The 144,179-nt window shown below is 50.2% G+C and overlaps 4 protein-coding genes across 11 annotated transcripts in view; 2 read left to right on the top strand and 2 right to left on the bottom strand.

Moving 5' to 3' along the window:
• Positions 1–41,381, bottom strand: part of LOC144726250 (acetyl-coenzyme A synthetase, cytoplasmic-like) — a 55,986-nt gene extending 14,605 nt beyond the window's left edge. The window contains exons 1-9 of one of the 3 annotated variants that reach the window (XM_078604793.1): positions 40,499–41,381; positions 25,640–25,835; positions 17,560–17,651; positions 15,488–15,591; positions 14,879–14,951; positions 12,574–12,649; positions 11,797–11,974; positions 11,365–11,430; positions 2,416–2,553 (exon numbers count right to left, since the gene is read on the bottom strand). In XM_078604793.1, coding sequence (XP_078460919.1) covers positions 2,416–2,553; positions 11,365–11,430; positions 11,797–11,974; positions 12,574–12,649; positions 14,879–14,951; positions 15,488–15,591; positions 17,560–17,651; positions 25,640–25,835; positions 40,499–40,784 — 1,209 coding nt within the window. In that variant the 5' untranslated portion in view covers positions 40,785–41,381. The remainder of the gene's footprint in view (positions 1–2,415; positions 2,554–11,364; positions 11,431–11,796; positions 11,975–12,573; positions 12,650–14,878; positions 14,952–15,487; positions 15,592–17,559; positions 17,652–25,639; positions 25,836–40,498) is intronic. The other 2 variants (XM_078604794.1, XM_078604796.1) reach the window with 2 other exon arrangements.
• Positions 41,382–46,979: 5,598 nt separating this feature from the next.
• On the bottom strand, positions 46,980–65,946 carry HADHB (hydroxyacyl-CoA dehydrogenase trifunctional multienzyme complex subunit beta). 3 transcript variants are annotated; one of them, XM_078604790.1, is made up of 15 exons: positions 65,866–65,946; positions 62,878–62,947; positions 62,581–62,716; positions 61,845–61,889; positions 61,510–61,609; positions 61,116–61,203; positions 59,354–59,541; positions 57,797–57,977; positions 56,543–56,664; positions 56,075–56,154; positions 55,276–55,323; positions 53,769–53,856; positions 52,081–52,155; positions 50,445–50,609; positions 46,980–49,252 (listed from the first exon to the last, which is right to left on the bottom strand). In XM_078604790.1, exons 2-15 carry the CDS (start codon positions 62,942–62,944, stop codon positions 49,214–49,216), a joined length of 1,422 nt encoding a protein of 473 aa, XP_078460916.1. In that variant the 5' UTR covers positions 62,945–62,947; positions 65,866–65,946; the 3' UTR covers positions 46,980–49,213. The 3 variants fall into 3 exon arrangements, with proteins under 3 accessions (XP_078460916.1, XP_078460918.1, XP_078460917.1); XM_078604792.1 differs by having other exon boundaries at positions 65,889–65,906; XM_078604791.1 differs by having other exon boundaries at positions 62,878–62,944; positions 65,866–65,895.
• Positions 65,947–68,028: 2,082 nt separating this feature from the next.
• LOC144726246 (retinol dehydrogenase 10-like) lies at positions 68,029–81,849 on the top strand. 2 transcript variants are annotated; one of them, XM_078604789.1, is made up of 7 exons: positions 68,029–68,499; positions 72,121–72,427; positions 74,015–74,229; positions 74,897–74,995; positions 76,736–76,881; positions 77,653–77,787; positions 78,883–81,849. In XM_078604789.1, exons 2-7 carry the CDS (start codon positions 72,169–72,171, stop codon positions 78,995–78,997), a joined length of 969 nt encoding a protein of 322 aa, XP_078460915.1. In that variant the 5' UTR covers positions 68,029–68,499; positions 72,121–72,168; the 3' UTR covers positions 78,998–81,849. The 2 variants fall into 2 exon arrangements, with proteins under 2 accessions (XP_078460915.1, XP_078460914.1); XM_078604788.1 differs by having other exon boundaries at positions 68,030–68,499; positions 72,114–72,427.
• Positions 81,850–91,509: 9,660 nt separating this feature from the next.
• LOC144726245 (tubulointerstitial nephritis antigen-like) lies at positions 91,510–125,446 on the top strand. 3 transcript variants are annotated; one of them, XM_078604786.1, is made up of 12 exons: positions 91,510–91,574; positions 99,165–99,579; positions 107,164–107,227; positions 107,779–107,868; positions 111,375–111,489; positions 114,459–114,582; positions 115,367–115,550; positions 116,078–116,252; positions 118,435–118,480; positions 119,099–119,222; positions 121,196–121,241; positions 122,988–125,446. In XM_078604786.1, exons 2-12 carry the CDS (start codon positions 99,174–99,176, stop codon positions 123,210–123,212), a joined length of 1,599 nt encoding a protein of 532 aa, XP_078460912.1. In that variant the 5' UTR covers positions 91,510–91,574; positions 99,165–99,173; the 3' UTR covers positions 123,213–125,446. The 3 variants fall into 3 exon arrangements, with proteins under 3 accessions (XP_078460912.1, XP_078460913.1, XP_078460911.1); XM_078604787.1 differs by having other exon boundaries at positions 91,513–91,585; XM_078604785.1 differs by lacking the exon at positions 91,510–91,574 and adding an exon at positions 95,062–95,169.
• The last annotated feature ends 18,733 nt before the right edge of the window (positions 125,447–144,179 follow it).

Genomic DNA, 144,179 nt, shown 5'->3' with positions numbered 1-144,179 from the left:
GACACACACACACGTACGCACACACACACGTGCACAGACACACACACACGCGCGCACACAACGGACAAAGATCCCCGGTATAGCCTTGCATAGACTGTCAGGGCAAGTTCTGTTTGCGAGCAGCACCTCTGAAGGCCGGCACGGCACACGACGGGGTGGGTGGCCAGCACCACGCCCGGCCGTTGCCGATGTCTACACACACCGCGCCGTTTAAGGCCGAGTCAACCTTGGGGAGGTCCAGAACCAGTATTCGCCACTGATATTGGCCGTTAGTGGGAACTGAACTCGGGTCACCGGGTTGGAAGCGAGGTGCACTAACAACTGGCCTTTCATGGGCTATTGGGAGCAAGTGCTGTTGGCCAGTAGCACCTCGGAAGGCCGACACGGCACACGAGGGGGTGGGCAGCAAACACCACGCCCGGCCAACCACCTCGCCTTGGTCTCGGTGCTGATGTCTTTGTCTCCCTGCTGCTGATGTATACACATTGCAGCAGGTACATATTTAAGGCCGAGTTGACCTAGGGGAGGCCAGGGACCAGTACCAATATACATCACTGATGTTGGCGGCGAACAGGAATCCAATTTCGGTCTACGGGTTCATAGAGCAGTGCACGAAACACAGCACGACCGCTCCCACACACAAACACACGTACACACGTGTATAGACTTGAGTGCATGTACACGTGTGCCGTGGCGGTATGTGTTCCATGGTGGTGAGTGTGTAAGAGTGTCCCATGGCGGGTGAGTGTGTGTGTGCCATGCCAGTGTATATGTGTGTGACACGGTGTGTGTGTGTGTGCCATAGCGGGTGAGTGTGTGTGCCGTGGTGGTGTGTGTGTGTGTGCCGTGGTGATGTGTGTGTGTGCGTGTGCCGTGGCATGTGTGTGTGCCATGGCGTGTATCCCGTGGCATGTGTGTGCCGTGGTGGTGTGTGTGTGTGTGCCGTGTCGGTGTATGTGTGTGCCGTGGTGGTGTGTGTGTCATGGTGGTGAGTGTGTAAGAGTGTGCCATAGCGGGTGAGTGTGTGTGCCGTGGTGGTGTGTGTGTGTGTGCCGTGGTGATGTGTGTGTGTGCGTGTGCCGTGGCATGTGTGTGTGCCATGGCGTGTATCCCGTGGCATGTGTGTGCCGTGGTGGTGTGTGTGTGTGTGCCGTGTCGGTGTATGTGTGTGCCGTGGTGGTGTGTGTGTGTGTGTGCCGTGGTGGTATGTGTGTGTGTGCCGTGGTGGTGTGTGTGTGTGCCGTGGTGGTGTGTGTGTGTGTGCCGTGTCGGTGTGTGTGTGTGCCGTGGTGCTGTGTGTGTGTGTGCCGTGGTGAGTGTGTGTGTATGTGCCGTGGCGGTGTGTTTGTGTGTGTGCCCTGGTGGTGGTGTGTGTGTGTGTGCCGTGGTGGTGTGTGTGCCGTGGTGGTGTGTGCCGTGGTGAGTGTGTGTGTGTGCCGTGGCGGTGTGTGTGTGCCGTGGCGGGGTGTGTGTGTGTGTGTGCCGTGGTGGAGTGTGTGTGTGTGTGTGCCGTGGCGGGGTGTGTGTGTGTGCCGTGGTGGTGTGTGTGTGTGTGTGCCGTGGCGGGGTGTGTGTGTGTGCCGTGGTGGTGTGTGTGTGTGCCGTGGCGGTGTGTGTGTGCCGTGGCGGTGTGTGTGTGTGTGCCGTGGTGAGTGTGTGTGTGCCGTGGTGGTGTGTATGTGTGTGTGTGTGCCGTGGCGGTGTGTGTGTGTGCCGTGGTGGTGTGTGTGTGCCGTGGTGGTGTGTGTGTGCCGTGGTGGTGTGTGTGTGTGTGCCGTGGTGGTGTGTGTGTGCCGTGGTGGTGTGTATGTGTGTGTGTGTGCCGTGGCGGTGTGTGTGTGTGTGCCGTGGTGGTGTGTGCGTGTGTGTGCCGTGGTGGTGTGTGTGTGTGCCGTGGTGGTGAGTGTGTGTGTGCCGTGGTGGTGTGTGTGTGTGTGTGCCGTGGTGGTGTGTATGTGTGTGTGTGTGCCGTGGCGGTGTGTGTGTGTGTGTGCCGTGGTGGTGTGTGTGTGTGTGTGTGCCGTGGTGGTGTGTGTGTGCCGTGGTGGTGAGTGTGTGTGTGCCGTGGCGGTGTGTGTGTGTGTGCCGTGGCGGTGTGTGTGTGTGTGCCGTGGCGGTGTGTGTGTGTGTGCCGTGGTGGTAGTGGTGTGAGTGTGTGTGCCGTGGTGGTGGTGTGTGTGTGCCGTGGTGGTGGTGTGTGTGTGCCGTGGCGGTGTGTGTGCCGTGGCGGTGTGTGTGTGTGCCGTGGTGGTGTGTGTGTGTGCCGTGGTGGTGTGTGTGTGTGTGCCGTGGTGGTGTGTGTGTATGTCCCGTGGCGGTGTGTATGTGTGTGCCGTGGTGGTGTGTGTGTGTGTGCCGTGGTGGTATGTGTGTGTGTGTGTCGTGGCGGTGTGTGTGTGTGCCGTGGCAACTTGCCTTGGGTTTGCCGGTGGAGCCGCTCGTGTAGAGGATGAAGAGGGGGTCCTCGGCGTCGCACCACACTGGGGGGCAGTCGGTGGATGCCACCGCCATCTCTGCGTGCCACCACACGTCACGGCCCGCCTGCCACGGGGTCTGCGGGTGTGCAGGGAGCACACACAGACACACACACAGTCAGAGATACACTCAGAGGGTCGTGGAGATATACACAAGGTCAAAGACACACACAGAGTCACACACAGTCATAGAGATACATACACAGGGTCGCGGAGATACATACAAGGTCAAAGACACACACAGTCACACACAGTCATAGAGATACACACACAGGGTCGCGGAGACACACACAAACACACACACAGTCATAGAAATACACACACAGGGTCGCGAAGATACACACAAGGTCAAAGACACACAGACACACACACAGTCATAGAGATACACAGAGAGGGTCGCGGAGATACACACAGAGTCACATAGATATACACAGTCATAGAGATACACACACAGGGTCGTTGAGATACACACAGAGTCACATAGATATACACAGTCATAGAGATACACACTGAGGATCAAAGAGATACACGCAGTTATGGAGATACACACCCACCGTGATAGAGATGAGCACAGGACCAGAGATAAACACAGGGTCGTAGAGATATAAACAGTCACAGACACACACACACACAGGGTCACAGACGCATTTATAGAGATGCACGCACAAACAGTCGTAGATATACACACACACAGATATTCACTAAACGGGGGTTTCGACATCACCACGTTGCTTGTGCCAGGCTAGATGCACTTTAGGGTTATCACGTGAAATGTGGAAGGCTCTCTGCTCAGGGGCTAGATAGACCCAGGTGTTACGAGTTGACTGACAGATGCACCCACACTGTGCCAAGTCTTATAAACAAACGGGCACACACGGACCACACGCCGAATTAACACACAGACACAAAGCTCCCCCATATAGCCTTAACACATGTTTGGGGCCAGAGCTGTTAGCGAGCAACTATGAAGGCCGGCACGTCACACGAGGGGGTGGGTGGCCAGCACCACGTCCAGCCACTAGGGAAGGCCTAGGACCAGTTCAGATAACCATCACTGGTGTTCGTGGCCGTGAATGGGAATAAAACTCGGTTCACCGGGTGCATAGCGCAGCGCACCAACCACCACACTACATACACATACAAAGATGGGCACACAAACACACACAGAGGTGACATGGAGGTCTCTCTCCCACATAAATACACAACGTTTCTATTTTGAGCACGGTTAGATGTTTGAGCAAGCGCTGTTAGTGAGATGCTGAAATATCAGTTGCACGCACACGCGCGCATGCACCATGCACGGTACGCTATGTTGGGAAGGTCACTCTGGACGCAATCTGTTTCTGGTTACGTAACGACCCGCGACTGAAAATGCAACACATTCATAATTAGCACTGTGGCTCTACAATAAAAGAAAAGGTATATAGTAGTAGACGTTTCGGGCAATGGCCCTTCTTCAGAGTGCATAAATAAAGAGGCCAGCAGAGAGAGAGCGAGCGAGTTGATGACCTTGGACTGGATTGTTTAAAAGGGCGGTAATTTGATTGCGTCTTGCAACTGCTGCGGGTTCTTGAAATGATGGCGTGGGAGTGATTAACACTCAGCGTGTGGAATGAGGGTGGGGAGGACCGAGCGCACAGCGTTTAGCGCTGGTATCAGTTGCCCGCAAGTCCACTCAGCTCCGCGTCCTCCTTTACCGCATCGGCCTATCTCCTCTGCACCCGTGCCGCACCCTTTTATCCCCCCCCTCTCTATCCGGCCAAACAGAAGCTGCGTTGGACATGCGGTTGGCGGGTGGGCATTTCGGGGCTACGCCATCCAGACAAGAATTTGATCACCTGCCTGTGGAGCTCACTCACGGGACTGCGTGTCACACGCACGCACAGACTCAAAACACGCGCACGCTTACAAAAGACAAAGATCCCCCGTATAGCCTTAACAGGCTGTTGCGGCAAGTGCTGTTAGCGAGCACCTATGAAAGCTGAGGGGGTGGGTGGCCAGCAACCACGCCCCGGCCGCCTTTGTCTCCCTAGCGGTGATGTTTACACGCCGCACCAGGTACTCAATTGAGGCCGAGTTCAAGACCGCTTCAGATAACGGTCACTGGTGTTGGCTGTGAGCGGTAATCGAGATCGGGGTCGCCGGGTTCGGAGTGCGGCACGCTAATCGCCACACTACCGCTCACACACACACAGGCGTACACAGAAATAGGGAAGCACTGTCAAGGATGGCTCGGAAAACAAATGGTGGCGTGGTTAAAAATACGCCCAGCTGCCTTCGTCCGGCCAGCGGTGACGTGTTTACACAATGCACCAGGTACTCGTTTGGCTGAGTCGACCTGGGGGAAGCCCAGAACCGATTTTGGATATAACTCGATTTGCCGGGTTCACAGTGCAGTGCGCTACACTACCTCTTCCCACGCGCACAGGATTACGCGCAGTCTTGCAAAGACACAGCGTTACACACACACACACAACCACAGACTTGAACGCATATACTTACAGGCATACACACACACGCAGCCGCACAATCGCATACATACACACGCATACATATACAGAAGAACAAATCAACACAGGGGAGGGCGGCCTAGGACCGATTCAGTCACTCGCCACTTGTGTCAGCCGTGGTCGGGTGTTGAAATCAGATTGCTGGGATTCCACTGGACTACTGTTGCCCACTTATACACAAACACATATAAGAGACAAAGCTCCCTGTAACTGTTTCAAACAGGCACAGATGTTATTTAAGAGCACTCCATGTTTAGCAAGCATAGAGAAGAGAGGGAATTACTATGGCCGAGAAGACCTGGAGTTTCGACAGTGCCATGCAGCCGATGGAAATATAATGCTGCTTAAATTATTCTGAGTGAGACCTCCGCTGCAAAACCATAACCAGTCATAACCACACTGCACCCCCTCAGCTCCCTATGAGTGATGGGGAGTTGAGGGGGTGCAGTGTTTGTTGATACATAATACCCAGGCAGGTGCTTGTTTTTGGGGGGGCTTAGAGTAAGGTCCAAACCTTTTCATGGCACATTCAAGTCTCCCACTCCTCAGAGTAAGGTCATCATCATACTTAACATGGTTGACCAATAAGGAGCCATCCCTTGAATGGGCTGGGGGCACTGATCAGCCTCTCAATGTATTAAACTATGTGGTCAAAAAAGATGTTAAATAATGGAGGGGCCAGAGGACATCCCTGTCACACCCAGAGAAAGGCTCTGACTCCAGGCCACACAGCTTTACCTGGGCCAGCCCACCATCATAAAGGCCCTTAATGATGTGAGCAGAGGGTCAGGGACCCCGAAAGCACGAATAACTGTGATCCCTAGCCTATTGATGATATCATCAGCCTTGACCAAGTCAATAAAGGACATCAAATTAGCCTTAACAGACTGTTGGGGCAAGAGCTATTAGCGAGCACCTATGAAGGTTGGCACGGCACAGGAGGGGGTGGCTAGCCAGCACCACGCCCGACCGCCTTTGTCTCCCCAGTGGAGATGTTTACACACCACACCGAGGGGAGACCCAGGACAAGTTAAGATATTCGTCACTGGTGTTGGCCATGAGCGGGAATCGCATTCGCGTCGCCCGGTTTGCAGCGCAGCGCGTTAACTGCTACACTACCACTCCAGACATAAAATGACACACATACTGATGCACACACACACACACCGATACACACAGTTTGCATTACGTGGGTCGTGGCCAGCACAGACCCAATAAAAATAGGCAACGGGGAAACAAGGGGGCACGATGACCCTGTAAGAGTATCCCTTCTCCCCCCCCCACCATCTCCCCACCCCACACCTTTTCCTCCCTCTGGGCCAGGAACTCCATGTGAGGGCCATTTATTTATTTATAATTTCCAGGAGGGCCACGCTGAGTTGTACGACGCTTTTGTCAGGAGGGTCCTGCCGCAATTAGTTTTTACTTTTTTAAAGATGTTTTCAGCCAATGAATGACGAGTGTTTATTATACTCGCGGGAGGAAACCGGATCGCCCGGAGAAGATCCGAGGTTCGTAGTGCAGCGCGCTTACCACCACATCCCCGCTCGCCGCACACACACCTACACACACACACACACCTACACACACACACACACCTATGCGCACACACATACACATGTTCATGCCATAAATCAGAAGGCCAAGTCTGAAAGTGCCTGTGCCAAGCCGGGTGGCATAAAAATTGTTAGCATGGCACAAGGGCAGAAAACATCTCTCTGCTCGTACACACACGCGCGCACACACACAGAGATTAATAGGTGTGTTAATTTTACACACAGTCAAGGTGCCCTTACAAGCTGGGCAGGACCGTCTGTTAGTGAGCCTCTGTTAGACAGCATGTGCAAAATGTTTAGTAGGAGTGGCAGCAACAGAGGATGAGGCCTTGCCACTGTAGCTCTGGTGTTGGGAATTCTGCTGCTGCTGCTGTTTCTAATTTGTTGTTCATTAACTTCTACGATGCAGTAAAGCTCGAGTTTTCAATGTATATAATCGCGTGTGCAAATTCTACATGGATATACAAGGTGATCGAAAAGTCAGGATACATCAGGTTATTTCATTTATTTTAACACTGGCATTAAAACATTGAAATTGTTTATTGCTGAAGTTAATATTTAATATTTTAATATTTTACCTTTGATAATGATCTATTTATCTTCTTCCATTTAAAAATGGAAAGAACATTGACGAAAGAGTTCAATTCGTCTTCATGTACGCTAAAGAAGGCAGCTGTAATCTAAAAACAAAAATCCTCACTTCATTTTAAATTCATGCATCGTGCATTCATGTCCATAGAAGTCAGCTTGAACATTCGTTAAAGTAAATTAGACAACCCATTTGGTTCAGTGAAGGAAACGAACCCAATGTGTCCTGACTTTTGAGCCACCCTGTGGTACAATTCCCATTTTTATATATTTAAACATCAAGGTCAAGAGGTCAGAACAGCAAAACTTTGTTGCGGAACCCCGAGCTCTCCAACACGTGCCTTGAGGTTACATTAACGAGTCGAGCACAATTTCAATGAACCTCCTGGAGGACTGCGGCGGTGACGTCGCTACGTGTACACAGTGCAGCGCTTCCGTCAATCCACTGCTGGAGGGGAAGCCTCCCCCCCCCTCCCCCACGTGTAGCGCCGGCCGCGGAGGTCACGCCGCCACACTTTACCGTGCCGGTCAGCGCGGCTTGGTGAAGCCTACAACGGCAGCCACTGCAGTGACGCTAAGGGGAGGGGGGGGGCGATCCTGAAAGTCATTTTAAAGTCAGGTTTTTTTTCTTTTCTATTTAACAAGGATTCAAAAACTGTCGTCAGGCAGCCCGGCATCAGGCAGTCCCTACAGCTTCTTTCTCCCATCCAGTTATTTTACGGAGGCCCAAACTGGAGCTATTCCCGTTTAAAGTAATCTAGATTGAAACACGAATTTCTTCAAGAACTGCTTTTTTGTGTTTAGTTTGTCGTCCTTCCTCCGCACCTCCGACTAGCACGGTTGGATATGTACGGCGAGAAAGAAGTTAAATGTACGAACGTCCATATGGGCCGCTGGGCCAATGACCTTCTGGCATCGGTGATAGGAGCAGCAGCGGCCGTTCTCAACTCCTGGTGATCATCATCATTATGATCGTCCTCGTCACCGTATCCCTTCTGCTGCTGACGTTTCTGTATTATTCCTCTCTGTTCTCATGCCTCCTCCTCATCCTCCTTCCCTCCATCAGTTTACTACTTTCACTTGTCGTCCTCTGCCTATGTGGCCTCCTACGTATATATTTGACAAGGGTTCTTGGGTTCTGCACTCCCACCAATTCACTTTCCCGGACACCTACAAACAGCTCGCAGCAGCAGTGGCGGTAGTAACAGCAGCGGTAGTAACAGCAGCAGTGGTAGTAACAGTAGCTGGAGCGACGGTGAAAGCTGTCAAACGCACGGTGCTGGAACGGACGACGCCACGAGAAACGGTGATGCCTGCGAGCAGTGTGGCAAGGTAAGAGGAAAAAACGGAAGGAAGTTTGAGCTGACAACAAGGGCCATGGTCCAAAATGTCATCTGTTGTAATTGTCCCCATATCTTTTGGGACATAGTGTTGTTATTGACGAACGTGTTGAGTGTTATTCTTGTTGCTTGTTCCTCGGCACCGCTGCCGACACAACAGCAGCCAAATCGCAACGAGAAAACTGAACGCTTTTGAAATCGGTTCAGTGGATTCGAGTGTTCGCCTTTGGGCCTTGGCAGCAGTTGTAATCTTAATGTTAATCTCATGTGAACAACGGCACTAACATTGACAGTCATCGTCATAACTAGTCTATCCGTAACGCTAACAAAACCCTCATTATGACCCAAGTGGTAAATAATAAATCTATCCCGGCCCTAATCGATACTCGAGTCTTAAACATTAACCCTAAGCTTACCCAAAAATCTCAAGCCTAACCTTCATAAGACCCTTGTCCTTAACCCATACTAACCCAAAGCCCAATCTTACATTCATAACTAAAACTAATTGTAATGCTAGCTTAACACCTTAACTATGAGCTGGCCATAACCCTAAAACTATTAAACTCTTAATTATAATCCAAACCTTTCTCAATTATAACTCGAGTCTTAACCCAAACCTAACGATCACCGTGTCAAAACTCTCCAAAGTCTTAAAGCCTAACCCTAAACCCAACCGAACTCTAAGGCACTTTTAAGGCAACTTCCATCCACACACGAACCCTTAACGCCAACCCTGCCAGCAACCGTAACTTCTCTCCACATGACTTGGGGTAAACTTCACCTCTTCCTAGGGCGTCTACTTTATTAACTTCACATGCAGGTTGTTCTCGCAGCCAATGTTACGATTCGTGATTGACGTTTGTGTCGGGTGATGGAGGGTTCTTAATTACACAAATTCGGTCAGATCGTCACAGGGCCTAACCCGCAAAAAAACACTTTATTAATTGCCGAGTCAATTTGAAATTAGGTGGGCATCTGACCAGTCACCCTATAAATCCCACACAGCGCAAAGAAAACTGTCGCTTGGCACCAGGAATTTGAAAAAACCAGTGACGGCCGCTAAAATTATCCACCGTGGGACCAACAACATGCGGGGGGTGCCAAGAGGTCATTCTCGCGGCCTGACCAACGCTCGCCATGCCACAGAGCATTCTGGGGCTTCACCGTTTCTCTCGCAGGCGGAAAGACAGGAAGGGGTGAGTAGAACGGAGGAGTGTGAAACCCAAACACAGCCGGCGTGTGATATTTTGTCGATGTCCGTCAGACCTTCGTATGTGTTCACGACACTGATTGTCGAAACCGGTCCAGAGTTTTGCTTGCACCGAATCGATTCTGATGACATTATGCCATCCCAGAAGGCCTTGCGGTCGACAGGAAGTGTACACTCCCAGTAGGCCTCGTGGTTGAGTAGTGTAAACATAGTCTAATTATTTATGTTGCATATCAGGCTGCCCAATAGAACTTCAAAATCATCGGTTGAAGTGATATCCTGTGCTGAAAAAGTGTCTGCCATCCTGAACATAGTGATAATAATGTATTTATTTACACAGGAAATATTCACAGAGTCTCACGACTCTTCTTCAAGAGGGTCCTGCCCAGTTTGTGCAGTAGGGGGCAATGTTACTGTTTCTCATCTCACTTGAGTGATTTGCAGGTAATATTTTAGTATTGGGATGTTTGGCTGATATCATTGTTTTTATTAGCTACGGAAGGAAACTGGAGAACCCGGAGGAAACTTGTGCAGAAGAGAGAGATTATACCAACTCTACATGGAGAGGTGCCCGAGTTGTGAATAATATCCAGGCCCTTCTTGCTGTGTGTTGACCACAGCGTCACCCATCATGCAATGCAGGATCCTAATGTCCTGGCAAGACTCACCGGGTCCTCGCTCAGAGCTCAACACTGACAACGAACATCATCGTCACGTTGATTACCTTTGACCATCGCGTGACGATGATCAACTTTTTTTTAATCATGATCATCGGCAGCAGCATCGTCAGTCATCATGATCATCAACATCGCCAATCATGAGCATCGTTATTAATCATCATGATCATCAACATCGTTAATCATCATGGTCATTGTGATCGAGATAATCAGCATCATTAATCAAGATCATCAGCATCGTCAATCATCGTGGTGATTATCATCATGATCATTATCATCGTGATCATCACCATCATCAGCGTCATCAGCAACATAATCGTCCTCCCTCCAGAGTTCTCAAAACTGACCACCACTTGTGCGGACAGGTCAACAGTGGTTGCCCTTACAGACGACCGTGTCCCCTGCCACGGCAATGTGGAATTTCTGCCGGCAGCCAGGGCTGGAAAGGAGACCAACGCCAGACCCCGACATTTGTTTGTATTCGTTGAGATCGGACGGAGACGAAAAACGGAACAAAGCAAAGCGCAGTGCGGTGTTTGGGTTACACATTCCAGCTTGCGTTAATAATTGCCGTGTACCGGCAAGAGTTCACCCTTTTTCCATTGGCACATCCGAGCCGAGCCAGCGCGGGGGGGCCCTCATGGTACAGGCGGTTTTCCCCACTGGTGTTGGCCGAGCCGAACCGGAACCAAAACTGTGATGTACTAGGCCGCACAAGCAGACATCTGAATCTTGCTCGGGGCTCACTACGAGCGACGTCGGTCGATCGGCACGCCGTGAGATACGCGGCGTCGCCAGCGCCGCGTCGCCTACGCGCGAGCTGACTTGCTCATTGCGCGCGACCCCTACGGTAACGGCTCGGCTTCCTCAGTGGGGAAAAACACACAACACCCGCGCCGCCTCTTGAGCCACGCCGGGCAGGCTCGGCACGACCACGGCGGAGGGGGCGCGGCTCGGTTGTACGGAGGAAAACGAGGCCGTCGAGCGGCCCTCCCGGGGCCCCGGTTACCTGTTGACGGACACAATGTCGGCCGCGCGGGGTATTCTTCGAATCCGACTGGGCGGGCGAGACCTGCTGGAGGGAGGCAGAGCCCTGAACCCACATCGTCCTCCTCGTCCCCCAGAAAGACGCGGACGGAATCGCTAAGGCAGTGGCCTTTCCAGTCCAATGTGTTGCCACACTCGTAAAATAATAATGCATAGCGCCTCTTGTGTCTGTGCGTGCGTGCGTGCGTTGGGGGGGGGGGGGGGCGTTTGTGTCTGTGTGTCTGCGTGTCCGCGTGTGCATGCGCATACATGTGCGCATATGCACGCGTGCGTGTATCCGTTTGTCTTCGTGTGCGCATGTGTGTATCCGCACGTGTGCGTGTGTGTGCGCATGTTCATGTGTGTGTGTGTGAGCGCGCATGTATGTGCTGGCGTCCACTCTTCACAGCTTTACCTGGAGGCCGGGACAAGGGCGCTTGGGTTGTGGGGAGTGCGACCCTGCCTTGCACTTCCCCTTCGTCTCCTTCCCCCCTCCCCCGCTCGGCTGCGCCCCCACGCTCTCCTCCTTTCCGTTCTCCGAGTCGCAGCCCAAGTGCCGGACCACAATGCACCGCTCCACCACATGGCGGCCCCTGTGGGCATTGAAGCGCGCACGTGTGACTCACACGTGTGACCGAGTGTGACTTGCGGACACCGAGGCAGGCCGCCCGGAATAGAGGACCCAACTCCTGCAAGACAGTACTGGCACTGCTGGCAGAGATTACTGGGACTGCTGAGTAATAATCATCATCATAACGTATTGATTTCAGCTAGCGTCATGCATTCAGACTGCATCTCAAAACGCTGTAAAATGTGTTACCGGCACGGTTTTTCGCACGGAGGAGCGGGAAACCACAGACAAAGCAGGAAGGTAGCCAGCAACCTCCAGGAAGAGATTACTGGGACTCCTGGAGGAGAGTCCTCAGATATCATGCTTCCTGGAGGAGGCTACTGAAGAGCATTAAGACCACCCCATTGCCCAGTGGTGTGACGCATGGTGTGACGCGTGGTGTGACGCGTGGTGTGACGCGTGGTGTGACGCGTGGTGTGACGCGTGGTGTGACGCGTGGTGAGACGCGTGGTGTGACGCGTGGTGTGACGCGTGGTGTGACGCGTGGTGTGACGCGTGGTGTGACGCGTGGTGTGACGCGTGGTGTGACGCGTGGTGTGACGCGTGGTGTGACGCACGCACCTGTCGATGCACTTCTGCAGGGCCTCGTTGGCGATCTCCTTGAGGTTGACGAGCTTCTGCCCACGGTAAAATCCGTCTGCAAAGCACAAGGGGGAGGAGGACATGGTGCCTACATTAACCACGAGCACCACCTGATCAAACGTAATTTTAAAACACAGGAAAAAGAAAATCATTCATATGCTCGCAATATAGAACAATTTCCAACACGTGCTTGTATTGAATTAATTAACGGGAGCGATATTCAACAGTTCTCGAATAGCAACACAACTTTACACTAAAGTTGCGCTTATATTGGACCATCTTTACCAGAGTTACTGTGACCCGCAGTTGTGAACAGACAGACAGAGCTAACGCATTACCCCTTTGATCAATGAGGCCGATATTAAACAGGATAGGTTCCCGATAGCAGACAACTTTATACTCAAGTTTTGTTGATGTTCGATCATTGTTATGCAGACAGACGAACGGAGCTCATGTGTTAACGTGTGGCTCAGGGGAAAAGTCAGAACACTGAGCGAGCACTGCTGAGATCCTGCGAGTGTGTTTGTGTACATGCGTACATGAATGTGTCTGTCACCCCTGCCTCTCCCACTAAGCCAGTGTGGGGCTTTACATTCCTGCCCACTGATCCTGGTTGGCCTCTGTTCTTGCAATATGCCAGTGTCTATGCCAGTGTCTACGCCAGTGTCTACGCTGCGAGTGCATGTGCATGTGTGCGTACATGACAGTTTAAGTGTGCGACTGCGCGCGTGTGCACACGAGAGTGTGTGTAAGCGCATGAGTGTGCATCTGTTCAACTGAGCACCAAGTAAATTGCTAATTGTTCTTGAGCACGCACTCAAGAGATCTTGGAAATTCATACTTGAGCCTCTCAAAAATACGGCGACAGTTATGGCCTAAAATTCAGTCGGACTAAGTGCACGACCAACGTTAAATATGATGGGGTTTGTGCGTGCGGCCATGACCACAGATTCACTGCGCTTGAGAACCCGGTTTAACAGCGGGCAGTCGAAACCCAGACTCAAAACCCAGAATGTCAGCGGTGCCAGCTCAGCGTCTCTGACCTCGGAGCTTAAATTGGAAACTAATTTCTTCAGAAATGCTTTTCCGTTTAGTTTGTTGTCCTTCCCCCGCATCTCTGATTAGCACAGTTGGCTGCATATGGTGCGAAAGAAGTTCAACAAACATATGAGCCACCCAGATATCTCCACTCACCACTTCTGTTATTGTGACATTTTAAACAATACTACAATGCAAGAGCCGTGAGGCTTAATGGTGATTCGTTTTTGATAAGGCATGCTCCTACACATCTCACATCTCATCTCAGCACATTTAAAAGGGCACCTCCAGTGGCAGCGGCTGTCCCCTGTGTGGCATAATGTGACTCAAGCACCTGGCCTGCAAACAAGCATTTCTCTGCCAGTAGGGATGGGGGGGGGTAGTGGGAAACGATTACTGCTGCTGTGGTGGAACCACAATTAGGATTGAAAGCCTGAATAGATTCGGTCCGTCTGTCTCAACGGGGAGGCACGACAACGCTTGTAAGAACGATCCAGACATTAACGACATTTTAGTAGAAGGTTGCGTTGCTATTACTGGCCTACCCTGTCGAAAAAGCAGCCGAATTTAGCAAAGGGTTCTTGGCCAAAATTCTGTTTAAACCCAGGGTGTGTTAGCGGTGTCGCTAACACAGCTTCCCGGCCACCGTTATTTATCCTGATCACATCCGATGGTCCGATAGCAGACTTAATTGAACTGTAATCGAGCCAGAGTGCCTTTAGCAATGATTGAATAACGACATCACAATTACATTAAGCCGGTATGGAGAGTGCGCGCTTTGGGTGTGTGTGTGTGTGTGCGCGCAAGTTGTGCGTTTGTGTATGGGGAGTGGTGGATGGCGCGTGGTGGATGGAGCGTGGTTTATGGAGCGTGGTGTAGCGGTTAACATGCCATGCGATGAACCTGGCGCCCTGAGTTCGATTCCAGCTCACGCCCACCAACACCAGTGACAATTATCTGAACTGGTCACGGGCCTCCCCAAGGTCGACTCAGCCTTTAACGAGTACCTGGCACGATGCATAAATGTCGCCACTCGGATGACAAAAGCGGCCAGGTATGTCACTGGCCATCCACCCCCCCATGAAGACCGGCACAGAACACAGGTGCTCGCTAACAGCACTTGCCCCAAATGCCTGTTAATAGGCTATACAGGGGGCCTTTATCTTTGTCTTTTGAGTGCCCGTTTGTGTATAGGGAGTGTTGGTGACGCACAGCGATTTAGCGTCTGTGCGTGTGCGTGCGTTACCGGCTGTGATCAGCATGCAGCACTTGGAGTCCAGGATGCGCTCGCTCAGCGAATCGGAGGAGAAACCTGCGAACTGAGACGACGCAGAGGAAGCGTGTTCACGCGGCGGCGGCGGCGGTAGCACGCCCTGCACACACACGCGCGCCGGGTGCCAGCAGCGTCCCGCAGCGTCTCGCCACTTCCCGATGCATCCCACTGCCTCGCCACGTCCGCTGAAACTCACGGAGCCTCACGGAGCCCTTGCACGACATCCGAGCCCTGCCTTCGTCTTCCCCGTGTTCCGCAACAGCCCAGCGGGGGGGGGGGGGGGGGGGGCGGTGTCCTTCTGCGTTGTCCCCAATGCCCGGACGTGCAATGTGGTGCCCACATCACCGTTTCTCGAACACATGCCCCTTCTACGTAGGCATGTTGAACTTCTTCTGCACCGTACGTAGCCAACCATGCTAGCCCTTGACAGATGCGTTCCGAAATCGCCACAATCCATCGCACGTCCTCCCATCATGCAATGCCCTACTGCTGCACACTGGTATACCTGACTAGCGCTCCGGCACCACACACACTGCTGCAAGCCAGTATACACCCTGCTGCACCCTGCTGCACACTGCTCACCACGATGGAGTGCACGGCTCCGATGCGAGCGCAGGCCAGCATCGCCACCACGAGCTCCGTGATCATGGGCATGTAGATGGCGACGCGGTCGCCCTTGCCCACGCCTGGGGGCACGCGCGCGGAAACGCAGACACACCACGGGGGGGGGGGGGGGGGCAGGGACACATGGAGGCACGCACACGGAAATACACAACAAGGGGCATGCATGCACGGGGATACATAGGGACACAAACGGGACATGTGGGGACACACGGGCATGCGCAGGGACGCATATAAATGCGGAAATCAAACTCGGGTCGCCAGGTTCCTAGCACTGCACCCTTAACCACAACACTACTACTCCCCACAGACTCGCGGCGACACACACGTGAGTGCGTCGACGCAACGTGAGATACAGCAGCAGAGGCAAACGCAGCACACAAGATCACGAACACAGGTCCGCGCAGAGACAAAATATCCCGCGTTTAGTAATTTCCATAGATATTTTTTAGAGGAGGAATCTGTGGTATGTGAGCACAGCAGCAACAGCAGCAAAATCAAAAGACAAAGCCACCAATGTGGCTGAGGACGATTACAGCAGGATCCTTAAGGGATAATGAACAGACGAGGTGTTTGTTTATCGGTCGTAGACGAAACACGCGCAAAAAATCCAAATAGGTAGTTGCCAACATCATGTGGGAGCAAGAGGCGCGAGAAAAAAAAAGTTAGGTGCATGTGCAAGTCAGCTCTGTGTTTTGGTCTAACGGGGAATTAAGGCGGGGAGAGAGAAGTGAGGGGATCAAGCAGTCGATGAGCGGCCAAGGGGATTCCAGAAACACGGAGCAGCAACGAGGAAATACTTTTTAGCAAAACAAAGTTTTAACAAAATGGATTTGAAAAAAATCGGATTAAGGAGAGGCGCCTCTGAGGTACGGGGGGGGGGGGGGGGGAGTCCTTTAGGGTAATTGGCGGATTTGTTTGAGAGGCCCTGTTAGCGAGCGCCTATTAAAAACCGACACGGAGCTCGCTCCCCCGCTAAGTTTACACGCGACCGCACTACAAGGTACTCATTTAAGGCCGGGAACACACAGGACCAGTCCGAACACCACTCGCTGATCACGTTATTTATGGCCGGGAATTCAACTCGGGCAGCCAGGACCGATAGCAGTAGAGTGGCAATGGAGCTACGAGTGCAGGGAACAGCAAAGTGCTACCGCTCACCCACAGAAACACAAAGACAAAGATCCCCCGTATAGCCTTAATATACTGTTGGGGTAAGGGCTGTTAGCGAGCACCTATTAAGGTCACGTCAGACGAGGGGGGGTGGGTGGCCAGCAACTACGCCCAGCCACCTTCGTCTCCCGAGTGACGAGGTACTCAATTGAGGCTGAGTCGACCTCGGGGAGCACCAGAACCGGTTCGGATAACCGTCACTGGTGTTGTCTGTAAGCAGGAATCGAACTCGGGCCGCTACACTCCCGCTCCCCCAACACGGACACACCAACACCTGCCATTCGCCTCTAAGTGACGGTGATGTCACCACGGCGCCTGTGCCAGGCCAGTTGCACGTTGAGGCCACGTGAAGTGTCGAAGGCTCGCTGACAGGAAGGGCTCGGGACAGACCCAGGTGCCTTGGGTTCGCTGACTGAGATGACTGGTAGATGCACCCGCTGTACCCCGTACTTTTCCAACTTAGACACACACACAAAGATCCCCCGTATAGCCTTAACAGACTGTAGGGGCAAGTGTTGTTAGCGAGCACCTATGAAAGTTGGCACGGCACACGTGGCGGTGGAAGGCCAGCACCACGCCCGGCCGCCTTTGTCTCCCTAGTGGCGATGTTTACGCACCAGGTACTCATTTGAGGCTGAGTCGACCTAGGGGAGGCCCAGGACCGGTTCAGATAATCGTCACTCGGTGTTGGCTGTGAGCGGTAATGAACCCGGGTCGCAAGGTTCGTAGTGCAGCGCGCTAACCACTACACTACCGCTCCCATTGACACACATGCGCACACACGCATGCGCACACGCGCCAGTGCAGTGACTCATGGGCAGGAGACGCACGGGGCCAAGCGTGTCGTGCGTTTTGTTTACCGTGTGACAGCAGCACATTGGAGCACTTGCACACCTGGTCCAGCAGCTCCTTGTAGGTGATCTGGCTGCAGTCCCCCGGTTCATTGCCCTCCCTGTGCACAAAGACAAAGCCCACCCACGTAGCCTCACACACCTGTTGGGGCAAGTGGTACTACTTTATGACGCAGGTGGTGTTTTATGAGCATTTCTCCTTGATTATTTTTGTTAAAATTGTTAAGCTTGTTTGCCCGGGAAAGCCTCACCGAGTCTCAGGACTCGTTTTCAGGGTGGTCCTGCCAAGTTTTCGCAGTCGGGGGCGATGTTGCCGCCATCCCAAATGAATAATTTGCAGGTGATGTTGCAGCGTTGTGATTTGTTGGCTCATGCCAGTTACATTTTACGTGTTTTTTTATTGACAATGGCAGGAAACCGGAGAACTTGCAGGAAACCCATGTTGAACAAAAGGGGAGAATACAAACGCTACGCAGAAAGGCGCCCCAGTCGGGAATTAAACCGAGGCCCTTCTTGCTGCGAGGCACAAATGTTGACCGCAGCGCCACCCTACTGCCCTTATCCAGTTAAGGTGGCCAAATTATTATTCATATTCAAAACCGCATCTGGTTGACGCACTATGGCCAAGTAAAAATCCACTTCATGCCTATTACGAATGATTACCAGCATCTTTAAGGTCCGGTTCAGACATCACTCGCCGCTGATGTTAGCCGTGGCCTGGAATTAAACCCTGGTCGCCGGATTGGCACGGTGGTGCGGTTACAGCCACTCCACTGCTTCTAAGATGCCCCATATAGCCTTGACAGACTGTTGGGGCAAGTGCTGTTAGCGAGCACCCCTTAAGGCCAGCACGGCGCACAAGGGGTTGGTGTGTGGCCAGAACCACGCCTGGATAATTAAATGTAATCGAATGTCATAATAAACCACGAATGATGATGTACGTCAAAGCACGGAGTCAAACCTGAATTGTAGACGATTGTAGGAGTAACTTGAGGAATGGGATGGGAGGGGAGGGAGGGTTTGCAAAGTGGTTATACAAAGACGCAGGTCGCTTTTGTAAAGGAGACTGACTATCCTTGTCTCTTGAATGTTCACCTGGTTAAACAAAGCACACTTGAAATATCCCAAACACGCACCCCCCCCACACACACAAACACCAACACGCACGCCCCCACTCAGAACAGAGCAAACACGTTTAAAGGTCTTGACGAGGAAACTGTAGATGTGGCCGGTTGATGCTGAAGGGGCTCATAGTGGCCTCAATGGCCCTGTCAGAGACACTGATCCTGGGTCAAATCCGGGTTTCAGCTGCCTTTGATTAAACATCAGAATCTGTATTTACACTGGAGGAATCCGATGATGCTTCATAGCTCAGTGCACACGGGTTCTGGTCCTAGCCCGGTTACCAGCGGCTCACGTAGAGAGCAGTCGATTCACACGGTGATCCATAGACTCACGTAGAGACTGATAGATGCACAAAGAGCCTCGTAGACTCTCACAGAGCCCCATACATTCACATAAAGACCCATAAACTCAATACAGAGCCCCATAGACTCACATAAAGAAGCAGAGACTCACATAGAGCCCCATTAGACTCCCATAGAGACTCAGACTCAGACAGATTGAGTTGTGTTTAAATCGGGTTCTCAAGTGTAGCAAGTTGATGGTCTTAGCCCGGTCAACAAATGACCTGATAAGAAACCTCCATGCAGATTGGGCAGCATTGGTCCAAATCAAGCGGAAACCGGTCCACAGTTTTGCTCTTCTTGGACCACTGGCTCAAGCAAGGCCGACTCTGCTCACGAGGCACTGAATGATGAAACCAGTCCACAGTTTTGATTGTGTGCAACACAATCCTGCTGAAATGTCTACACTCGAAAGGAATGCCATGTGGCCGATGGGATGTGTGTAAGAAGGGCACCCCGGTGGCGAGATGTTAACTATGTTGCCTTATATGCAGGAGATCGTAGGTTCGATCCCAACCCTGATGCCTGCATCTATTATAAAAGTCCGGCATTCTATTTGTCCATTCGTCCGTCAACCAAATTAGAAGAGCAAAGAATAAGAGCCTTTCAGAAGGCCTGAATCTAAAAGTTATAGAAAGTGGACCCCCCCCCCCAGATGTGTGGAGGTAAAAAGTTGATCCAAAAGAGTTCCAAAATTTGTAGACCCCCCCAAAAAACACGTTCCTTCGGAGTGGGCAGGTAGGAACTTGGTTGGACAGCGCATTCGTGCGATTCGTGTCACGCGGCGCAAGCTGCGTGGGGCGGTGCATCACGTGGTGCCGAGCCCGCCCGAAGCGCTCTATGAAATACAAATCGAGGGCGTGGCTATGCACGACAGACAGACAAATAATCCCTGGTGGGCAGTGTGGAACTGTTGTTCCTTCCTGTATAATTCAGATTGTCCTTCATCTTCACTTCCGATTAGCACGGTTGGGTATGCACGGTGCAAAATAAATTCAATACACCTACATACATCGAACTGCTATCAACAACAGCAGCAGAGTGCAAGGGTCGTCTCTAAGCGATTAGAAGATTATGTCAATGTTAAGCTGTCAATCAACTGCTGGATGAATGCCCCCCCCCGACCTCCCCCGTGCCATGTAGGCTCTCGGGGGGCTGTTTAACCGAACAGTATTCGCTCAAACAGGCAAGTGTTGGAAATTCCACATTACCGTGGTAGTGGTGAAAAGAATTGTCCATAGGACGACCAGTGTTAATGTTCCAAATAGTGGTATTCGTCTTAACGACCCTGGATAGATGATAATGATGGGCTGAGATGACCTCTTGAAAGCGATTTCAACTGGCTGAGAGCTGACGGCACCATCAATACAGACCTCCACGACCAACGAATATTTGCGATTCAAGGCAGCGGCTTGGGAGAAAAACGTGCGGCACTGTAATTCATCAAATAAAAAAAACGTGAGCTGCAGAATCAATATCAATATCCGTCTCGTGAACATGCGCACTCAGCCTCTCTGCCTGTGTCTTCGTCTCTGTGTGTGTGTGTATGTATCTGTGTGTGTGTCTCTGTCTGCCTCTGTGTTGGATTGTCACAGGAAATCTGTCTCTTTGTGCATATGTCTATCCATCTCTCAGTCTCTCTCTAAATTTGTGGACATCTGTTTGCATATTTAATGATCGGTTGTCCTCCGTGTGTGTCTGTCTGTGTGTCTCTCTCGGTCATCTCGGTCAGTCGACCCGTGGCACCTGCTGGGTCTGCCCCGTGACCTCCTGCCAGCGGGCGTTCGACACTTCACGTGGCCTCAAGGTGCACTTGGCCTGGCACAAGCGTCGTGGTGACGTCACCGCCACTTAGTGGCGAATGGCGGTTGTTGTTGTTGTCTCTCTCAAGATGTACGTTTATCATCCTCTCTATCCGTCTCTGCATCTGTCACTCACTCTCAGTGTCTCTGTAAACCTGTCCATCTATTCCTCTGTCTCCCTCTGTCTGTGTGTCTGTCTGTCCCTCTCGATGTGTCAATCACTGACTCGGCCTCTCTGTCTTTCCCTGCCCTTCCCCCCCGTACCCCTCCTTGCCCTTCGTGACCCCGAGTGTGAGCCAGTCTGGGCGCTGCCCGGATCCAGCTGTAGTCCGGGGAGCGGGGTGACATTGACAGCACAAACACGTCGCTGGAATTCATGGCCAGGACCAAAGACAAAGTTCCTCCGTATAGCCTTAAGACTGTTTGGGCAAGTGGGCTTAGCGAGCACCTATGAAGGCCGGCACGGCACGCGAGGGGGTGGGTGGCCAGCACCACGCCTGGCCGCGTTTGTCTCCCCAGTGAGGATGTTTACACACCGCACCAGGTATTCATTTGAGGCTGAGTCAACCCAAGGAAGACCGAGGACCGGTTCAGTAAATGGTCACCGGTGTTGGCCATGAGCGGGAATCAAACTCGGGTCGCCGGGTTCATAGTGCAGCACACTAACCGCTACACGACTGCCACGTCACACAAACGCGCACGCACGGATGTACACACACGCGCCTACCAGCCAGGGCTCCCTGTGGGTCTGCACGAGTGTGGCTCCGTGTTTGTATGCACTCTGAATGTGTGTGTGTTTGTATGTGTTTACGTGTGTGTATGTGAGTGGGGAGCGGTAGTGTAGCGGTTAGCGTGCTGCGCTATGAACCTGGCGACCCGGGTTCGATTCCCGCTCACGGCTAACACCAGTGACGATTATCTGAACCGGTCCTGGGCCTCCCCTAGGTCGACTCAGCCTTAAATGAGTACCTGGTGCGGTGTGTAAACATCGCCACTGGGGAGACAAAGGCGGTCGGGCGTGGTGCTGGCCACCCACCCCCTCGTGTACCGTTCCGGCCTTCATAGGTGCTCGCTAACAGCACTTGCCCCTACAGTCTGTTAAGGCTATACGGGGGATCTTTGTATGTGAGTGGGGAGCGGTAGTGTAGTGGTTATTGCGCTGCGCTATGAATTCGCAGACCTGAGTTAGATTACCACTCACGACCAACACCAGTGACAATTATATGAACCGGTCCTGGGCCTCCCCTAGGTCGAGTCAGCCCCAAATGAGTACCTGGTGTGATGTGAAAATATCGCCACTGGGGAGACAAAGGCGGCCGGGCGTGGTGCTGGCCCCCCACTCCCAAGTGTGCTGTTCCGGCCTTCATAGGTGCTCGCTGACAGCACTTGCCCCAAAAAATTGTTGAGGCTATACGGGGGAGCTTTGCCTTTGTATCGTGCTTGAATGCCCTTATGTATATATGTTTAACTTCTTTCGCACCATATGTAGCCAACCGTGATAATCCGAGGCGTGTGTGTTTGTATGCATGTATGTACGTGTGTGTGTGTGCATGGAGGAGGATAGTGAAGCACGCGACTGTGCAGTTGGAGGCAGTTGCCCTCCAACAGCGGAGGAGCGACGCTCATGACAAAGAGCAAAGCGCTGCGCTAGCGAGTCATCTCAAGCCAGTCAAACCACGGTACACCTGGGTCTGTCCCATGACCTCGTGTCAGCGATCCTTCGACACTTCACGTGGCCTCAAAGTGGCGCTCGCTCACAGCACTTGCCCCAACAGTCTGTTACAGGCTATATGGGGAGTCTTTGTTTTCTGCCCGTTCCTGTGTGCACTACCTCTGTGTTTGTCCCCTTGTGTGTTTGCGCGCGTCTTTGCACGTTTGTGCATTTGTGTCCATACGTGCATGTAAGTTTGCATGTGTGTACATGTGTAATTTGCCAGTGGGCAGCATGCATCTATCTCTCCGTGTCAATATAATATTCAACATCAACATTCATTATTCATACCACACCTCGAATGCATTACACCTCAAGGCACCCAGACCAAAGGAGCATTGAGACAATTACTCGGCAAGGAAGTGATTGCAGACCAAATGCAACGTGCGTGAACGATGCAGGCGAGATAATGTACACAGCAAAAAAAATGTTTTACTAAATCGACAAAGCTAAGATGTGCCTGACTGACCAAGTAAATCCAACATTTTCTTAAATAACAACACTGCGTGTGTGTGACCTTAAAGGTAAAAAATTATATAACAGGCAACGCGTTGGCGAAGAGATTTTATCTCCCACGCCTGTTACGCAGGAGGTCGTGAGTTTGATGCCGCACCCTGACAATGCCTGTTGTTGTATATCTGGAATCCGCGTCTTCTCTCTCTTCCCGTGGTCATCACGTGGATCGTTCTCAGGGTTCCTCCTCTGGTTTTGCCCCCCCCCCTACTCCACATTTTGATTATTTGGCTGCTCCTATATATTCCCACATACGCTATAAGTCACTTGACTATCACGTGTGGCCGGGCCACCTCTGAAAAACAGCGTAATAGCTCAGTGGGCTTTACCTGGTAAAATAAATTTGTTTTAGTTAAGTTTAACAGCCCATTAAAAAGAGAGGCCAGAAGGGAGACAGAGTGGATGATAAGGTTTGGAGGACTGGACTTGTTTACACCTTTGGGGGGCCTGATGAGAATTACATTTGAAACATGTTTTAACATAGTGCACTACCATAATCGATATTAAATAAAATACATTTCCTAGTTTCAAATAAAATACATTTACTGTCAATTACAAATCTCACACACACCGACCGGATACTAATCATGTACGTGTGTACATTGAACTTCTTTCGCATCGTACGTAGGTGCGAGAGATAATATTTACGACGACTATCGACAACATTAACTCTGCCAGAGAAGAGGAGCGGTCGCGGAGTGAATTCCGCCCACCACGGCCGTGATGGATGGAATATCGGTCCGCTTGCTCGCCCGCCCACTCGCCCACTCGCTCGTCCCCACCACTCCCGGAAATTACAAGCCTCGCTCGACCTCGCTCGGGCGATTGCCGGCGGAGATTTTAATCTGCTAAGTTGAGCTGATTGATGAGCACTTTCTTGGCCACGCGACCCCAACGTGCATTCAATCACTAAAATAACCACGCGAGCGCACACACACAACGTGCACAATAAAAATAACCTCGCGCGGTGGGCTGTGTCAAAATATTGATTTGTTTGGTTTGTTTCTGACGTCATTGAACTGGCTGCATCGGTGGAAGTGGTCACACAGACTGACGCATGACGCAAAGGTTTATCATCATCGCGAGCCGCGATCTATCCTCTGCTGGAAGAAGGCCTCCCCCGTCAAAGCCGTCGCCATCTCTCTCCATGATGTAACTATAAAAGTAAACGTTGGGCCTTGGCTTGGGCCCTGGTTTGGGCCTTGGTTGGGCCTTGGTTTGGGCCTTGGCTTGGGCCTTGGCTTGGGCCTTGGCTTGGGCCTTGGCTTGGGCCTTGGTTTGGGCCTTGGTTTGGGCCTTGATTTGGGCCTTGGCTTGGGCCTTGGTTTGGGCCTTGGCTTGGGCCTTGGCTTGGGCCTTGGCTTGGGCCTTGGCTTGGGCCTTGGTTTGGGCCTTGGCTTGGGCCTTGGCTTGGGCCTTGGCTTGGGCCTTGGTTTGGGCCTTGGTTTGGGCCTTGGTTTGGGCCTTGGTTTGGGCCTTGGTTTGGGCCTTGGTTTGGGCCTTGGCTTGGGCCCTGGTTTGGGCCTTGGCTTGGGCCTTGGCTTGGGCCTTGGTTTGGGCCTTGGTTTGGGCCTTGGTTTGGGCCTTGGTTTGGGCCTTGGTTTGGGCCTTGGTTTGGGCCTTGGTTTGGGCCTTGGTTTGGGCCTTGGTTTGGGCCTTGGTTTGGGCCGGACACCATCTCCAAGAGGAGTTGATGGCCGGTGGTCGAGACTTACAAACGAGTGGCAACCAAAGGAGGAAAACATGTCCCATAGGACGTCCAACAACAGAGATGGGAAAAATATCCAGGTTGGGTATCATTGTCATCATCATAATCGTCATAATCATCATTCCTCTTGAGTTTTTTCCTGTTTAATTTTTCTTGGTTTTTTTTAATCACCAGCTCCAATTGTACTATCAGCACTTCTTGAGAAGAACACATACCATAGCACCACCACTGTTGACTTCTGCACAAAGTGGTACTCATTCTACCAACTCCCCGAAGGATGATGGGCTGAATCAACCCCCCCCTCCCCCGCACCAGGATATAAACTCGTACCCAGACCAGATATCCCACTTATCAGTACCACCCGAGGTGGCATCACTTGAACGGGTTCCAATTTTTACCATGTGTGCAATCGCCGCGAATCGTGCGATAACCACTTGAAAAGAGTGGGGCTGCCGCGTCGATCAACACGCATGACTAAATGCACCGCTACCTTGGGCTTATCTAGATTTGAAGTTTTTGTGACTGCAGGGATCCATACTCTTTGGTTCTCCCGGTAAAGTCACGTAGATATAAAATAAAATAAATCACGACGTTTCGGGCGCAACACAAGCGTTCGTCATCAGGTGGGACAACCACAGCACGTCACTTTACCGAAAGAACCAAAGAGTATGGCTACCTTGGACCTGGCACCGATTTCCACTCCCCTGGGCTGTGGACGGTAACTGCGATTCGCTCGCTCACCACCCACTGAGCCAACCCCGGGGCGGACTGAGAACTCGCGAGGCCAGAGGAGCCTCACCGCAGGAAGCGACCCGGTCGCATGTCGTGCAAAAAAGTCACCGTGCGCCGGAGCGTTTTAGGCACCGGTATTTTGCCGGCGGCCGCTCACCAGTAGAAGGCGACCTTGTCGCCGAGTTTGTGCCGGTGGACGTTCAGGTCGAGCACGTTGTAGCAGGCGTTGGTGGTGGCCCCCTTCATCCACTTGATGGACACGGGGCCCTGCCCAGGGTCGAAGTTGTACTCAAGGCTGGGGCCCGTCGGCAGGGTCTCCCAGTGGAAGTCCTTCGCCACCTCCGCCCAGTACTCTGCACACAGTGACAAAGATCCCAATCCAGTGTAGGTTTAGCTGATCGTCCGGACAAGTGCTGTAAAGGAGAGCCACGGGCAGAGCTGGTTTGAAATCACTTGAACACTGATGGTAGCCACGGTCAGGAAATTAATCTCAGATGCCTCCGATAAAAAATTGGGTTCTCAAGTGGCGAGTTAATGGTCTGAGACCGGTTACCAATGACATGCATACAGATACACAAACTCATGTCGAGATTCGTATAGAGATTAACACATTCCTGCGGAGGGAGCTGGTAGGAACGTTTGGTTGCTCGGTCAATGGCCAGGGTCAACGGCGCGTGGTGTATTCCGCAAATATGCCCGACTGTGAGGGCGGGCACAAGCCGGCGTGAGTAGGTTAAACGTTGAGTTTTATAAGGGCACCACGGGGTGACCAGCCCCTCCCCACCCAGCCCCACCCCTCTCACCCCCCACCCAACCCCACCCTCCCCACCCAGCCCCTCCCCACCCTCCCCACCCAGCCCCTCCCCACCCTCCCCACCCAGCCCCTCCCCACCCAGCCCCACCCAGCCCTACCCTCCCCACCCAGCCCCTCCCTCCCCACCCAGCCCCTCCCTGCACGACGGATGGACAGAATAATCCCCTGTGGGCTGGTGTAACCAGGAGGTTCCTACCAGTAATAGCCTCACATAAGAGACAGATAGACCCACATAGAGATGCGTAGACTTATAAAGCGATCAGGCTGTAACAAAACTTGATTCTCAAGTCTAGTGAGTTTATGGTCTCAGCCGGTCACCAACAAAGAAACATTACCATTCATTGGTTTTTCACTAAATTTGGATTGGGAGCGCGGATTGGGGGGGCAGATTTAGATGGCGAAATGGGAGCGCAGATTTGAAGCCAGGATTGGGAGTGCGGATTGGGAGCACGGATTAGGACCACGGATTGAGAGCACGGATTGAGAGCACGGATTAGGACCACGGATTGAGAGCACGGATTGAGAGCACGGATTAGGACCACGGATTGAGAGCACGGATTGAGAGCACGGATTGGGAGCACGGATTGGGAGCACGGATTGAGAGCACGGATTAGGACCACGGATTGGGAGCATGGATTGAGAGCACGGATTGGGAGCACGGATTGAGAGCACGGATTGAGAGCACGGATTGGGAGCACGGATTGAGAGCACGGATTGGGAGCACGGATTGGGAGCACGGATTGGGAGCACGGATTGAGAGCACGGATTGGGAGCACGGATTGGGAGCACGGATTGGGAGCACGGATTGAGAGCACGGATTGGGAGCACGGATTGGGAGCACGGATTGGGAGCACGGATTGAGAGCACGGATTAGGACCACGGATTGGGAGCACGGATTGAGAGCACGGATTGGGAGCACGGATTGAGAGCACGGATTGAGAGCACGGATTGGGACCACGGATTGAGAGTGCGGGTAAGGAGCGAGGATTAGAAGCGCGGATAAAGAGTGCGGATTGAGAGCATGGATTCGGCATGCGGATAAGGAGCAGAAAATTGGGAGTGGGAATTCGGAGTGCAGCTAAGAAGCAGCCCGGATTAGGAAGCCCGGATTGGAAGCACGAATTGGGAGCACGGATTAGAAGCACAGACTAGAAACACAGATTGGTACTGCACCTGAGTAGATATTTTGTATAGTTTGTAAACAATCTGCGATGACCTCCGTTTCATCGCAACCTTTGAAGAGGGGGGGGCTCTCTACAGCTCCCCGCCCCCCCATCGAGGGGGCCCCTTCTGCCATTTGGTGGCGAGAGCCGCAATTGCAGGGCTGCGCCTTTACCTTTTAATTATTTCCCAAGTGCGTGCGCATTCGCGATTGGACATCGAGCGAGGACGGCGGTAAAGGATTGCTTAGGCGCCTCCCATCTTGACAATATTTGCGTCGGCACAAAACCTCGCGGAATGAGCCCTTTGAGGCACCCGATGACGTGGCCAACCTCACAAATGTCACGTACAATAGGAGTAAAAATAAGAATAACAAGAGAAGAAATCCAACGTGTAGCCTTAACAGACTGTTGGGGCAAGTGCTGTTAGCGAGTAGCACCTATGAAAGCCGGCGCGGCACACGAGGTGGGGTGGGTGGGCCAGCACCACGCTCGGCCGCCTTTGTCTCCCCAAGTGGTGATGTTTGCACATGGCAACAGGTGCTCATTTGGAGGTGAATCGACCTAGGGGAGTCCCAGGAACGGTTCAGATAATCACTGGTGTTGGCCGTGAGTGAGTTTGTAGCGCAGTACTATGAACAGCATCAATACCACTCGGCGCAGAATGTCGCTTTACTCAACACAACCACCCACACACGCGCATGCGTGCGTGCATGCATCAAAGCCCAAGAGCAAATTCATGGCCGCAAGCAATGTGGGTTTTACTTAAACGCAATCCTTGCGATTGTGTCATGAAAATAACAAGCATGTTGCGGTCAACAGGTCAAGTCGGAGAGTTTTATTTTGTGTAACCAATCGAGAACTCAAGACACCAGGATGGAGTTTCATTTTCATGAGTGACTGAATTAATGAATGAGTAAGATAACGAGCGACGAGAGGGTTAAGTCGAAGTTAATTTTGTGTAACCAGGTAAGAACTCAAATCGACCAGGATAGACTCTCATTAGCAGGAGTGAGTGAATGGGTGAATGAGTGAGTGAATGAATGAATGAACGAGATGATGAGTGAGCGGTGCAAGTCAACCCAGTCAGAGCTCAGGAGAGGCCAGGATTGGGTTTCATTTTGCACGAGCGAATCAGGTGAAATTAATTCTAGATTTGAAGTTTTTGTGACTGCAAGGATCCACTCTTTTTTTTTGGTGACTTTACCGAAAAACCAAAGAGTACAGGTGAAATTCATCCATTTATTCCAACCTTCTGTGAGCTTCCCGCCCCAACTCCGTATACCTGCAAGGCCCGGCCCCCCCCAATCCATTCTACTCCCTGAGAGCACACAAAAATGAGTCCGTAATGGAGCAATCCAAATGTATCTTCCTGCAGGTCTCCCCTCTCTCCAACCTAGGACCCGGTACAGCGTCTACAAGTGTGAATGTAGGATCGTGAGGATTACACACAGCGGGATTCATCGCACACCCCCCCACCGCCCGCCGCCCTACCAGCACACTAGTGTCCACTTGCAGGCCAGGTGCCTGCAAGTGGACACTAATGGTGCCCTTCCTCCCCTAACCCGGCTTAAATATACGCTGCCAAGCCTGGTGGTGTTCATTCAGACGCTGTCTTTCCGACAGACCTGTTCTTCACCTGAGGACGGCTGCTTGCGTTGTGGCCGAAACGTCGTGAGAATTGTATTTGGTTATGTTTAATTTTAATTATTTTATTATTTCCCTTCTACGTGAATTTACCGAAAGAACCAAGAAGAAGGCACCTTGTGTTGCACAGAGACATGCTCACACTGGGTGAGCCCTTTCAAATGTATGAGATGAGACTAATTGCATGCGATTGGGTGCAATACGTCTCAAAACGTTTCCAGGCACTGTGGCCTTTCTTTCCGCATGCATCAACACTCATTCATGGATTTACACTATGAGACCTCCTTTACCAGTGGCAAAATATAGTGTAGACCAATCAACTTCAAGGACAGTGCATATCATTATCATTATCAGAGCTGTTTCTTTTTGTTTGCATTTTGACTGCTTGTGTTGTGGTTATTGCAAACATGATGCCTTGTATAAAGGTGTCAGTTTTTGTACCAGTTGAAAGGGTAAAAACCTACTACTATATTTTGCCACTGGTAAAGGAGGTCTCATAGTGTAAATGCTTACCCCGAGCTCTCAATACTCTGATAGTGTGCTGTTTTTGAGTTGTACACCTTTTGGCGTCATCTGGTCCAACACCATGTGAGAATAGGCTCTAGGAAAAGCTGTCTCGGGTGTGGACCAATCAACTTCAAGGACAGTGCATATCATTATCATTATCAGAGTTGTTTCTTTTTGTTTGCATTTTGACTGCTTGTATTGTGGTTATTGCAAACATGATGCCTTGTATAAAGGTGTCAGTTTGTGTACCAGTTGAAAGGGTAAAAACCTATTACTATAAACTCATTCATGGAGTTGGCCCAAAAAAGACGTCCCACTATAGGGCCACGGAGCACGGGCATTCGATGGGCGCACTGGTTCGGGATGCCTTCACCTGTGGTTTCCCGTGCCTCCGTGTGAATAATGCGTGGTGCTCGTTGCAAATGTCAAGCTTATTTTATTTGCACACAGATTGATCCCGTTCAGCCAGTTTCACGGCTATTTAACAGGGGAGATCCGTGGTGGGGCGCGAGCACAGCAACAACAATGCAACCCAAGGCGTTTTGTAACGAAATCTGTACGGATTATGCAATACGATAATGATCGTTATTGAAAAGAACCCGTAGAAATCACTTGCGGGGCTGGAGTTGAGCTTGAATTGTCAACCTGTACTAACCAGCTAAGTCTGACCACTCAAAACCAGGGTGGCGGAGAGGGGGGTGGAGTAAGGAGGAGTGGGAGGTGGGAGGAAGCGATTATTGCGCTGTGCTACGAACCCGCTGACCCGAGTTGGATTCCTGTTCAGGGCCATTAACCCCACTGACGAATATATGAATCGGTCCTGGGCCTGCCTGACGTCGACTCAGCCTCAAATAAGTGCCTGGTGCCATTTGTAAACATTTCCACTCGGGAGACAAAGGCAGTCGGGCGTGGTGCTAGCCACCTACGCCCTCGCTAACAGCACTTGCCCCAACAGTCTGTTAAAGCTATACAGGAGATATTTATTTTTTGTCTTGGCATGGGAGAAATAAGTGATGCGGCGCTTTAGAAAAAAACGAATGCAATTGCAAAGTGCGGCCCTGCTGTCCAGAGGAGACTATTCATTTGTGGAACAAACCCTGCCAGACAATATTCATCAGCGTCATCGTGGATAATACGAAGCAAGAAATTAGATAAGCAGACAATACACATACTTCCGATATCGGTCCCTCCACATAATAAATATACGAGTTTTTACCACCACATCCCATAAGCCACATGGCTTTTCTTTTGGGAGCGCGTAGTTTAAACGGCGTTTTTTTTTCAACACAAGCAAAACCTTGGACGCGTTTCGACATTCAGCGTCTCATCAGAAGCGTCAAGCTCGCTGGGATCGATGCTGGTGAACTGTTAGATATCGGTCCCAGCTCTATGCAAAACTCTACATGTGTTAAAAAAAAAATTCTATGTGGAGGGACAGACACGTGAAGGAGGCCTACGGTCTGCTTTTAGAAACCTGTAAATGATGAAAAAAACCCCACGATGAGTTTCAAACTAAACCCAGAAAGTATCCAGAGCACACGGCCATTTGCGAATTATGCAACAAAACCATCAGCGATTACTGAAGAACTGCATTGTGATTCCTCTGATCTTAAGGTCACCATCAAATTAATTGTGAGCAAACGTGACCGAATGACGGCACTAGCAGTGATAGGCAACTGTGATTGACTGGTTTCAGCTGATTAGGGCTCTTCAGCATGGTATAGTCAACAGTGCTCAAAGTTGCACAGTCTGCCTCTGGAAATTATTCATGTCGCGTCTCCGATTATAATCGGAGATGCGACAGATTACATCCATCCATGTCGAGTCCCCCACATCCACGCAACAGGGCCCATTATCTTGGCTAAGGCCAACAATAATGAAATCCGTCAATGGCAAAAGAAAAACATCATCAACATAAGACTATTAGGACCACAACGCATATATGGTTCCCAGAAGCAGACTTTGCAGCAGTGAACAATGGTGACTGGACTGCGCTGATGAGCTCCAATTTTGACGAAATTGGCCCAATCACTGCTGCTGTCAGTCGGTCAAAATTGACCTTTATGATGATCTAAGACAAGAACCACAATGAACTTCTTAAGGATATGGCGATGTTGTTTTTGTTTCGCTGGATAACGCGCAAAGTGCTGTTCGCGCTTCACAGGTTTCCGAGTCTCGTTTTGAACTCGCGGCTTTTGTAGTCCCTGCGCTATTCCACCGCTCCGATGATGGGGGGGAGGGAGGGGGGGGATACTTCCTTGTCGTTTTCAGATATGTTGAAAAACCCCCAACGACAACATAAAAATGTGGGGGCTTATCTATTCCTGTACCACAAAGGAGAGATGTCGCGAGTGAACAAAAACAAACCGGACAAGAGCTGAAAAACCACAAAGGCGCGCTGAAAAAAAAAAAGCCACGCTCCAGATCACTCGAAAGAGGCGCCAAAGGCCGAGTGTGACGTGCAGATCGGAGAGTCGGCAACCAAACCGCAGGTGACATCAGCTGGGAGGCTGGAATGCTAAAACTATGCACAGCTAAAAGTTTAAATGCCCAAGCTCTGACGTGTTGCATTTTTACCCCTTGTGTAGTTTACGACCAAAGGAAATAATAAGAATTAGACTATGAGACCTCCTTTACCAGTGGCAAAATATAGTAATAGGTTTTTACCCTTTCAACTGGTACAAAAACTGACACCTTTATACAAGGCATCATGTTTGCAATAACCACAACACAAGCAGTCAAAATGCAAACAAAAAGAAACAACTCTGATGATGATAATGATATGCACTGTCCTTGAAGTTGATATAGAGACTAGGCTCTAAAAAAAGCTGTCTCGGGTGTGGACCAATCAACTTCAAGGACAGTGCATATCATTATCATCATCAGAGTTGTTTCTTTTTATTTGCATTTTGACTGCTTGTGTTGTGGTTATTACAAACATGATGCCTTGTATAAAGGTGTCAATTTTTGTACCAGTTGAAAGGGTAAAAACCTATTACAATAATTTTCAGCTCCGCGGTCTGCTCTGCTCCCTGTTGAAGGCCTGCACACGCTGTGTTGGTCAAGATGGTTGTTCGACCATACTTCACCGCGAAGCTCAGTGCACGCTGGTGAAAGAGGAAGGGGGAGTGAGGAACGTTTCGGACGTCAGTCGCTGCTAGTTGCGGCGTTTTCAATCTCGCATGTGACGCCGTTGTTTTTGCCGATTGATATTCGCTTCGTTGCTCTTTAAAAACACATTCCTGCGGAGGGAGTTGGTAGGAACGTTGGGTTGCTCGGTCAATGGCCAGGGTCAACGGCGGCGTGGTGTATTCCGCAAATATGGCCGACTGTGAGGGCGGGCACAAGCCGGCGTGAGTAGGTTCAACGTTGAGTTTTATAAGGGCACCACGGGGTGATCAGCCCCTCCCCACCCAGCCCCACCCCTCCCCACCCAGCCCCTCCCCTCTCCACCCAGCCCCACCCCTCGCATTTTTGGATGCACGACGGACGGACACAATAATCCCCTGTGGGCTGGTGTAACCAGGAGGTTCCTACCAGTAATAAATGTGTTTCTGTTATTTTGGTGACAACCCAGGTCCCCTCTTGCAAAATCAGACTCATCCTGCTGGTCTCTCAAGTTCTTAGCGGGCTCAACAAAATCAACGTGAAATTGATCTCGATGGGGTGGTGGGTTAACACGCAAACTGATCTCGATGGGGTAGTGGTTGTGCACGCCGGAAGACATTGAAAGCACCCAGTGAAAGCTCACGCATATGGTGGGAGGAAAAAAAAAGCCGCTCAAGGTCCACACAGATGGGTTAATGAACCCCGCTTGCTGTACTAACCCAGGCCACATGCCTTGCGAGTTTTGCCAAGCATTAGGTGATCTACCAACCCTAAACTACAATTTTGAAGGTCTTGAGTTAGTCAGGGTTCTAAAATCAGAACCATCTCTCCGGGACTGATAAAGTGAGTGCCACGTCGGTGGAAATCCTACATTGAGACCGTCACTAGTCATGGGAATGTGGAATTTCAAACACGGACTACTCAAACCTACCAGGAAATGGGCACCCCCCACAATACTCATTTGAAGAGGGAGACACTTTTATTTGGAGTACATTTATTGGTATTATTATTATGCTTGGTTACCCAGGAATAGCCTCACTTTGACACTTAAGAATCGGAATCAGAGTATTTATTTATACTGGAGGAATCTGATTAGCTATGAAGCTCATTTTCACAGATGTTCAGGAAGGTCCTGCCAAGCTTTCAGAATAGGGGCAAATGTTTCTGCCTATGTGTCTCATACCAAACCGAGACATTTTGCAGTGTCATTTTTTCAGAATTGGGATGTTTTGACCAATGCCAGTTACATTACGCGGATTTTGTTTTTGTTAGCTAGGAGATGAAAGTGGAGAACCAGGAGGAAACCCATTCCGAACAGGGGGGGGGGTAGAGGACTTACAAACTCCACACACTCACTCACGTTCTGCTTGCTGTGTGAGGCACGAGTTGTTACCACTGCACCATGAAGCGGCTTGGCCTAACGCGCCTTGCCTATTGCTAAGTGGTTGTGTAATTCACTTCAGCAACATGAAGTATGGCACGCTCAAAACTACATTTACAGCAGACGTTGCGTGACTGCTCAGCTGCCAAAAGACTGATGATATTTCAGGCGAATCCATTTGCATCCGAGGAAATGAGCTCCGGTTCAGAACTGAAACGATTCCATCTCAATGCGGGTGCACGTTAACACCAAATTAGCAGCTCCTTATGGAAATATGGTCTCGTTAATTTGCTTTTTACAGGAATGAGCCAGTGGTGGCAACTCCACAATCCTATCATCATCGGCTAGTGCCAATCCACTGCTGGATCAACGTCTCCCCAAGCTGGCGCCACCCCTCACGATATTGCAATGGAACAATTGATCCCAGCGACTGCTACGTGAGCCCATTGTCACGGTTTTATCTCCTTTTGGGATGAATTCTCTCGTTTTGGCTGCCATTCCAGCAGCGGTCTCGTCCAGTACGTCCACCACCCCGAGGAGATGAGGCGATGAAAATGAGTCAGCGTGCGCGTGCGACATGGATTATTCGTATCGCAGGGCAGTGAGAGATACAACTAAACTAAAACTATTTTATTTACCAGCTAAAGCCCACTCAGCAACAAGCTCTTTTGCAAAGGCGACCCGGTCGCACAACACATTCCTGCGGAGGGAGCTGGTAGGAACTTTGGGTTGCTCGGCCAATGGCCAGGGTCAACGGCGGCGTGGTGTATTCCGCAAATATGGCCGACTGTGAGGGCGGGCACAAGCCGGCGTGAGTAGGCTAAACGTTGAGTTTTATAAGGGCACCACGGGGTGACCAGCCCCTCCCCACCCAGCCCCACCCTCCCCACCCAGCCCCTCCCCACCCTCCACTCTCCACCCAGCACACGACGGACAGACGGACACAATAATCCCCTGTGGGCTGGTGTAACCAGGAGGTTCCTACCAGTATAATAGCTCGTCAATAGTAGCAGCAGCCAAAGAAATCTAAACGCACGTCGATTCCAAATGCGGAGGAGGGCAAAAGCGGACGAGTACGGAGAACAATCCAAGCAACCACCAGGGGCAGAGAATACACGGACTCCAGATATACAACAGGCATCCGTCAGGGTCAGAGGTCGAACCCACGAACTCCTGCATAGCAGACGAGGGAGAGGAGAGGCCTTCATCCGGCAGCGGATTGATAACGACCGATGACGATGATAATAAGGAACTTCAACTCAGAGCCATCTCCAAGCTACTTTACAATCTCGGCAGGCAAATAAACCTGGGCGGTCTTGTAAAAAGATTATAAACGTGCAACTTCCACTGTTGCAGCAACTGCACGGTGCTTCAAAACTCAACCGTTGAGGTATAGTTGGGCCCCCCCGACAATCAAGGCCATTGGTCCACATGGCTCCTCAACACCAAGTTACTCAGGCCACAGGACAGAGAGAGAGAGAGAGGGTTAAACAAGTCAACGCCTCGAGTCGACGTGGTGTTGGTAAGGCACGCATTAACGTGTCGGGTATTAGTGTGTTTTGTGTTACATTACGGCACGTGTTGCATGCTGTGCATTAGTGTGTTTTATGTTAAGTACGGCATGTGTGTCATATTGTTTATTTGTGTGTTTTGTGTCCATAAGGCATGCGTTTCATGTTATGTATGTGTGTTTTGTGTTAGTAAGCCATGTTTTAAATTACTGTGTTTTGTGTTTAGAGGCATGTGCTTCATGTGCTATGTATTATGTATGTAGAACTTCTTTTGCACAGTACGTAGCCTTGATATCAGTGTGTTTTGTCTAAGAGACATGTTACACATTGTATATTGTGCATCTGTGTTTTGTCACCACAACGCGACGATGACATTCCCCCGTGCACATTCAAAATTTCTCCTGCACGGCATCCATGCCGCAGCCTGCCCCCCCCCCCACCAAGAGCTGTCCAAGGGTTGAGAACCGCTGCATAAAAACAAGTTGGCAACTCAGTTCAGTCCTGACTGCAAAGTTCCGAACGGATATGCCTGTCTCTCATGAAATGACACCCGACAGCACAATAAGATAAGGGAATGTTTTTAAAAAATGTAAGGACTTAAGCGATTTCCATATTTGCGGTCTAAAAAAAGACAAATTGCCTGTGACTAGAATCACTTGGGACGCGCCCGATTTCATCAGATCTCGGAAGCTAAGCAGGCTTGGGCCTGGTTAGTTACCACTGGATGGGGGACTTGCCTGGGAGTGCCAGGTGGTGGGCAGTGCAGTGGCCATGAGATGGTGGTACAACAATGGATTCTTGCATCCATCTGTGCGGAGTATGAGCGTTACTCGTGTGTGTGTGTGTCTTTCTCCTGTTACTCCAGATTTTGACCACACGAAGCCAAAATAATTGGTCCAAACATCCCCAATGTAAGCAGGACCCTCCTAAAAAAAGAGTCTTGAAACCCATTCCGGATATCCAGGTAGATAAAGAGGTGTAACCCCTCGTGTCAGCCTCACTGAAATCTAATCTTATCCTCAGGATTATGGCATCCTAATCTTTGGTTTACATTGTCGAAACACAAGCCAGTCCGTTCCCCTAACTACCAATGTGAAAACACACTCGCGTTATTGGCCATGACATGGCCCCAGCGATAGTGCATCCGCTTGCGGGTTGTTGCGCAAGTTCGTGGTTCGAATCCGGCAGGCCACCCTGGTAAATAATGCGGTGCGTATTAACCATTAAATACTACGCGCTGTTTCCTTCGCAATGCAAGTTTAAATAACACACCAGATGTCACTGTAAAAGAGTAGGCCATTGTGTGCCTGTGTCAGGGTCCAAACATTTCCAAACTCGTAAACTTACACGGAAAATTACTCAATGGTGAAACACATAGCATCCATCTCCCCCCTACTGTGAAACTACTGCGGACTGTCTGTGGACACAGCACTTTCCTTCTTGATATCGTCGTGCGATTAGAACGATAACAACAATCCAAAATGTACTCAAATATAACGCCTTCCTGCACAGCGGAGTAACCACACTCAACCTCACAGCAAGCCTCACCAAAAAACTCACCCAAGCACAGAAATACACAGCGCACTCGCCACACCTGCAACCACAAGTGAACCACACACCTCAACCACAATCCAGTCCACACATATACCCCAAGCCCTTTTTTGTCTGCACGGTAGAGATATTTCAACATGATAGCGCATTGTGTAAATGTCTAATTATTATAATTATCCATATTACCTTAACCCACAATTTACTCACGCCTTAACCACGGGGTAATACACACCTTATCGTATTAACCACACTTTAGCATCATCATAAGCTCACCTGAACCACGCATTAACCGTGGCCGATAGTTAAGAATAATAATGGAGTGGAAGCCAAGGAATGGAACATGTCCGAGAGGACGCACATCTTAGGAGACGGAGTGATGAATTCAGTTTGTGTGCAGCAGCAGCTGCTGGGTGGATAGTCACATAGCAGGATCGTGAGATGTGGTGATGGCTTGGGGAGACCTTCATCCAGCAGTGGATTGACCACGGCGGACGATTATGAATAGGAACCATACACGATAATCACAACCCAGTCTACCACCTTGGCCATGGTAAGACACAAGATATGAAAAAATAAGAATAGGTTTTACCCTTTCTGGCAAGAAACCAGGCGTTGAGATGTTGAAACACCAAAAAGAAACCTTTTGAAATGGGACCAAGTCTGCATTAATCACGATGAGTACTTGTGGTGAACATGCAAACAAACATGCTCTGAGAATATGGCATTGTCTTTGAAACTGATTGGCCTACGCCTGAGACAGTCTTCATTAGGGCCTCGTCTTACCAGTGTCAGACCAAAAAACGCCAAAAGGGGAACAGCACAAAGACAATGCACGATCACAGCATTTATAGCTCGGGGTGAGCATTAAAAAATAATAGGGACCTTTAAAACAGTCTGCATCAGCAACAGACCACGCTTTCCCACCTGATGGCAGACGCTTGTGTTGCGCCCGAAACGTCGTGATTTATTTTATTTTCTACCCACGTGACTTTACCGAAAGAACCAAAGAGTGTGGATTCCTGCAGTCACGAAAGCTTCAAATCAAGAATAAGAATAGGTTGTACCCTTTCTGGAAATAAACCACGTGTATTATAGGACTTTGCCAATCCGCTGCTGGATGAATGTCTCCCCAAGCCGCCGCCACCACCACCACGTGTCACGTTCTTGCAATGGAGCGATTGATCCCAGCAAATGATACGTGAACTGGTTATCACGGTTCCATCTCCTATTGGGAGGCGTTCTCTCATTTTCACTGCCATTCCGTCAACGGTCTCGTCCCGTACGAACACCACCCCGAGGAGACAGAGTGATGAAATTCGGTTTTCGTGCGAGTGCGACGTAGATTAATTATTCGCATCGCAGAGAAATGAAACAAAACATTTTATATTACCAACTAAAGTCCAATGAGACATCAGCTATTTTTCGGAGGCGACCTGACAACACATGATAGCCCACTGACATGTCTAATATTATCATCATGTGGTAATTTATAGTAGCAACCAAATAATTTAGAAATGTTTTGATCGTACTCTCCCATGCTAGTCGGCGGCACACTTTATCCACGCCGTAACCACACATTAACCGCACATTAAATATGTACTAATTCATACATTCACAGGCTGCTGTGAAGCAGATTGCACTTCAATATAGCCACAGAGAGATAGTTTTTTTACATCACGGTTTTTGTGCACAGGCCGAAATGCCCAAACCGCCTAGCGGCCAGCAACAGACAGCACTACCAACATTGCGCTAGATAAGAGTAGCCACGTTTCTTGGATTGAGATGGTTTTAAGTCAAAATGCATTCCTCCTCAAATGAGCATTGAGGTATTAGAGCTCATCTCCTGGCAGCAGTCTTGCTGAGGCAGTGGCCGAAACTCCACATTCCCATGACGGGAGCGAATCTATTCATAGAACAACCAACTGTTGACTCCGCCGTGAATGTGGTAGTACTCGTTTTGAAGTCATGACGACTTGGAGAAAGAGACGATAGGAGGAAATATAATTTTTTAGGCAAAACCCAAGACAATAATTAAGTATATTATTGGTTCTTTCGGTAAAGTCACGTAGAAGGGAAATAATAAAATAATAAAAATAAAACAATTAAATTCTCACGACGTTTCGATTGCAATACAAGCAAACATCGTCAGGTGTGAAACCCACAGCAAGAAATGTTTCCTTGAGAATTTTATTGTTTTATTTTTATTAGTTTATTATTTCCCTTCTACGTGACTTTACCGAAAGAACCAAGAATACGAATCCCTGCAGTCACGAAAGCTTTAAATCGAAACATAATGAGGTAGCTAATTTTAGACGAATCCTAACCAACAGATCCCAATGCCTAGAGGAATAAACATGATTAAATTGTTCTCACTACAGTAGACGCTGCATTACCTGGCACAATGCTGGACAAACAACTCTACACGCCCGGCCAAGATAACACCTTGGCTATGAAATTAAATATATAAATAATAGGCAACGTTTCGGGCAACGGTCCTTCTTCATAGCACATCAATCCAGTTTAATTGAACTTGGACATTGCTGCCAAAGCAGCATCGCCAAAACACATTGCCCAGTAGTGGACAGCTCATTGAAAGTGGACGAGAAAAGTTATAGGGTGAGCAGTAAATAGCGTGAAGTCACACGAGACATGGTTCAGGAAGGGAGAGAGCTATTCTGCCAACACCTTATGACTTTATACACTTTAACCACACTTCAGTCCCACCTTGATCACACATTAACACTTCATGGCTCTACTGGGTAAAGGGCATTGTGATGTCAGTAACACATTCCTGCAGAGGGAGCTGGTAGGAACGTTGGGTTGCTCGGTCAACGGCCATGGTCAACGGCGGCGTGGTGTATTCCGCAAATATGCCCGACTGTGAGGGCGGGCACAAGCCGGCGTGAGTAGGTTAAACGTTGAGTTTTATAAGGGCACCATGGGATGACCAGCCCATCCCCACCCAGCCCCTCCCTCCCTCCCCACCCAGCCCCACCCTCCCCTCCCATCCCCTCCCTGCACGACGGACGGACGGACACAATAATCCCCTGTGGGCTGGTTGAACCAGGTGGTTCCTACCAGTATTACATACACGAGTCTCAAGCTCTGCGCGTGCCACCGTTCAGGGTTTATGAGTCGCAGTGTCCGAGTCCTCCCTGTGCCCCGCAGTACATCATCGTCTCCGAATACCCCCGTCACCACGTGTACCATCCTCGTCCACGTGTCCCTCTGGTCACCTTCTCCACGTGGTGCCCCCCTGTACATCCTCGGTGTAACCTGTCCCTCCAGCCCCCAACCCGTGCCCCTTACCCCCCCCCCCCCCCTGTGTCTCACTCACCCTGAGGCTGCGTCACGGAACGTCTGTACGTCTCCTGGTAGCTTTTCATGTCCGGGATGTGAGCTCCTTCCCGAACTCTGGGTGGAGGCTCCCACACACGGTCTCCACCATCATCACCATCAACACCATCAGCACCATGAACACCATCAGCAGCAGCAACAACAGCAGCAGCAGCAGCACCGCCAACAGCAACAGCGGCTACACGGGCATCAACATCAGCACCATCAGCACCATCATCAGCAGCAGCAGCCACCGCCTTCTTCTCTGCACCAGCGCTCCCACTCATGCTGAAGGCGGCCACGAGAGTGAGGAGGAGGCAGTGGATGAGGTAGCCGTGAGGAGAGAGGGGAGAGACGGGGGGCGAAGGGCGGAGACTGCGTGGATGGAGGTGGTATAACAGCTAGGGGAGTGTCCAGGGAGAGGAGATTGTGTGTAGGCAGAGTGTGTGTAGGCAGTGTGAGTGTGTGTAGGCAGTGTGTGTGTGTGTGTAGGCAGTGTGTGTGTGTAGGCAGAGTGTGTGTGTAGCTAGACTGTGTGTGTGGCTAGAGTGTGTGTGTGTGTAGGCAGTGTGAGTGTGTGTAGGCAGAGTGTGTGTGTAGGCAGAGTGTGTGTGTAGGCAGAGTGTGTGTGTGTACGTGTGTGTGGAGGTGAGGGAGTGTGCAGTGAGAGTGTGTGGAGAGTGCAGAGAGTGTGTGGAGAGTGTGCAGTGAGAGTGTGGAGGTGAGGGAGTGTGCAGTGAGAGTGTGTGGAGTGTGCAGTGAGAGTGTGTGGAGTGTACAGTGAGAGTGTGTGGAGTGTGCAGGGAGATTGTGTGTGCAGTGTGTGGAGGTGAGGGAGTGTGCAGTGAGAGTGTGTGGAGTGTGCAGTAAGAGTGTGTGGAGAGTGCAGGGAGGGAGCGTGGAGAGTGTGTGGAGGTGAGGGAGTGTGCAGTAAGAGTGTGTGGAGAGTGCAGGGAGGGAGCGTGGAGAGTGTGTGGAGGTGAGGAAGTGTGCAGTGAGAGTGTGTGGAGTGTGCAGGGAGGGAGCGTGGAGGGTGCAGTGAGACAGTGCGTGGAGAGAGTGCAGTGAGAGAGTGTGCAGAGATGAGGGAGAGTGCAAGGTGGACAGTGTTGGGAGTGTGTAGAGAGTGCAGGGAGAGAGTCGAGGGGGGGGGGTGCAGAGAGAGAGAGTCGAGGGGGGGGCAGAGTGCAGAGAGAGAAAGTCGAGGGGGGGGGTGCAGAGAGAGAGAGTCGAGGGGGGGGCAGAGGGAGTCGAGAGGGGGGGGCAGTGCCGCACTTCCCCGCGTCGTTCAAGAGCCTCCGCGGATCCGGATTCCCGCAACTCGCGGGTTCCTCGGGGATCCGGTTCCCGTGGCGCGCATTGGGGATCCGGATCCGGCGCGTTCACAACAAACTGCCACCCCCCCCCTTGGAGTGGGGGGGGTCCCCGTGTGTGAGTGACGGGGGGGGCGGTGAGTGACGAGGGGGCGGGGCGGTGAGTGACGGGGGGCGGGGCGGTGAGTGACGGGGGGGGCGGTGAGGGACGAGGGGGCGGGGCGGTGAGTGACGGGGGGCGGGGCGGTGAGTGACGGGGGGGGGCGGTGAGGGACGAGGGGGCGGGGCGGTGAGTGACGGGGGGCGGGGCGGTGAGTGACGGGGGGGGCGGTGAGGGACGGGGGGGCGGGGCGGTGAGTGACGGGGGGCGGGGCGGTGAGTGACGGGGGGGGCGGTGAGGGACGAGGGGGCGGGGCGGTGAGTGACGGAGGGCGGGGCGGTGAGTGACGGGGGGGGCGGTGAGGGACGAGGGGGCGGGGCGGTGAGTGACGGGGGGCGGGGCGGTGAGTGACGGGGGGGGCGGTGAGGGACGAGGGGGCGGGGCGGTGAGTGACGGGGGGGGCGGTGAGTGACGAGGGGGCGGGGCGGTGAGTGACGGGGGGGGCGGTGAGTGACGAGGGGGCGGGGCGGTGAGTGACGGGGGGCGGGGCGGTGAGTGACGGGGGGGGCGGTGAGGGACGAGGGGGCGGGGCGGTGAGTGACGGGGGGCGGGGCGGTGAGTGACGGGGGGGGGTGAGTAACGGGGGGGGCGGTGAGGGACGGGGGGGCGGGGCGGTGAGTGACGGGGGGGGGGCGGTGAGTGACGAGGGGGCGGGGCGGTGAGTGACGGGGGGCGGGGCGGTGAGGTGAGTGACGGGGGGGGGTGAGTAACGGGGGGGGCGGTGAGGGACGGGGGGGCGGGGCGGTGAGTGATGGGGGGCGGGGCGGTGAGTGACGGGGGGGGCGGTGAGTGACGAGGGGGCGGGGCGGTGAGTGACGGGGGGGGGTGAGTAACGGGGGGGGCGGTGAGGGACGAGGGGGCGGGGCGGTGAGTGACGGGGGGGGGGTGAGTAACGGGGGGGGCGGTGAGGGACGGGGGGGCGGGGCGGTGAGTGACGGGGGAGGGGCGGTGAGTGACGGGGGGCGGGGCGGTGAGTGCTGGGGGGGGGAGTACCCCCCCCCCCCGTATCTGTCAACCCCTTATCAGTGCCCCTACAATATTACAGACCAATTCAGACCCTTATAAATCTCAACGTTCATCCTACAAAGTCCAATCACAAGGGAGAAAGGGGCCGTCCATAAATGACGTCACGCGATTTTGGACGATTTTTTACCCCCCCCCCCTCTTCGTCACACGGCGTCACAAAAAGTCAGACCCCCCCCCCTCAAATATGACGTCACAAAGCTCTGCCCCCCCCCCAAAACCATATTTCCATTTTGAAAATAAAACATGCTTCAAATCGCTTTAAACTATTGTCATTGTCGTGCGTATTTAATGTGGCGCTGCACTCTGATGTTGTAGGAGAAAACATTTATTAAAACGTATATTTAATTAAGTAGAATGTGTTGTCTATATTTAAAATTGCGCATTTTGATGTGACGTCACATTTCTCAACCCCCCCCCCCCTCGTCACACATCGTCACAAATGTCTGACCCCCCCCCCCCAGGTGCGTGACGTCATTTATGGACGGCCCCAACCAAATATACAAAAAAAAATGCCCGCATTGAAACGGCTGCACGCCGTATATATGGACCTGAAAACTCAATTTCCCCGTACAAGAATACGGGGCAAACCGTATGGGTTGGCAGCTATGATTATGTATGAACCGGTCGTGGGCCTTCCCCTTGGGTTGACTCAGCCTCAAATGAGTGCCTGGGTGCGGTGTTTAAACATCGCCACTTGGGGAGATAAAGGCGGCCGGGCGTGGTGCTGGCCACCCACTCCCTCGTGCGCCGTGCCGGCCTTCGTAAGCCCTCGCCAACAGCACCATTTGTTGCCCCAACAGTCTGTTACAGGCTACACGGGGGATCTTTGCCTTTGTTATGAAGAAGGGCCATATACCCGAAACGTCGCCGAATTATAACATGCGGTTGAGCGATTTTTTTTCTCAATCGTGCAAAAACAACTCCAACAAAGGACGAAATTTCCAATGCCGTCTTTTCTTATTTTTTTATTATTTCGGTAAAGTCACGTTGATATAAAAAAAATTATAATAAGAAAAAAATAAAGTGAACAAAAAACTCACGACGTTTCGATCCCAACACAAGCGGTCATCATCAGGCGGAGAGAAAAGGGGAGGGGGTGGTAAGCCCCTAAATGCAACTACTGAACCTACTTAAGCAGTTGTTTTCTTGCTGTGGTTGTCCCACCTGATGACGATTGCTTGTGTTGCGATCGAAACGTCGTGATCTATTATTTTTCTACCTACGTGACTTTACCGAAAAAACCAATGAGTATGTGTTTCGATTTAAAGCTTTCGTGACTGCAGGGATTCATCTTCTTGGTTCTTTCGGTAAAGTCACGTAGAATGGAAATTCTACGTGACTTTACAGAAAGAACCAAGAAGATGAGTATGTGTTTATAAAGGTTTAAAATGGGCGTAGCACAAATGTCTGAACGAGGTCCCTGTATTTTTGATGCGGTGCCCTTGCCCATAACGTCTGTTACATTCAGCAAGCATTTGTTGAACCAAGCCCCAGTATATCCAGGGGTAGAGAACCTTTTTTCTGCCAAGGGCCATTTGGATATTAATACAATCATTCGCGGGCCATACAAAATTATCAACTTAAAAATCTGCCTGTTATATTTGGTCAAACATTTCATTAACTCGCCCCTAATGCGATGGGCTGGAACTGCTTCTCTTTTTGGCGAGGTGTGTGATGTTAGCTGGTGTTGATGATGTTGCTGCTGCTACTCGCAACTGCTTTTCCAGGTTTGCTCCAAGATTTATTGAATTTCGAGTCCCGCCTGCGGTTGCCTTGGCAGGGCCAGACCCAAATGATTTCGTGGACCGGACGTTCTCCATCGCTGGCTTAAACGCACGCTTTTGCCGCTGGATGATGTCAGTCTGAAATGCCAATACGTAGGCTGACTAACGTGTATTTATATAGGGTCAACGTTTATTAGCCCCGTGGCATCGCTCTTACATGTGACGTGGATAAGGGAAACAATAAATTGGGAGTAGTCCGGAATGGGTTCAGATAAAGCGCACCACTGATCTTAGCCGTGAGAATGAATCAAACTCAGGTTTCCGGGTTCATAGTGCAGTGCACTGAATAGCACTCAAATACTTGCTCACGTCACTCTACTCCCCTCCACGCACTCTCCTACCTCTCCTTTCATCTCACTCTACTCCCCTCCACACACTCTCCTACATCTCCCCTCTCATCTCACTCTACTCCCCTCCACGCACTCTCCTACCTCTCCTTTCATCTCACTCTACTCCCCTCCACGCACTCTCCTACATCTCCCCTCTCATCTCACTCTACTCCCCTCCACGCACTCTCCTACCTCTCCGCTCTCATCTCACTCTACTCCCCTCCACGCACTCTCCTACCTCTCCCCTCTCACCTCACTCTACTCCCTTCACACGTTCTCCTACCTCTCCACTCTCAACTTACTCTACTCCACCCCACACACTCTCCAACCTCTCCCCTCTCATCTAACTCTACTCCCCTCCACACACTCTCCTACCTCTCCCCTCTCATCTCACTACTCTCCGCCACACGCTCTCCTACCTCTCACTCTACTCCCCTCCACTCCCCTACCTCTCCCCTCTCACCTCACTCTACTCCCTTCACACGTTCTCCTACCTCTCCACTCTCATCTCACTTTACTCCACCCCACACTCTACCTTTCCCCTCTCATCTCACTCCTCTGTACTCTCCTCCACACGCTCTCCTACCTCTCACTCTACTCCCCTCCACTCTCCTACCTCTCCCCTCACTCTACTCCCTCCACACACTCCCCTACCTCTCCCCTCTCATCTCACCATTCACTTCCACTCTGGCTCCTCCCAACAACCAAGACTTTCTGTCGAAGCCCCCAAATCAACCTTCGCTCAGCGAGACCGTTTTGTGAATAGGAAATCTATTCAACCCATCATAACCATCATGTTTCCTCCGGGATTGATAAAGAAAAACGAGTACCAATTTGTGGCACAACGGTTGTCCTATGGCAAGACAGCCTCTCCCGCTATCGGATTGTAGAATTTCCACCACTGACGGAGCACTGCCAATGGAGAGGACCCTAAAGCAGCCTTGTAGAGGTAAGTCACGATTTTGACTTGCAAATTCAGACTCAGCGGTCAAACCACAACAATGACCTTTCAACAGAGTTGAGATCATTAGGACGCAGTCCCTCCCTCTCCTTGCAGCATGAAGGAAGTTCCCCCCCCCTCCTGTGCAGCTCGGAAGCAAATGCAGCACAAGATATGGGGACACGCAGCTCCGTGATGGATCAGAGTATACGCGTGTAGGGAACCACTCCCCCCAGATATTAGTTTTACGGTCACGATCAATCACAATACAAAGGTAAAGGTGCAGCCCTGCAACTTCTTGCTCACGACACCGCTGACAAGAGCCTCCGCGACAAGGGAACTCCAGGGCAGTGTTCGTCACTAATTTTAAGGGGGCGGGGCATTTTCGCCACACATTTGAAACCATTGGGGTTTGACAGCATGATGGGGTGTTCTCACATGTGTGGATTGTTGGGGGCTGCACGTCAGGGGCCGCCAGTCGATGCCTTGCAATGAAGAACACTGCTCTGGAGGGCATCTGGCCTACTCTTCATTGCTGGCCCAGACTTCTCGAAGATCTCCAAACTTTTCCCCACCACAACACGATCTGCCAATCAACGTTTGTGTGCACATTTATACCGCATGGGGCAGGGGGGCTTAAGAAACTTGGAATTGCTGTGCCGGGAGATTGAATTGAACCTGCGACCTCTGGATCTGAACTCCAGTGTGTTGCTGACCATTACACCACGGCAACATCAGTCATTACAAATGATTGCGTCATGAAGATTCGTAGCGGCTCGAGAAGACCAGTTTGAATTTCATCTTCTTGTATGTTGAACTTCTTACATAGCCAAATGTACTAATCGGAGGTGGGGGGGAATTCCTTGCTGTACTGTGTACACTTTAGGGTTCAGTGTTGTGGTTAAGAAACAGACGCAGAAGTCATAAAGATCACATTTATATTTTATTATTTGCAAAAGGCCCAGATCGAGACGTCATCTGGAGTGCAAGCCAAGTGGTTAGTGGAAAATAAATGTTAACCCGCAGTTTGACCGAAAACAGAAATGCAAAGAGGAAAAAAGTGAAATCTTGACTTAAAGCTTTCGTGACTGCAGGAATACATATTCTATGGGTCTTTCGGTAAAGCCACGTAGATAGAAAAATAATAAAACTATCACGACGTTTCGATCGCAACACAAGCAATCGTCTTCAGGTGACAGAATGGGAACAAAGTGCATTGTCGCGATCTCAAAAGTTCTCAGATGTAATTATCCCTCGACAGCATAAGGATTGACCCGACCGATATAAGCATCCTCGTAACTTTCCGACGGTCATTCGAGGGACCCACCGAGACCACATCTGCAATAGTGAAAGCTTGCCCAGGTGTACATTTTACATAAACAGAACGTCAATCGCTAGAGTCAATTCTGACTTACACCTCCCAGTGGGTGGATTTGTTATTATTTATACGCAACGTAGTTTGGGCCCAACAAACAAATGTACGAACGCAGCCACACACCCCAGAAATGCATCGACAATGGCACCCTTCAGAAAACACTCCCTTTAACGAATGACGCGCTTCAAACACAACACCCTCTTTTCAAACGATACGCAGCAAAAACCACCACTGTGACTGGATTGCGCCATTCACCAGCAGAGCGTTTATTTCAACCTTCTAGGGGGACTGCAACAATCTGCGTGTTATCGCTTTACCGTTGCCAACTGGGGAGTTTATTACACAGGAGAGATAGTGGTTTAGTCAAGCACTTGCTCTTTATTGAAATTAGCTTAATTCGGAATACATGCACAGAGAATGTGAAATGTTTAAACGGTATGTATGTATGTAGAACTTACATTGCACTGCACGTAGCCAACCCTGATAATCGGAGGTGCGGGGGAAGAACAACAAACGTCCGCATTCTCTGGGATTATAATGCTGGACACAATTTTTTTCCTCCCCACTGTATCTTAAAGCAAAAGTTGGGGGGTTCGTCTTACAATCCGGTATTTGTCTGTGCGCGTGTGCCCAGACTTGCAAATCTTTTATTGACACCGGATACGAATTTCGAACAAGTATTACTTTCTGGAGTGTTTTATAATCCAGACAATATGGTAAATCATGTTGTCACCATATTATTCCAAAACTCCCATCAAAGACTGTTTTGCTTACTAAAATAGTCCCATCGCTCAGCACGCGAGGCAGCTATTCATTTCTTACTCGATATTTCCTGGAACGCCGTAAACTCGGCTGGCTCAGAGCAAGGCCTTATCGGCGTAAGGCACGACCCACTGGAAGACAGGGTACACATCTATCCGTAACACAAATGCTCCTACATTTATTCTACCCGATATTCCTAGAAACCTATGAATAGGTTTGTAAAAATGATACGGAACAAAAAGGAGAGACGCACGTGACGTGGTGCCAAAATAATTGTCGGAAAAGCGTACCGGATCGTTACAGCTGATACTAAGCGGCGCTTCCTTCACGCTCTGTGACAAATTCAGGTCGATTGCCGCGAGTCTATGTACTGATGGATATTAGATCAGGATGGTGAGAAGCACCCCTTTAACATCAGCACCATTCTGAAATAAGCAAAACACATTGATAGCACACTGCAGGGAGGAAGGCTGAGGGTATATTTTGATAGATGCACACTACTTCTGATATAAGCACAGCTGGCCTCGCTCGCAAGGGGTGTAAATACTTGTATGCAGCTTCCACTGTCATTCAGAGCCAACCAAAGCCACATTAAGCGCAATAATGACATTGACTGGACACAGACCTATCCTGCAGTCACTGGGAGACTGGGCTGAGACGTCAAACTCACTACCGACTACAAACCTGGTTTAACCACCGGCTGTGGTGGGGGGGGGGAAGTGGAGGGAATCTGGGATATGAACCCAATAGATCTCAGCGGTGCTCGCTTAAGTGGCCCCGACATTGCCATCATGAACCACTTGCGGCGAGACGATGCCCGTCCCATCTCGATAGCTCCAAGCAGGAGCTCCATATGGATGCAGCCGCCAAGTTGAGGTGGTGGTGGGGGGGGGGGGGTCTAGGTTCGACGTCGCTAGGCAGGGGGTCGGGCTCGCCGCACAGGCCTCCCCTCCGTGTTGAATTGAAACGGCCACCGGCACTGCCGCCTCCTCCTCCTCCTCGCCCCGACCGAGGCTGGGCAGGGTCCTCACTTCTGTGGGTATGCCTCCACAATCATGCCGTGGCCCTGTGCACACACACACAAAACAAGTATAGCCCGTAAAAACAAAGTTTTTCACTATAAATCCTTTATATGCGTGGCGGCTAGAGTCCTCTCGTCCTCTGGCTTGACATGGCTGCCACCTATGGGTCAGATGATTGCATGGCAGCATTAAGCAATTGGCAATTAAATATAATATTTTTGTCCTAAAAAGTGTACAATTTTGGAAAAAAATTTTCACGAACATTACTTGTCACGCACAACGAGTCTGTGTGGAAAATGCCAGCTCGATTGGATCACGGGAAGTGGGTTAAAAAACGACCGAAATATTTGCACGGTCCTAAGCAAGCAAGTGAACTTAATATAAAGGATTTAAAAAGACAAAGATCCCCCCCCCCCGTATAGCCTTTAACAGACTTTTTGGGGCAAGTGCCGTGAGCGAGCACCCAACGGTGTACAAGGAGGAGGAAATGGAGATTGGTGGCCATCACCATGCTCCAGGCGCGTTTGTATCCCCAGTGCTGATGTTCACACATCGCACCAGGTCCTTATTTAAAGGCTGAGTTGACCTAGGGAAGGGCCCCAGGACCGGTTGAGATATTCGTCACCGATGTTAGCCGTGAGCAAGAATCAAACTCTGGTCACTGGATTCATAACGCAGTGTGCTAATCGCTACATTACCGCGCTCCCTCCTTACATACACACACACACACACGTATTAATGTAAATTAGCGCACAGAGGGCATATCAGAAAAAGCAATTATTATACCATTCGATGGGTCAGCCCCCCCATTATAGCCAAGATTGACAAGAGCTAATGCATTAACCCTAACAACTAACAACTTTAGTTTCAAGGTTCTTAAATTACAATTCGCTCTCGAATCATTGTGCCAGCCCATCGAATCGCTGATTGCAGTGAGGGGCGGCGGGGTAACCACGAGGCGCGTTACCAAGTCAGTGGTCCTAACCTCCGCCGTGCGCAACAACCAATCGTCACGAGTAACGGCCACGCGTGTTGCTCGTCGCGACAGACGACCCATCGGTGCGTGCACGATACTCCGTCCTGACGCATCACGCAGAGCTACCTTACGGAAAAACCGTTTGCCCGCGTACCGCCAAGATCGCCGCGCTACGGGGGTCGTTACTAACAATCGTTACGCGGATAGGCACGCCCCAACGCCACCGCCCCAACCCACACCACCAACCAGACGGAACTCACCTGGCCTCCGGCAGCGCAAGCGGCGACCAGCGCGTACTGCCCCCCCTCGCGGTGGAGCCGATGTGCGGCAGTGGTAACGAGGCGGCAGCCGGTGGCGCCGAAGGGGTGGCCCAGCGATAGCGAGCCCCCCCAGAGGTTGAACTTTTCAGCGGGGGGGGCCCCCACCTGTTCCCGGGAGGGAAAAAATAATCAGAATTACCGAATGGAGGCTGGAGGAATCCAATGAGCTACAAAAGCTCTTTTTCGCCAGTATATGGGTGGGTCAAGCGAGTGACAACAGCAAACGATACAAAAAAATACAATAGGCGTGCAAAATAGAGAACATGGTAAGCAAGTCACTCAATATGAATATGGAAAATAAATAATTAAATATCGATTTAAAGCTTTCGTGACTGCAGGGATTCATCTTCTTGGTTCTTTCGGTAGAATGGAAATAATAAAATAATAAAACATAATAAAATAATTCTCACGACGTTTCGGCCACAACGCAAGACAGACTCTGTCTTCTCGACAGACCTGTTCTTCACCTGAGGACGGCTGCTTGCGTTGTGGCCAAAACCGTCGTGAGAATTATTTTATTATGTTTTATTTTTATTATTTCCATTCTACGCGACTTTACCGAAAGAACCAAGAAGATAAATTAAATACATTCATTTGCAAAGACAACAAAACAGTCCTGGACCACACCAAGATGGCGCGCGGTCCATCAAAAATACGGCACATTAACATTGACCAACGATCAAAGCGGTGGTTCCTTTTGTTCTCCTTCAAATCTCGTCTCCAGTCCTGCTGATCCACTGCTGGATGAAGGCCTCCCCCCCCACCCCCCATGCCCCACGCTGTGCCAATCGTGGGGGTTGCTTGACCATACTTCACCCCACTGGTAAATGCAGGTGGAGGAAGATTTCACGCACCACTGATGCGAGTAGTGGCCGGGAATCGAACTTGGATGGCCGGGTTCATAGCACGATCCGATAACCACTGCACCACCGCTCTCACCGATGTATACTGTTGGAGCTACGGCTGTGAGGAAGTAACTAATAAGACCAACACACACAACTGGTGGTGTGGCTATCTCCAAGCCTGGTCTCTCTAGTGGTAAAGCTTAGACACTGCACCAGGTACTCATTCGAGGTTGAGTTGACCTGGATGAGGACCCAGGACCAGTTGAAATATCACTCCCTAAAAAATAAAGATCCCCCGTATGGCCTTAACAGGCTTTTGGGCTAAGTGCTGTCAGCGAACACCGACGAAGACAGGCACAGGACATGAGGGAGCACCAAATCCAGCTCCCTTTGTCTCCCCAGTGGCGATGTTTACATATGGCACCAGGTACTCATTTGAGGTGGAGTCGACCAAGGGGAGGCCCAGGACCGGTTCAGATAATCGTCACTGGGTATTGGAAGCGAGTAGAAATGGAACGCGGGCCGCCAGGTTTGTAATGCAGCGCGCTACCCCTTGCACAATTGCCACACACATGAACACAAAGTTACAACTCTACATGCATTTAAATAAAACAAACATCCCCATATAGCCTCAACAGACTTTTGCTGTTAGAGAGCAGCTCTGAAGGCCCGACACGGCACAGGAGGGCGTGGGGTGACCAGCACGGACTCACAAACTCGCTCAGTCTCACCTTGGACTTGAGTCCAATGTAGTTTTGAGCAAACCAGTCCGAGTCCATGGCCCGCATGTTGGCTAGGATTTGGCCCTGATTATGTACACACACACACACAGGGAGAGAAACCCCTTCAATTACTCGTGTAGCCGATTGCTACAATTAAGCACAAATTAGGTTTCAAACAATGCACAAAAATGCGTTTAAAAACCCCCAACAGCTTTTCTGCATTATCCAAAAATTCCATCAGCATTTCCTGCAGAATTGCATTGGGATTTCTCTTCACCATCAAAAGTACATGTGAGTAAATGTGACCGACCGACAGCAGCAGCAGCGATGCAGCGATAGACTTCTATGATACACCAGTTTCATCCCAATTAAGACTCATCAGCACGGTATAGTCGCCCAATGCTCACCGCTGCGAAGTGTGCCTCGCGAAAACATCCACGTGGAATCCCCACGTCCACACTACAGGCCCCATATTTGCTTGGCCAGTGCCAACAAATAAAACATTTGCCATTTATACATTTGATAAAGTGCACGGCTGCGCGAAAACACATGTATGTTGAACTTCTTAGTCAACGGCGCTAAATCGGAGGTGCGGGGGAAGGACAACAAACTAAACTATATTACAGGGTGATCAATTCATAGATACTCCACTCTTCCAATGACCCTTTTTTACTTTCGCCTCAACAGCAGTTGAATGAGTATTGAAAGTGGTGGCCCAGTGTCTCGCAGACGAGATTGATAATCAATTTAACAAACAAGTGTGTACAGTTTGGCGAGAGGCTTGGAGAGGCTTTGCAATAAAAAAAACATTAGAGAATCTCTCCCCATTATGCCAGTCGGGTATCTATAAATGGATCGGCCTGTACACACACGTACCCAAATGGCAACATGTAACGTGCAACTTGGCAACGTTGTACTGAAGCGCATGCACAGAGATCTGTGTTGGTGCCCGAGGCTCTGAGCGCCAGACTAAGAAAACTTTCGCATCGATCCAATTCATTAATGACGATTGAATTAGGGACAAAACCTAAAGACTGAATAAAACACTTCCGTATTGAACAGAAGACTCAGTGAATAGATAGAGAGAAACCCCAAATCAATCAACTCCTACAGAAAACTTTCACCAACAGAAGAGACCCAATTTGAACACAACCGACTCCCACACGAACACAGCAGACATATTCAACAGACTCCTCCAGAGAACTGCGTTTGAATGTCTCTTGAAAAGACTTCCTACTTAAGAGCCATTCCTGTCCAACAAGGGAACCCCACCCCACACTGAGCAGAATTCGTTAGCATCAAACCACAGTAGTGCTTGCAGGCATGTGTAAATGCGAATGTGTGTGTACGTCGGTATGCATGTGTGCGTATGGGTGTGCCTGGCACAAGCGCTGTGACGTCACTGCCAATTAGTGGCGGCTGTCGTATGCGTGCGTATGTGTGTGTGCGTGCGTATGTGTGTGTGCGTATGCATACATGTGCGTGCATGCACATATGTATCTGTGCGTACATGTGCGTGCGTATGCATGCATGTGTATGTGCGCACATGTGTATATGCATGTACGTGTGTATGTGTGTGTGCGTATGTGTGCATGTGTGTGCATGTGTGTGCATGTGTGCGCATCCGTGCGCATGTGTGCGCATGCGTGCGCATGCGTGCATGTGTGTGCATGTGTGCGCATGCGTGCATCACGCACAGCGAACGCCTCGTGGAATTCAAACACGTCGATGTCGCCGAGGGAGAGCCCGGACTTGGCCAGAAGACGCGCGGTGGCGTAGGATGGCCTGCGTGATGAGCAGCACACAGCACGCACGCACACAGCACGCACGCACACAGCACGCACGCACACAGCACGCACGCACACAGCACGCACGCACACAGCACGCACGCACACAGCACGCACGCCACGCACGCACACAGCACGCACGCACACAGCACACACAGCACGCACGCACACAGCACGCACGCACACAGCACGCACGCACACAGCACGCACGCACACAGCACGCACGCACGCACGCACACAGCACGCACGCACACAGCACGCACGCACACAGCACGCACGCACACAGCACGCACGCACACAGCACGCACGCACACAGCACGCACGCACACAGCACGCACGCACACAGCACGGCCCTTGTGAATGGCATCTCGGTGAGGGGAGGGACTCAACCAAAGGCGGATATGCACGAAGGTCGGATGTGTGAACACCAATGGAAAATGACAGTTGCAAAGTGCGTCTGAAGGGGGTGACTGGACAAAAATAATATCGTGAGCTGCCCCTAAACACGGGCAGGTACACGCCACTTCACTGTGCGTTAGAAGCGAGCGCACGGCGTGCGAGATTAACAACAAACAACCGTGCACGTCGAGACCTCAGATTTGTGAACACACATGTAAAAATTTACAATTACATCTTGCACGAAAAAAAAAGCGAGATTTTTGAGCCCATCTCAGCTGTCCCGTGGACTCGGGTGTTCACCTCCTGCGACATCCGGCCAGGCTCATCGATTTCCTAGTCCTGCTTCTGTACCATCCCTACTGCGCAGCGGAGGTAATAATTCTAGATTTGAAGCGTTCGTGACTGCAAGGAATCATATTCTTAGGTTTTTTCGGTAAAGTCACGTAGGTAAAACATCAAAATTAATGAAAATAAAATAAAATAAAACAAAAATCACGACGTTTCGGAGGCAGCTAATCTGGCTGTGACGGTCCCACCTGATGACGGAGACTTGTGTTGCCTCCGAAACGTCGTGATTTTTGTTTTATTTTCATTAATTTTGATGTTTTACCTACGTGACTTTACCGAAAAAACCTAAGAATATGGAGGTAATAATGTTAAAGTTTGTAAAGATAAGTGTCATTTTTACGTCACTTCATTGCACAATGCCGTGTAATCTGCAAAACAGAGGCGCGCGCAAACACAAAAATGTTTTCAGCCAATGAGTGTTGATATTTTAGGGAGGAAACCGCAACACCTTGGAGCAAACTCACACGTGCGAGGGGGGGCAACACTATCCTATACAGATGGGACAGTTATTAGTCTGCACTTTGCCGAACCGCCTTCTTCCGACTCCCACGAGAAGGGAGTTCTGCAACATCTGTGCGACGATCCACCAATCCGAGGCTGCCCGCCTCCACACAGCGCTGGGTTACACAGGCAGGCACACGTGTCGCCACCACCGTCACCCGATACGTACCCCAACAGCAGCTGGTCCTTCGGGTCTTGGGAGACGTACACAAAGTCCCTGCAGAGAAATATAATCGAAGCATTATTACAACTATTGTGTGTGGGGCGGCGGGGAGTGGTGGTGCAGTGGTTAGTGCAATGAGTTTTATTCCCGGTGACGGCTGACATCAGTGGTGAGTGATACATGAAACGATTGTGGACCCATCCCTTCACCGACCAGCATCATGGACATATGGACAAATATTCCCCCCTCAAGACCTGTATGGGGTGTATCAAGACCCTCATCCAGCTGTGGATTAAAAAAATAGGGCCTGTATATGTACAAGTGAAAGACACCCGGGACTTGAACCTAGGAATCCAAGTTGCTCGCTCAATGATCTGGTCCCATATTAAACCTTTCACATTCGGATGACGTAAACGAAAAATAACTTCATCGCTACGCCTTCAGGTTGGAGGATATACCGAGGCTCCCACAAGGCCATGCAGGACGGCATGTGGCACAGCTTGGCGCCAGCTGTCGAGTGTGGTCATGTCGCTACAGTTTTCTGTGGCGAGTACAAAGTGTTTAAAAACAACGGCGCCATGACCGTTTGCGAGTTCCTAGATTCAGCAGTGACCCGCCCTGCAACGGGACCCGCACTGTAACTTGCAAACGTCTCGGAATGCGAAAGGTTTCAAAATCCAAGCCCATCCACTTTCAGGGTTTGAAACTCAGATTTACTCAGCGTCTCAAACACTGACATAACCCCCCACCTCCCCACAAAAGACAGACATCCTGTCCAGGAGTCAAACCCTGACTGGCACCGTACCGAAGGTAGGCCTTGGGTTTGTATCCCATGGCGAGAGCCTTCTCTTCAGACATGATGAGCACAGCCGACGCTCCGTCAGTCTGCAATCAGCCACGCACACACACACCCGATGTCAGCCAGGCCTTCGACAACAACACTGCCACAACAAAGTCAGACAAATCAACAGTGGAAATTCAACTGATGCTTTGCCGAGGACAGGACAGAGATGGGATGAGAATAAGGGGGGGGGGGAGAGTGGGGCAATGTTTATTTTCTTAACGAGATTTACGATGAAAATAATAATCAGCAAAGTGGGTTTTTATTCGTATACTTTGGTTAACAATGGTTGCGAGTGGACCAAAATCGAGCATAGAATGACCAAGTCAATTACACAGCCTTAAGACAGGCTGTTGGGTCAGTGGGGGGGGCAGGTGGGTGGGTGGGTGGGCGGTGGTGGTTTGAGAAAAGGTTGGGAGAGGGGAGAGGCACCAGGAAGGAGGAGTTGGCGGCCGTGACGGTGCCGTGGGGCTTGATGAAGGCCGGCTTGAGTCGCGCCAACTGCTCCATGCTGCTGGGGCGGATGCCGTTGTCCTTCGTCACCGTGTCCTTCCCTGCGGACGCACGAAGTGACGGCGCGACTTGCACCTCGCGCGTTTCCAAGCTGGTGGTATCCCCACCCCCCCCATGCACGCGCGTCCCCTTCCCGTAGTTCCAAGGGTCAACCGTGAAATACGTTCAACTCCCGACCCTGGCTTATGAACTAAACTATTTTTTATTCTACCACGAGCTATATAGCTCTTTTTCAGAAGCGACCTGGCCACAAACGATCGCTCAACGAAGTGGCTTATCACATGACAATTTATTGCAGCCAAATGCTCTACTAAAAGCATGTTTCTAAATGTGGACGGAAAAAACTGGAGGACCCTGGAAAAAAATTCAAGCGACCACAGGGAGAGAGAACATGCAGACTCCAAATATACAGCAGCAGGCGTCAGGGTCAAAATCGAACTCACGACCTCCTGCATACCAGGTGAGGTAGTTAAACCACGAGTGGCTTTTGCATTCCTTTTCACCGGCACATCAGCACCGTGCCCGTAATGATCCGTAGATGATACGAGTTCTTGTTTCTTTTACTGCGCCAGACGAGCCGTGCCGCTGCCGTCACACCCAACAAACACGAGGACGCCGGGAGACGGCTCGGTAACGGCGCCCACAGGACGGACGTCACACACGATCTTCTTGGTTCTTTCGGTAAAGTCACGTAGAAGGGAAATAATAAAATAATAAAAATAAAACATAATAAAATAATTCTCACGACGTTTCGGCCACAACGCAAGCAGCCGTCCTCAGGTGAAGAACAGACCTTTATTTTATTATGTTTTATTTTTATTATTTTATTATTTCCATTCTACGTGACTTTACCGAAAGAACCAAGAAGATGAATCCCTGCAGTCACGAAAGCTTTAAATCGAAGTCACACACGATGTTACTCGTCATTAGCCCCACGAGCCAGATTTTAATGTTTTGAGAAGCCAGCGCATCTCGGATTGGTCGTGGCTCAGCCCGGCAAAGAGTCAGTGGAAAACCACCCGTGCCGCGAGGACACCACACACATCGGCTTGGCTACGATGTACCAGTGGAAGAGGGTTAGGACAGCCACGACAGGGTGGTGAAATTCTGAGTCCGTGTGTTTATACCCGTCAGGGGTCACGTTCCGACAGACCTCCCCCCCCTCCCCCTCACCTGGCACCTTGAGGGGCACGAGGTCGGACAGCAGTCCCTGCTCCTGCGCCTTCTTGGCGTACGAGTGCGAGCGCAGCGCAAACTCGTCCTGTTCGGCACGCGACACGCCGAACGCCGCCGCCAGCCGGTCCGCCGAGTGGCCCATCGTTTCGCTCGTCGAGAACTCGGCCACGGCCGGCAGCTGCACATGCACGGAAGCACGCACACACACACACACACGCACACGCACACACACGCACACACGCACACACAAAAAGATCCCCCGTGTAGCCTTTAACTGACTGTAGGCCCAAGTGCTGTTAGCGGGGGTAGCCTGCAATACGCCCGGTTGCCGCCTTTGTTTTCGCAGGGACGATTACACACCGAACCAGGTATGTATTCATAATATAGGTTTTTGGGTCAGATCGCGTTATTTATAAATGTGTCGTAACCCTCCACCACCCGACACGGCCAAACAGTAAAAAATGTGTTACGTTTTCAAAGGACAAAATAATTCACTTCTTTAGCCCACCGGTGTGCTGTAGAGAGAATCAACATCATTTTCATTTTGAGTAGTCAGACGTTTCGCTGATAATTACAATCAGCTTCATCGGGCAAGAATGGTGAAGCTCTCCTGTTGCTTCCGTTCTTAAATAGAGCAGCCTCAGGGTGACGTCATCATTTAATTCAATTCAATCTGGTGCAGTGATTCGAGGCAAGGAGGGGGGGGGGTATTGTAATTATATAGATCGGTAATCATTCAATTGTTATTCATTGGTATGTGTTGCCCTTATAAGGAATTGTAATTGTATTTATTGTATGTATTAATTTAAAGCCGAGTCAACCTAGGAGAAGACTGGTGCAAATATTCACAGTCACTGTTATTGGTCGCGAGCGGGAAACGAACTGGGACAACCGGGTTTGTATCGCAGTGCAGTAACCACGCGCGCACACGCATGTACATGTGTGTGCCAAATATGCAGAGTGTACGGCATAGGTATATATCATTCAATCACCTCAATTAATTAATCCATTTCACCTGGGTCTGTGCCGTTGATTTATATAAATACCCACCAAGTGGCTGAGAACATCTCAATCTACAGGCACCTCCGCATTGTGCGACGCGGCCGCTGCACAAATGACACTGCTTCATGAACAGAAGACTCAACTTGACAACTTGGCGATGAAATGTAATATTTAAAAATACTTTTTTTTAAACACGCTTTAATGAAATGTACCGTACGAGTAATGGCAGAACTCCACGACTCCAGGAAGTGGCTGCAAAGCTTGCCATAACATAAGGGGCCGTGGTGATTTACAGCCAACGTTAGTTGAGCGTGGACAATTAGACCCAAGCCGAAACATAACATATAAAAAAGATGGTTTCAAAATATTTGTATTTATTTCTTATGATAGAATATAGTATTATCATCAGTATGACATAAGTATGCCAAGTTTGCAGTCGATACCACATTGGGAAGTGGGTTAAAATTGAGTTACAAGATTTGAGGATACGACAACAACAGAGCGAGTTAAATAAAAGCGTGTAAAAAATCCAGCCATCAAAGGGGTCCTCACTTCTGGCACGAAGTGCGCCAGGCGCAGCGAGGACGCTAGTGCCAGGCGCTGCCCCACCGTCTTGGCCTTGTTGAGAGACAGCAGGGTCTTGCGCATCTTGCGGCTGTGCCGGATGGGCACGTCCGACATGAACTCCACTCCCCCGGCCACCACCACGTCGCACTGGCCCGCCGCTATCAACCCAAAGCCTGCACACGCACAATACATACATCCACACACACACATACATCCACACACACACACACACACATCCACACACACACACATACATCCACACACACACACATACATCCACACACGCACATACATCCACACACACACACAAGACAACTCCCGTATAGCCATAACAGACTCTTGAGGTAAGTGCTGTTAGGGAGCACCTATGAAGGCCGCAACGGCACACGAGGAGGTGGGTGGCCAGCACCACGCCCGGCCGCCTTTGTCTCCCTTGTGGCGATGTTTACACACCGCACCAGGTACTCATTTCAGGCCGAGTCGGCCTAGGGGAGGGCCCAAGACCGGTTCAGATAATCGTCACTGGTGTTGGCCGTGAACGGGAATCGAACTTGGGTCTCCAGGTTCATAGCGCAGTGCGCTAACCACTACACCACTGCTCCCCACACACACGTGTTTTTAAAAGGGTTTTGACATAGTGGTGGCGCATTCACCGCTTGTTGACGAGGATCAAGCGGTCGCCGATTACTTTAAGTTTATTAGAAGAAATTTTGTAATTATTTTTTATTTTATTTTCTATCTACGTGACTTTACCGAAAGAACCAAGAATCTCATACTTAACACACTACGTGCTGTTTGCTTCACGGTGGACATTAAATATCCCACAACATCAATCGCATGAGCGGGTTGGGCCACTGTACGCCGGTGTCACGGTCGGTCGAGATTAAAAAAAATCAACCGCAAATTTCACATTAAACACGGCAATCATCGGCCCCTACTGCGAAAAATTGGCAGCACCTGCCTAAAAAAGAATCACGAAGCTCAGTGACATTTTCCTGGATAAGTATAAATTATGTAGTAGTAATAATAATAGGGGCATCGCAGTGGCAAGATGCTAACTCCATCGCCTGGTAAGCAGTAAGTCGTGGGTTCGATCCAGACCCCAACGCCTGTATATTTGGAGTTTGCGTGTCTCTCTCCCCGTCCATAACACAGGCTTAACATATAAGGCTTTCGCGACCAATCTCATCCATAGTGGTCGCGTGGATTTTTCTCCGGAACCTCCGGTTTTTTCCTCTACATTTAGAATCAACATGCGTTTAAGGATATTTGCCTGCTATAAATTTCCACATAAGTCATTTCGTTGAGCTTTCATTTGTGGCCAGGTCACTTCTGAAAATTAGCTACAATATAACTCAGTAGGCCTTAGCTGGTAAAGTAAATATACTTTAGCTTATAATAATTTACACCATTGGAACCTTATTTGCCAGAAGAAAAAATATGATAATTGTTTTTTTTCATCCTTTTATCTGGCAACAAAAGCGCCTTTTGGCGTCATCTGGTCCAACACCATGTGAGACTAGGCTCTAAGGAAAGCTGTCTCGGGTGTGGACCAATCAACTTCAAGGACAGTGCATACATTATCAGAGTTATGTTTTTTGTTTGCATTACGACTGCAGGTATTGTGGTCTATGCAAACATGACTCCTTGTAAAAAAGGTGTCAGTTTTGTTGCCAGATAAAAGGGTGAAAAACCAATTATCTTATAATAATTGTTCGTGTGTGCCCATGTATACATCCACACGAACCCGTAGTCATGGCTTGATTTGACGAGATGCAGGCCATGGTTACCGTGTGTGCAGGGATCCTGTCAGAAAACCCAGCTCCAAGAGCAGCCTGCATCAACACAGCGCATCACAAAAACAAAATGAATCACAGAACAACAACAATTTTGCGTCTATCACTCGCTGGGGACTGAAGCAGAGGCGCGGATTTGTGAATTTCGATTATACAAAATAAAGACGCAAATGCACGCACAAACACTGCACTAGGTGTCGGCAGATAACTGGTCAGGGCAGATAAGTGACAATCAGATATGCGACTTTGCACACAACTATCTTGGCAACCAACAGAAGAGTAAAGAGTTATTAACACAGCACATCAGTTATTAACATCGTCTCAGTGGTGTAGGGTTACGCTCACCTCGCGAGCAACATTGCTCGTTTTCACCTCCTGTATCACGGTGCCGAGCACAATGTAGTCCACGGCATCCGTGGGCAAACCGGTGCGCGAAAGTAGTCCCCTGCGTAGCGGACACATGCATGCATGCATAGGTTACCGTCTTTTGCCACCAGATGAAGAGAAACCTCCCCACCGCACACGCTCCCTATCGATCGTTGATCACGGCAGGAGGTAGCAATCATACAAAAGAAACATTTGTAACGTGCTGCACAGATATCCTTAAATTCAGAGGCATCGAAAATCACAAAGCGAGCCGAATGAATAGGTCAGTGTCATCAGGATAAATGGACACTCACTGCAAAGCTCCACGTGCGAGGTCATGGGGCATCATGTCATTGTACCTGCACAATGACACACACACACACACAGGAATTATCTTAAAAAACACCTGTCATGCACAATCCCCTTCATCTGCAAGAGACACTTATCCAGGCTGATTGTGATCTGTAACTACAACTGAGCAATAGAAATTACAGCAACATAGCCTCCTACTCGCAGATTATATTCCCACTTGCAGGGCAGGTGCCCAGTCGCCTTGTGCCAGACAGGGACAGCTGCCAACCAGGGGGTGCCTTCGGCTAATTAAAAAAATGCACACTGAGACGTTTCGTTATGGGCACAATAAAAAAATGCAAGCATGGCTATGTTTTATTTATTTTGTATCCACTCTCCCACGGAGACGAATGACAAACCAGACCACTGTGTGCTGCAATACACTGCACAACAGCACACACAACACCACGACGCACATCAACGATTAGCACGGTTGGCTACGTACGGTGTGAAAGAAGTTCAACGTGCTCACATACGTATAATAAAAACTCCACCGAGAACAGACACACACCAAACGCATTCGCCTCCACTATACCCCACCTGAACCACACCTGAACCACACACATACCGACCAACCGTACAGCCCCATTCCAAAGCACGCCATACCTCTCCGCACAACAATCAGTGAGCACCGAATACCTCGTCAAAATAAGCTCAATGCACGTCGAGGGGAAGGAGGGAGAGGGGAGGCTCACGTACGAGGTGCCCGACATCAGGAATGGCGTGCGCACGCCATCCACGAGCACCACGTTCTTGACGCCGGGACGGGACAGGCTCTGCTTGCTCTTCGCCGGCGCAAGAACGGCGCAGGAGGAGCCCAGGGCACGGGCACCGCCTGCACCAAACCGCGGAGAGCGCAAACGGCGACACACCACGACGCAGCATTAATCTTGTGTGTCTGTGTGTGCGTGAGAGAGATAATTTACAGAATCCATGCACGATTTTTCTTCCTCGCTCATAGTTGCAACTTCCTTTTAACGTCTAAAACCTCCTCACCGAGTCGGGAGGTGGAGGCCCAGCCCTGGGGCAGACACCGGAGTGAGGACGCCATCAGCCGAGACATCTTCTGCACAAAGAGACACAGACAGGACACACAGACAGGACACACAGACAGGACACACAGACAGGACACACAGACAGGACACACAGACAGGACACACAGACAGGACACACAGACAGGACACACAGACAGGACACACAGACAGGACACACAGACAGGACACACAGACAGGACACTCAGACAGGACACTCAGACAGGACACTCAGACAGGACACTCAGACAGGACACACAGACAGGACACACAGACACGTACATCCACTGACCAAAGTGCAGGCAAACATATTTCTCTTTCTGCTTTTAACCCTCGCACGGCTCCACTTTGGATTTCCGTCGCACAGTGTCTTTTCCAAAATTCTCATAACCTTGCTCAATTCAATAAACGTGTTCGCTCTCGTCTATTCCAATATTGACAGTGCTGTTTGTTGCTGGCCACTCAACGTTCTGGGTCGGAGCTCGGCAACGATGTTTAAAAAGGAAAGGACAACTGCTGGTGACTGCCCAGAATGAAAATGCTACTCATTTGAACGACCCCAAAGGAGGATGATGAGGAAGAGATTTCAACCCATTTACACCTCCAACCCTATTTGTAAATTCACTGCTGGATGAGTGCCTTTCCATGACGTGCGGTTGATGGACGTTGGGTTGCCCTGATAAAGAGTCGAGTGCTTTGACCACAGCGCCACCTGGCGGTTGACAGATCGTAAATCTCAATGAGCACCCATGGCCAGTTGAGAGGGAAGAGACCCAGACCTTTCTGGGGTTCTCCAAGTGGTCAATGAGATTTGGTGCACTTTAACTGGTTCCCATCTGGTTATCCAACGAGAGACTCTCACCTGGATTATGAATAGGCTTTAAAAATTGTCAATAGGCTTTCACTCAGGTTAGAGAGAGAGACCAGATCAACAAAATTATCAATGTGGTTAAATAAAGATTGTAATGCATCTCAGTGAGTTCTCATCTGGTTAAAAACAGAACCTAATTAAGCTCCCAAATGGGTAAATAAAAAATCTCTATAGATTCTCACCCGTGGTGAAATCGGAGAAAACTGGCAGGGTTCTTCAACGCAGTTAAATAAACCATCACGCGAACTCCGGTCTTCCTCGCAGCGGCCTTTGACTGATAGCCATCGAACAAAGACGGTGTTTACCGGTGTCCCCCGGGGCTTTCTGATGCGCTTCTGCGGCCGTCTGTCACCCTCTACTCCTTCCGATATTAGGGCAGCCACAGGAGCTTCGCACTTTTAAATCACCGAGATGTAATACCCATTTCTTTCGAACTGCTTTTTTCTCCATAATTCAGGTTTTGTTGGGTTAGATCACGTCAATATGTCGTTAAACTCGCCACCGACAGCCAAATCTGGCTGTCGCCTGATGAAGCTAGTTGTAATTACTGGCGAAGCGTCGTACTCAGGTTGTAAATGCTGTGGCTTGGCTCTCCAACACACCGGTTAGTGCTGTACTAGTAACGAATTGGCATGTTATGTTTACGTGACAAACCTTACTAATTGGCTGTGTCGGGTGGTGGAGGGTTTAACGACACAAAAAAACCTGTATCATGGATATTGGTCGTGAAAGCCTACGTGTTAAACTGCTTTTTTCTGTTAAGTTTGTCCTTCCCTCCACCTCCGATTACCACGGTTGGCTATGTACAGTGCGAAAGAAGTTCAATGTACATACAAGTACAAAATCTAACTCGGGTTACTCGGCTACCAACTGGGTTAAAAATAGAGTTTTTTAAAATGCCATTGAGCGGTCGGCTCATTCATTGCCAAGCGCCATTGGGTCCCTTCTATTAGAGCCCCCCACCACTCATTACAATACAAACATATGGGTCCTACAGACACGCGTGTAGGAAAGAACTTAGCAACATATCGTATCTTGCCATCATAATTATCACTATCATTACCATCATCACCTCCATTACTATAAGCACCACCATCACCACTTTCATTATGACCATCATCATCACCACCACTACCATCACTTTCTACCATCACCACTATCACCATTATCGCCATCATCACTTTCATTATTACCATCAACGTAATCCCCACCGCCATAATCATTTCTACCACCACCAACACCACCATCGTTATTACCACCATCGCCATTACAATTAGTAGCATCACAATCGCCTTCATAATCCACTATCAATATTACCACCACCATTATCATACTTACTCCCACCACTATCACAAGAACCATCATCGCAAGGTATTACTACCATCACCACCAGTATCATTATTATAAACATGTTTTGATTTTACTAAGTCTTCAGCAGTACAGGGGGGGGGGGTCATCATCAGCTATGAACAATCCACTGCTGGATGAAGCCCTCCCTCACGGAGCCAGTCAAAGTGATCTGCTGCTCAAATGAGCAGCAATTGAGGCATTGATTAATATATCCCGTTTAACAGCGCTGCACAGCCAGTGGTGGCAATTCCACGTTCATATGCTGGTGGGAGAAGATCCCAGCGATCGGATAACCAGTGCTGCCTTCCCCCGGCAAAGTGGTACTAATTTTATATCGAAACCCGGAAGGATAGACGATGATTGGCTCAGTGAACACCGCTGATCGACCAGGCCCGGTTTGATCAAAAACCTTCAGCAATGCACCTTCAACTTACGTTTCAGAAAAATAACTGAATGTATAGCTGTAATGTTACTTTAAAATAACAACTGCGTCTCCATTATATCCGCTATTATCCCTGTTGTTGTTATAATGTCAGAAGTGGGTGAGAGGTCATTTGAGCTTAGCTGCGCCAAAATAAAAAAAACTGGGTCAAAGTTGACCTCAAATGTTCAAGGCTCTGCGCTCCAATTTAAACCGCGCAACGCGTCAAAAATCAACGATTCAGGCGGGTAACCTCTTAAACAATTATATTGATTTAAACAAAGACGGTGGTCAAAGTAACCGGAACTCACCGTGAGCAAGAACAGCGACTTACAAGTTGACGATCTCAAGGCGACTGAGGCGCGGAGACGGCCGCCCCCCTCCTTATATAGGCCTACGCCGACCGACCACCTTGACCAATCGGCTGCAGGCTGAGCACGCACGTGATGCGATTCTTAACCAATCGGATGCCGGAAAATTTGGAGAAGGGTATTGCAAAATGCTAGCTCGGATAAGCGGGGTCTCGTGACGTCACCCTCAGAATAATTTCCCCATGAATTTAAATAAATTTAGTTAATTTGATATCGCTAATTATGTTAAGTAACTCAAACGTAACGATTCGCGTCGTTGTGAAGAATATAAAAGAACGTATTATTCCTAAATTATTGTCGTCAAACTCCCTCCACCACCCGTTCGACGTATCGGCTCACACCCTTCATCGGGTACTGTAACGAACTCTAAAACAGAGTGCAAAAATATGAATTGTCTCGGAATGAAAAGAATATTTATTTATTCGTAATAAAGGTTTTTGGGTCGCGAAAGCCCACGTGTTAATATTTATTTATACTGGAGGAATCCGAAGAGCGATAAAGCGATTTTATTACACGCTTTTATTTAACTCACTCTGTTGTATCCTCAAATCTTGTCACTCAATTTTTACCCACTTCCCAATGTGGTATCGACTGCAAACTTGGTATACTTATGTCATACTGATGACAATACTATATTCTATCATAAAAAAATAAACATTTTAAAACATTATTTTGTATATGTTATGTTTCGGCTTGGGTCTAATTGTCCACGCTCAACTGACGTTGGCTGTAATTGACCACGGTCCCTAACTTTATGGCAAGCTTCGGGGCCACTTCCTGGAGTCGTGTAGTTCTTCCATTACTAGTACGATACATTTCATTAAAGCGTGTTTTTAAACAAAAATTAAATATAACTTTTTTTTCAGATGTCCAGTCGGGGCACGCGGTAAGAATGTTACAACAAACAATACAAAACATGATAGCAGTGCAAAGTACACGAAAGGTAAACAAATCACCCAAACACATACACATTAAACTAAACCATCCCCATCGTACCAGACAAAGCCCACAGAGGTGTTAGCTTATACTCTTAGGAACCTCCTGGTTACACCAGCCCACATGGGATTATTGTGTGTCCGTCCGTCGTGCATCCAAAAATGGGAGTGGCTGGGTGGAGAAGGGAGGGTGGGGAGGGGCTGGTTGGGGAGGGTGGGGAGGGGCTGGGTGGGGAGGGTGGGGAGGGGCTGGGTGGGGAGGGTGGGGAGGGGAGGGTTGGGAGGGGCTGGGTGGGGAGGGTGGGGCTGGATGGGGAGGGGCTGGGTGAGGAGGGGCTGGGTGGGCAGGGTGGGGGGTGGGGCTGGGTGGGGAGGGGCTGGGTGGGCAGGGTGGGGGGTGGGGCTGGGTGGGGAGGGGCTGCTCACCCCGTGGTGCCCTTATAAAACTCAACGTTTAACCTACTCACGCCGGCTTGTGACCGCCCTCACAGTCGGGCATATTTGCGGAATACACCACGCCGCCGTTGACCCTGGCCATTGTGTTAAAGGTTTGAAATGGGAATAGCCCAAGGGGATACTTCAGCAGTTTTTTTTGCTGTGGTTGTCCCACCTGATGACGATTGCTTGTGTTGCGATCGAAACGTCGTGATCTATTATTTTTTTCTACCTCCGTGACTTTACCGAAAGGACCAAAGAGTATGGGATACAGGAGTTATGATTTTGCCGGATGGTGGAGGGAATGACGACACGAATATCGGCTTGTGACGTCATTGTGATATGCGCGCGCGCCGTGCATTGTGGGCGGCCATCTTATCAAGGGATCGTTCGCCGTCTAATTCATTGAGTTGCCCTTAGTAAGATGGCCCATGCCGCTCGGTGGCTTTGCTTAATTACAATTTTTTTTTACACAAACCCCATGCAATTTATTTATGTTTCCACTTTATTTGATTTCTATTCCGTTGGTTGAGAGTTGTGAAAATTTTTCGTTGTTTTGGTAAGGGTTTTGTCGTCTTTTTTGTGCAAAGCCACGGGAATCGATTCCTTCTTGGTCTCAATAAAACCAAGGATCGTTAATCGATTCCCTGTTGGCTCAGACTAGAACCCGATTGGTTTAGCGATTCACCCACGCTTCGTGATTCTCATTCGCTCAGACTGGGAATCGGTCCACGTAACAAAACAGATGATTGGGAATCGATCTGCAGGCGTTTAAAGTCCGATCGGTGCCACCCATCGCTGGAGCGGACCAAACAAATTAAAAGTTATTTTAACGTAAATAAAAAAATATTTTAAAATCATAAAATGATACGCAGTGCAACGGAGAAGAGCAAATAAACTCACGCGTGCATCAAACTCGTAATTCTAAAAACTTTCATTGTCATCAGCAGCAGTATTGACTAGTTTGACTACGGTACATGTATTCGATTACGAAGACATCAACAATACTAGTTCAGGAAGCATCAGCAGCAACATCAGGAATAACAACATCAGCAGCAGCATTAGCAGTCGTTACATCGATCAGCAATGACATAAATCCTGATCAGATGCAACAGCAACAACAGAAGTAGTAACAGCAACAACATCAACAACAGCAACATCAGCAACTTCGTTACCATCAGCAGCGGCAACAGCGTGAGCAGCAGTAAGTAACGACAGCAACATCGAATCATCATCACCATCATCATCACCATCATCACCAGCAGCAGCAATAGCAACATCGGCTTGATCAGCTTGATCAGCAGCTACATAATCGATATTAACAACAGCAGCAACTATTGCACTTGCAATAGCAGCAGCAATGGCATTTTCGATAGCGGCCTCAATATTAGCAGAAACAACATCAGCTTCACCACCACATCACCACATCATCACCACCACCACATCATCATCGCAACCACCACCACCACCACCACCACCACATTATCATCATCACCACCACCACTACCACCACCACATCATCATCATCACCAACACATCATCACCACCACTACCACATCATCATCATCATCATCACCAACACATCACCACCACCACATCATCATCACCACATCACCATCACCACCACATCATAATCACCACCACATCACCACCACCACCACATCACCACCACCACATCATCATCACCAACACATCATCATCACCACATCACCACCACCACATCATCATCACCACCACTACCACCACATCATCACCACCACCACCACATCATCATCATCACCACCACCACATCACCACCACCACATCATCACCACCACCACACCATCACCACCACATCATCACCACCACCACATCATCATCATCACCACCACCACATCATCATCACCACCACTTCATCATCACCACCACCACATCATCTTCATCATCATCACCACCACATCATCATCATCACCACCACCACCACCACCACCACATCATCTTCATCATCATCACCACCACCACGAACACCACCACCATATCATCATCACCACCACATCACCACCACCACATCATCACCACCACCGCCATCATCACCACCACCGCATCATCACCACCACCACTACATCATCATCACCACCACCAACAATATCACACCACATACGCCGTCTCCACCATCACACGCTTAAGGGCGGCTTAATCTAAGTTGTCTTGTGGTTGTTGTTTGACTTGCATCCCACTGGGATTTTTGCACGCAGCGTTGGTGTACGGTGCTTTTTTCTGCAATATTTTGCTGTCTTTTCTTGGATTTTCTGTTTGCACTTAGTCACATATTCACTTTAAGATGTTTTCTTGTTCATGTTTTAGTTTTTTGTTTGTTGCGGTTGCACCCGATTCAAGAGCCGAATGCCTCACATGGCTTTACCTAATCAATGAACTTGAACTTCTGCCCGCCTCGCTGATTAAACAAACGCCACCAAATGTGCAGCTTCTAATGCTTTCAAAGATACACGCCGTTAGGGGGGCAGCTACACAGAATGATGTCATCGTTCACACACCGCCGTGGATTTGCAGAGATATCGAACGAAATCGTCATGATTATAATCGCCGCCACAAGTTGTGTGACGGGAGTGTAGTACCATCATCGCCGTGTAGACCAGAGCCTTTGGACTTAAGCAGTAAAACATTACCATTGCTATTTAGTGCTTTGGTGCAGAGCAGCAGCAGCATCATCAGCAGCATCAGCAGCAGCATCATCATCAGCAGCATCATCAGCAGCAGCAGCAGCAGCATCATCAGCAGCATCAGCAGCATCATCATCAGCAGCAGCATCATCAGCAGCAGCATCAGCAGCAGCATCATCAGCAGCAGCATCAGCAGGAATAGCAGCAGCAGTAGTCGCAAGTGCAGCAGCAGTATCAGCATCAATAGCAAGATAATCAGCAGCAGCAATAGTAGCAAGTGCAGCAGCAATAGTAGCAAGAGCAGCACCATCAGCTGCAATATCATTGGCATCTGCAGCAGCAGCAATAGTAGCAAGTGCAGCAGCAGCAATATTAGCAGCAATAGCATTAGCATCTGCAGCAGCAGTATCTTCAGTATCATCAAATAGGAACAGCAACATTGATGTACAGTACTGTAATAATCATCATCAGCAGCAACTGCAGGAATTTGTGTGAACCAAATCTTTCGTCAATCCTATAACAGCTGCGGTGCCACTTATGGACGTAAACACAACCAATGCCATGTCATGGGACATTGCCCGAAACGTCGCCTTATTGTAATATTTTTTTTATTTTAAGGTCACGCGCACACACACACACGGTGCTATGGACGAATGAATGCGTTGAGTTTGTACGATATTCCATGCTTCTCTCGTTCGCTTCAGTAAATAACTGAGCACTTAACATTGACGGTGATATAACCCAGCGGGAGCAGCAGAGGTTCGCGGTTCACACTGAGCAGGCAGCCCTGGTTAATACTGCGTTTGTGTAATAACCAATATAATACTGCGCGCCGTAGTATTCTATTAAACGTCCCGTGACGTCGTGTGCCTGGCGTCACGGTCCACGTCTGAAAAGTTTACCCCGAAAATTATTCAACTTTGGGGTGTGGTGGGGGGTGTGGCTTGTAGGGGGTTTCCCACCTTCGGGAGGCCCGAGTAATCGACTACAACATAGCAGTCCAGTGTTTTGTCGATTAATTAACTAATTATCCCACTCATGGGACTCCTTGCTCATCACTTTTTCTAACTGTCTGGCATGTTCCCCCACTCACGCGCGGTGCCGCCTTCCTGGTCCGGTCTCGTGTTTTGTCATCTCCGATCATTTCCACGTCCACGGTTCTTCTTACCATCCTGGCTCACCTCTTCAAAACCACCTCTTCAAAACCACCTCTTCAAAACCACCTCTTCAAAACCACCTCTTCACTCGGGTCAGCCTCGCCGGTCTCCGTCCCGTTGCTCTCACGTCCGTCACCTTTTTTCGCTCTCGATGAGGTTTTCCCTTTGCCCGACGGCACGTGGCGTGGCCATGCGGCGTTGGGCTTCGGCCTGTTACGGCACGCTGCTGCTGGTGCTGGTGGTGCCCTCTGGTGTTGGTCCCTGTGGCGCTACGTCCAGTGCTGTGACGGTGTTGTGAGGGACGGCACGGTGGCTAGGAGATGTTAACTACCTCGCCCCGTATGCTGGTTGGTCGTGGGTTCGATCCCTTCCCTGACGACGCCTGCTGTATGTTTGGAGGTTGCGTGTCTCTCTCCCCGTGGTCGCGTGGATTTTTTATCTGGGTCCTCCGGTTTTCCCCTCCACATTCAGAATCAACATTCATGCATTTCGAGTATTTGGCTGCTATACATTTCCACGTAATGACAAGCCACTTCGTTGAGCTATCATTTGTAGTTAAATATAGCTCAATGGGCCTTACCAGGTAAAATAAAAATACAGTCTGTTCTCCTATAACGCTGCGTGTTTCAATAACGCGATTGAGTGAACATAACTACGTCGCGCAAATAGGAATCAATGGTTGTACGGCTGCCTCGGCGTAGCATCGCACAAGGCATTGGGATACTGCTGGATGCTTCTAGATGTTACCCACGCGCCCGAGTTCTTGTTCAGCCTGCACACGCATCTCACGTGTTATCGCGGACCGTGCTTTACCCCCTATATTAAATGTTCTATTTATTAGAACGCGATTCTTTTTATCATCACCATCACGCCGTGTCCTTCAGGAACGCAACTACCGCGTTATCGGAGAACAGGCTGTAGTTTAGTTCGGCGAGATTAGCGGTGAAGCGGTGAAGCGGCGTTGCGTTTCAGGCTGCGACTTTTGCGGTGTGGTCCTGCAGGCGGCAGCAGCAGCAGCAGGCAGCAGCAGGAGGACGGGCTGCTGGCGGCCGAGCGATGCACGTGCTGCTGGAGCTGCTGGTGGTGAGCGCGCGCGTGGCGCTGTCGTTTGCCGTCGCCGCCCTGCGCTGGCTGCGTCCGCGGGCGCCCAAGAGCGTGCGCGACGAGGTGTGCCTGGTGACGGGGGCGGCGCGCGGGCTCGGCCGCCTCTTCGCGCTGGAGCTGGCTACGCGCGGCGTCGACGCGCTCGTGCTCTGGGACGTGGACGGAGAGGGCAATGAGGAGACGGCCGCCCTCGCCCGCAGGGCCGCCGCTGGTGAGCGCGGGGGCAGGGCCCGGGTAGGGTGAGCGGGGTAGGGTGAGTCGGGAGGGTGAGCGGGTATGGTGAGCGGGGAAGGGTGAGCGGGGAAGGGGTAAGCGGAGGAGGGCTGGGCATGGTGAGCGGGGAAGGGTGAGCGGCGAAAGGGTAAGCGGAGGAGGGCTGGGTATGGTGAGCGGGGAAGGGTGAGCGGAAAGGGTGAGTCGGGAGGGTGAGCGGGAAGGGTGAGTCGGGAGGGTGAGCGGGTATGGTGAGCGGGGAAGGGGTGAGCAGGGAAGAGGGAGCGGAGGAGGGCTGGGTATGGTGAGCGGGGAAGGGGTGAGCGGAAAGGGTGAGTGGGAAGAGTGAGTGGGGAAGGGCGAGCGGGGAAGGTGAGTGGGGAAGAGTGAGCAGGTTAGGTGAGTGCTTTACTCACCACCGCCACGTGTCGCCGTGCCGGCCTTGATAGGTGTTCGCTGACAGCACTTGCCCCAACAGGGGATCTTTGTCTTTGATGTATCACTGTGACTGTGTGTGTGAGTGTCTGGCTGTTAGCGTATCGCCGGTTGGAAACATTTAGGCTGGCCTGCCTACGATCCATCCTGGGTTTAACCAGGCTGGATTGTGTGAGGAACTCACAAATCCTTGAAAGATCTGGGCAAAGTCCCATCAGTGAGCTCCTCCGGCAGGCAAGGCTGCGTTGGCTGGGTCATGTAGCCCGCATGCCCAGCCACCGCATGCCTAAACAGCTTTTGTTCGGCCGGATCGAGGAGGCTAAACGGGCGCGGCACGGGCTAGATAAGAGATGGAGTGATGTGGTACAGGAGGACGTGGAGCTGAGTGGACTTGCCGATGACTGGTACCAGCGGTGTCAAGATCGGCCTTTGTGGAGGAGGCTCGTGAAGGACGCTACTGGGCAGTTGGAGGCAGTCGCCCTCCAACAACAACGGAGGGCAGAGGAGCGACGCTCACAATAACGAGCGGAGCGCCAGGTGGCTAAAGCACAGCAAGTTGGTACAGTAGGGGGCACAGGTGGTGCATCAGCCAGTCATCTCGGTCATCTCAGTCAGTCGACCCGTGGCACCTGGGTCTGCCCCGTGACCTCCTGCCAGCGGGCGTTCGACACTTCACGTGGCCTCAAGGTGCACTTGGCTTGGCACAAGCGTCGTGGTGACGTCACCGCCACTTAGTGGCCAATGGCGGTTGTTGTTAGCGTATCACTATGTGGGTGGGTGTGAGTGTCGGTCCTGGGCCTCCCCTAGGTCGACTCAACCTCAATTGAGTACACGGTGAAGTGTGTGCGTAAACATCGCCACTCTGGCATGGTGCCGTCCCGGCTTTCAGTTTAGTTACTCCACTGGTTTCATACCAGAGGTCGCAACCGGGCACCCGATACCCGTACCGTACGTGATACCTGGCTACCCGTACCCGGCCGGGTATGGGTACGGGTACCCATTTGCGACCCTGGTGCGGCCGGGTACGGAATCAAAACTCGTTTGCGACCTCTGTTTCATACACAACACAACACGGAAAAAAACATACAACACAACAGTCCGTAAGGCTACCCGGGGGGGGGGGGGCGGTGATGTTCGTGTTTGCGAGCAGACGCCGGTGTGGCATGCCCGCGCGTGCTGGCGTACACGTGCGACGTGTCGAAGCGCGTCGACGTGTACCGCGTGGCGGGCCTGGTGCGGCGCGACGCGGGCGACGTCACGCTGCTCGTGAGCAACGCGGGCGTCGTGTCGGGGCGCCCGCTCCTCGACTGTCCCGACGAGCTGCTCGAGAGGACCATGGCCGTCAACCTGCACGCCCTTTTCTGGGTCAGTGGCGGCGGTGAAGGCGGTGGCGGTGGTGGTGGTCGTGGCGGTGGAGGTTGCGGTGGCAGAGGAGGTGATGGTGGAGGTGGCAGTGGTGGTGGCGAAGGTGGTGATAGTCACGGTGGTGGTGGTGGTGGTGGAGGTTGCGGTGGCAGAGGGGGTGGTGGTGGTGGTGGTCGTGGCGGTGGAGGTTGCAGTGGCAGAGAGGGGTGTTGGTGGAGGTGGCAGTGGTGGTGCCGAAGGTGGTGATGGTCACGGTGATGGTGGTGATGGTGGGGGTAGTAGTGGTGACTGGTGGTCATGTTGGTGGTGGTTGAAAGTGGTGGTAATGATGGGGATGCTGTTGGTGATGGTCATGAAAGTGATGATGCTGCTGTTGGAGGTGGTAATGAAGGTGATGATGCTCTTGGTGGTGGTGGTGATGATGCTGTTGGAGGTTACGGTGGCAGCGCCGCTGTCACCGTCGAAATGATCGCACTCCGACCCTAGCAGGCTCATTTTATCCAGCCTAAAATACGTTCACGCGACAAAACGTTGCGGCAACTCTTGCTGGTAACCATTTCCCTCAATTTCCTTAAAAATTTCCCCAATCGTTCATCGTGGCACGTCAGACTAACTACAAGGGAGATCCTTGCCTTCCATCCGCTTCTCCGCGTTGAAACATGCTCAGATCACCAAGGCGTTCCTCCCGGCGATGTTGGAGAAGAATCACGGCCACATGGTGACCATCGCCAGCTCCTTGGGCCTCTTCAGCACGGCCGGCATTGAGGTGCCACCACAGCCAGCTGACCTCCTGACCTCGGTCCTCCATTGTGACCCCAACCCTAACCTTTGACCTCACGAACCCACACCGACGCTGGTGCTGGTGTCGCGTGATGCAATCGTCCGGATGAATGTGTTGTGTGCGGGCTGTGCAGGTCTTGGTTTGCACACCTAATGCTCTACTAACAACCTGCGTAACAACATGAAACCTCAACGCATTCGGCAGTAACATTGCGTGGCCTTAGAAGAATAAATATATTAAAGTCAACGGTTTGGGCAATGACCCTCCATAGCACAATAAGAAAGGCCATTGCCCGAAACGTTGCCTATTATATATATTTCCTTTTACAGGCCACACATGTTGCTATTGATGAACGTGTTGAGTTGTGTTGCTTGTGCCTGTGCACCCACTGCCAACGCAGCATCACCAGATACTTTGTTACAGCAATAGGCTGCGTGCAGGAGAGTTGAGTGAGATGAGAGAGGTAGGAAAGTGTGAAGTGGAGTAGAGTGAGATGAGACGGTACAGGTAGGAGGGTGTGTGAAAAAGAGTAGAGTGAGATGAGAGGGGAGAGGTATGATTACGTGTGTAGGAGAGTAAAGTGAGATGAGAGGGAAGAGGTAGGAGAGTGTGTGGAGGGAATTGAGTCAGTTGAGAGGAGAGAGGTATGAGAGTGCATGGAGGGGAGTAGAGTGAGATAAGGGGGTGCAAAAAAAGAGATGAAAGGGGAGTGGTAGGATTACGTGTGTAGGAGAGTAAAGTGAGATGAGAGGGAAGAGGTAGGAGAGTGTATGCAGGGAATTGAGTCAGTTGAGAGGGGAGAGGTATGAGAGTGCATGGAGGGAAGTAGAGTGAGATAAGGGGGTGCAAGTAAAGAGATGAAAGGGGAGTGGTAGGATTACGTGTGTAGGAGAGTAAAGTGAGATGAGAGGGGAAGAGGTAGGAGAGTGTGTGGAGGGAATTGAGTCAGTTGAGAGGGGAGAGGTATGAGAGTGCATGGAGGGGAGTAGAGTGAAATAAGGGGGTGCAAAAAAAAGAGATGAAAGGGGAGAGGTAGGATTACGTTTGTAGGAGAGTAAAGTGAGATGAGAGTGAAGAGGTAGGAGAGTGTGTGGAGGGAATTGAGTCAGTTGAGAGGGGAGAGGTGTGAGAGTGCATGGAGGGAAGTAGAGTGAGATAAGGGGGTGCAAGTAAAGAGATGAAAGGGGAGTGGTAGGATTACGTGTGTAGGAGAGTAAAGTGAGATGAGAGTGAAGAGGTAGGAGAGTGTGTGGAGGGAATTGAGTCAGTTGAGAGGGGAGAGGTGTGAGAGTGCATGGAGGGAAGTAGAGTGAGATAAGGGGGTGCAATAAAAGAGATGAAAGGGGAGTGGTAGGATTACGTGTGTAGGAGAGTAAAGTGAGATGAGAGTGAAGAGGTAGGAGAGTGTGTGGAGGGGGGGGGGGGAGCACAGTGAGCTGAGAGCGGAGAGGTAAGCAGCAGCGAGTCCGTGTGATCTTGACATTAACGATTGGTGCCACTATATAAAAGTACAGGGGCTACGTGGTCTCGTTTATCGGCGCTGGTGAGAAGTCTGCCTGCGGAACTTCGGGTCATCTGGAGCGTGAAGGCGAGGGGTTTGGGGAGAGACTGTGAAGGGAGCGGGAGCATCTGCCGTAGCGGAGGGAGGTATCGTCGCGAGCAGGGATAGAGACATCGACTTCTCTCTGCTGGGGCGCTAACACAAATCGCCGCCCTCCACGCTAGGATTACTGCGCCAGTAAGTTTGGCGCCGTGGGATTCCACGAATCGCTGAGCCACGAGATCAAGGCGATGGAGCGCGACGGCGTGAAGACCACGCTCGTCTGCCCCTACCTCGTCCAGACCGGCATGTTCCATGGGTGCCGGATACGGTGAGTGTTCCGCAGGATCCGCAGCCTTGTATCCGAACTGCTCCTCGCCAAACTTACTTGCCTCATCACCAACAATATTTGAAAATGTGTTTTTATATCGGCTCCCTTCAGATGGAGCATCTCATTATCATGGTGTGCAGGGTACCAACTCGGCACACTGTAGACCCAGCTCGTCAACACGAACTCACCTCCTCACCGCGCACCTCACCAAGACAGTGTGGTTTCAGACTGGGGCGGTCCTGCACATACGCCATATTCTATGTTGGTCTGCTACCCACACCTATGATTAGCACGATTGGTTACGTACGGTGCGAAAGAAGTTCAACATACATACAGTCGAGGTGTAGAGAATTTGAACAGGACTCTTTTTGACCTGGTCAAGGCCTATGATACCATGAATAGGCCAGGGATCTGGGTTATTATTTGTGCTTTCAGGGTCCCTGACCAGACTGGATTGTTTAAGAGGCTCAAATATCCTTAAAAGATCTAAAATGCACTAAGTTGGCACAGTGGGTCGCCGGGTTCATATCGCAATGTGCTAGAAACTGCACTACAAATTAAAGTGAACTGGTCCTGGGCCTCCCCTCGGTCGACTCAGCCTGAAAATTAGTGTCTGATGCACTGGGGAGACAAAGGCAGCCGGGTGTGGGTGGTGCTGGGCACCCACCCCCCTCGTGTGCCGTACCGGCCTTCATCGGTGCTCGCGAACAGCACTTTCCCTAGCAATCTCTTGAGGCTATACGGGGGATCTTTGCCTTTGTGTGTGTGCAGTAAGGAGGTGGAGACGTACGTGCTGCCCCCGCTGCAGCCGGAGCAGTGCGTGCAGCAGGCGATGAGAGCCATCCTCACTGACCAGCCCGTGCTGTGTATGCCTCGCCTCATCTACCTCGTCGTCTTCATGAAGAGGTGCGTTCACGGGAGACTTTGCAAGTGTGCGTGGTATTGTAGCAGTTGGCACGATGCACTGCGAACCCGGCGACCTGAGTTTGAGTTCTGCCCACGGCCTACGCTGGTGACAATTATCTGAACTGGTCATGGCCCCCCCCCCCCCCTACTCAGCTTTAAATGAGCACCTGGTGCAGTGTGTGAAACATCAGCACTGGGGATACAGTTGTTTAGTGACTGTGTACATATCTGCGTGTCTCTTTGTGTGTGTGTCTCTTTTTGTGTGAGCTTCTCAGTGGTGAGATGTTAACTACCTCCTCTGGTATACAGGAGGTCGTGGGTTCGATCCCGACCCTGACGCCTGCTGTATATATGAAGTGTGCATGTCTCTCTCCCCGTTGCCGACTGTATTTTTCTCCGGGTCCTCCAGTTTTCCCCCTCCACGTTTAGAATGAACATGACGTGTTTAGAGTGTTTGGTCTCCTGGTATACATTTCCACATGATGATAAGCCAACTTCCTAGAGCTATTATATGTGATAGCCAGCTCAGTGGGCTTTACCTGGTAAAATACAATTTTTTTTTCATCATCAAAAACAAAAGATCTTCCGTGTAGCCTAAACAGACTGTTGGGGCAAGTGCCGTTAGCGAGCGCCTACGAAGGCCGGCACGGTATACGAGGTGGGGTGGGTGGCCAGCACTGCACCCGGCCGCCTTTGTCTCCCTCGTGATGACATTTGCAGCACCGCACCAGGTACTCGTTTGAGTATTTGGCTGCTATAAATTTGCATATTATAAGCAACTTTATTGGGCTATCATTTGTGGCCAGGTCACTTCTGAAAACAAGCTACATAGCTCAGTGGGCCTTACCTGGTAACATAAGAGACATCTTCTTGGTTCTTTCGGTAAAGTCACGTAGAAGGGAAGTAAGAAAATAATAAAAATAAAACAAAATAAAATATTTTTTTTAAAATTATTTTATTACTTCCCTTCTACGTGACTTTACCGATAGAACCAAGAAGATGAATCCCTGCAGTCACGAAATTTAACATAAGAGACAGTTTATAGTTTAGTTTGTGTCTTTGTGTGTCTCTGTATTTCCGTGTCCCCGCGTTCAGTATCCTTCCATGGGAGGCTGTTGTGGCCATGTACCGCTTCCTGGGAGCGGACAAGTGTATGTACCCGTTCTTCGAGGAGTGCAAGCGGCGGACCAACAACAACCAGGAGCTGTGACCAGCCCAGCCGCCACCCACCGGGCCCCCCACCACCTAGAGATGGGCCCCCCCCAAACCTCCTGCTAGTGCTCCCCAATGCCTAATCATAGGACCCACCCACTACCTTTGGATGAGTCCTGCCAATATCCAAAGATGGGGCTCCTCTAAACATGCCGTTGGACTCCCCGCAACCTGTAGATGCACCGCACGATACCTAATAGTGCGTGCACTAAGACCTACGGACATGGGCCCCTAGAAATGACTGATGAGGGCTTTGCGCTACCTATGAATGGGCCCCACAATACCTAGGGGGCGCCACAGTCGCCTGGTATCCTGGAGTTCGTGGGTTCGATCCCTACCCTGACTCCTGCATATTTGGAATTTGCACTTCTCTCTCCCCGTCGTCAAGTGGATTTTTTTTCTCCGGGCCCTCCGGTTTTTCTCTCCACATTTAGAATCGACATGCATCTCGAGTATTTGGCTGCTATACATTTCCACAGAAGCCACTTCGTTGAGATATAATTTGTGATCGCCAGGTTGCTTCTGAATAAGAGCTGGATAGCTACGTGGGCCTTACCTGGTAAAATACATTTCTAGATTTAATCATGGGACGCCCCCCCCCCCCACTTAAGATGTGTGCATCATTACCTCCAGATGGTCCCCTTGAATCTACTGATGAGGACCCCCCCCCACTCTGTACCTACACATGGGCCCCCTACTGTCATTAATGCCCCCCTCCCCTCCCCCACCCCCCCATATTTCCCAGGGTGGGTTCTTGGATGGACTGCGTGAATCACTGCGCAGGGCCGTAGAGGGCTCGTGACGCCTTGAGAGAGATGGGCAGTGTGTGATTAGCGCCTCCTGTGGCACAAAACGGGAGAACTGAACCATGACAAACTAATGGTGCTGGCCACAAAGACAAAGATCCCCCCTGTAGCCTCAACAGACTGCTGGGGCAAGTGCTCTTAGCGAGCACCGATGAAGGCCGGCACGGCACACGAAGAGGTAGGTGGCCAGCACCACGCCCGGCCGCCTTTGTCTCCCCAGTGGCGATGTTTACACACCGCACCAGGTACTCATTTGAGGCTGAGTCGACCTCAGCGAGGCCCAGGACCGGTTCAGATAATCGTCACTGGTGTTGGCAGTTAGTGGGTTTGTAGCGCACCACCACCCCCTCGTTCACCGTGCCACCCTTAATAGGTGCTCGCTAACAGCATGAAAAGCCCTTGTTTGTCAACCCACTGCCGGATGAGGGACTCCCCACGCGCCGTGCCGGGCCGTTTAACCGTACTTCACCGTGCTGGTCAGTGCGGGTTGGTGAAGGTAACGGAGCATAGATGAGGGGCAGCGTAGTACGGTACAACAATGGATTCTGGTATTGCACTTCCCCGCTGCTGCTGCTGCTGCTGCCCCTGATGAGTGGTATTGATACTCCGGGTGCCTTTGTTTTAAAAACACGTGACCTTACAAATAATTGTGCGTGTTTATGTGTACTTGAGGCTCTTGAAGGACGCTACTGGGCGCTTGGAGGCAGTGACCCTCCAACAAAAACGGAGGGCAGAGGAGCGATGCTCACAACAATGAGCGGACCGCAGGGCGGCTAAAACGCAGCAACGTGGCACAGTAAGAGGGGCACAGCTGGTGCATCTGCCAGTCATCACAGTCAACCCATGGCACCTGCAGGGTCTGTCCCGTGACCTCCTGTCAGCGAGCCTTTGCAACTTGGCGTGACTTCAATGTGCACCTGGCCTGGCACAGGCGCCGTGGTGATGTCACCACCACTTAGTGGCGAATCAGCAGTTGTGTGTAAGCGTGTGCGGAGTGGCGGCGCAGTGGTTAGCACACTGCGCTACAAACCCAGCAATCGGAGTTCGATTCCCAGCCATGCCCTTTTGCTATATCTGAGCTGGCCCTGGGCATGCTCTAGGTCGACTTGGCCTTAAAAGAGTGCCCGGTGTTGTGTGTAAACATCCGCACTGGCGAGACAAAGGCGGCACGAGCGTAGTCTTGGCCACACCGCCATCCCCCGGTGTGCCACGCCAGCTTTAATAGGTGCTCGCTAACCGCATGAAAAGTCCCAACAGTCTTCTAAGGCTATATGGCATAATCTTTGTCTTTCTATGCACTACATAACTGTTGGAACAAGTGCCATGCAATAGCATATATTGCCCCGACAGTCTAAAAGGATATTTGTGGGATCTTTGCATTATTTTTGTGTGTGAACATTTGTGTCCGAGTGTGAGTGAGTGACTTTTGTGGGGAGCGGTAGTGTAGTGGTTAGCGCGCTGTTATACGAACCCGGCGACCCGGGTTCGATTCCCGCTCACGGCCAACACCAATGAGGAATATTTAAACTGGTCCTGGGCCTCCCCCAGGTCGAATCAGCCTCAAATGAGTACCTGGTGCGATGTGTAAACATCATCACTGGGGAGACAAAGGCGGTCGGGCATGGTGCAGACCACCCACCCCCTCGTTTGCCGTTCCGGCCTTCATAGGTGCTCGCGAACAGCACTTGCCCCTAGTCTCTTAAAGGCTATACTGGGGCATCTTTGTATTCCTGTGCGAGGACAGTGTATCACACGTATTACCGTTGTGTGTATGCGTCAGTGCACGCTATGTATGTACTGTAACTAACCTCTGAAGCCTAACCTCGAGCGGGTAGCTGTAATCATTAACCGCTCAACATGCAAGACGACAAAGATGATGAAATAAATGTGTTTCTCAATCGACCTGGAGACTTCTCGAAAGTGAAATACAGCTCTCCTAGGCACGGACCCACTGATGTGCAATCATAACCACGCGTATGTTCATGCTGACACACTATGCATAACGAATCAAGGCTTGGTTAATAAATTCCAAATCTTGTTAAGAGTCATTGCATTCTGGATCGAGTTATTGTCTTTTGTGTCGCCGTTTAAGAGCTCCGCTTTGGTGTCCTCAGAAACATATTAAGGGAATTGCAAGGAGGAGAAAAATGGATTTGAACTCCTCACTCTCCCATATTAAAAACTAGCTTTACTACCCGGGACTTAGATTCACCACACCCGGCCGCCTTTGTCTCCCCAGTGGCGATGTTCACACACAACACACCAGTTACTCGTTTGAGGTTGAGTCGACCTCGGGGAGGCCCAGGACCGGTTCAAATAATCGTCACCGGTGGTGGCCGTGAGCGGGAATCGAACTCGGGTCGCCGGGTTCGTAGCGCAGCGTGCTAATCACTACACTACAATGCGTTACGCTTCCACGTGCGCGGATCACGTGACATGTGACGTCACAGCTCACTTAACGTGCAAAAAATATATGCATTATTGAGCCCCCCCCCCACCCAAAAAAAACAAGTGTATTTTAATAATTTTTTCATGGTGTACAGTCTGGAAAGTACCCACATGGCAAATTTCAAGTTTGTTGCATGTCGGGAAGTACGCTAAACATTTTGATCAGACACACATATTCAAACTTTGCCTTTTATATATATGGAGATGAGCAAACCTCACACGTGTTCGGTGCGGTACAACGTCGCTTATCCGCACTGACCGGTTAACCGCCCCCCTACCCTCGCCCGACCAAGTTCCGGGAAAGTGGCATGTGCCACGATTGCCGTGTGTGGCAATGACGGTCGCTGCAGGCGACGGCATGGATACCGTGCAGGAAATATTTTGTTCTAGATTTGAAGCTTTCGTGACTGCAAGGATTCATATTCTTAGGTTTTTTCGGTAAAGTCACGTAGGTAAATTGTTTTAATTAAAATTAATAAAAGTAAAATAAAATAAAAATAAAATAAAAATCACGACGTTTCGGAGGCAACACAAGCTTCCGTCTTCAGGTGGAACCGTCACAGCCCTACAGCTGTATCAAGAAAATGAGAGATTACAAGAGATGGCACTCCGTATATATAATGGTTGAGGGGGGGAAGGGCCAGGAACGGCACACTTGTTATTATTATGGTAAGGTGCGGCTTGAGACTATGAATAGACTGATATTTTGTTGTTGCTGCTGCTGGGAATGTCGGCGTCACGTTGCGGCGACAATGCCCGAATACACAACATGAAACATCATAACTTGCTGACGTAACAGCGTGAAACACGTGACATAATACACAACGTGAAACATACTAACGCAAAACAGCGTGACGCATGCCTTACTAACACAAAATATGAAAAATGACCTTCTAACACAAAGCGCACTTATACACAAAATGGAACTCATACTTTGCTAATACAAACCACTAATAAATATGGAACGCATGCTTTACTAAGGCAACACACACTCAGACACGCTTCTTATCGGGGGATGTACTTTGCTTTCAAGAGTGTGACGCCAAAGCCGATAAAAAGCCAATTACCAGCGAGCTCCAAAAACACAGAATTATAGCGGTTTTAGATTTGAAGCTTTCGTGACTGCAAGGATTCAAACTCTTAGGTTTTTTCGGTAGAGTCACCTACGTGACTTTACCGAAAAAACACAAGAGTTTGTAACGGTTTGTTTCATTGTTGGCGTTTTCTTTAAAGAGGAACAACAACAATAATAATACTGTGCTGTAACAATGTGTAGTGACGACTCGGTTGGACTCGCTACAAATGTGAGAAAATTGAATTTTGGAACGAAAACAAAGTCCACAGCGGGAGGAGACACGCGGATCAAGCCGGCTGCCTCGTCGCCGAGTGAGCCGCGTGTGTTTGAACACAGGGCACGCGTCACGTGGGACAGCGAGAGACAGCAACAAACAGCACCGTTGTCAGAGACATGTTATAGAGAGGTGTGATGATGGCACGTGTCCTGGCAAGTTTTCGCAGGAAGGGGGCGACGTTTTCTGCGTTTGCCGATGAGTTTATTTGCAAGCAAATGAAATTTTGACGGAACTTTGACCCTGAGTCGACCACTGTGTGTATGAGCGGTAGTGGAGCAGTTACAAACCTGGCAGACCGAGTTCGATTCGCGGTCACGGCCAACACCGCATCCTGGTGCGGTGTGTAAACGTCACAGCTGGAGAGACAAAGGCGGCCGGGCGTGGTGCTGGCCGGCCACCCACCCACCCCCCTCGTGTGCTGTGTTGCCCTTCATAGATGCTCGCTAACAGCACTTGCCCCAAAAGTCTGTTCAGGCTATACGGGGGATCTTTGTCTTCGTATCACTTGTGCGAGTGTGTGCACAACGGCCTACCCTGCTCTGCTTCAAAGAATGGCGACCTGCGACGCCCGCTGTTGAGCAGAAGGCGCGGATTGTACCGCTAACCCGCAAGCATCCGCGGTGTTAACTGGGGCGGCCTGCCGGATCGGAACCGCGCACCTCTGTAACAAAGCCGTGCAAACGCTCTACCGCTGGGCCAGACAGAGCGGGGCCCCCCAGCTCCTCAATGTGCCGCATGTGTAGCCATCGAAATCATAACACTGCATCGGTTTCCACTGCACAGAGAACTCGGCGATGGGCGATGGACGGGGGGGGGGGCGTTAGGAAAATATTTTCCGGTACTTTGCCCCGGGACAGCTTCGGCTGAAATTAAGCCCTGTTGGAGTGCCGCAAACAATGGGGACCTCAAAGGGCGGATCTTACTATACAAACACAGACAACCTTACACACACACACACACAGCCTTACGCACACGGGAAAACTTACGCACGCACGCACACGCGCAAAAAAAACGTACGCACCCACGCATACGTCTCGGATTCCCAGGCAGAGCGAGTCCAAAGGTGGCTTCTGGCTGGCTGTGTGCGTGTGTGTCAACGTCTTTTGTGGGAAGCTGTGGTGCCGCGGTTAAGACAAGACGCTTTGAACCCCGCGCCCTGAGACGGAACGTACGAATAGGCGCTGAACTGAACGGGCACTGCGACTCCCACGAGGTTGACCCGGCCTTGAATGCGTTGGTGTTCTTGGTTTTGGGTGCGCAAACATCATCATTGGGGAGACAAAGGCGGCCGGGCGTAATTCGCTCATAGGTACTCGCGGACAGCACTTGTTCCTACTGTCCGTCAGAGGCGATATGGAGGGGGTGGGGGGTCATTGACTTTCTGTCTACGGTGTGTGTCTGTGTGCAGAGTGTGTGTATGACAGGATGTGTGTTTATGGTTATAACGAATGTCGGTGTGTTTGTATTTGTCCGAGGGCGTATGTGTGTGTATTGCTATACGAGTCTGTATGCATGTAAGGCCGGGCGTGATTCTGGCCATAACAATTCCTCGCTAACAGCACTTGCCCCAACAGTATGTTAAGGCTATACCACGGATATTTGTCTTTTTTTAAAATAATATTTGACTGAATAAACGATAGGGTTGTAAAAATAGTTAGTTTTTCATGACCGGTAACCGCATAAAAAAACAAGTAGAAACCACTCTGCCGCACGCAAATATATAAAAGTCCAGCAATAAACGTCACAATGTAACCTTCCCAAACCTTGAAACGAACGGATGTACCGCAGGGGTGGGAGAGTCGTCGACGGACTTACAATCCACCTCGGCGATTTTCGATTTGGTCTTCCCGGTGCGACAGTGAAAACACTGCGGCAAAGTTTCCTGATCCCTCTACACCGCCTGCATCAGCCGGCTCCCTTGCCCTCTGCCGCACCATTCTACGACTACTTTGGGGCCGTCCATAAATGACGTCACGCACCTGGGGGCGGGGGGGGTCAGACATTTGTGACGAGGGGGGGGGGGGTTTGAGAAATGTGACGTCACATCAAAATGCGCAACTTTAAATAAATATAAACAACACGTTCTACTTAATTAAACAGACTTTTTAATAAATGTTTTCTCCTACAACATCAGAGTGCAGCGCCGCATTAAATACACACTACAATGACAATAGTTTAAAGCGATTTGAAGCATATTTTATTTTTTGTGGGGGGGGGGGGCAGAGCTTTGTGACGTCATATTTGAGGGGGGTCTGACTTTTTGTGACGCCGTGTGACGAGGGGGGGGGGGCTAAAATCGTCAAAAATCGTCAAAAATCGCGTGACGTTATTTATGGACGACCCATTTCACGTACGATAGCTGTAGCAACAGCGCGTGGTTCAGGAGTCCCATGGCCAATGTCGAGTTCTCAGCTGCTGCTGGCAACGACTAGAGGGCTTCAAGCAGAGAGAGAAGGAGAGTTCGTGTCGTGTCGACGTTCCTCCTCCTCCGTCATTGAGTGCAAACCACAGTGGGCTTTTACTGTGCGGTCCGTAATGGCCAACACAGTCGCAATGCTGTGGCTGTGTGTTTGAATCCGTGTCTCTGTGGATTTACTCTGTGGTCCGTAGTTTGGGTTTCACGGCCATATTCGGACTATTACTGTGGCTGTGTCTTTAATGTATCTCTAAGAGTCTATACGAGTCTATGTGTATCTCTGCAGGTCTCTACGAGTTTACCTGTATCTCTGTGGGTCTCTATGAGTCTCTGCAGGTCTCTACGAGTGTGGGTCTCTATGGGTCTCTGCAGGTCTCTACGAGTGTGGGTTTCTATGGGTCTCTGCAGGTCTTTACGAGTTTACCTGTATCTCTGTGGGTCTCTATGGGTCTCTGCAGGTCTCTACGAGTCTATGCATATCTCTGTGGGTCTCTATGGGTCTCTGCAGGTCTCTAGGAGTGTGGGTCTCTATGGGTCTCTGCAGGTCTCTACGAGTCTATGTGTATCTATGTGGGTCTCTATGAGTCTCTGCAGGTCTCTACGAGTGTGGGTCTCTATGGGTCTCTGCAGGTCTCTACGAGTATGGGTCTCTATGGGTCTCTGCAGGTCTCTATGAGTGTGGGTCTCTATGGGTCTCTGCAGGTCTCTACGAGTCTACCCGTATATCTATGGGTCTCTATGGGTCTCTGCAGGTCTCTACGAGTGTGGGTCTACATGGGTCTCTGCAGGTCTCTACGCGTCTACCTGTATCTCTATGGGTCTCTATGGGTCTCTGCAGGTCTCTAGGAGTGTGGGTCTCTATGGGTCTCTGCAGGTCTCTACGAGTTTACCTGTATCTCTGTGGGTCTCTATGGGTCTCTGCAGGTCTCTACGAGTGTGGGTCTCTATGGGTCTCTCCAGGTCTCTACGAGTATGGGTCTCTATGGGTCTCTGCAGGTCTCTATGAGTGTGGGTCTCTATGGGTCTCTGCAGGTCTCTACGAGTCTACCCGTATATCTATGGGTCTCTATGGGTCTCTGCAGGTCTCTACGAGTGTGGGTCTCCATGGGTCTCTGCAGGTCTCTACGCGTCTACCTGTATCTCTATGGGTCTCTATGGGTCTCTGCAGGTCTCTACGAGTGTGGGTCTCTATGGGTCTCTGCAGGTCTCTACGAGTTTACCTGTATCTCTGTGGGTCTCTATGGGTCTCTGCAGGTCTCTACGAGTTTACCTGTATCTCTGTGGGTCTCTATGGGTCTCTGCAGGTCTCTAGGAGTGTGGGTCTCTATGGGTCTCTGCAGGTCTCTACGAGTGTGGGTCTCTATGGGTCTCTATGTTACTGTGTGTGGCAATGTGGTTCAGGAGCTCGATGGCCAATGTGGAGTTCTGCTGCTGGCCACGATGAGAGGGCTTCAGCGGAGATATTTCGCGTCGTTTCGTCATTGAAGGGGCGCCGATTTTATTGCCCATAGACTAACATAGCCCTTAGACTTGCATTGCCCATAGACTTATATTGCCCGTAGACTAACATTGCTTATAGAGCAGGGGGTGAGGAACCTTTTTTCTGCCAAGGGCCATTTGGTTATTGATAACATCATTCGCGGGCCATACACAATCATCAACTTAAAAATTTGCCTGTTTATATTTGCTCAAACATTTAATTAACTCGCCCCTAATGCGATGGCTGGAACTGCTTCTCTTTGGTGAGGCGTGTGATGTTAGCTGGTGTTGATGATGTTGCTGCTACTCGCAACTGCTTTTCCAGGTTTGCTCCGAGATTTAGTGAATTTCGAGTCCCGCCTGCGGTTGCCTTGGCAGGGCCACACCAAATGATTTCGCGGGCCTCATACGGCCCACGGGCCGGACATTCCCCACCCCTGTTATAGACTAACATTGGCCATAGACTAACATTGGCCATAGACTAACATTGCCCATAGACTAACATTGTTAATAGACTAACATTGCCCATAGACTAACATTGCCCATAGACTAACATTGCCCATAGACTAACATTGCCCATAGACTAACATTGCCCATAGACTAACATTGTTAATAGACTAACATTGCCCATAGACTAACATTGCCCATAGACTAACATTGTCCATAGACTAACATTGCCCATAGACTAACATTGTTAATAGACTAACATTGCCCATAGACTAACATTGCCCATAGACTCACATTGCCCATATACTAACATTGCCCATAGACCAACATTGCCCATAGACTAGCATTGCCCATATACTAACATTGCCCATAGACCAACATTGCCCATAGACCAACATTACCCATAGACTAACATTGCCCATAGACTAACATTGCCCATAGACTAACATTGCTCATAGACTAACATTTCTCATAGACTAACACTGCCCATAGACTAACATTGGCCATAGACTAACATTGCCCATAGACTAACACTGCCCATTGACTAGCATTGCCCATAGACTCACATTGCCCATATACTCACACTGCCCATATACTAACATTGCCCATAGACCAACATTGCCCATAGACTTACATTTCCCATAGACTCACATTGCCCACAGACTACCATTGCCCATAGACTATCAGAATCAGACTCTTTATTTCGACTGGAGGAATCCGATGAGCTGTCAGTAAGCGTGGGGTTGGGGCGACGCAAATCAAGTCGTGGTCTTAATAAAGTGACGACGTATTTGGCGAAAAGACCGAAGGGTGAGAGATGTTCATCGGGCGTGTCGCTGTCCCACGAGCTACTTGTTACAGTCATCGCTGTTACTGCACAGCCCTTCACCTCCACCACCACCACCACCAATAACCACCACGACCCTGTGATTCGCTTCAATTTGCGTCGATTCGCAAATACGTCGTCACGTTATTAACACCGCCGCCCGATTTGCGTCGCTACAACTTACGTCGCTGACGGCATCGTCCGCCTTTTTTCGTTATCCGTCGCCTCTCAGCCCATCTCCACCACCACCACCACCCACCACTACCCTGTGATTCGCTTCGATTTACGTCGTTTCGATATCCGTCGTTGTCTCACCTTTCAGGAACGCATCCCCGACGTAAAACGGAGTATTGCTGCACTAGCATCACGAATTGACTAATGTATGCACATGATTTGCTTAATTTCTTATCCCGATCTTTCTTTCCCATGAGAGAAATGAGTTCCCCCTATCTCCCTGATGTGAGATAATGGAGACCTTGCCATTGTTGAAACTTTTTAAATATTTAGTTTGCCAGGAAAGGCCCACTGAGCTATACAGCTCTTTTTCAGAAGCGACCTGGCCACAAATGATCGCTCAACGAAGTAGCGTATCACGTGCAAATGTTTCGCAACCAAAGACTCTAAACGCGTGATGTTGATTCTAAATGTGGAGGGGCGGGGGGGGAAACAGAGGACCCGGAGAAAAATCCACACGAGCACGAAGAGAGATACACGGGGAGAGAGGGTCAGGATCAAACCCACGACCTCCTGTATACACAGGCAAGGTAGTTAACATCTCGCCAACGTGGACCTCCGCAGCCTGGCCATCAAGCAATCCTCCTGCTCCAGAGATAAAGGCAGCTTGTGTGTTTGGCCTTGTCTCCCACGCGTGGCATGGTGCAGCTGATCAATGCAATGTGCAGCTGGAGTAAGAGGATGACCCTGGCACGTGACGAGCAAACCTCAAGGCCTTCCCACAGGGCTCTTCATTGTTGCGTGGTTCTCAAGTCAAGTGAGATCCCTGCCTGTGGTGCCAGGTTCATTTAACTTTGTAACAAACAGAAGGTGATGCAAACACGACAACTCGTGTTCTAATTATACTCAACTGTTGCTTTCAATGGTATACCCACCGTCACAATTGCACTACTGTAGCTTGTCCTTAATGTGTCTATTTGTCTCTGTATATCTCGTTTGTATCTCTGTGGTTTTGCTAGATGGGTCCATAGCTTGGGGTGGCATGGCCACAATCGCACAACTGTGTCTTGTGCCCTTTAATTGTTTCAATGAATGATATGAGATGGTGTGCATTGGCCTGTTGATGATGTTTCTGATGATGGGGTTGATGGTCCACTCGACAGCAGAGACGGGAACAACGCAGCACAAGTCTACTGACGATTTCCCAAAGTGTATTTTGTTCAACCAGGGCGAGAAGCTCCAGAGATCGGCATATGAGTCTCAATCTTGATTTGAAGCTTTCGTGACTGCAGGGATCCATACTCTTTGGTTCTTTCGGTAAAGTCACGTAGGTAGAAAATAAAAATGAAAAACATTTATTTTATTTTATTTAAAATGTTTCTACCTACGTGACTTTACTGAAATTATATTTATTTATTTATTTTTTACCTACGTGACTTTACAGAAATTTGTGTTTTATTTTATTTTTCTACCTACGTGACTTTACCGAAAAAAAAGAAAAAATGTTTTGCTACCTACGTGACTTTACCGGAAAAAAATATAAAATAGATATTTATTTATTTATCTATTTTTCTACCTTCGTGACTTTACCGAAAAAAAGAAACTTTTTTTTTGCTACCTACGTGACTTTACCGGGAAAAAAAATAGATATTTATTTATTTATCTATTTTTCTACCTTCGTGACTTTACCGAAAAAAATAAAAATAAAAATTTGCTACCTACGTGACTTTACCGGAAAAAATATAGATATTTATTTATTTATCTATTTTTCTACCCACGTGACTTTACCGAAAGAACCAAAGAGCATCGGAGCCTCATTTACAAAGAAGTGCCACAAGCGAAACAAGTAAAACACGGGATACTCATCGAATGGACATCAGCGCAATAGGTCGCATGTGGCGGGGTGAAGTGTGGATACAACCCAGCTCGTCCAACACGTCTGGTGGAAGAGTAGGCCAAATACCTCCCTCGAGTAGTTGTGGGAGGCCCCTTCCAGCAGCAGCGGCGTGAGCGAGAAATTGCAGGGGCTGCGCTTTAACCCTTTAACTGAGACACAAGAAAAGACGTGGAGGCTTACGTCCATTACATTCGTAATACATAACGTGCCAATCTGTGAGCGTGTCAGTGACAGTGTCAGTGAGAGTATTTGTCAGTGAATTGAACCTGTGACGTAGGCCCCTCCCACCTTTCCACCCTCTCCCCCTCCCTCTCACCTCCCTCTCCCCTCCCTCTCCCCTCCCTCTCCCCTCCCTCTCCCCTCCCTCTCCCCCCTCTCACCTCCCTCTCCCCTCCCTCTCCCCTCCCTCTCCCCTCCCTCTCCCCCTCCCTCTCCCCTCCCTTTCCCCCCTCTCCCCTCCCTCTCCCCTCCCTCTCCCCCCTCTCCCCCCTCTCCCTCCTCCCTCTCCCCTCCCTCTCCCCTCCCTCTCCCCTCCCTCTCCCCTCCCTCTCCCCCCTCTCCCCTCCCTCTCCCCCTCCCTCTCCCCTCCCTTTCCCCTCCCTCTCCCCCCTCCTTTTCCTCCCCCTCTCCCCTCCCTCTCCTCTCCCCCCTCTCCTCTCCCCCTCCCCCTCCCTCTCCTCCCCCTCTCACTTCTGTTTTAGCCGCGGGCGGACGTCGCCCGCTGTTCCAGGTGAGAGCAAGGTGAGGGAGCGGTGTGGTGAGGTGAGGGTGCGGTGGTGTGAGGTGAGGGTTCAGTGGTGTGGTGTGGTGAGGTGAGAGAGTGGTGTGGTGAGGGTGGTGAGGTGAGGGAGCGGTGTGGTGAGGTGAGGGAGCGGTTTGGTGAGGTGAGGGAGCGGTTTGGTGAGGTCAGGGTGCGGTGGTGAGGGAGCGGTGTGGTGAGGTGAGGGTGTGGAGTGGTGAGGGAGCGGCGTGGTGAGGAGAAGGTTGAGTGTGGTGAGGAGTGTGGTGAGGGTACAGTGTGGTGAGGTGAGTGTGGGTGGTACGGGTTGTGCTGACTGTGAGGGTGAGTGCATGGTGTGGTGAGGGTCTGGGCTTACGTTGTGTTGTGGTGAGGATGAAGCGAGTGTACAATTCAAGTGTGGTGTATCGAGTGTGTGGTCAACGTGGATTACTGTGTTAATTTGCGTGGCGAATCAAGCGCGGTTAATCTTCGGGGCTTACGTGTGGTTTAATAAAAAAAAAGTGGTTAACGTGCGCTTTGGAGATGCTTAGCGTTGTGTTATGTCCCGTGGTTAATGTGTGCGGTGCTCTTAGTTTTTTCGGTAAAGTCACGTAGGTAACATTTTTATAATGTTTTATTAATTTTAATTTAATTTTTTACCTACGTGACTTTACCGAAAAAACTAAGAGTATGAATCCTTGCAGTCACGAAAGCTTCAAATCTAGAATTAATGTGTGTGGTTAAGATGAGTATCGAGGGTGGTCCATGCTGGTGCAATCGCGGTTCAATGGGTGGTTTAAACACACAGCCACAGTACAGCCTGTTCTCGTATAACGCGGGAGTTGCGTTCCTGAACGACACCGCGTTGTGGAAAGCTAAAATAAAAATCGCGTTAGAATTAAGAATATTTCATATCGGGGTACAGAGCAGTCCGCGATAGCGCGCCCGTGAGATGATGCGTACGAAGTCAAGGCTTCAACAAAAAGAGATGTGGAGGCGCGTGAGTGGAGCCTTTAACACATTGTCCTGCGGAGGGAGCTGGTAGGAACGTTGGGTTGCTCGGTCAATGGCCAGGGTCAACGGCGGCGTGGTGTATTCCGCAAATATGCCCGACTGTGAGGGTGGACACAAGCCGGCGTGAGTAGGTTACACGTTGAGTTTTATAAGGGCACCACGGGGTGACCAGCCCCTCCCCACCCCTCCCACCCCCACCCAGCCCCACCCTCCCCACCCAGCCCCTTCCCACCCAGCCCCTCCCCACCCTCCCCACCCAGCCCCTCCTCACCCAGCCCCTTCCCACACAGCCCCACCCTCCCCACCCAGCCCCTCCCCACCCTCCCCTCCCCATCCAGCCCCTCCCTGCACGACGGACGGACACAATAATCCCCTGTGGGCTGGTGTAACCAGGAGGTTCCAACCAGTAAAAGCATCCAGCAGTATCCCAATGCATTGTGTGGCGGTCACCAGCAGCCCTCCCTTGCTGCTGCTGCTGCCTACAGCACCGCAAAAATCACAGCCTGAAACTATAGCCAGGAGGATTTCTCTCCACAAATCTGGCTGTCGCCTGATGACGCTAGTTGTAAATTGCTGGCGAAACGTCGTGCTCAGATCGTAAATGTTGTGGCTTTGCTCTCCAACACAGCGGTGTTGCTGTACTAGTAACGAATTGGCCACGTTCTGTTTACGTGACAAACCTTACTAATTGGCTGTGTTGGGTGGTGGCGGGTTTAACGACACATTTATTTACGTGATCTAACTCCAAAAAACCCCTGTATAATGGATAAACTACAGCCTGTTATCCTATAACACGGTATTTGCGTTCCTGAAAAACACCGTTTAATGGAAAAAAAAGCGTTGTTGTGAATAATTTGTAATAATCTTGATTTGAAGCTTTCGTGACTGCAGGAATCCATACTCTTTGGTTCTTTCGGTAAAGTCACGTGGGTAGAAAAATAAAATAAATCACGACGTTTCGGGCGCAACACAAGCGTCCGCCCGAAACGTCGTGATTTATATTATTATTTTCTACCTACGTGACTTTACCGAAAGAACCAAAGAGTATAATAAGTAATATTGAATACAGGGGAAGTGGTAAAGCACAGTCCGCGATAACGCGTGCGGTGCGTACGCAGGCTGAGCAAAGATTGAGGCGCGTGGGGTAGCTTCTGGAAGCATCCAGCAGCATCCAGAATGCATTGCGCGATGACGCTCGGCAGAGGCAGCCGAACGACCGCCTGTGCCTCCTCGTGCGACGTAGTTCTTTTCACTCGATCGCGTTATATCCAATTCGCAACGGCGTTATATAGATATGTAGAAACAAATGTGTTCACTAATACTAGATTTGAAGCTTTCGTGACTGCAAGGATTCATATTCTTAGGTTTTTTTCGGTAAAGTCACGTAGGTAAATTTAAATTAATAAAAGTAAAATAAAAATAAAATAAAAATCACGACGTTTCGAAGACGGAAGCTTGTGTTGCCTCCGAAACGTCGTGATTTTTATTTTATTTTTTATTTGACTTTTATTAATTTAAATTTTTTACCTACGTGACTTTACCGAAATACATTGATCGCGTTGTGAAAACACGCGTTATGGGAGAGTTTTTTTTTGCACGCGTTGTATGTTCATGATAATGCCCGCATCAGGGGGGTTGTGGTTAAAGTGTGGTTAAGGTGTGGTTAAAGATGTACTTGGAGTGTGATTTAAGGTGCTATGTCCCATTTCAAGTGTGGTTAAGTTGTGGTTAGGGTGGTGATCGATGCCCGATTTCCAGTGTGGTTAAGGTGTGGTTAGTACTCCTTAAATTAGTACAGTATAATTAGTTGTGATTGATATTCGCGTTGAGGTGAGATTCAGAAACGTGTAACGCATGCTAATTCATACGCGTGGTTAAAGGGTGATTAAGTGAGAGTCCAATGCATTAAAGAACATTTAACGTGTTATATAATCCTTCGTGTTTATACTATACCTCTGATTTGCACGGTTGGATACGTACGGTGCAAAATAAGTTCAACATACATTTTCCCATAAACTTGTTCATAGGATTATTGGGCCGTCCATAAATGACGTCACGCGATTTTGGACGATTTTTTGACCCCCCCCTTCGTCACACGGCGTCACAAAAAGTCAGAACCCCCCTCAAATATGACGTCACAAAGCTCTGCCCCCCCCCCCAAATGCTTCAAATCGCTTTAAACTATTGTCATTGTAGTGCGTATTTAATGTGGCGCTGCACTCTGATGTTGTAGGAGAAAACATTGATTAAAAAGTCTATTTAATTAAGTAGAACGTGTCGTCTATATTTATTTAAAGTTGCGCATTTTGGTGTGACGTCACATTTCTCAACCCCCCCCCCTCGTCACACATCGTCACAAATGTCTCACCCCCCCCCCCCACCCCAAGGTGCGTGACATTATTTATGGACGGCCCCTATAGGCATATGATATACACTGATTGTAGCATGATTATGGATAGGCGTACCCTTGTACTTTCGTCATGAGTCTCTTACGCCGATGATACCTTCTCCAATCCAGCCTGGCGGCGCTCGGGAAAACTCCGAGCGGGAGATGAAACTCCGGGTGACGGTGAAGTATGGTGAAGGGGACGTAAGGATGGTGGATGACCGCGAAACCAGGCGCGGTTTAGGGTTCATATTCTTAGGTTTTTTTTCGGTAAAGTCACGTAGGTAAAAAAAAATAATTAATTTAAATTTTTAAATTTTTTTACCTACGTGACTTTACCGGAAAAACCCTAAGAATATGAATCCTTGCAGTCACGAAAGCTTCAAATCTAGAATTAACGGTTTAGGGCAGGGGTCGGCAACCAAAATAACAAGAAGAGCCATTTCTTTCCAATTCGGTACAAAATTCAGTATTTCAAGAGCCGCAATGCATCTGAGTACATACTGTACATACGTACATATCGTCAAGAAGCAGCCCGTAAAGAGCCGCATGCGGCTCCGGAGCCGTAGGTTGCCGACCCCTGGTTTAGGGTGAAGAGCACGGTGTGCGCTGCAGACAGGGGCTCGAGGTGGTGGACTAAATTGCGGTTGATGTGCAGTTCAGGTGGCGGTCACGGTGCGCTCGCGGTCACGGTGCGCTCACGGTCACGGTCACGTGTGAGTTCACCCTTTAGCAAGATCGGAGAGGCGAGGCGTGCTGCTGTACAGCATGGGGAGTAGGAGGGGATGTAAGGTCAAACCAGCCCCCGTTTTCCGGCACAGCACTGTGTGAAGCCTTCGCCCAGCGGTGGATTGGCGGAGGGCCGTAAATGTGCGTGTGCTATCCGCAAACACGCTCAGCTGGTGGACCGGGCCGTGGTTAAGGACATGTGGTTAAGGCGGTGTGGTTCAGGTGGTGTATAGGTCAGGCTAATGCGTTTGGTGTATGTGTGTGTGTCTGTTCACGGTGGAGTTTTGGCTGTACGTATGTGAGCACGTTGAACTTCTTTCGCACCGTACGTAGCCACCCGTGCTAGGAAGGACAACAAACTGAACACGAAAAGCAACAACAGAGATACTACAACAGCAATTGCCATTCGCCACTAAGTGGCGGCGACGTCACCACGGCGCTTGTGCCGGTCTGTGTGCACTTCAAGGTCACGTGAAGTGTCGAACGCCCGCTGGCAGGAGGTCGCGGGACAGACCCAGGTGCCACGGGTTGACAGTTGACAGATACAGAACGCAGAGACACAACCAGGGAAGGGAACACAAAAGTGGGCAAATATTATGGCACCCACACACAAACACACAAAGACAAAGATACCCCCCTCCCCCATAGCCTCAACACACTGTTGGGGCAAGTGCTGTTTAGCGAGCACCGTGCTAGTCGGACGTGAACCTTGTGTTGCTCGGTTAAGTGTGCTTTTTATTTTATTTTTTATTTTACTTTAATTAATTTTAATTTTTTACCTACGTGACTTTACCGAAAAAACCTAAGAATACGGTTAAGTGTGGTTAGGCCGTTGCGCCAAGGGCTGTGGGTTTCACGCCGTGGTAGTTGGGGGGGCTGGAACGGATTATCTTGGTGTTGCACAAAGGTTAAAGTAGAAGAACAGAAGGTGGCAAAGGTGTGGGGGGGGGGGAGCGCAAGAAACCAGGGAGCAAGATAACAACAACAACAACAACACAAAGGCCCTCTGTTTTAGCTGGAAACGGCCTTCGCCTACTCGTGATACTCCTGTGCAGGAGGGCCCTGCTACTTGGCGACGTTTGGCCATGAATTAAGCCCCCCCCCCCCCCCACGGGGGTGATAAATTCGAGTTTGTTTCCCTTGTATGGGATGAAACTGGAGAACCCGGAGGAAAAAATCCAGAAGGCTCCCTCTTCTAGCAGGGTGGTGGGGGGGGGGTTAAGAGGCCCCCTTCCGCCACCCGTGGCATAAGCAACTTGCAAGGCTGCCCCTTTACCTTACTGCCATGTCGGCGCCACCTGGCAACACAAGCTTACAACGACACCGGGGTATATGTCCAAGCAGTCTCTCCCCATGCAAGTCCTAAACCGGGTGTGGTCAGGGGTAGGGTGAGGTTACGGTAGAAGATACGGCGAGGCTCAGAGAGCAATGCACCACCGGCACCAGCCAACCACGCCCCAACTCGCCGCACCGCACGGGCGCTGCCGTTGCTGCCGTCGCGTGAAATGGCCCGGCATCCCTGGCATTGTTTTTTAGCTGCACTCCGCGAGACCAGGGGGGAGCAAGCGTGCCTTTGCTTCGTTGTCTCGATAGAGTCCGCGACGAGCCGTTGTGCCGCGTGGGCGAGTGTCGGTCCCTTGCGCTCAGCGGTATTCTTTCCGCTGTGGCGCTTTCGGCTCGTGATGCCGTGTTTTTTTATCCGAACGTGACGCGGTTGTGTTTTTTAAATCCTTTATATTAAGTTCGCTTGCTTGCTTGCGCGCTTACGACCGTGCACATCTTTCGGTCGTTTTTTAACCCACTTCCCGTGATCCAATCGAGCTGACATTTTGCACACAGACTCGTTGTGCGTGACAATTTATTTTCGTGAAATTTTTTTTCCAAAATTTTCAACATTTTAGGAATTTTTTTTAAATATTTAATTACCAATTGCTTAATGGTGGCAGGCAATCATCTGACCCATAGGTGGCAGCCATCTCAAGCCAGAGGACGAGAGGACTCTAGCCGCCACGCATATAAAGGATTTATAGTGAAGAACTTTGTTTTTACGGGTTACTTTTTTTTTACTCTGATTTCTCTCAACCCTCTCCTGTTCCGAGACGTTCCTTCACGTTGCGCAAGCGGTTTAGCATTCATTTAAATTTAGAGAGGCGTAGCGCCGTTGTTTTTAAAGACGTTGTTACTCACCGCAAAGAACTGTTGCGACACGACCGCACTTGGTGTGGCCTTGTGGGAGTCTCGGTACCAATAAAGTTATTTTCTTAATTTTTTTTGACGTACGTGTACGTCATCGGAATAGAGTCGGAAGAATGGGAAAGGGTTAACTGCTCGTTACTGGAGCGTTATGCTGTAGGGTGCCGTGGTGGCGGGATGTGAACTCCATCGCCTGGTACGCAGGAGGTCGTGGGTTCAATTCCGACCCTGACACCTGCTGTATATTTGGAGTTTGCGTCTCTTTCTCCGTGGTCGTATGGATTTTTCGCCAGGTCAATGCGGGTTTTTCCCCCTCACATTTAGAATCAACATGCGCTTAGAGCAGGGATCAGCATCCTACAGCTTCAGAGCCACCATCTCGTACTCGCATGCATTGCGGTTCTTGAAGTAGTATATATTTTTTACCGAATGAGAAAAATATGGCCCTTATTGTTATTGTGGTTGCCTACCCCTGGCTTAGAGTATTTTGGCTGCTGTAAATGTCCACATGATGATGAGCAATCATTTGTGACCATGTCGCTTCTGAAAAATAGCTGTATAGCTCAGTGAGCCTTACCTGGCGAAATAAAAATAGTTTTAGGAGTAGCAAACGTCTACTATGCACCTCTATTCATTATGGACTTTGCCTCGGCAAGTAGAAAAAAAATCTCCTGGCCTTTAGAGCTTCTACAGAAACTGAATTGAAGGGACTTTTTTCAGAAATGTCATAGCTCTCCTATATCCGACGATAAATATTAGTTACGACGATAAATATTACCTTAAACCAAATTCAGGACATTTCAGCATTGACATAAAATTCTGTTTAAGATAAGATTTTTAATTGCAATTTTTAGAGAAATCTTGGCCTTAACCGGAGTTAGGACATTGCCGCATTGCTGTTAGTTTGTGTTAAGAAAACATTTCTTGTCAAATCATATCTTAAGCTGAACCTACGACAGTTTAACACATGGACTTGCGCGACCAATATCATCCATAATACAGGTTTTTTGGGTAAAAAAAATAAAACCTGTATTATGGATGAACCCACGACGTTGTGGCATTGTCATGAGTTTGGTTTAAGATAAGATTAATCTTAACTCCAACATTGTAAGTATGTATGTATTTTGAACTTCTTTCGCATCGTACGTAGCCAAGTGTGCTAATCGGAGGTGCGACATCGCTACAATAATGTCAAAAGTCGGCATGTACTCTGGCCCCTCGCCATTAAAACGAAACCTTCTGCCGTCTGCCTGTCTCTATCATCTTGCCTCTGCTAGGTCACAAGAATGTCTCGTCCCCTCGCCGCCCTCGCCGCCCTCGCCACCCTCACCGCCCTCCTGCTGCCACCGACGCTTGCGCTCGGTGGGGCGAGCGCCGCGAGGTCCCGCATCTCACCGTCGTCCGGCCGTCGTGCCAAGCGGGACGACGCGCTGGCCCAGCGTCTGGTGGCGCTGGGGGAGGAGGCAGCGCGCGGCGTGGCCTACTGCTCCAGCGGCCGCCTGCCGCCCAGTGTCCCGTCGATGCCCTCCCTCGGCGGTTGCTGCCCAGGGCGGAACGACGCGTGCTGGCTGCCCTTCCGCGACTCTCGCTGCTACTGCGACCTCTTCTGCAACCGCACCGTGTCCGACTGCTGCCCCGACTTCTGGCGGTCGTGCCTGGGCGTGCCTCCCCCGTACCCGACACCCGACCTCGGTGAGCCGCTGGGCTGGGCGATGGTGCCGGGGTTTCCTCCCCCCCCCCCCCCCTTTCTCCGCTGCCCACGGCTCCACCGTTATTGCGACGTCTTGGGAGTCCGTTCGGTCCGTCGGATTGTCCGGACGGTCTTCACGATCCGTTGCACTGTGGATCCAATGGCCTGTTTCGCGTGTCATTCAGCATTCCGTCCGACGTTTCGCCCCAGGTGCTGGAAGCTCCCAGCAGCGTTTGTGGTGTGGTGGCGGTGGCGGTTGCGGTGGTGTGGTGACGGTGTGGCGTTGGTGTTGGCGTTGGTGATGGCTGGTGGTGGTAGTGGCCATATTGGAAGTGGTAGGGGTGGTGTGCAGCTCTGGTCGTGGTGAAGGAGGTGGTGATGGTGGTTTAAGTTGATGGTGGGTTTGGGGTAGTGGTGGCGATGGCAGTGACGTTGGTGGTGGTGTGGTGGCAGTGCAGTGGTGGTGGCGGTTATGGTGGTGGTAGTGATGAGGATGTGTGTAATATTTCAATTTAAAGCTTTCGTGACTGCAGAGATTCGTCTTCTTGGTTCTTTCGGTAAAGTCACGTAGAAGGGAAATAATAAAATGATAAAAATAAAACATTATAAAATAATTCTCACGACGTTTCGGCCACAACGCAAGCAGCCGTCCTCAGGTGAAGAACAGGTCTGTCGGGAAGATAGCGTCTGAATGAAACACCCCAGGCTTGGAGCGTCTATTTAGGCTGGGTTGGAGGGGGAAGCTGGGTTGGAGGGGGAAGAGCGCCTTGATAAAAGAAATGATTTTGTCAAGGAGCTCTTCCCCCTCCAACCCAGCTTAAATATACGCTCCAAGCCTGGGGTGTTTCATTCAGATGCTGTCTTCCCGACAGACCTGTTCTTCACCTGAGGACGGCTGCTTGCGTTGTGGCCGAAACGTCGTGAGAATTATTTTATAATGTTTTATTTTTATTATTTTATTATTTCTCTTCTACGTGACTTTACCGAAAGAACCAAGAAGATGTGTGTAATAGTTTACGAGATCGTAACTGAAATATTTGCAGCCTCGTTGTCGATCCACTGCTGGATGAATGCCCTCCCAGACCATGTGGGTCACGGGGATTTTTGACCATTCGATTGTCGGGTGGGTGCCCAGGACCTGTACAGATCGCATGCCACTGATGTTCGCCATGGCTGGGTATCAGACTCGAGTCGCTGGGTCCACAGTGCAGCGTGTTAACCACGAGGCCAATGCTACCATTCCCAATGGTGAATTTCACTCTATCTTGGTACCATAATAACAGCATTTGCCAATAACACCCCCCCACCCATATCAAGTTGGGGTGGAGTGGTGGCGCAGTGGTTAGCGCACCCCGCTGTGAACCCGGCGACCTGAGTTCGATTCCTGACCACGGCTCAAGTCAGTGGCGAGCGACATCTGAATCAGTCATGCACCCCCCTCCTCCCGCAGCCCCTATTACCAACCAATCTGCACTGGCCGGCATGGTGAAGTATGGTCAAACAACCCCCGCAGTGGCTTGATGGAGTGCTGTAAGCTAAAGTGAACTAGGAGGAGATGGGTTGACTGTACTCTGTGGAATGCGAGGCTATGGGTGGTGGGGTGGGTGATTCGGAGACATATGAACTGAACCATGAAATTTCACCAGCCTGTCTTTATGGAAGAGGAAGGCGCAGCCCTGCAAGTGCTTGCTCTCGTCACAGCTGGCAGAAAGACCTCCCTTCAGTGCGTATTTGTTGCCTCCTTGTTAACTGCTATCAAGTCTCCATTAACCAGATGTCCAGCCTTCTGTTTCTGGTGTAGGCCATTCCGTTTCAAAGACGGTGCATATATTATCAGAGCATGTTTTTTTGCATCTTTTGCCACAAGTACGTGTGGTTAATGCAGACTTGATGCCTTGCCAAAGGTTTCTATTTGGTGTTTGAACATCTTAATACCTCCTGTTTTATTGCCAGAAAGGGTACAAACATATTCTCAAATTTTCATCCTTTGATATTGGCAAAACAGGGCCTGATGACAAGTCCAGTTTGCTCCCCGTTACAGCGATGTGGCAGCAGCATTCAACCCACCTCCATAGATGGGATGGATATTTATACAAACTACAATCACTAATAAGATGGCATTGCATGTCTCACCTGAATCCGTTGTTAGCCCAAACAATCCTTAGCTACGAGTAGGCACTTACTATATTCATATGCCTACTTAAAAACTGGCAATTGGAATGTTTCGATTTAAAGCTTTCGTGACTGCAGGGATTCATCTTCTTGGTTATTTCGATAAAGTCACGTAGAAGGGAAAAAATAAAAATAATAAAAAAAATATTTTATTATGTTTTCTTTTTATTATTTTATTTTAAAATAATATTTTATTATTTTTCTTTTTATTATTTTATTATTTCTCTTCTACGTGACTTTACCGAAAGAACCAAGAAGATGAATTGGAATGTTTTTTAATGTAATTCTCATCAGGCCCCACGGTGTAAAGTGCGGTCCTCCGGCTCTTGATATCCACTCCGTCTCTCCGAGCTCTCTACTTGTGTTGCTCTGAAGAAGACCCATTGCACAAAACGTCGCCGATTATATCACTTTTATTCTTTAAAGCCGCAAAACGGTGCAATTGACGAACGCGTCGAGTTTGTGTTGATGTTTATCGTGCTTGTACACCCCCTTGCCAACGCAGCAGCGGCAGCCGGCAGCAGCAGCAAAGGACTAATTAGCCTGGTTGAAAATGTTTAGGCCAAGGGGGTTGTTTTTTTTACTTTACTTACCCCTCTTCTTGGTTCTTTCGGTAAAGTCACATAGAAGGGAAGTAATGAGTAATAAAAAGAAAACATAATAAAATTATTTTATAATGTTTAATTATTATTATTTATTAATACAATTATTTTACAATGGTTTATTATTTATTATTTATTAATAAAAAATATTTTATTATGTTTTATTTTTATTATTTTATTACTTCCCTTCTACGTGACTTTACCGAAAGAACCAAGAAGATGAATCCCTGCGGTCACGAAAGCTTTAAATAGAAATTTACTTACCCCTGTCACAAACAACATTGTTCGTACCCAGCTCATAATTGATACCGCAGGTCCCCCTGGCTCCTTCCGGACAGAATGAGTCATTATACAGCTCTGTAGTGACTACGGAAATGACTCGCGCTTTCCGGTGTGACTGACTGACTGACCAACCAACCCCTGATTGACTCATAGACGGTCAGTTTTTTAAAATTGTGTAACCTTTTAGCAAATAGCTGACTGTGGGCTGTGGGCTGTTTCGCAAAGTATTACTGCTGTAGGCTTTCAGTTTGGGGTGCCACGGTGGCGAGATGTTAATTGCCTCGCCTGGTGTACAGGAGGTCATGGGTTCGATCCCGACCTTGACGCTTGCTGTTTGTGGAGTTTGCATATTCTCTCTTCCCGTGGACATGTGGATTTTTCTCCGGATCTTCTGGTTTTTCACTCAACATTAAGAAACATGAATTTTAGTTTTAGAGTACTGTGGTCATGTGGATTTTAGTACTGTGGTCATGTGGATTTTAGTACTGTGGTCATGTGGATTTCCCGTGGTCATGTGGATTTTTCTCCGGATCTTCTGGTTTTTCACTCAACATTAAGAAACATGAGTTTTAGTTTCAGAGTACTGTGGTCATGTGGATTTTAGTACTGTGGTCATGTGGATTTTAGTACTGTGGTCATGTGGATTTCCCGTGGTCATGTGGATTTCCCGTGGACATGTAGATTTTTCTCCGGATCCTCTGGTTTTTCACTCAACATTAAGAAACATGAGTTTTAGTTTTAGAGTACTGTGGTCATGTGGATTTTAGTACTGTAGTTATGTGGATTTTAGTACTGTGGTCATGTGGATTTCCCGTGGTCATGTGGATTTTTCTCCGGATCCTCTGGTTTTTCACTCAACATTAAGAAACATGAGTTTTAGTTTTAGAGTACTGTATTTGGCTGCTACAAATTTTTTTCCACATGATGATAAGCTACTTTCGTTGAGCTTTCATTTGTGGCCAGATGGCTTCTGAAAAAAGAGCTATACAGCTCAGTGGGCCTTACCTGGTAAAATAAAAATAGTTAATTAATGTTCTTGGTTCTTTCCGTAAAGTCACGTAGAAGGAAAATAATACAATAATAAAAATAAAACATAATAAAATGATTCTCACGACGTTTCGGCCACAACGCAAGCAGCCGTCTTCAGGTGGAGAACAGGTCTGTCAAGTAGACAGAGTCTGAATCCCTTCTACGTGACTTTACCGAAAGAACCAAGAAGATGAATCCCTGCAGTCACGAAAGCTTTACATCGACAGTTAATTAATGGTTCATTAGTTTGGTTTGCTGTTCTTGAATTTTATTCCCAAACATCGGTGGCGAGTGATATCTAAACCGGGGCCTACCTTAGGCCTTACTTAAATGAGTACCTGGTGTACGGTGTTTAAACATCATCAACGGACTGGAGAGACAAAGGCTGTGGTGGTGGTCGTGCCCGCAGCCACCTGGTGCAGCATGCCGGCCTTCTACTTAATAGGTGCTCGCTGACGGCGAGTGGGAAGTCAGCGGTTTGAGCCCTGAGCTCTGAACCTGGCGACAGCCAAGGCTGACAATGGTGGCGAGTGATATCATCCAGCAGTGGATTGAGAAAGGCCTGTCAGATTACAAGGTGCTCTGGAAAGTAGTACACACACCCTAATGTTGTGTCTGGCGTCAACGATGTGATACAAATGTGGTCAAACAAAGACAAAGGTCCCCCTTATTGCCTCGACGGACGTTTTGGGGCAAGTGCTGTTAAGAGACCACCGATACCGGATTATAACGCGCACCCAAACGTACGCTTTTAAAACACACTGCAGGGTAAAATGTGCGTCACGATCCTTAAAATACAGTAAAACTTGTTATTATTTTGCCACATGCCAAAGAGGCGCACAGGGCCCAGCAAGGGATGGACAGATTCCGAAGGCAGCGACGCGTGCAGTCAACATTCGCCCTTGTCATCGTTTGGGGTTTAGCGAATGGACTTTGCTCTAATAGTTCACATTTTTTTGCTCTGCCGTTGTTTGAACTACTCCGCTTTACTGAGCGTGCGCGTGTATGCGTGCGTGCTTGCACTCGACAGCGAGCGAGCGTCGAGTCCGCTGGCCCCTGACGAAGCATTCCGGGCTCGTGCGAGGGGTTACGCCATACGAGACGCGTTCCCGACATTAGGACGAATGCGGAAAGGAAAATGTAAGGGATAAAAATCTGGCCCAAGGTGTTTCTGCGACAAATCGGCCGATTGCTACCGCGACATCACGGCCCACGCTTTCTCGCCCTAAAGTGGCGTTGCCGCCTGCGGTCAGCGGGCGACTGTCACTTTTGTTGGCACGGAGACGCATTAAGTTCCAGAGGTGTGGACTCGAGTCATGTGACTTGGACTCGAGTCAGACTCGAGTCATGAATTTGATGACTTGCGACTCGACTTGGACTTGCATAACAATGACTTTGTCCCACCTATGAGATGTGGACTCGAGTCATGTGACTTGGACTCGAGTCAGACTCGAGTCATGAATTTGATGACTTGCGACTCGACTTGGACTTGCATAACAATGACTTTGTCCCACCTATGAGATGTGGACTCGAGTCATGTGACTTGGACTCGAGTCAGACTCGAGTCATGAATTTGATGACTTGCGACTCGACTTGGACTTGCATAACAATGACTTTGTCCCACCTATGAGATGTGGACTCGAGTCATGTGACTTGGACTCGAGTCAGACTCGAGTCATGAATTTGATGACTTGCGACTCGACTTGGACTTGCATAACAATGACTTTGTCCCACCTATGAGATGTGGACTCGAGTCATGTGACTTGGACTCGAGTCAGACTCGAGTCATGAATTTGATGACTTGCGACTCGACTTGGACTTGCATAACAATGACTTTGTCCCACCTATGAGATGTGGACTCGAGTCATGTGACTTGGACTCGAGTCAGACTCGAGTCATGAATTTGATGACTTGCGACTCGACTTGGACTTGCATAACAATGACTTTGTCCCACCTATGAGATGTGGACTCGAGTCATGTGACTTGGACTCGAGTCAGACTCGAGTCATGAATTTGATGACTTGCGACTCGACTTGGACTTGCATAACAATGACTTTGTCCCACCTATGAGATGTGGACTCGAGTCATGTGACTTGGACTCGAGTCAGACTCGAGTCATGAATTTGATGACTTGCGACTCGACTTGGACTTGCATAACAATGACTTTGTCCCACCTATGAGATGTGGACTCGAGTCATGTGACTTGGACTCGAGTCAGACTCGAGTCATGAATTTGATGACTTGCGACTCGACTTGGACTTGCATAACAATGACTTTGTCCCACCTATGAGATGTGGACTCGAGTCATGTGACTTGGACTCGAGTCAGACTCGAGTCATGAATTTGATGACTTGCGACTCGACTTGGACTTGCATAACAATGACTTTGTCCCACCTATGAGATGTGGACTCGAGTCATGTGACTTGGACTCGAGTCATGAATTTGATGACTTGCGACTCGACTTGGACTTGCATAACAATGACTTTGTCCCACCTATGAGATGTGGACTCGAGTCATGTGACTTGGACTCGAGTCAGACTCGAGTCATGAATTTGATGACTTGCGACTCGACTTGGACTTGCATAACAATGACTTTGTCCCACCTATGAGATGTGGACTCGAGTCATGTGACTTGGACTCGAGTCATGAATTTGATGACTTGCGACTCGACTTGGACTTGCATAACAATGACTTTGTCCCACCTATGAGATGTGGACTCGAGTCATGTGACTTGGACTCGAGTCAGACTCGAGTCATGAATTTGATGACTTGCGACTCGACTTGGACTTGCATAACAATGACTTTGTCCCACCTATGAGATGTGGACTCGAGTCATGTGACTTGGACTCGAGTCAGACTCGAGTCATGAATTTGATGACTTGCGACTCGACTTGGACTTGCATAACAATGACTTTGTCCCACCTCTGTTAAGTTCTTACATGATTGAGATACCTTGCCGATGTCGTCAAGGAGAATAAAGTCATCGCGAGAAGCTGCGGTCATGCATCCTCACAGCGGCTTTTGGCTGGCCCATGGAACAAAGTTGGTTGCAACATTTCGGACGATCCAAACAATGTCCGATCACGGGAAGTGATATCGATTCCATGATGTTATTTGCGATCTCTTCCGGCCAAAAGTGACGTTATGTTGGCTTTTATCAGCGTGTTAAGTTTGTACTTTATGGAGATTATGTAAAAAAATAAAATAAAATAAAAATTACTCCAAAATTGTCGTAAAAAGCCGAAGTCCAAAAATGTACACATTTTGAAATTCTGATTTGGGATTTGTATTAAGGTTCGCATGAAAATGTGCGGGACAGGGGTTACGGTGTTACGCACTCTCAGTGGCAGCTGTGGCTAGCCTTGCTCACAGTCAGGGTTGCTGTAGCCCGGCTGATGATGTCTCGGTTGAGATGAGCGCTGATTGGCAGTGTCTGCCGATGCCCCCCCCCGCCCCCATACTTCACCGTCTGTCGCCTCTCCTCCCTCTCTGTCTGCCCAGGGTGCATGCGTGGGGGGCAGAAGTTCCCAGCCGGCAGCCGGTACCGCGACAACTGCAACCTGTGGTGAGTCGACACGGGGTGGAACGTGAGTGTCATACACATACGTGTGTGTATGTAACACGTGTGTAACGCATGCGTACCATGTGTGCGTAACATGCACGTGCGTATCACGTGTGTGGCACGTGTATAGTACGCACGTGTCATGTGCATCACACGCGTATCGCACGCGTTACACGCGTGTGCGTCGTATGTTACGCACGTACGACACGTGCGTAACACGCCCGTCATGTGTGCGTCGCATGTAACACACGTGTCACGTGTGTGTGTGTAACGTGTGTGGAGTGGTGGCAACCTGAGTTCGGCTTCCCACTCACGGCCAACATCAGTGACGGATGCAATCAGGATCGGTCCCGGGTGCCACCGCAAGATTGACTCAGCCTTAAAAAATGAGTACCTAGTGCGGCACGTACAGTATCAGCATTGGAGAGACAAAGGTGGCTGGGGCATGGCGCTGGCCTCACCCACGCCTCGTGCCGACCTAAACAGGTGCTCGCTAACAGCTCTTGCCCCAGCCTGTTCAAGGTTGCACGGGGGATCTTTGTCTTTGCGTGCAGTGTGTGTGAGCAGGACGCGTGGTCATGCGAGCAGAACCCGTGCCTTGTGAGGCCAGAGCTGATCGCACGCGTGAACCATGGACCGTATGGGTATGCACGCACTACATGCACCGGGCACACACCTGTGGTGTCACATAGGCCTCAGCAAGGTAAGGTAAAAGGTAAAAAATTAACCCGTAAAAACAAAGTTTTTCACTATAAATCCTTTATGCGTGGCATCGGTTTTATTTTAGTATTCATTTCTGTTTTTCTTGAGTAAGAGTTTCATTTTTATCACATTGGTATTTTAAATTAAATCTGAAAAAAATTTTTTCCTAAAAAGTGGAAAATTTGGGAATTTTTTTTCAGGAAAATAAATTGTCACGCACAACGAGTCTGTGTGCAAAATGTCAGCTCGATTGGATCACGGGAAGTGGGTTAAAAAACGACCGAAAGATTTGCACGGTCGTAAGCGCGCAAGCAAGCAAGCAAGTGAACTTAATATAAAGGATTTAAAAAGAACGAGCCTACCTTTACCTTACCTTTTACCTTGCCACAATACAATCACTCTACCCTACCTTTTACCCTTTAGTAGGTAAGGTAAAAGGTAAAAAGCAACGAGCCTACCTTTACCCTACCTATTACCCTTACCCCATACAAAATCCCCGATTACAGGGTAATTACTGGGGTACTACGCACGAAAAAGGTTTATAATGGTAAATGCTAGGTAGATCGCTTTAGTCATATAGTATACTCTCGATTATTCCAATTTTACACGCTTTCTTTGAACTCACTCTGTTGTTGTCGTTGTTGTATTCTCAAATTTTGTAACTCAATTTTAACCCACTTCCCAATGTGGTATCGACTGCAAACTTGGTATACTTATGTCATACTTATGACAACACTATATTCTATCATAAAAAAATCTATGTTTTAAAACATTTTTTTATAGGTTAGATGTTTCGGCTTAGGTCTAATTGCCCACGCTCAACTAAGCGTGTTCGAGCATTACGCCGTTAACCCGAGACTAACCACAACTCTGGCTCTTGACTCCAACCTCGCTACTCGAATCCCAAACCCTGACTCTGACCCTAACTCTGACCCCAGTGGCGGCTCGGGACATCTCCACGAGGTGGGGCTGTTGTGAGTGACCTCTGAAAATATTGTGTTCTAAGGGGCCGTCCATAAATGACATCACGCACCTGGGGGGGGGGGGGGTGTCAGACATTTGTGACGATGTGTGACGATGGAATGATGGAGGGGGGGGGGGAGAAATGTGATGTCACATAAAAAAAATAGACAACACGTTCTACTTAATTAAATAGACTTTTTTTTATAAATGTTTTCTCCTACAACATCAGATTGCAGCGCCACATTAAATACGCACTACAATGACAATAGTTTAAAGCGATTTGAAGCATGTTTTATTTTTTTTGGGGGGTGGGGGGGGGCAGAGCTTTGTGACGTCATTTTTGAGGGAGGGGGGGGGTTTGACTTCTTGTGACGCCGTGTGACGATGGGGGGGGGGGGGTCAAAAATCGTCCAAAATCGCGTGACGTCGTTTATGGACGGCCCCTAATGAAGAAAAACCTCGTCATGTTTTTGCCCTTCCCGTGAAAGTGATATAATTGTCTTGTCTACCAACGGTCGGCATTTATGAACAATACGAAACGAAGCAACAAAGCACTCAAACGCTGTTCCCGTGACCCTCTTGTCCACACGACATAACCCCTTTGACACTGGCTAAAGCCTAGAGCGTGTAGGCCGCGAGGGGCCATCCATGCAGTGCGTACGCATGGAGGGGGAAGGGGGGGGGGGGTTAACCCAAATGCGTTCGCTTGCGTGTGGAGGGTCTACTGACAATGTGCGCATAGGGAACGCGGGGGGGGGGGGGGGTGCCTCGATAATAATTCGTCTACATTGGCCTTCAAATGAATTAGTTAGATAGTCTGGCGGTGGACTATCTGTTTGCTTAAACACGTTAATATTATTAATCATTGATCGTTTCTGCGTTGATTAAATATCGGCCGTTCTATAGGATTCGGGGGGGGGGGGGGGGGTGCGTCAGGCGTACGTACGCAAGTGGGGGGGGGGGGGGTCAAGTTTTGACAGATTATTGAGTTACCTACTCTATGGATGGCCCCTGACCTGCACAGCGCGACCTAGCGTTGTGACATCGTAATTACAGCTATGGGCACATTTTCACCGCCCTGAATGGGTCTCAAACGGCGGCGTGGCTTTAATGGGAAGCTGATCGCAATGCATGAAGGGACATCTCTCACTCGGCCGCCTTCACAGCTGCACCAAGACCCCCCCCCCCCCGAGGCACAAATCAGATTGTTGCAGTGGTTTCTACTATGAACAATTTTAAATGTTATCTTCATTAGGCAATTCACGTCGAAGGAATCATTATATATATATTTTTAACACAACAATACAATGTATGAAAAAGTGTTTTAAATTAGGAATATCATTTCTCATCTCCAGCTGCTTGGTGGGGCAGCGTGGACGAACTGCGTCTGTCTAACCCTAACGCAATCCCCGACTCTCATCCTAACCCTATATCTAACCCAAAGCCTAACCCTATATCTAACCCAAAGCCTAACTCTATATCTAACCCAGAGACTAACCCTATATCTAACCCAAAGCCTAACTCTATATCTAACCCAGAGACTAACTCTATATCCAACCCAAACTCGAACTCCAACTCATCCCAAACTCCAATCCTAATTCTAGCCTTAATCCTAACTGTAACCCCAAACCCAAAGTCTAATTTAACTCTGGCTCTAACGGTAACGCTCACCACGGCTCTAACTCTAACCCCTATCTCTGACTAGTTTTCACCCTAAATCGAAATTGAACGCGAACGCAGCCACGTGTGTATGTATGTTGAACTTCTTTCGCACCGTACGTAGCCAACCCTGCTGGTCGGAGGTACGAACCCAACCCCCTACTCTATCCATAAGGGGCCGTCCATAAATGACGTCACGCGATTTTGGAGGATTTTTGACCCCCCCCCCCCCTTCGTCACACGGCGTCACAAAAAGTCAGACCCCCCCCTCAAATATGACGTCACAAAGCTCTGCCCCCCCCCCCCCAAAAATAAAACATGCTTCAAATCGCTTTAAACTATTGTCATTGTAGTGCGTATTTAATGTGGCGCTGCACTCTGATGTTGTAGGAGAAAACATTTATTAAAAAGTCTATTTAATTAAGAAGAACGTGTTGTCTATATTTATTTAAAGTTGCGCATTTTGACGCGACGTCACATTTCTCAAACCCCGCCCACCCCCCCTCGTCACACATCGTCACAAATGTCTGACCCCCCACCCCCCCTAGGTGCGTGACGTCATTCATGGACGGCCCCTAACACTAAACCTAACTCTAAGCTTGACCTCAACTCTAACCCCTAACCCCGGGGTCGGCGGCTCTTCAAGGACAGCTTCGTGACGTTATTCATCAAGGGACCATCGTCTCGTACTCAGACGCGTTGCGGCTCTTAAATTAATTATCTTTTTTTTTTACCGAATTCGAAAAAATCATCTTTCCTTGTTATTTCGGTTTCCGCCCCCCTGCCCTAACCCATAACCCCTCACCCTGCCCGTCACCCCTTGCAGGTGGACAGCCTCCAACTACACCTCGTTCTGGGGCCTGTCCCTGGAGGACGGCATGTCCACCCGCCTGGGCACTGCCCAGCCTGACCCCGCCGTGCTGGCCATGACGTCCGTGCACGTACGCGCCTACACGAATACGCACGCGCCCGTGTGTGACTTTGTCTGTTGGTGTGTGTGTGCGTATGTGTGTATGTAATGCGGGGAGCAGTAGTGTAGCGGTTGGCACGCTGCGCTACAAACCTGGCCACCCGAGTTCGTTTCCCGCTCACGACCAATAACGGTGGCGAATATTTGAACCGGTCCTGGACCTCCCCTAGGTCGACTCGGCCTGGTGCGGCGTGTAATGATCGCCGCTGGGGAGAGAAAGTCGGTCGGGCCTGGTGTTGGCCACTCTCCTCCTCGTGTGTCGTGCCGGCCTTCATAGGTGCTCGCTAACAGCACTTGCCACAAAAGTCTATTATGCCTATATGGGGGTCTTTGTCTTTCTTTGTGTATACAAGTGGCCTGGGTATGTATCTGTATGTGTGTTTGCGTATTCTACGTGGCCGGGAGTCAGAGCCATTTTTTATTCACCTTAGGGTGTGAGAGGGATGTCCTTTAGCCCCCACACTATATAACATATTTTTTTACCACGTAGTTTAAAAAGCTTTTCATGGATGTACAAAGAGGAATTTATATCTGCCACGGATGCATTTGGAGACCGATAGATGCCTGCCTAGGTGTCGTCAAGGAATGGATGCTTATTGGTCAACCGTGTTATGTATGCCAATAACCTGGCAATTACTGCTCACTCTGAAAAGGAGTTGGAGACTCACCGAGCCTGGGGCCTGACCCACGCAGCCCTTGTGCACACCTTGGCTGGGCGCCACAGTGACGAGATGTCAACTCCCTCGCCTGGTATACAGGAAGTTGTGGGTTCGATCCCGACCCTGAATGCCTGCTGTAGATTCGGAGTTTGCGTGTCTCTCTCTCATCATCATCACGGTGGCTATGAGATGTTAACTACCTCGCCTGGTATACAGGAGGCTGTGGGTTCGATCCCGACCCTGAACGCCTGCTGTATATTTTTAGTTTGCGTGTCTCTCTCTCTCATCATCATCACCACGGTGGCTAGGAGATGTTAACTCCCTCGCCTGGTATACAGGAGGTTGTGGGTTCGATCCCGACCCTGAACGCCTGCTGTATATTTGGAGTTTGCGTGTTCTCTCCGTGGTCGTGTGGATTTTTCTCTGGGTCGTGTCCTCAGGTTTTTCACTCCACATTTTACAAACATGCTTCGAGAATATTCGGCCGCTATAAATTTCCACGCGATAAGCCACTTGGTTGAGCTGTCATTTGTGATGGCCAGGTCGCTTCTGAAAAAGAGCTACGTAGCTCAGTGTGGGCCTTACCTGGTAAAATAGTTTAGTTTTAGTTTGTTGCAGTTCCGATGACCCCCTAGAAAGGGTGAAACCCACGTTTTTGTGTCGGGCAAACGCGTGTCTCCATCACACAACGGCAATCTGTTGCCACATTTTTACCGCTGCTGTACATAAATGGTCACGGGCATGGTCTGTCAAAAAAAAAGAAATCTGCAAGTCCTTACAAGGCATCGTTGTGCCCGCAGCTGCTGCCGCTGCGCACGAATATTTTTTAATTACGACGGCAAAAGTTGACGCACGGCGCAGCTCTGACGATGCCAGTGCCCCCAACGGGGAGACCCGAGGTCACCCGTGTGATGTGAACTGTGAATCTCACGGGGGCCACGCTCATATTTAAATGAAGGATGCTGTGATGTATATTTTTTTCGAGTCGCAGAACCTCGTGTGAATGTCAGGGTCATCCTATGCCACAGGAACGCAGTGTGTATGTGTGCGTGTTGTTTGATTTAACGCTTGTTCACGCACAAAATCTTCACCGAGGCTCGTGACTCTGTTTTCAGGAGGGTCCTGCCACGTTTTTGCAGCAGTGGTGGGGACGGGGTCAATTATTCTGCGTATAATCCCAATTGAGCAGTTTGCGGTGTCGTTCTTTTTACATTTATTTATTCACGTTTCCGACACACGGTACATTCCAACGATGTATGTTTGTACATTGAACATCTTTCGCACCGTACGTAGGCAACCGTTCTAATCGGAGGTGTGGGGGAATGACAACAAAGTAAACACAAAAATACGTTCTAAAGAAATTAGTTTTTTATTTAAATTATTTAAAAGTGCATCGCTCCAGTGGCTTCCTAATATCGGAATGAAAAAAAACCTCGATACACTGCCCGGCGTTACGGGTCACGCACGCTCTTATTTACACGGCCAAATCGCTGGGATAAAAAAAAAATGCGGCAAATTTGGATAATGACGCAGTTTCACAATGGCCTGTGAGTGACATGATGGGATACGTTCACTGTGAGGCGGACGACGCGCAGTATCTTCACGGTCGATACGCCCGCAGTGGCAAACGAGTCGGCGGCCGCAGGGCTCCAACCACGAGCCTCTGCACCGAGCGGCGAATGTGCCACTGCCGGACCACGTCACCGCTCTTGCGCACGTGTAAGTGTGGCTGTGTTTACGTTCGTGTGTTTGTTGCGCGTGCGTGAGCCTAGTGTCGTGGTCAGCGCTACGCTGCGCTACGAACCCGGCGACCCGAGTTCGATTCCCGCTCACGACCGCAAAAACTGGTGACGTTTATCCGGACTGGTTCAGATAATCATCGGCCTCAATGAGTACCTGGTGCGACGTGTAAACATCACTACTGGGGGCGACAGAGGCGGCCAGGCGTGGTGCTGGCCACCCACCCCCTCGTGTGCCGTGCCAGCCTTCATTGGTGCTCGCTAACAGCACTTTCCTAAACAGCCTGCTAAGACTATACGGGACATCTTTTTCTTTGCGTGTCTTATGGGGAACGGTTGTGCAGTGCTTGGCATGCCGCGCTACGAACCAGACGACCCGAGTTAGATTCCGTCTCATGACCGACAACAGTGGCGGATATCTGAACCGGTCTCGGACCTCCCTTAGGTCGGCTCGGCCTTAAACGAGTACCTGGTACAGCGTGTACGTCAGTTCGTGCTGTTTAAATGTGTACCGTCGTGCCGTGTTGCATGGGGCCCCGCAGGTGCCCATGCGAGACGGTGATTTCTTGCCGGATGAGTTTGACTCCCGGGTCAGGTGGCCCGGACTCATCCACGCGCCCGAAGACCAGGGCAACTGCGGCGCGTCATGGGCCTTTTCCACCGCGGGTAACACGCGTGTGTGTGGCGTGTGCGTGTGTGACATGCGGGTAACACGCGCGCGCGCGCGCGTGTGTGTGTGTGTGACATGCGGGTAACACGTGTGTGTGTGTGTGTGGCGTGTGTGTGTGTGACATGCGGGTAACACGCGTGTGTCTGGCGTGTGTGTGTGTGTGGCGTGTGTGTGTGTGACATGCGGGTAACACGCGTGTGTCTGGCGTGTGTGTGTGTGTGGCGTGCGCGTGTGTGTGTGACATGCGGGTAACACACGTGTGTGGCATGTGTGTGGCGTGCGCGTGTGTGTGCGTGTGACATGCGGGTAACACGCGTGTGTGTGTGTGTATGTGACATGCGGGTAACACGCGTGTGTGTGGCATGTGTGTGTGTGTGACATGCGGGTAACACGCGCGTGTCTGGCGTGTGTTGGACACGTGGTGAACGCGCGGGTAACACGTATCGCGTTCATGATCATCTTCTGGAAGACGGTAGCTCTCCACTGCAATGCCGCATTCCCCCTTTATTTCTAAACGCAACGTTCATAAAAAAAAATCACTCCCAAGTTCGGGCTGGTGTGTTTCACTTTCAGGGAGCGTCTTTTAAATCCGGAGAATACGGCTAAGCGGGTCAAGGGGACCACCGGCGAGCGAGTGACCGCTGTGTTGAATCATTCACCAACCCAACAGGCAGATGTCGACGCGAACGTAACCGAACGTAACGCGGACGTAACGCAGAAGTATCGTGAACGACGACACAAACGTAACGCACGCCGTGTGTCTCTCTCCCACCCGTGCAGCCGTGGCCTCGGACCGCCTCTCCATCCAGACCCTGGGCCGCGTGCGTCACGGCCTCTCCCCGCAGCAGCTGCTCTCCTGTGACCCCCAGGGCTCGCATCCCAGTTGGAGGCCCGCTCAGGGGGCCGCCGGGGGCTGCCGCGACGGGAGGTTGGACCGTGCCTGGTGGTACCTGCGCCACGCTGGGTGAGTCCCACCCTCCCACCACCTCCTTAATTTGTTTCCAGTGTGGGTGTGCGTCTTTGCCTTTGTAAACATCGTCACTTGGGGAGACAAAGGCGGCCGGGCGTGGTGCTGGCCACCCACTCCCTCGCGCACTTTGCCGGCCTTCATAGGTGCTCCGCTGACAGCACTTGCCCCAACAGTCTGTTGAGGCTATACGGGGGATCTTTGTCTTTGCTTTTTGGGTGTATGTGTTTGTTTGTGCATGTGTACACGTGTGTGTGTGTTCGGGTTGTGTTGCGTGACGTCCGACGTTTCGCTCTGCGAGCTTCTTCAGGAACGGAATTAAGTTTATGAAGAATTTCGCTTTCCTCCCACACTGAGACAAACACGCAGTTCGTCAAATTCCATGGCCAAATATCTCAATGTGGCAGGGCCCTCCCGTAAAGAGGTCTTGAAATGCGGGATTTCCCGAATAAATTAAGGACACCGTTATAATTAGCTGATGCTGTATGGTGTGGATGAACCATGATGCTGTGTGCGGCGTGCAGGGTAGTGACGGACGAGTGCTACCCACTTGGCGGGGGAGACCAACAGCTGCAGTGCATGATGGGAAGCCGGAGGTCAGGCCGGGGTCGTCGCGAGGCCACGCGCCCGTGCCCCAACCCCAGCGCCAACGACAACCGCATCTTCCAGTGCGGCCCGCCGTACCGCATCGCCACGGACGTGAGCACCGCACCACTCGGCATCACACCGCACAGCACCGCGCTACACCGGTGGTTCTCAACTGGGGGTACGCGGACCCCTGGAGGTATGTGGCAATATCCCAGGGGTTACGCGAGGTGATTTATAAACAACTCTCTCGCTTTTTTTCTTCTTCTTCTTGGTTCTTTCAGTAAAGTCACGTAGAATGGAAATAATAAAATAATAAAAATAAAACATAGTAAAATAATTCTCACGACGTTTCGGCCACAACGCAAGCAGCCGTCCTCAGGTGGAGAACAGGTCTGTCGAGAAGACAGCGTCTTGCGTTGTGGCCGAAACGTCGTGAGAATTGTATTTTTATTATGTTTTATTTTTATTATTTTATTATTTCCATTCTACGTGACTTTACCGACAGAACCAAGAAGATGAATCCCTGCAGTCACGAAAGCTTTGAATCGAAATTTAACTCTCTCGCTGTTTCAGCAGTTCTACTGCTGGATTATATTTTTTCCGCCTGTTGCGATCGAAACGTCGTGATGCATTATTTTTGTTTTTATTTTATTTTTCTACCTACGTGACTTTACCGAAAGGACCAAAAGAGTATTTATAAAATGCGTCGAATTATATCGGAAATGAGTCATTAGTGGAAACTCGCGAATGAATCTGCCAATGTTAAATAACTACGGCAAAAATGTAAAGCCATACGGTCACCTCGAACCATATAGAAGACCTTTCGAGATTCAACAATCGTAAACAGTGTGGTTTCCAAGAGTAACCGCTGAGCGTGAACAAATGATGTCATGCGCGCAGAGCGTCCGTTGATTATTATTTTTTATTCGCTTGCAGTTACGAGCTAGTTAGCATGCCTCACAAAATGGAACATTTGGTTAAAATATTAATGTTCATCATACATTTATTTCTCAGAACCACGTTGGGTCAGGCAAGGGGGGTATAACTCGGTTGAAACAAATTCGTGGTGGTTTAGTTACTGCAGCTCCATACTATTAACACTCCTTCCCTTTATTAATGCTACCCCTATCCCCTCCCTTTAATGCTGCTAATCCTGCATAATGCACGGGCATAATGACTTTAAACCCCTCGCCAAACCTCCTACGCATTTCATAAGTAGTACTAATCGCATATCTGCATTTCCCATAAATATGCTAAATTCCTTTTGATATGCAAATTATTTTGTCAAGACGCTCTTCGCCCCTCCATCCCAGCTTAAATAGTCGCTCCAAGCCTGGGGCGTGTCATTCAGACTTTGTGTTCTCGACAGACCTGTTCTCCACCTGAGGACGGCTACTTGCGTTGTGGCCGAAACGTCGTGAGAATTATTTAATAATGTTTTATTTTTAATATTTTATTATTTCCATTCTACGTGACTTGACCGAAAGAACCAAGAAGAAGGAGGGTACAGTAGTCCGAAAAGGTTGCGAACCACAGCACTACACTTGCAACGCACCACGTCACCCCGCAATCACATCATCCAGTGCGGTCCACCGTACCGCATCGGCACGGGTGTGAGCACCGCACTGCATCACTTCGCACCGCACCGCACTAACAATGCATCACGCCACACCACAACTGTGTCTTCCAGTGCGGTCGCACGAACAATAATCAGAGCTTACGTGAGAACCGCCCCACACAACCCAATGGACTTCATCAGACCGCTTTGCACTGCACCACTCGCCACACTGTTCCACAGCCACTCGCCACCACGCATAACCGCACTGTGCCACGTGAGTCACACCGCGCCACTCGCCACACACCACCGCGCTGTAACACGCCACACCACTGCGCAGCACCACACAAGTCACCAGACGACTCACTGCACCGGCACTCCTTGGTGTGTGTGTGTGCGTGTGTGTGTGCGTGCATGGGGAGCGATAGTGTAGCGGTTAGCGCGCTGCGCTATGAACCCGGCGACACGGGTTCGATTCCCGCTCACGGCCAACACCAGTGACGATTATCTGAACCGGTCCTGGGCCTCCCCTAGGTCGACTCAGCCTCAAATGAGTACCTGGTGTGGTGTGTAAACATCACCACTAGGGAGACAAAGGCGGTCGGGCGTGGTGTTGGCCAACCACCCCCTCGTGTACCGTTCGGGCCTTCATAGGTGCTCGCTACCAGCACTTGCCCCTACAGTCTGTTAAGGCTATATGGGGGATCTTTATCTTTGTCTTTGTGTGCGTGCATGCAGGAGATGGCCATCATGAAGGAGATCATGATGAACGGCCCAGTGCAAGGTGAGTGATGAGGAGGAGGTGTCCGTCTGCGTGTGTGTGTGTAGCGGTCAGCGCTACGCTGCGCTACAAACCCGGCCAGCCGAGTTCGATTCCCGCTCACGGCCACCAACACCGGCGACGATTATCTGAACCGGTCCTGAGCCTCCCCTAGGTCGACTCAGCCTCAAATGAGTACCTGGTGCATTGTGTAAACATCGCCACTAGGGAGACAAAGGCGGTCGGGCGTGGTGCTGGCCACCCACCCCCTCGTGTGCCGTGCCGGCCTTCATAGGCGCTCGCTAACAGCACTTGCCCCAACAGTCTATTAAGGCTATATGGGGGATCTTTGTCTTTGTGAGTTTGTGTGTGTGCGTCGCAACATGTGCCCACGTTTGCGTTCCCCGCCGTGTTGTGCAGTCCCTGTTTGTGTCTCTGTGTTCTTTATCATCTGTGTTGTTGCTTTTTCTGTTCAGTTTGTTGTGTTTCCCCTGCACCTCCAATTAGCACGGTTGGCTACACACGTGCACATACGTTGCTGTTTAATGTCTGTGTAGCGTATCCATGGTTGTGCCTCTGCGCCGCGTCTCTATCTCTGTGTTGTGCGTCTCTGTGTTGCGTGTCTCCTCCGCGTGGCACCAGCGCTGATGGAGGTACACGAGGACCTGTTTGTGTACTCGCGGGGCGTGTACTCGCACACGGACGCGGCGGCCTCGGATCCGCCGCACTACCGCCGCCACGGGATGCACTCCGTGCGCATCGTCGGGTGCGTGGAACCATCATCATCGTCACCATCATCACCATCATCATCGTCACCATCGTCACCATCGTCACCATCATCACCAGCAACTTCATCATCATCATCACCGGCTTCATCACAACCAACATCAACATCATCACCATCATCAACACCATCATCAACACCATCATCAACATCACCACCGGCACCATGACCACCATTATCAACATCATAACTGGCACCATCACCGCCAACTTCATTATCATCACCACCGGCTTCATCACCAGCATCATCAGCATCATCACCCGCACCATCACCACCATTATCAACATCAGCATCATCACCCGCACCATCACCACCATTATCAACATCATCACCATCATCATCAACATTATCACCATCATGGGCACCATCACAACCGGCACCATCACCACCACCAGCTTCATCATCATCATCACTGGCTCCATCACCAGCATTATTAACATCACCACCATCATCACTATCACTAGCATCACCACCATCATCAACATCATCGCCATCATCACCATTAATGGCGCCATCACTGGCAGCATCACTACCATCATCAACCTCACCGGTAATAGCACCACCACCACCACCACCTTCGCCACCTTTGCCATCATCACTGTCATTTTCATCACCAGCTGGGGTTCGTGGACTCGGCAGGCGAGGGAGACTTGCAAAGCCACTTGTCAGCCGAGAGAGTCCCAATGATGATCGTGCCTTTCGGGACATCCACCACTGATTACCGAGGTGGCGCCTATAGGGGGCAGTGCAGTACAGCAAATCGATTTCTGACCCAGAAAGGTGCTGCCTGTCGCGTACCCTTTAACGGCATTGAAGGTTCACCATTGGAACCTCATTTGCCAGTAAAAAATATGATAATTGTTTTTTTACCCTTCTATCTGGCAACAAAACTGACACCTTTTTTTTTACAAGGAGTCATGTTTGCATAGACCACAATACCTGCAGTCATAATGCAAACAAAAACCATAACTCTGATAATGTATGCACTGTCCTTGAAGTTGATTGGTCCACACCCGAGACAGCTTTCCTTAGAGCCTAGTCTCACATGGGTTGGACCAGACGCCGCCAAAAGGCGCACAACTAAAAGTCAATGCACCATCAGAGTATGATGGTGTAAATGCTTACCCCCGAGCTCTCATACTCTGATGGTGCATCGAAGGTTCTCCACTCGTATGTGTGGGGTTTCTCCGGGCACTCTGTTCAAGTCCCACACTAAGCGACACACGTTCGTGAGTAAATTAATTTGGGCACCACGGTAGCAAGATGTTAACTACCTTGTATCCAGGAGGTCATGGGTTTTATTCGCCATGAAAGTTCGCACAGACAAGAAATTTACTTGAAGTTTGCATGTCCCTCTCCGTGGTTGGGTGGATTTTTCTCCGGCTCCCCTGGCTTTTCCTCTCCACGTTTACAATCGACATCACGCGTGTAGAGTATTTTGCTACTACAAATTTGCACGTGATGATGAGCCACTTCGTTGATAGGCAGGCGGCTGCTGAGAAAGAGCCCTATATAGTCGTCTTGGTTCTTTCGGTAAAGTCACGTAGAAGGGAAATAATAAAATAATAAAAATAAAACGTAATAAAATAATTCTCACGACGTTTCGGCCACAACGCAAGCAGCCGTCCTCAGGTGAAGAACAGGTCTGTCGGAAAGACAGCGTCTGAATGAACACCACCAGGCTTGGCAGCGTATATTTAAGCTGGGTTGGAGGGGGAAGAGCGCCTTGACAAAATAATTTGCATATCAAGAGGAATTTAGTATATTTATGGGAATTATTATTTTATGATGTTTTATTTTTATTACTTTATTATTTCCCTTCTACGTGACTTTACCGAAAGCTTTAAATCGACAGCCCTATATAGCTCAGTGAGTCCTTACCTGGTAAAATAAAAAAAATATTTTATAGAAGCGTAATGATGACCGGCGTCTCCCTCCCGCCTTCTCGGTCGCAGGTGGGGCATGGAACGGACTCCGAACGGATACGACACCAAGTACTGGGTGAGTGGACGTAGCGAGGACGCGCTCCCGATGATGCCCCCCCCCTCCCCACCAGTCACTGTCGCGTTTATTTACCTCGCAAAATTAGCGACAGAAACCTCCGTATCTGTCAACTGTTTTTTTTATTTTAGTTTTATTCCAACAAATCAAGTGTCAGCAGTAGAAGATCACGGGTGCCAACAAGGACAATTGATTTTGATAATGTTGAAGTTATGTGCAAAACTAGCTACTACTGGCCAAGACTTATTAGATAATCTATCGAAATAGAATTTTTTTTTTAACCGTTTGGATAGCTGTGTGGAAGCGAATCATCAAATAATACCTTGTTTAAATGCATGCCTATACAGGCCACCATACTTCAATAGGGATTACCGTTGGATAGGAAGGACAAAATCAATGGGTTCGCATAATGCGCATGCATAATGTAGTTGACTCATTAATCCCCTCCCCCCTACTTTGCGCAAGTGTGGTCACCACATCTACGCCTCTATATTAGGAACGAAACAGGTGGACTTCTCCACAAATCTGGCTGTCGCCTGATGAAGCTAGTTGTAATTGCTGGCGAAACGTCGTACTCAGATTGTAAATGTTGTGGCTTGGCTCTCCAACACACCGGTTAGTGCTGTACTAGTATACTACACTATACACTACACTATACACTACTATACACTACACTATACACTACACACTAGTGCTGTACTAGTGACGAATTGGCACGTTCTGTTTACGTGTGACAATCCTTACTAGTTGGGCGTGCCAGGTGGTGGCAGGTTTAACGAAACATTTATATATTTACGTGATCTAACCCAAAATAACCTCTATTATGAAATCAATTGGTGCTGCTGCTGCTGCTGTTGCGTTGGCCGTTGGTTCACACGAGCACAATTCACAAGAGAAAAAAACCACAACGCATTCGGGCACTTTCCAGTGGCAGCTGTCCTCTGTGTGGCGCATGGTGACTCGGCACCTGGCCTGTAAGTGGGTGTTAGTCTGCCAGTAAGGCGCGGGGGGAGGGTGCATGATTGCTGCTGCATAATCCCGATTGAGCATTTTGCGGTATGGTTTTCAAGTATGGAAAATTTGGCCAATTTGTTCCGAACGACGTCATACGGCGGGACGTTTCAAGACCGCTTCATCGTATTTTTTACGGCCGGTGCACAAACGCAATATTAACCAGGGTGGCCTGCCGGATCCGAACTGCGAACGTCTGCAACAAGCGACAAAAGCGCTACTGCTGGGTCACGTCATCTACTTGTTAATGTATATGGGTACGTTGAACTTCTTACGCACAGTACATAGTCAACGGTGCTAATCGGAGGAGTGGGGGGAACGACAACAAACTAAACACAAAAAGCAGTTCTAAATAAATAATCTAAACTATTCGTATTTTACAAGGTAAGGCCTCTACTGACCTACGTAGCTCTTTTTCAGAAGCGACCTGCCCACAAATGATAGCTCAACGAAGTGGCTTGTCGCGTAGAAATTTATAGCAGCCAAATACTCTAAAAGCGTGATGTTGATTCTAAATGTGGAGGAAAAAACCGGAAGATATGGATACAAATCCACGTAACCAAGGGGAGAACATGCAAACTCCAAATATCCAGGTGTCATGGTTGGGATCAAACTCCCCACGACGTGCTGTATACCAGGAAAGGTAGTTAACATTTCGCCACCGTAGATGCCCAACGATCGAGGTTAAAGCTACAGTGGGGCACTCCTCCGCCCTCGTCTCTCCCGTGTGCCCAGATCTGCGCCAACTCGTGGGGGCCGCGATGGGGCGAGGAGGGGTTTGTGCGCGTAGCGCGCGGGCGCAACGAGTGCGGCGTGGAAGGGCTCGTGACGGGCGTGTGGGCCCGTGTAACTCCCGACATGATGGCCACCGTGCCCCACGCCCGCCACCATCATCAGCAGCAGGGCGACTATCAGCATGGCGGCCATGATCAGCAACATGGCCACCAGCATGGCCACTGACAACACCATCAGCAAGGCCACCGTTATGGCCACCACTGGCAGCAACAGCTGTGTAGCCACCAGTTTGGCGACCAACAACATCAGTCGTAGTTTTACCACCAACAGCGGGTGCCATCGGCAGTAACAACAGCGGGAGTATCACCAACATGGCCGCCACCAGCAGCAACAATATCAGCATGACCATCAACATGGCCACCAACAACAACAACACCACTAGTGAGGCCACTGGTATGGCCACCAGCACGGCTCCGAGCATCACTAACAACCGCGTGGCCAACAGTACGGCCTCTAACAATGCCATCGGTCGCTGCGTGACCACCAACACGACTGCCATCAACAACAGCAGGATAATCACCGGGGCGGCCGCAACCACCAACAAGAACAACAACAGTTGGATCGTGATCACCAACAAGGCCACCAACAACACCACCATCATCACCACCAAGGCCACCGGCATGTGTGGCCACGAGCAGAACAGTCACTCGCAGAGTACGTACACGACCACCAACACGGCCACCGCCAGAGATGTTTCATCAGGATTGCCACGTTTCCCACTGGAGACCAAAACCCTGACGCGTTTCTCGGGTGGGCACCAGATCTGTTATCGAAGCCGCGCGTGGTCTACTGCAATAAAGTTCAACACGGTAGCGGTAGCAGATCTCGGGACAAATCAGTTCCTGCTGCTGCCACCACCACCAGAAACACAGCTGCCAATTCCAAGACTGTCCAGGGTGGCAACCCCTGAAAAAGAAAAAAAGCTGTCATCAACAAAATTACCAGCAATGTCCTGACCACCAGCATGGCTTCCAATGGGATGACCACTAGGTTATGTGTAGGTGTGTGTGTCTGCGTTGGCCTTAACGTGCACATAGCCTGGCACAAGCGCTGTGGTGACGTCACCGCCACTTAGTGGTGAATGGCGGTTGTTGTTAGTGCCGGACTAAGCTAGTGCGGGGCCTGTAGCATATGTTATAAAGGGGCCCTAAATAAAATAAAAACACGTAAATATTAAAACACACATTTTTTACTTTCACAGTAAAGTTATTGTAATTTTTTAATTTGCTATACAGCCAGATAATACGACAAATCGCTAACCTTAAACACCCAGTCGTTCATAAACGTTGAAGGCAGTATAGTACTATAGTAATAGAGCAAGTGCAGAATCACTGAACCAGAATTGATTGCTTGAAAGCATTTAGCGCGGGGCCCTTGAAAGTGCGAGGCCCGTGGCATATGTAGCTTCTTGTGCTAATAGGATAATCCGGCACTGGTTGTTGTTGTTGTGTTGGACAATGCATGTATGGATGTACGTGTTATAGATGCTGCTACTCGCTAACAGCACTTGCCCCCAACAGTCTGGTATGGCTATATATGTGTGTGTGGGGTGGGGGGGGGGTTCTTTATCTTTGTAGGGGTGTACGAGAGAGCGGTGGCACAAGCGGCTATCACCCAGGACCCGAGTTCGATTCCAGGCCACGGCTAACGTTCCTGTCGAATATATAAACCCCGGTCGGTCCTGGGCAGAGGTCGCAAACGGGTTTTAATTCCTTACCCGGACCCGTACCCGGCTACACCAGGGTCGCAAATCGGTACCCGTACCTGGCCGGGTACGGGTTCCCGTTCCCTACCCGTACCCGTACCCTACCCGAATTGAGTGACAAACGGTTACTCACCAGTGACGCACGGCCTACCCGTACCCGTACCCGGCCGCACCAGGGTCGCAAACGGCTACCCGTACCCGTACCCGGCCGGGTACGGCTAGCCGGGTATCGGGTACCCGGTTGCGACCTCTGGTTCTGGGGTCCTCCGCTAAGTTGACTTGGCTCTAACTGAGCAGTGCCCGGTGCGGTGTGTGGACAGCACTGGGGAGATAAAGGTGGTCGGGGCGTGGTTTTTGGCCACACCACGCCCTCGTTTGTCGTTTCCGGCCTTAAGAGGTGCTCGCTAACAGCAATTGTCCTACCATGGCCACTGTTAGGTTCATGGAGGATATTTGTCCCTTTGGAGTGAATATATACTGTATTGTGTCCGTGTGTGTTGGAGGGTGTGTGTCTGGCACGTCACCTGTGTGTTTGTGTCATGCAGTGTTGGCATGATGGTTTCAGCAATAGCAATGCTAACTAAATATAAGGTATATTTTCACTTTGTTTTTCGAGAATATTTGTAATATTTCACTGATGTTAAAGCCTCCTTCAGCGTGTGCGCTCACGCCTAATTAAACCAATTAACGGTCACGTGGCATGACTCATCTCCTGGCACGCTCGCACCAGCTAGAGACTCCTGCCTGAGGTGTGACACACCGCACACCTCCTACCACACACCCCCTACCACACACCCCCTACCACACACACCACACACACACACCCCCTACCACACACACACCACACACCCCCTACCACACACCCCCTACCACACACACCACACACACACACCCCCTACCACACACTACACACACCACACACACACCACACACCCCCTACCACACACCCCCTACCACACACACACACACACCACACACCACACACACACACACACCATACACATACCACACACCCCCTACCACACACCCCCTACCACAAACACCATACACACCACACACACACACCACACACACCACACACACCACACACACCCACCATACACACACACCACACACACACACACACACCACACACACACACCATACACATACCACACACCATACACATACCACACACCATACACATACCACACACCACACACCACACACATACCACACACCACACACCACACACCACACACATACACCACACACACACACTACACACCACACACATACACTACACACCACACACACACACCACACACACACACTACAGACCACACACCACACACCACACACACACCATACACATACCACACACCATACACATACCACACACCATACACACACCACACACACACCCCTACCACACACACCATACACACACACCACACACCACACACACACACCATACACACACCACACACCACACACACACTACACACTTGTACACCCCCTACCACACACCACACACACCTCACCACACACTCACCACACACTCACCACACACTCACCACACACTCACCACACACTCACCACACACTCACCACACACACACCACACGCTTTTACACCCCCTACCACACCCTCCCTACCACACACCCCCTACCACACCACACACCATACACACAACACACCACACCACACACACACACCACACACACCCCACACACACCCCACACACACCCCTTACCACACACCATACACACACCACACACACACCATACACACACCACACACACTCGTACACCCCCTACCACACACCACACACACACCATACACATACACCACACACACACACACCATACACACACCACACACACACCACACACTTGTACATCCCCTACCACACACCACACACACCAACCACAACTACCGCCATTCGCCACTAAGTGGCGGTGACATCACGACGCTTGTGCCAGGCTAGGTGCACGTTGAGGTCACGCAAAGTGTCGAACGCCCGCTGGCAGGAGGTCACGGGGCAGACCCATGTGCCACGGGTCGACTGACTGAGACGACCGAGATGACTGGCCGATGCACCACCTATGCCCCCTACTGTGCCAACTTGCTGTGTTTTAGCCACCCGGCGCTCCGCTCATTGTTGTGAGCGTCGCTCCTCCGCCCTCCGTTGTTGTTGGAGGGCGACTGCCTCCAACTGCCCAGTAGCAGCGTCCTTCACGAGCCTCCTCCACAGAGGCCGATCTTGACACCGCTGGTACCAGTCATCGGCAAGTCCACTCGGCTCCACGTCCTCCTGTACCACATCTCTTCTCTAGCCAGTGCTGCACCCATTTAGTCCACTCTATCCGGCCGAACAAAAGCTGTTTAGGCATGCCGTGGCTGGGAATGCGGGCTACATGACCCAGCCAACGCATCCTTGCCTGCCGGAGGAGCTCACTGATGGGACTTTGTCCAGATCTTTTGAGGATTTGTGAGCTCCTCACACAATCCAGCCTGGTTAAACCCAGGATGGATCGTAGGCAGGCCAGCCTTAAATGTTTCTAACCGGTGAAGATGCTCCATTAGGGGGGTCCACGTTTCGCAAGTGGAGAGAAGGGAGGGAATGACCGTAGCCGAGAAGACCTGAAGCTTTGTGTGGAGTGACAGACCAGGTAGCTTCAACACAGCGTTACGCAACCGATAAAAAGATAATGCCGCTCGACTGATTCGGAGTGAAACCTCTGCTGTTAAACCGGAGCCGGTCATGAGCACACTGCCCAGGTATGGGAAACTCTCCACTCTCTCCACAACTGCCCCATCACCAATTGGGAGTTGTGGGGTGGAGTGTCTGATGGTACAACATACCCAGGCAAGTGCTGATGGTAAAGCCCCACCTCTTAGTGGCAAGCTCCAGGTTTAGCAGCAGCGCCTCCAACTCCTCTGAGCAGAAATTACCAGATCATCGGCATACATAACATGGTTGACCAATAGGGAGCCATCGCTTGACCGCACCCGGGCATTGATCAGCCTCCCATTGTATCTGTACCAGATGGAAATTCCTCCGGTACAGCAATTGAAGGCTTCACGAACTACGTGGTCGAAATAGATGTTAAATAATGTGGGAGCCAGAGGACATCCCTGTCGCACCCCAAGGTGAACAGGGAATGGCTCCGACTCTTGGCCACGTAGTTTTACCCAGGCCCGCTCACCAGCATGAAGGTCCTTAATGATCGTGAGCAGAGGGTCAGGGACTCTGAAAGCACGAAGAACAACCCAGAGCTCAGGCCTACTGATGGTTTCATAGGCTTTGACCAGGTCAATAAAGCAGAGATGGAGGTCTTGTTGGAATTTCCTCTGCTGTAGCAGACGGACAGAAAATATGGCATCTGTGCAGGACCGCCCTTTCCTGAAACCACATTGGGGGCTCCGCAAGCATCTCCTCAGCGTGCCTAGCAAGGCGATGTTGAATAATCCTTGCCAGGACCTTTCCCGGCACACCGAGGAGTGAGATGTCCCTGTAGTTGTTGCAGTCTGTGCGGTCCCCCTTCTTGAAGAGGAGGACCACCAGCAATGGTGGAGCCAGGATTTTCAGGTACGGGGGCAACCCCTCCAGCAATGAAAAATGATAGAGGAGTTGTTAGTAAGTAAGGAGTTGTTAGTAAGTAAGGACTTGTCCCTTGCTTTTTATTCGACGCGTGTGCGGCGATGGCGCAGCCATCGATCGAGGGTCGGATTCGAACCGCGTTGTGTGATCGGCATCGCACTCGCTGAAAGTGAATGCCTTCAGGGAAGTCGTGTGGACTGTATACGCAACTGCACACAATTTTGAGTCACTTATAACTGCTTTGCCGTTACTTGTTGCCAATTATGGACTCAGACTATTGTCCCATCATCTCATAGAGTCCCTGGCACGAGATAAGATGCTACACAGTGGCAGTAGGGGTCGCAAAATGGCGATGTATTACAAATAAACCCCAATGATCTGATCGACAATAGGGATTTCAATCGGATCATTGGGGGGGCACGTGCCCCTCCCCCCGTCCACTGGCTCCGCCAGTGACCACCAGGGCATCCTGCAGAACCCGTACAGTGGTCCATACACACGTACACCCCCTACCATACACCATACACACACCACACACTCGCACACCACACACTCGCACACCCCTTACCACACACCACACACACTCGTACAGGATGTAGAGTGGAGTTTGTATGGTGCCAGGATGTTGAGTGGAGTTTGTCTGGTGCCAGGATGTTGAGTGGAGTTTGTCTGGTGCCAGGATGTAGAGTGGAGTTTGTCTGGTGCCAGGATGTAGAGTGGAGTTTGTCTGGTGCCAGGATGTAGAGTGGAGTTTGTCTGGTGCCAGGATGTAGAGTGGAGTTTGTCTGGTGCCAGGATGTTGAGTGGAGTTTGTCTGGTGCCAGGATGTAGAGTGGAGTTTGTCTGGTGCCAGGATGTAGAGTGGAGTTTGTCTGGTGCCAGGATGTAGAGTGGAGTTTGTCTGGTGCCAGGATGTAGAGTGGAGTTTGTCTGGTGCCAGGATGTAGAGTGGAGTTTGTCTGGTGCCAGGATGTTGAGTGGAGTTTGTCTGGTGCCAGGATGTAGAGTGGAGTTTGTCTGGTGCCAGGATGTTGAGTGGAGTTTGTCTGGTGCCAGGATGTAGAGTGGAGTTTGTCTGGTGCCAGCATGTAGAGTGGAGTTTGTCTGGTGCCAGGATGTAGAGTGTAGTTTGTCTGGTGCCAGGATGTAGAATGGAGTTTGTCTGGTGCCAGGATGTTGAGTGGAGTTTGTCTGGTGCCAGCATGTAGAGTGGAGTTTGTCTGGTGCCAGGATGTTGAGTGGAGTTTGTCTGGTGCCAGGATGTAGAATGGAGTTTGTCTGGTGCCAGGATGTTGAGTGTAGTTTGTCTGGGGCCAGGATGTAGAATGGAGTTTGTCTGGTGCCAGGATGTTGAGTGTAGTTTGTCTGGGGCCAGGATGTAGAATGGAGTTTGTCTGGTGCCAGGATGTTGAGTGTAGTTTGTCTGGTGCCAGGATGTAGAATGGAGTTTGTCTGGTGCCAGAATGTTGAATGGAGTTTGTCTGGGGCCAGGATGTAGAATGGAGTTTGTCTGGTGCCAGGATGTTGAGTGTAGTTTGTCTGGTGCCAGGATGCTGAGTGGAGTTTGTCTGGGGCCAGGATGTAGAATGGAGTTTGTCTGGTGCCAGGATGTAGAGTGGAGTGTGTCTGGTGCCAGGATGTAGAGTGGAGTTTGTCTGGTGCCAGGATGTTGAGTGGAGTTTGTCTGGTGCCAGGATGTTGAGTGGAGTTTGTCTGGTGCCAGGATGTAGAGTGGAGTTTGTCTGGTGCCAGGATGTTGAGTGGAGTTTGTCTGGTGCCAGGATGTTGAGTGGAGTTTGTCTGGTGCCAGGATGTAGAGTGGAGTTTGTCTGGTGCCAGGATGTAGAGTGGAGTTTGTCTGGTGCCAGGATGTTGTGTGGAGTTTGTCTGGTGCCAGGATGTAGTGTGGAGTTTGTCTGGTGCCAGGATGTAGAGTGGAGTTTGTCTGGTGCCAGGATGTAGTGTGGAGTTTGTCTGGTGCCAGGATGTAGAGTGGAGTTTGTCTGGTGCCAGGATGTAGAGTGACTCCCGTCCACACTCCCGACCACACACTACACATCTACAGCTCCACCACCCCACACACAACCTCATCCAATAGCTATATTACTTCACATGCCGTACACACTCCACACCAGACTCACTCTACACCATACACACCCCATAATACTACAGCTCTACCATACACACACACAGAACACTAATTTTTAGAGGGGGGGGGGGACTTTTCGCCGATAAGACATCATCAGTGTGAGGGCCGCCACACATTTGTGAAGCCATTGAGGGTTTGACAGCACGAGGTGTTTTCACGTCAGGGGGCCGTCAGTGACCCGCGGGCCTTGCAATGAAGAACACCGCTTCAATTCAACAGCGATATGACACCACGTGACATACACCACACACCACACTACAGCCAGGTCACACCACGCACCATGCTACAGCCAGAGGACGCCACTATTTAGAGCGTACACACATGCAGGGAATTGGACGCATGGACAGGTGAGAGGCTGGACAGGTGAGAGGCTGAACAGGTGAGAGGCTGGACAGGTGAGAGGCTGGACAGGTGAGAGGCTGGACAGGTGAGAGGCTGGACAGGTGAGAGGCTGGACAGGTGAGAGGCTGGACAGGTGAGAGGCTGGACAGGTGACCGTATGAACAGGTGAGAGCCTAGACCGGTGATTGCATGAACAGATGAGAACCTAAACCGGTGAGATCCTGGACAGTTGATCGCACGAACAGGTGAGAGCCTGAACAGGTAAGAAGCCTTGAGGTGCTGTCTGAAGGTGGGTGTAGCTTGGATGCTGCTGTTGCTGCGTACGTGCCGTGTGGGAGAGAGCGTTCCAGACGGACGGCTGCTGGTGGAGCCCACGAAGACGCCGCTCAGCCAGGACGGTGCTGGTTCTGGGTGCGACGAGCAGATTATTGGATTGTGGTCGGTGAGTAGGGTGCAGAGGTATGGGGCAATTGTCGCCTTAGCAGACCGTTGGGGCAAGTGCTGATGGCGAGTAGCGCCTACGACGGCAGGTAAGGCACACGAGGGGGGGGGGGCGTGGGTGGTTGTTGGCCAGATACAATCGCACCACACGATTTGCACACCACGTCACAAATAAAGCCAATTATTGGTACGAGTACCTGGTGCTGTGTGTGCGGTTTAACATCAGCGCTGGGGAGACAAAGGCGGTCGGGACGTGGTTCTGAACTTCATGAACAGCCATGCGATCTTCTTGACTTTCGATTACGGATATTTTGTTGTAATCGCATCCCTCACGAAGGGACCTGTGCCAGGCTAGGTTCATCGCCGCCAACAATGAGTGGTTAATTCTAGATTTGAAGCTTTCGTGACTGCAAGGATTCATATTCTTAGGTTCTTTTCGGTAAAGTCACGTAGGTAAAAAAGAAAAATTAATGAAAGTAAAATAAAAATAAAATAAAAATCACGACGTTTCGGAGGCAACACAAGCCTCCGTCTTCAGGTGGAACTGTCACAGTCCCACCTGAAGTTCCACCTGAAGACGGAAGCTTGTGTTGCCTCCGAAACGTCGTGATTTTTATTTTATTTTTATTTCACTTTTATGAATTTTTATTTTTTACCTACGTGACTTTACCGAAAAAAACCTAAAAAAATGAGTGCTTACCTCTACGAGTAACCACGGCACGTATTGGGTAGCGGTAGAGGTTACCATCTCCGTTACCTGGGAATCACCCAGGTACGTGTCACCTTGGCTCGCGGTGTCAAGGGCGTGCGTGCGTGCGTGCGTGCGCCGTGCGTCGTGTTCCTGGTATTTCGTGTGATGTTTGTCAGGGTATCCACCAGACAAGCGTGGACATGACCGCATCTCTCCACACCTACCACCCCCATATTTATAAAAAAAATAATACATAACTACAAAGACAAAGATTCCCCCGGACAGGCTTTTACCAGACTGTTGGGGCAAGTGCTTTTAGCGAGTAGCAGCGCCTTTGAAGGGTGAGGTACCGGTCACACCACGGGTCAGAACCACGCCCGGCCGCCTTTGTCTCTCTCCCTCCCCCCCAGCGCTGATGCGTGTATGTTGAACTTCTTTCGCGCCGTACGTAGCCAACCGTGCTAATCGGAGGGTGCGGTGGAAGTGCAATAAAACAAAAAAAGCTGTTTTAAAGAAATTAGTTTTCATTCCAGATTTAAAGTTCATAGCTCCAATGACTTCCTAATAGTGTATCGGAAGGATAATAGGAAGCCACCGATGTTTAACAAACCGCAAACCAAGGGTACTCACTTGAGGCTGAGTCGACCTAGGGGAAGTCCGGGATCGGTTCAGATAATCGGCACTGGGGTTGGTGGACGTGAGCAGGAAACGAACTCGGTTCGGCCGGTTCGCTGCACCACCAGCCCCCCCCCCCACAACTATGGATACTCCAAAGACATTGACACCGTCACCCACATTCAACAACGTAAACATCAACACGTTCGTTCAATAACACCGTGGCCTGTAACGGGCGACGTTTGGGGCAATGTCCCTTCTTAATAGCAGGTAAGGCGGCCAGAGAGATGGAGCGGATGATGCGTGTTGGTCGACTGCGCTTTACACTATGGGCCCATTCATATTCTTGGTTGTTTCGGTAAAGTCACGTAGGTAAAAAAATAATAAAAATAAAATCCAAAAATGTTTTCATACATTTTTTTAAATACAAATAAAATATTTTTTTTTTATTTTCATAAATTTTCTACCTACGTGACTTTACCGAAAAAACTAAGAGTATGAATCCTTGCAGTCACGAAAACTTCAAATCTAGAAATATTCTTGGTTGTTTCGGTAAAGTCAAGTAGGATAAAAAATAAAATTAAAATAAAATATAATGAAATAAAATAAAATAAAAAATGCAAATAATAAATTGAAAATAATAAAAGCAAAAAAACCCCACGACGTTTCGATCGCAACACAAGCGGTCTTAATCAGGCGGAGAGAAAAGGGGGGCCTCATGAGAATTACATCAATTTCTTATTCTAGTTTCTTAAATTAGCATATGATTCGTTACGTATTAGTATCTCTTGAGTAACAGACATGCCCTGCAAAAGTCACGAATGTATTGCTGTACCGCTGCTGCGTAATTATAAAGTGTTGCTTGCTAATTAGCGTAATCCGCTTATTGATGCAGCCCAGAACCCAACCCCTCCAAAGACAAAGATGCCCCGTGTAGCCTTCACAGACGGGTTGGGGGCAAGTGCTGTTGGCGAGTAGCAGCGCCGATGACAAAGGCCGGGCACGGCACACGAGGGGGTGTTGCTTCCGAAACGTCGTGATTTAATTTAGTTATTTTCATTTTTATTTCATTTTATTTTCATTATTTTACTATTTTTATTTTCACCTACGTCACTTTACCGAAAGAACCAAAGAGTATGGGTGGGGGTGGCCAGTATCGCACCCGGCCGCCTTTGTCTCCCTTCAAGCGATGCTTTACACATCTCACCAGGCAGTCATTTGAGGCCGAGCCTACCTAGGGGAGGCCCAGCACCGGTCCATATGACACTCGCCTCATGACGTTATAGCCGTGGCCAAAAATCGAACCAAGTCTTTTTGTTGTTGTTGTTGTTGAGCGCGCGCTAACCACTGCGCCACCGCTCCCCACCGCTGTGTCAACAACAACCGCCACCCACCCACTCACACGCGCTTATCACGCGGCCACGAACATCACCACACGCATCCACACCCGTCTCCACTCACAGATCTGCCCTCTGAACAAACAAACAATAAGAACCTCACAAACCCCGGCGGCCAGAGTTCGCTTTCCACTCACGGTTAACGTCAGTGATATCTGAACCCGCCTCCCCTCCTTCAGCGATCCGCACTGACCAGCGAGGTGAAGTATGGTCAAACAACGCCCATGACTGACACAGCATCGGGGAGGGGGTGGGGGGCTCATCTAGCAGTGGAGTGAGGTCTGCGAATTATATTCCACACCACACTCGATACACACAAAGACAAAGATCTCCCGTGTAGCCTGCAACAGACTGTCGGGGCAAGTGCTGTTAGCGAGCAGCACCTATGAAGGCCGGCACGGCACACGAGGGGGTGGGTGGCCAGCACCACGCCCGGCCGCCTTTGTCTCCCCAGCGGCGGTGTTTACACACACTGTACCGGTTACTCATTTTAGGCCGAGTCAACCTATGCGAAGGCCCCGGACCGGTTCAGATAATCGTTCACGGGTGCCGGCCGTGTTCACGCCGCAGCGCGCTGAACGCTTCACGATCCAAACCACAACACAAACCCCCCAAATTGCAGGTACAAGAACACTCCCCAACAGTCAACCACACGCCACGCACCACACCCCACACCCTCTCACCAGACACACCCCTCCCCTCGTCCTCAATTCCCCTCCTCGGTGAGGTGATCGCCGCATTTGGGGCTCCCACCTTTATGAATTCCCACCGACCAAAAAGCCAAAGACAAAGATCCCCCGTATAGCTTTAACAGACTGTTGGGGGCAAGTGCTGTTAGCGAGCACCTATAAAGGGCGGTACGGTACACGCGGTGGTGAGTGGCGAGTACCATGCCCGACCGCCTTTGTCTCCCCAGCGGCGATGATTACACACCGCACCAGGTACTCATTTGAGGCTGAGTCGACCTAGGGGATGCCCAGGATCGGTTCAGATAATCTCACTGGGTGTTGGCCGTGAGCGGGAATCGAACTCGGGTCGCCGGATGTGTAGCGTAGCGCGCTAACCACTGCACCACCGCTCCCAACCCACCGACCAAACCCACACACACACGCACATGACAGGCAGTTCTGTCACCAGAACTGCCTTTCATGTGCAGTCTCTGCAACAACGACACCCGTACCGGTTTTCGATTCAAATTCAATGACCATCAACCGACACACAAATGCCAAATCCCGGAATGTATCGGGTCAAACCCGGGCAGGTAGAGACACCTTCACGGGTGGATGAGTGGGGGAGCGAGCGAGCGAGTTGGTGGCTGCGTGAGTGGTTGAGTGAGTCGGTAAATTAATGAATGGTTGGGTGACCGTGTGAGTGAACGAATTAATGCATGGCTGGTAGCGCTGCCATCTTTACACAGAGCAAACCCAGACAGATTTCTCAGCCGGTCTAGGCCTATCATTCGAACTGCGCAGTACGTTACAGCACCATCATAGATTCTAGATTTGAAGCTTTCGTGACTGCAAGGATTCATAAAGTCACGTAGGTAATAAATGAAATTAATAAAAAAAAAATCACGACGTTTCGGAGGCAACACAAGTCTCCGTCATCAGGTGGGACCGTAACAGCCAGATTATTTTATTTTTTATTAATTTCATTTTTTACCTACGTGACTTTACCGAAAAAAACTAAGAGTATGACCATCAAAGAGTTCAGCGCAATACCCGTACCAGATCTCCGTTACAAAATCTATTCACGCAGTTACTGATACCCGGACAGGGGGAAGCCCCAATGTACAATTCAGCCGGCGTCACCCACAGGAAAAAAACATCGAAGACGCGGGCTGGCGAGACGGTGCGCAAAGACGCAGACGACAATGACGACGACGCAGGGTGGACAATTGTTCGCGCAAAAATATGCACGTTGGGGATTTACACCGCGAGAAAGAACGAGGGATATATATAGACAGTGTCAGGGATTAAGCTCGTGCGGGGCTTGTAGCACATGTTATAAAGGGGCCCTAAATAAAATAAAAATACGTAAATATTCAAACACCAAATGTTTACTTGCATAGTCAAGTAATTGAATTTTGTTTCATTTGCTGCACAGCCAGATAATACGATAAATCGCTAACCTAAAACACCCAGGCGTTCATAGAAGTTGAAGGCAGTATAGTACTATAGTAATAGAGCAAGTGCACAAGCACTGATCCGGAATTGATAGCTGGAAAGCATTTAGCGTGGGGCCCTTGAAAGTGCGGGGCACGTAGCTACATATGTAGCTACTTGTGCTACTGGGATAATCCGGCACTGTAGACGCGTTTTGAGAACACACGTGGGTTAAAGTCATCGTTTTTGACTCGAGAAAAGTGAGCATGGGCAGGGCACGTCACGGCTCGAAAGGATGACGGCCGGTGGCTGAGACTAATGCGGGGAGTGGCAGCCAAAGGGGGCGAAAGCGCCCGATGGCGTTTTCACGACCGCAAAGGAAACGGAGCGATGGGAGCGGTGGGAGTGTGACAGCGGCTTCGTGTGCAGGCGCTAGACCAGAAGTTGACGGCCAAAAAAGAATAAGAACATTTTTGTTCGAGTTTAACACCCAGTAGGGCTTTCGCGACCAATATTATTCACAATCGAGGTTTTTATTTTGGGTTAGATCGCGTAAATATAAAGGTGCCGTTAAAGCCGCCATCACCCGACACAGCCAATGAGTAAAGTTTGTGAAATTCTGTGGTCTTTCGGTGAAAAGAAAATAACAAAAAACTTTGTAATTTTTTTTGTTATTTTCTTTCAACCTATCTACGTGACTTTACCGAAAGACTCAATAATATGAATTCCTGCAGTCACGAAAGCTTTGAGTCAAGATTTAAAGTTTGTCACGCCAACAAAATGTGGCCAATTAGTTACTAGTTCAGCACACCTGTGTGTTGGAGAGCAAATCCACAACATTTATCATCTGAGTACGACGTTTCGCCAGTAATTACAACTCGCTTCATCAGGCGACTGCCAGATGTCCCAGCTTCACAGATGTCCCCATAGTTTCACAGATGTCCCCATAGTTTCACGGATGTCTCAACAGTTTTACAGGTGTCCCAATAGTTTCACAGATGTCCCAGTAGTTTACAACTCGAATTCGGGAACAAAAATAACCCCCCCACCCCACCCCTTTAATCTTTCAAGAGCCGCAATGCAATGTGAATACGAGGCGCTGCTGAAAACAATATAACGTCACGAAGCAGCCGCATGTGGCTCCCGAACTGCAGGCTGTCGACCCCTGTAGCAAAGGTCGCAAACGGATTTTGATTCCTTACCCGTACCCGTACCCGGCCGCACCAGGGTTTAAAACAGGTACCCGTACCCTACCCAATATCCGGCTACCCGTACCCGGCTGGGTATCGGGTAGGGTACGGGTACCCGATTGCGACCTCTGCGATGAAGCCATGTTGCAGGCGCGGGTGGGTTTATTCTAGGAACTTGAATTGTGAGAAGAGACAAGACGTTGGGAAATGAGTGACAAACGGTGACTCACCAGTGACTCACGGCCTACCCGTACCCGGCCGCACCAGGGTCGCAAACGGGGACCCGTACCCGGCTAGGTACGGGTAGCCGGGTATCGGGTAGGGTACGGGTATCGGGTACCCGGTTGCGACCTCTGCCCTGTAGCTTAGACGGACTGCTGCAGTGCAGGACCGTGAGCGATGGTGAAGCCTCGGGGAGGCCTTCATCCAGCAGTGGATTGACCATGGCTGATGATGTCTCATCCGCACTGTATTCACGCACCACACCCCAGGTCACAACGCTTCGCTTTCTGCTTGCCTGCCTTGCTCTGCTCAACTTTGGAATCCCTGGAACCTTGCTTCGTGTCAAGAAACCCATCCGACTATGTATCTATTTTACACCTTCAACTGTGCTGTTTATTGCTGGCCCTTTGGCGTTTCGGGGATTATGGGCCTGCGCTTAACAACCGTGATTTATATTTGAAAAGGAGATTCCAGCGGTGGTCATCCCGGTAGCTGAGTCAGTAGCGACACCGGTAGTCACACGCTCGGTTTATCGGCAGGTATTTTGGTAAACTCGTCAGCTCGGTTGTTAAATATCACATTTTGAGTAGGAAGTTTATTGTGAACCTGAAAATCTGGCCCAGTGGGTGTGTCACTTCCAGCGTTAAGTGGTCCGATTCTCACATCAATTAGACGAGTGACAACCACTAAGCCTCAGGTGGGGTGTCAGAGTTGCAAGAGGCAAAATACCACGGCGTAATATCATTGCACTGTACTGGTGACTGACACAGCGCTTCGCCTGATTTATATCGGCTTGCAGTGTCAGGTTCGTCAACAAGAATTACCCGCAAAATTGGGACTTACGGAAAATATTATGTCATCAGTGCTCATCACTCTCCATGAACTCCGGACGGCAACTTTTGAAGAATGAAGTTAGAAAGCAGGATTCCAACGTGTTTTTTGGCCACTTGTCACATCTTGAGAGAGCTGGCGATGGCTTGAGGGAGGCTCTCGTTCAGCAATGGATCGATCACAGTTGTTGATGATGATGATGGTGGTGATTTTACGGACCAAAATATAAATCGAAAATATACCACTTTAGATTTGCAAAAGCTGATCTTCATGCTGTTAAGATCCTTCAAAAGACTACAGATGCAAACTTTCGTAGAGATATGTAAAAAATAAAAAACCACAGAGGATTCAAAATGTATGCCATATACTTAATGGTGGCGTGAGAGAAGCAAAAAGGACAATTATGGAATTCGGATTTGAAAATGTGACGCCACATTTCGATTCGGCGTCCTTTCAACCCCCCCCCCAGTCATCTTAAACGAACGTTCCAAGACTTGGGTTTAAGAAGCTACAACATCCAAGCACGCTGCCCCGCAATTCTGGAGTGCCCAACATCAAGAGTTGTCGATTATTATCATTATTATCATTGACTCGACGACTACATTTCGTGCCAAATTTTAGTTCTGCAGCCCTTTGAGAACTCATCATACATTAACATCAGCCACTCACTCAAAACTGGTTTTATATTTGTATTGCAATTTATAGCACAAATGCCAATTGAGGCGGAGTCCATCTCCCCATTCACAGCCAAGGGCCAACGGTGGACATTCCACATACCTGTTTCGCGGGGGAGGGGGGCGAGTCTATCATTGGTACTCGTTTTATCGACCCGAACGAATGATGGGCTGAGTCAATCCCCGACCAGGGTTTGAACCCTGCGACCTTCCGATCGCGAGGTGATCGTGCTTAGCGAAGATCGGCGAGCGCCTATTAAGGCCAGGAACGCTGAACGGAAAGGTAGAGTGGATAGCAACGGCCTTTGTCTTTAATTCTAGATTTGAAGCTTTCGTGACTGCAAGGATTCATACTCTTAGTTCTTTCGGTAAAGTCACGTAGGTAAAAAATGAAATTAAAATTAATAAAAATAAAATAAAAAAATATTTTTTATTTTATTTTTATTAATTAAAATTAAAAAAGATTTTTATTTTATTTTAATTTTGATCAATTTTAATTTCATTTTTTTACCTACGTGACTTTTACCGAAAAAAACTAAGAGTATGAGGCCTTTGTCTTCCCAGTGCAGATGTTCACATAAACACACACACACACACGCGCTATGTTTTAGCTTAATGGTGAGAGAATCTTGTGGAGGGCTCAGGACAGGTTTAGATACCATTTGCCATTGACCATAGCCATGGGCAGGAATCAAACCTCGGTGATAGTAGCAGTGCGGTGTGCAACCACTGGTACTGATGCGCCCGGCGCAACACACAATGGGACTAATTAGAATTTCATATGAAGACATTGTAGATGTTCTCAGCAAGAGGAGGGTGTTGCATATGCCGCGTGAGTGGCTTAGGCACGGCGTTAGGGGCCGTCCATAAATGACGTCACGCGATTTTGGAGGATTTTTGACCCCCCCCCCCCTTCGTCACACGGCGTCACAAGAAGTCAGACCCCCCCTCAAATATGATGTCACAAAGCTCTGCCACCCCCCCCCAACAAAAAATAAAACATGCTTCAAATCGCTTTAAACTATTGTCATTGTAGTGCGTATTTAATGTGGCGCTGCACTCTGATGTTGTAGGAGAAAACATTTATTAAAAAAGTCTATTTAATTAAGTAGAACGTGTTGTCTATATTTATTTTAAGTTGCGCATTTTGATGTGACGTCACATTTCTCAAACCCCCCTCCCCCCTGGTCACACATCGTCACAAATGTCTGACCCCCCCCCCCCTTAGGCGCGTGACGTCATTTATGGACGGCCCCTTACGCAGCTCGTGAAATAGACAATGCCACGCGACTGTTCTGGAATGAGACCTCTGCCGCCAAACCGGAGTTGGGAATCCATGCACCCTCCCCGCAACAATTACTCATGGAACATGATGGCGTTGCAGCGTTCCATGACGCAGAGTATCCAGGCGAGCCGTTTTGTGCTTGGTAGGGCTGATTGCGAGCTCCCCCTCCACCACCCCCACCGCCCGCCCTTCGACAAGCTCCAGGTTTGCCAGCAGAGTCGCCAACTGCTTCTCAAGAGTGAGCGCGCATTATTGACCTGCAGGTCGTCATTCTCACGCGAGACGGTTGACCGAGGAAGGGAACGATCCTCATAACCGCAGCCAGGTAACACATTCCTCCTGCGGAGGGAGCTGGTAGGAACGTTGGGTTGCTCGGTCAATGGCCAGGGTTAACGGCGGCGTGGTGTATTCCGCAAATATGCCCGACTGTGAGGGTGGGCACAAGCCGGCGTGAGTAGGTTAAACGTTGAGTTTTATAAGGGCACCACGGGGTGACCAGCCCCTCCCCACCCAGCCCAGCCCAGCCCCACCCCTCCCACCCCCCACCCTCCCCACCCTCCCCACCCAGCCCCTCCCCACCCAGCCCCACCCTCCCCACCCAGCCCAGCCCAGCCCCTCCCCACCCTCCCCTCCCCACCCAGCCCCTCCCTCCCCACCCAACCCCTCCCTGCACGACGGACGGACGGACACAATAATCCTTTGTGGGCTGGCGGAAACAATGGGTTCCTACCAGTATAATGGACCGCCTCCCATTGTGTGTGTTGTTACCAGATGGAAATTCCTCCGTTACAACCGTGGCCGCCTTTCTAAGCTGTTGCGTCGTTGTTTGGGGGTCAGGGGACATTCCTGCCATACCCCCCCAAGGTCAACAGGGGTTGAACGATTTTTGACTGTTGGCTGTTCGAGCTGGACCCTAGCCTGCCCATCAGATGTTGATTTCAGCCGGAGCTGCCCGAGACTGAGTTCCAGAAAATATTTTTTTTTTACCACCACAAGTCAGTCAATACAACGTTGTGTGTGTGTGTGCCCTCAAAGGAAAACCATGTGTAATCGGCGACGTTTTGGGCAAATGTGCTATGAAGAAGGGGCATTGTCCGAAACGTCGTGTGTTGTTTTTCTCCATCTCCCTTCTAAGGCGACACACACGCAATGTTGTTCTTGGCTAATTGTGCTGAGTTGGTACGTTGTCTCAGTGGCCCGGGATACTCTGTGGATACTCTGTGTTTACTGTGCGTCATCTACTTGCACAAAGTAAGTGCTCGTTCACGTCGAGACGTGACCACGCGAGTCTTCCTCGCGATTATGCAAGACGCCTGGCTTCCCTCTGTCCACAATCCCTCCCATACCCCACAGCCCTGCCCTGCTACACAGCCCTGCCCTACTACATAGCCCTGCCCTTCTACACAGCCATGCCCTTCTACACAGCCTTGCCCTTCCCTACTACACAGCCCTGCCCTTCCACACAGCCCTGCCTTGCTACACAGCCCTGCCCTTCTACACAGCCCTGCCCTTCTACACAGCCCTGCCCTTCTACACAGCCTTGCCCTGCCCTACTACACAGCCCTGCCCTTCTACACAGCCCTGCCTTGCTACACAGCCCTGCCCTTCTACACAGCCCTGCCCTGCTACACAGCCCTGCCCTGCTACACAGGCCTACCCTTCTACACAGCCCTGCCCTGCCCTACTACACAGCCCTGCCCTGCTACACAGCCCTGCCCTGCTACACAGCCCTGCCCTTCTACACAGCCCTGCCCTTTTACACAGCCTTGCCCTTCTACACAGCCCTGCCCTGCTACACAGCCCTGCCCTACTACACAGCCCTGCCCTGCTACACAGCCCTGCCCTTCTACACAGCCCTGCCCTTCTACACAGCCTTGCCCTGCTACACAGCCCTGCCCTACTACACAGCCCTGCCCTGCTACACAGCCCTGCCCTTCTACACAGCCCTGCCCTTCTACACAACCCTGCCCTGCTACACAGCCCTGCCCTTCTACACAGCCCTGCCCTGCCTTGCTACACAGCCCTGCCCTTCTACACAGTCCTGCTACACAGCCCTGCCCTTCTACACAGCCCTACCCTGCTACACAGCCCTGCCCTTCTACACAGCCCTGCCCTTCTACACAGCCCTGCCCTGCTACACAGCCCTGCCCTGCCCTGCTACACAGTCCTGCCCTGCTACACAGCCCTGCCCTGCCCTGCTACACAGCCCTGCCCTTCTACACAGCCCTGCCCTGCCTTGTTACACAGCCCTGCCCTTGTACACAGTCCTGCTACACAGCCCTGCCCTTCTACATAGCCCTGCCCTTCTACACAGCCCTGCCCTACTACACAGCCCTGCCTTGCTACACAGCCCTGCCCTGCTACACAGCCCTGCCCTGCTACACAGCCCTGCCCTTCTACACAGCCCTGCCCTGCTACACAGCCCTGCCCTTCTACACAGCCCTGCCCTTCTACACAGCCCTGCCCTACTACACAACCCTGCCCTTCTACACAGCCCTACCCTGCCCTGCTACACAGCCCTGCTACACAGCCCTGCCCTGCTACACAGCCCTGCCCTTCTACACAGCCCTGCCCTGCTACACAGCCCTGCCCTGCCCTTCTACACAGCCCTGCCCTGCTACAGACCCTGCCCTGCCCTGCTTTGCCCTACCCTGCTCCGGCGAGCCCTGCCCCTTCCTTTGGTGGGTGGAGGCGATGACGGAGACTGCGGGAATGAGAAACCACACCCGATGAGACCCCCCCACACCTCCACCACCAGCTGTGTGTGTGACGGTGGCAGCGGTGTTGGTGGTAGAGATGATGGTGGTGGTGGGGATTACGATGATGACGACGACGACGACGATGAGAGTGATGATGGTGACCGGGACGTGCCTGTGAGCGAGGCTTCGAGGAGAGGAGCAGTTGGACGCTTAGGAGTGAAGCACTTGCTCCGTCAGTACATATACTAACATTGGAACGTTACAGAGAAGCACTTGAGTGGTTTCAGTTCAGCCGGAGAGGATCGAGTCCAGGTGAGGGGGTGAGATACGTGCATCCGGGCTGTGTGTGTGTCTGCGTGTGAGAGTGTGTGTGTATACACAGTGTTTATGTTTGTGTCTAGTGTAGTATGTTTAGTGTGTGTGATGCCTAAATTTGTGTCTGTGGGGAGCGGTGGTGCAGTGGTTAGCGCGCTGCGCTAAGAACCCGGCGATACGAGTTCGATTCCCGCTCACGGCCAATACCACGGTGACAATTATTTGAACCGGTCCTGGTCCTCCCCTAGGTCGACTCAGCCTCAAATGAGTACCTGGCGCGGTGTGCAAACATCGCCACTGGGGAGACAAAGGCGGCCGGGCGTGGTGCTGGCCACCCACTTCCTCGTGTACCGTTCCGGCCTTCATAGGTGCTCGCTAACAGCACTTGCCCCTACAGTCTGTTAAGGCTATACGGGGGATCTTTGTCTTTGTATACACAGTGTTTATGTTTGTGTAGTGTAGTGTGTTAAGTGTGTGGTGTCTAAATTTGTGTCTGTGGGGAGCGGTGGCGCAATGGTTAGCGCAATGCGCTACGAACCCGGCGACCCGAGTTCGATTCCCGCTCACGGCCACCCACACCGGTGTCAATTATATGAACCGGTCCTGAGCTTCACCCTATAGGTCGACTCAGCCTCAAATAAGTACCTGGTGCGGTGTGTAAACATCGTCACTGGGGAGACAAAGGCGGCCGGGCGTGGTGTTGGCCACCCACCCCCCTCGTGTTGCCGTGCCGGCCTTCATAGGTGCTGCTCGCTAACAGCACTTGCCCCCACAGTCTGTTAAGGCTACACGGGGGATCTTTATATTTGTATGGTACGTGTGTACACGCAAAGTAGTTGGTTACAAAGTAGTCGTGTCAAGTGTACGCAGTTTCACACGTGTACGT

Source organism: Lampetra planeri, chromosome 23, assembly GCF_965212315.1.
Source record: "Lampetra planeri chromosome 23, kcLamPlan1.2.h2, whole genome shotgun sequence".
Lineage (NCBI taxonomy): Eukaryota > Metazoa > Chordata > Hyperoartia > Petromyzontiformes > Petromyzontidae > Lampetra > Lampetra planeri.
Note: the sequence above shows the minus strand (reverse complement) of the source record. Positions and strands in the feature narration are given on the sequence as shown.

What these genes read in the sequence shown, in the direction of transcription:
- LOC144726246 (XM_078604789.1), top strand. Translation starts at nt 72,169, where the DNA reads ATGCACGTGCTGCTGGAGCTGCTGGTGGTGAGCGCGCGCGTGGCGCTG. An exon ending in TTCCATGGGTGCCGGATACG is followed by an intron (nt 76,882 to 77,652) that starts GTGAGTGTTCCG and finishes GTGTGTGTGCAG; the next exon opens with TAAGGAGGTGGAGACGTACG. An exon ending in CTCGTCGTCTTCATGAAGAG is followed by an intron (nt 77,788 to 78,882) that starts GTGCGTTCACGG and finishes CCCCGCGTTCAG; the next exon opens with TATCCTTCCATGGGAGGCTG.
- LOC144726245 (XM_078604785.1), top strand. Translation starts at nt 95,077, where the DNA reads ATGATACCTTCTCCAATCCAGCCTGGCGGCGCTCGGGAAAACTCCGAG. An exon ending in CGCGACAACTGCAACCTGTG is followed by an intron (nt 107,228 to 107,778) that starts GTGAGTCGACAC and finishes CTTTGCGTGCAG; the next exon opens with TGTGTGTGAGCAGGACGCGT. An exon ending in GATACGACACCAAGTACTGG is followed by an intron (nt 121,242 to 122,987) that starts GTGAGTGGACGT and finishes CCGTGTGCCCAG; the next exon opens with ATCTGCGCCAACTCGTGGGG.
- HADHB (XM_078604790.1), bottom strand. Translation starts at nt 62,944, where the DNA reads ATGTCTCGGCTGATGGCGTCCTCACTCCGGTGTCTGCCCCAGGGCTGG. An exon ending in TGGCGCACTTCGTGCCAGAA is followed by an intron (nt 57,978 to 59,353) that starts GTGAGGACCCCT and finishes GTGCATGTGCAG; the next exon opens with CTGCCGGCCGTGGCCGAGTT. An exon ending in CGTGCCCCTCAAGGTGCCAG is followed by an intron (nt 56,665 to 57,796) that starts GTGAGGGGGAGG and finishes GTGCGTCCGCAG; the next exon opens with GGAAGGACACGGTGACGAAG.